This window comes from Pimephales promelas, chromosome 18 (assembly GCF_988280905.1).
Source record: "Pimephales promelas chromosome 18, fPimPro1.hap1.1, whole genome shotgun sequence".
Taxonomy (NCBI): domain Eukaryota; kingdom Metazoa; phylum Chordata; class Actinopteri; order Cypriniformes; family Leuciscidae; genus Pimephales; species Pimephales promelas.
The window spans coordinates 8,155,317-8,257,877 of record NC_142786.1 but is presented as its reverse complement, the minus strand read 5'-3'; the positions used below and the strand labels follow the sequence as shown (position 1 = coordinate 8,257,877).

The 102,561-nt window shown below is 37.6% G+C and overlaps 8 protein-coding genes across 19 annotated transcripts; 5 read left to right on the top strand and 3 right to left on the bottom strand.

Annotated features, from left to right (window-relative positions):
- The first annotated feature begins 1,608 nt into the window (after window positions 1–1,608).
- tpm3 (tropomyosin 3) lies at window positions 1,609–15,901 on the top strand. 6 transcript variants are annotated; one of them, XM_039678945.2, is made up of 9 exons: window positions 1,609–2,272; window positions 4,216–4,349; window positions 4,455–4,572; window positions 4,880–4,950; window positions 6,995–7,070; window positions 9,381–9,443; window positions 10,130–10,199; window positions 10,439–10,517; window positions 11,349–11,926. In XM_039678945.2, exons 1-9 carry the CDS (start codon window positions 2,141–2,143, stop codon window positions 11,350–11,352), a joined length of 747 nt encoding a protein of 248 aa, XP_039534879.1. In that variant the 5' UTR covers window positions 1,609–2,140; the 3' UTR covers window positions 11,353–11,926. The 6 variants fall into 6 exon arrangements, with proteins under 6 accessions (XP_039534879.1, XP_088978981.1, XP_039534877.1 ...); XM_039678943.2 differs by lacking the exon at window positions 6,995–7,070 and adding an exon at window positions 5,343–5,418 and having other exon boundaries at window positions 1,634–2,272; window positions 11,349–11,367; XM_089122855.1 differs by lacking the exon at window positions 11,349–11,926 and having other exon boundaries at window positions 10,439–11,095.
- Window positions 15,902–16,010: 109 nt separating this feature from the next.
- Window positions 16,011–22,422, bottom strand: msmp2 (microseminoprotein, prostate associated 2). Of its 2 annotated transcripts, XM_089122861.1 has the most exons (5): window positions 22,333–22,422; window positions 18,097–18,157; window positions 17,113–17,223; window positions 16,869–16,977; window positions 16,011–16,777 (listed from the first exon to the last, which is right to left on the bottom strand). In XM_089122861.1, the coding sequence occupies exons 1-5, from the start codon at window positions 22,360–22,362 to the stop codon at window positions 16,600–16,602; spliced, it is 489 nt and encodes a 162-aa protein (XP_088978987.1). In that variant the 5' UTR covers window positions 22,363–22,422; the 3' UTR covers window positions 16,011–16,599. The 2 variants fall into 2 exon arrangements, with proteins under 2 accessions (XP_088978987.1, XP_039534888.1); XM_039678954.2 differs by lacking the exon at window positions 22,333–22,422 and having other exon boundaries at window positions 18,097–18,556.
- Window positions 20,451–27,797, top strand: pla2g4c (phospholipase A2, group IVC (cytosolic, calcium-independent)). Of its 5 annotated transcripts, none has more exons than XM_089122857.1 (6): window positions 20,451–20,828; window positions 21,871–21,896; window positions 22,042–22,156; window positions 22,372–22,514; window positions 22,592–22,793; window positions 24,101–24,826. In XM_089122857.1, the coding sequence occupies exons 1-6, from the start codon at window positions 20,808–20,810 to the stop codon at window positions 24,212–24,214; spliced, it is 621 nt and encodes a 206-aa protein (XP_088978983.1). In that variant the 5' UTR covers window positions 20,451–20,807; the 3' UTR covers window positions 24,215–24,826. The 5 variants fall into 5 exon arrangements, with proteins under 5 accessions (XP_088978983.1, XP_088978986.1, XP_088978982.1 ...); XM_089122858.1 differs by lacking the exon at window positions 20,451–20,828 and adding an exon at window positions 21,123–21,723; XM_089122860.1 differs by lacking the exons at window positions 21,871–21,896; window positions 24,101–24,826 and adding an exon at window positions 26,359–27,797.
- LOC120483746 (uncharacterized) lies at window positions 24,950–29,518 on the bottom strand. The gene is made up of 5 exons (XM_039678953.2): window positions 29,430–29,518; window positions 28,031–28,537; window positions 26,164–26,218; window positions 25,469–25,601; window positions 24,950–25,336 (listed from the first exon to the last, which is right to left on the bottom strand). Exons 2-5 carry the CDS (start codon window positions 28,334–28,336, stop codon window positions 25,270–25,272), a joined length of 561 nt encoding a protein of 186 aa, XP_039534887.2. The 5' UTR covers window positions 28,337–28,537; window positions 29,430–29,518; the 3' UTR covers window positions 24,950–25,269.
- Window positions 29,519–39,091: 9,573 nt separating this feature from the next.
- On the top strand, window positions 39,092–40,380 carry ecm1a (extracellular matrix protein 1a). The gene is made up of 3 exons (XM_039678540.2): window positions 39,092–39,290; window positions 39,575–39,834; window positions 39,927–40,380. The coding sequence occupies exons 1-3, from the start codon at window positions 39,230–39,232 to the stop codon at window positions 40,128–40,130; spliced, it is 525 nt and encodes a 174-aa protein (XP_039534474.2). The 5' UTR covers window positions 39,092–39,229; the 3' UTR covers window positions 40,131–40,380.
- Window positions 40,381–41,555: 1,175 nt separating this feature from the next.
- On the top strand, window positions 41,556–58,340 carry pip5k1aa (phosphatidylinositol-4-phosphate 5-kinase, type I, alpha, a). Its single transcript, XM_039678806.2, has 16 exons — window positions 41,556–41,861; window positions 42,123–42,243; window positions 44,021–44,055; window positions 44,808–44,897; window positions 46,431–46,561; window positions 46,672–46,789; window positions 47,301–47,453; window positions 48,471–48,770; window positions 50,883–51,079; window positions 51,682–51,765; window positions 51,842–51,890; window positions 51,994–52,078; window positions 52,166–52,330; window positions 52,623–52,749; window positions 52,887–52,980; window positions 56,743–58,340. The coding sequence occupies exons 2-16, from the start codon at window positions 42,201–42,203 to the stop codon at window positions 56,743–56,745; spliced, it is 1,674 nt and encodes a 557-aa protein (XP_039534740.1). The 5' UTR covers window positions 41,556–41,861; window positions 42,123–42,200; the 3' UTR covers window positions 56,746–58,340.
- An 839-nt stretch (window positions 58,341–59,179) lies between these two features.
- Window positions 59,180–66,447, top strand: psmd4a (proteasome 26S subunit ubiquitin receptor, non-ATPase 4a). The gene is made up of 10 exons (XM_039678327.2): window positions 59,180–59,302; window positions 60,583–60,723; window positions 60,803–60,917; window positions 62,222–62,308; window positions 62,431–62,499; window positions 62,600–62,815; window positions 63,702–63,810; window positions 65,568–65,699; window positions 65,794–65,846; window positions 65,976–66,447. The coding sequence occupies exons 1-10, from the start codon at window positions 59,277–59,279 to the stop codon at window positions 66,144–66,146; spliced, it is 1,119 nt and encodes a 372-aa protein (XP_039534261.2). The 5' UTR covers window positions 59,180–59,276; the 3' UTR covers window positions 66,147–66,447.
- Window positions 66,448–66,530: 83 nt separating this feature from the next.
- Window positions 66,531–79,227, bottom strand: LOC120483359 (uncharacterized). Of its 2 annotated transcripts, none has more exons than XM_039678325.2 (5): window positions 79,012–79,227; window positions 76,874–77,116; window positions 76,470–76,772; window positions 76,093–76,395; window positions 66,531–75,984 (listed from the first exon to the last, which is right to left on the bottom strand). In XM_039678325.2, the coding sequence occupies exons 2-5, from the start codon at window positions 77,069–77,071 to the stop codon at window positions 67,090–67,092; spliced, it is 9,699 nt and encodes a 3,232-aa protein (XP_039534259.2). In that variant the 5' UTR covers window positions 77,072–77,116; window positions 79,012–79,227; the 3' UTR covers window positions 66,531–67,089. The 2 variants fall into 2 exon arrangements, with proteins under 2 accessions (XP_039534259.2, XP_039534260.2); XM_039678326.2 differs by having other exon boundaries at window positions 76,988–77,116.
- Between the last annotated feature and the right edge of the window lie 23,334 nt (window positions 79,228–102,561).

The window sequence follows — 102,561 nt, the reverse complement described above, 5'->3', positions numbered from 1 at the left end:
TAAGGGGACAGAATATACAGTTTGTACAGTAAAAAAAACAAAAACATTTCGCCTATGGGTGTGTGTGTGTGTGTTTATAGCTGTGAAAAATGTTTGATTGTAAGTGGGCCTTCACCACATCTGATGTTATGACAATGAAGTCTATCTAGATCATCTGGCGCCATCGTCTGGTGAGATGGGGGTAACATATGATAACAGGGCCCGTCCCAAGTTATGTATGGAGTTTGGAACATGTTCCACACTGGTGAAGGGAGTCAGGAAGGGTGAGACAGGAAATGATGATGCAACACACAGTGCTTCATCATAACAGCAGAATTATTCAGGATCAGTCACATTTCTTTTCCTTAAACATAGTTTTAAGGTTGAACCGTATAAGGGCCAACAATATAAAAAGTCTAAGAATTACAAAAGAATTACAAGAATTACAAAATCAGTGTATAAAAACCATACCCGTAGGCATACTTTTAACAGTGTTAGGACATAGTTACGGATGTCAGAAAGATTGCACACTACACCGCAGAAAGGGAACAGACAGCATTACTTGTTCAGGTTTGCCCAGGCCTGTGAATTCAGTTTATTCACTGGATTCTTTTTTATGACCTCATGCAATACTGTGGGTAAATTCTATGGATTCTCTTGAAACTAAACTAAATCTAATTTCATTAGACAAAAAAAATATTCTTATTATCTTAACGACTTAACACAACTTTATAGTTTTGGCATTATTCAGAATCCACTTAGAAACTGAAATCAGAGTTTGCACTACATCAAAAAAGCCGTCAATGGAATTACATGACAAGTAAATTATTTACCACACTCTTTGTTCTTGATTGCAGCATATATATATATAGCCTGGTTCTGAAGTGATAAGACCTAAATTAATCATTTTAATTGTCAAAAACTTAAATTTAATCATGAATAAATAATTTAATAAAAATTACACTGTAAAAGAATATGATTAATACATTTTGACAACATGTTTTTACATTGCTTTAACTGCTTTAAGGCCTTTAAATTATACAAGATTCAACTCATTTTTAAAGTCAGTTTAATTTCCTAATTTAAATTGAAATTATTTAAACATCTGAGTTGATTGAACTTAAAAATTTAAGGCAGCAACTTTTTTAGCGTAATTAATGAACTGTTTATGTTGACATTATTTTTGAAATAATTTATACTAATTAATTTCACAACATTTACGTTTAATTTAATAACATTTACGTTTAGTTATTTTAATATAAGAGGATGATCGGGAATGTTGTCCAGGGCCCCATAAAAAAGGGGGCGGGGGGGGGGGGGGGGACCCACTATTTCATACAGCGTCCAAAGGTATAAGACTCAATTCCTCTCTTTTGCCTCTTAAAATGTCGAACATTCTATTGATCACATAGCCTAAAAGTTTCCCATTGATCTACAACAAGCACATTCCTGGATTAAGGAGTGGCCTGGCTGGAATGCCAATGATTTATTTGTCCAACGACGTCATATACCTGGCAGGACACGTGTAAAACAAGGGGTGGCTCTTCCGTAAGAATTACACAGGTCGTGCAAAAGCTGCTGACCGGAGATCAACCGTGAACCAGTTCCGCTGGGACTTGACTCTGCTCCGCAGCTGATTCAGGATCAGTTACGCCTCATTCTCAGCCCTTAAACCGTTGGAGACAGGGTGGGGTAATCCGGAAGTGGGCCGAAAAAAGGAAGAGTTTAGGCAACTGAACAAATTGGGTGAAGAGAAAGCAAGGGGAGGGAAAGAAAGACTTCATGACATTAAAACTCATTCATTAATTCGAATGAGAAACCGACCGACTGCTTGAACATCAAAACGGTTGCTCAAGCTAAATTCAACATTAAAGCTCTTCTGGCTTGAGATAATATCTCATTGCTGTTATTTGTACAAACACTATTGTTTGTATTTGACGAGATTAAAGAAAGCACCCCTGCGATTAAAAAGACAAGCGCGTGAACCTCGCGTTACTTCCACTCGTTCAGTCTGCGTTTGACTTGTTGGCGGGGCGTTGGTGCCTTGGACTTTTTTTTTTCTTCTTCCTCCTCTTCTTCGCGTCTCGGTCCACTACTACGCTGCTCGGTTGGAATCTGATTATCTTATTCTGCCACACTACACCTAAAGTAATACATTAAAATGGCCGGAACCAACAGCATCGATGCAGTTAAGAGAAAAATCAAAGTTTTACAACAGCAGGCAGATGAGGCAGAAGAAAGAGCCGAGATTTTGCAGAGACAGGTCGAAGAAGAGAAGCGTGCCAGAGAGCAGGTAAGTGTATCTTTTTATCACGTTAAAGTATCGCGTTTATCCGTACAATCGTTATGTTGTATCACATGCGTTTCTAACGAGCTCGTGCGCTTTTTCATTCACACGCAGATTCAACGCCCTATACGAAGAATTGTGTGTTTGTATCTCTTTAAAACTTATTTCGATATCTAATAAACATTTAGAGTGGCCTGTGACAACGATATGTTCGTTCTAAACCATAAAATCCAAGAAAATTTGGGCCGGTTAGATGGTTATTGCAAACCTTAAAAGCTAATGCGCGCCTTGACTCATCTTCATTGATGATTTTCATTTGTGCTAATCGGTTTATAGCTAAGATCAATACAAAACTAAGAGCCAGGTATATTGGCTTAAATAAAACCAAAAATCGTGCGATGACATCTCACTTTGTGTGTGCTTAGTTGTGCTAACCTCAGATGGGTTTATAGCTCATCCTCTTAGTCTCACAGTGTTGGTTTTTTATGCGGGTGAGGCCTAAAGGAAGTAACAATATAGTTTCGCCGAATCACTCATATTGGCTTATTAAAAAAAAACAGAAGCATCCATTCGTGTAATTCTGTGTTCAAGTAGTGCTTTTAACGTCATTGGTGCGTTATCATTCGAGTACATTAACATCTGGGTCATCAGGTGCTCATCTCGGCACTTTGAGTTGTTCACGTATGTCACTTGGGCATTTAGCAGTCTACTCAAACCTTTGGCAACTTTTGAGTTTTAATTAAATTAGACACTCGTCTTGGATATATATTTTGTTTTGCTTGAAGTCGCGTATCGCTCAACCATGCCGTCTCTTTGGCATTGCGTGAGATGAACTCACCCCGCAGACTTTAGATTCCTCAGTCCTTATTAGGAGCGAAACTCCAGTATTTGTTAGCGGTGTCGTCATGTCCGGAATCCGTGCACGAGCGCTGTTTCTCAGCTGACGAGGCGCGGCCGCGCGGAAGTTAACCTGCGTTTGCGTTTCAGGCCCAATGAGTAAAGCTTCTGTCATCTTTAATGTTACTGTATAAACAATGTTAATCTTCAATATTTTATAAATAAATGTTGTTGAAGTGCCCCTCCTTAAGTTAGACATCTTGAATGAAAGAAATGAATGATGGTTCCCTAACAAAAAATTACCTCAGGAATCCTGACACCATACTAGTAGTATTTCAGATATGGCTGCGAGAGTGGAACTGACAACCTTGTAATTCTTGCATTTATCTTAAAAGCATTTTGAAATCTTGACTGTTTGAACGTTTAGCTACATATTGTCTGGATATGGCCGGGGCCCCAAATGGCCTTAGTACAGTTAATAGCTCATTCCTATGACTATGATATGTGTGGTTGTTACACTGTTGCTAGGGTGTTGTGGCTGATTGCTAAGGTGTGGCTAGAAAGTTGGAATAGTCTTGTGAATAATTGCTGTCTCCACAGTATTTTGATATAGAAATGTCCATTTCCTTCTTGTCTGTGGGATTTTTTTGGCCAATTAGTCCAAAAAGTTATAGCATACCTCATCATCAGTAAGCTACATGATTTGAAGCACATAGCTCAAACAGTGTAACAAGTTTCACAATGAAATGTTGTCTGAAGAAGGATTTGAAAAATCCCTAACCTTAGTCAGAGCAATATTAATATTGCTGCCTTGCTAAAACAATTTTAGTCATTGTGAACGCTCACTCCACACATTATTATTGCCCTTTCCAAATATAGTGGTTCCACTCTGCTCAAAGCAGAAGCTCCCAAATGATTCTACCACATGAGGGTTTTCCACTGTCTCATTGGTTCCATTTCCCAATTCGGTCTCCATGTTTGTCTGCTTAATCCTTCTAGGTTATCCAAGTGTTTTCCCACCCTCCTGTTCCTTATCTCACTTCACTCCACGCTCCCTGAAGTTCAGTGGAATAGTCGAGCTGCTCTAATCTCAAGTTGTTTTTGCCTTTTAGGCTGAGGCAGAGGTGGCCTCCCTGAACAGGCGTATCCAACTGGTTGAGGAAGAGTTGGATCGTGCTCAGGAGAGACTGGCCACAGCCCTGCAGAAGCTGGAGGAAGCTGAGAAGGCCGCAGATGAGAGCGAGAGGTACGTGCTTTAACATACGTGCGCTTTCAGAGTTCTGTTATTTCTACATTCATCCCACCCTAACTTGCCCTACTTTCCTTTTAATTTGCTCTCTCTACGGAATAGGGGGATGAAGGTGATTGAGAACAGGGCTCTGAAGGATGAGGAGAAGATGGAGCTCCAGGAGATCCAGCTTAAGGAGGCCAAGCACATTGCTGAGGAGGCCGACCGCAAATACGAGGAGGTAATTTAATGGTGTAGTTTATTTTGTATGCTATTGTAGTATTTTGAATTGTAATTATAGTACTTTCACTTTTCTTAATTATATTGCCATGGCAACATTTTGTTTAGTACTTTTTCACCTTAATTTATTTAGTTTAGTCCATGAATAAAACCACTTCTACTTCTTCTAGGGTGGGAACTACTACTTTAAGTTGTAGCTATATTTATTGATGACAAGTTGGAGTTTATAGTGCATAAATGTTTTGGACGTACCAATTGTTCTTGTAAAATAAAATTCCATAACCAGGAAGTATTGATGTGTGTTACAGGTGGCACGTAAGCTGGTGATCGTTGAGGGAGAGTTGGAGCGTACGGAGGAGAGAGCAGAGCTTGCTGAGAGGTTAATCTCGGTTTTAAAATCAAAATATACTTGCACATAATCCTTGAACACATTTACAGTACCTGCCACACATACTGTCAGCTTTAGCTCATATTGTGTCCATTTAGTCCCATTAAACTCAAATTCATTGTTCACTCAGCGTGAGAAAATGCCTAATTTTGCATGACAATAGGAATGCTCTACCATAACCATAATCCTCCTTTGTGTGTGTGTGTGTGTGTGAGAGAGAGAGAGGGAGATTGAGAGATAGAAGGATAGAGAGAGTGTGTGTATGAGTGATTTCATTGGCTTGAATCCATCTTAAATTCATATGTCCCCTCCTTTCTCATTTGTGTTTGGGCATGTGTGACCTTTGACCTGACATACCTTCCCCTCCCCACTCAAACTAACAGCCGTGTCAAGCAGATGGAGGAGGAGCTGAGAGCTCTTGACCAGACACTGAAGTCTCTGCACGCCTCAGATGAGAAGGTATATATCCTGGTTACCAAAGTCTGTTTACGTGTCGGAGGCTATGTGTCCGTTTGTTGGAGACGTGGGTATACAGACAATTGGAGAATGTTGCCCTCTACCTGGATCCGGAATTTGTCTACTTGAGTGAAAGAGTGCAAGTGAACTAGCGAAAAGCAAAAAAAAAAAAACTCCTCCTTCCAGCACTGGTCGTTTTTAATCTGTTTTACCTAGTTCATCTTTCCACCCTATCCCTTCATCTTTCCACCTTCCTTCCGCTCATCTAACCATCCACTTCCAGGTATCATTCCTTTGTAAACCGCATGAGTCGTAATTACTCGAGTGGCATGATCTGCATGCTCATGTAACACGCTTCAGTGATTGTGCATTTGTCTCATCTACCTAAATCCGAAGCGTACATGTTCCTGCTTGGAACAGCTCATGGCAACTTTCAGTTTTAGAATCACGCTAGTTTTGCTTCCTTGACTCTTAAAATCTGCTCACACAGTGATAAGCTGAGGGTTTACTAGATATACTTTATTTGCGATTCGCAGTAAGTTATAAAAACCAAGCACTTTTGGCACAGGTGATGACACAAACTACACTACATTTAAATTTAAAATTGTTGTCATGTACTCATGTTGTTTGAAACTTTTGATTTTGTTTCTTCTGATCTGAAAAACATATTTTCCTGTTTTTCATTCAACGACAGTGAAAATGATTGACGGCCTTCAAGCTCCAAAAATGACCTCAAAAGGGGTTAATATAATGTGTGATGTATTTTTTGAAGCTTCTGAAGCCATATGAATGAGGAACAGCATTTGAATCGTTATTTGACGAGAGTTGTTAAAGGGATGGTTCCCCCAGAAATGAAAATTGTCAGACATTTACTCACCCTCAAGTTGGTCTAAACCTGTATGAATTTCTTTCTTCTGCTGAACACGGAAGATATTTTGAAGAATGTTGGTAACCAGACAGTTGATGTACCCCATTGTTTTTAATTTTTATGTAATGGAAGTCAATGGTGCCACACAACTGTTTGGTTACTGACATTCTTCAAAATATCATCTTTTGTGTTCAACAGAAGAAAGAAACTCATACAGGTTTGAAACAACTTGAGGGTGAGTAAATGATGACAGAAATTTAATTTGGGGGGGAACTATCCCTTTTAATTTATATTCAAAAATATATTTATAGCACTTGTACATTTCTGTTGAAATGTTTGGGGTCAGTCAGATCTTAAAAAAAAAGAAGAAAAATCTGCATTTATTTGATTGTTTATTTATTTATTATTGGTCATTTTTGGAGCTCCTCAATCGCCTTCATTGTATGGTCGACTCATGTGCAAGCAGGGCTGCAAAGTATAATATCTGTTTGTTACATAATTAAAAGGACATGAGGCAGTGTAAATGATGACAATTTTTATTTTTGATTGAACCGTCCATCGCAAACCAATTATTTAAGGCCTCTCTTACTGTTCATGTGTTTAACGTCATCACTCTGCCACTTTTGCTGGCTTGTCTTCATGTCTTCCCTTTGCCCTGTGCCCCTTTCTTTTCTGCTTCCTTCAAAATCAAAACGGCTGCTCTGTATATAGCAAATGCGCTGAGCTGGAGGAGGAGCTGAAAAATGTCACCAACAATCTTAAGAGTTTGGAGGCCCAGGCTGAGAAGGTAGGGTGTGTGTGTGTGTTTTATTCTGCACGATCTCTGACTGGTTGCAGTGTTCATCCCTTTTTTTTAACTCTCAAAGGATCTCTGATTCAATCCCCACAAATGTGCCTTGCAAATTGCCTTCCAGGCAATTAAATTCAGGCTTTCTAATTTCCAAACCAGTGATCTATCTGCTCAAGTGTGCATAATATGAGCTTCCTCATTTCCAAGTGGCCTTTTGCCTGATATATGGCTGTAGATACATCACCCATAGCAAAAGGCCACATATGTCGGTCCAGATTACAGTGGTAGACCATTACATCAAGAGAAAGCTGTAATTGACCACAAAGATGATGTAAAGACCCCTCTCTCATTTTCCACATCCATCTTAACCTGATGAGATGTTATTTAGCATGCCTGAAGGTCTGTTGCATAATGAAATTATGTGTCACCATTTTGGTGCTTTATAGATTCAAGCACAACTGGTCTCGGATGCCTTTAGACTAATTAGGCAGAAATGACACTGTTGCATGAGATCAACTTATGACCGAAGCACCCGTGTGTTTGCATGTGATTTGACTGCATGCTGTGTGTTATGGGATAATGTACATCCAGCCTGTTATCTCAGAAGAAACCCAGGCAGGGTGATCAGGTCTTGCATCACACTGAATGGGGTTTATTCTGAGATTACAATCGGCTAGATGTACATTTTCCTGCTTATTATATGGCTACTTAACACAAGTAAATCTGAGTTGAAATATTTTATTAGGCCTTTAAACGCAAAGCTTCTGCGGGGAGAGCAGTTGCTAATAAGCGGCAAGTTCAAACTAGACGAATATTAAAGGGATACGGTACAGTCATACCACTTATTACACAGCACTTCGCCACATAAATAATTATGGGGTAGAGCTCGACAGATATGGATTTTTGGGGGCCGTGACGATTAATAAAAGCCAGATACTGATCTATAGCGGCCGATATAATTTGTGTATATTATAATACAGTAGTGATATTGTATGTGTATTATAGGACAGTTTGAAACTTGTGTATAAAATGCACCGTATAATCAGAATAAATATATAAATGGGGATGAGAGATTGATTTGAGATTAAACCGCTTTAAAATTGGACCTGTTTGTTATCTTATAATCCAAAAGTGTACAAAACAATAGTCGCTAAATAGCAGCAGCTACATTTGTGTGAAACGATAAAGTGATTCCATGATACTAGATGACATTTAATTAAATAACTGTACACAAAATATTGATTCGACTGAGGTTTTTTTTTAATTGATATATTATTTTATTAGCTCACCAACTATACTTTATTAGCTTCCATGAAGAAAAAAACGCTCTTAGCAAGTGTATAGCGCTGCTGACTTCAGTAACCCAGATGAGACTGTGTTGTCTGTTTTCAGAGGTTGTGATTGGGAAATAACACACTGCTGGATGGTGCGATTGACCAATCAGAATCAAATATTCCTCAGAGCCGTGTAACAGTGTAATATATAATGTTAGGTGGAATGCTATTATTGGAACCATTTTATTTCCCTAATGAAATCTACTGTTTGCTGCACATTATGGTTTGCATAAGTAGTGATGGTGGTTTAACTTTCTCAAATACAGTGCAGGAAGTGTTTGGTTTTTGTTTTTTTTATAGAAATAATATAAATATATTTGTTATCGGTAGATCAGTTATGAGCTGGTCTTTTTTGTCTTGTCTTAATGGCAGATTTCAAAGTAAATATTTAGCACTTTTATATCGTATAATCCCTAGATTCAATTTTAGTGAATCTAGGGATTATACAATATGGGATATACAAATCTAGGGATATACAAAAATGGTGTGCATATATTATTATTATTATTATTACATATATATATTACACACACAGCATAAAAAATTATATACTGTATATATGCATCTTTGTGAATCTCCCCTTGAATTCTGAAGTGTTTTTTTAGTTTTTTTTTCATACCCAGTGTTTTGTTGATGTTGCAGCTGCATTCCTGCACACATGTCCTGATCTGTTTAAAACTTTGGCAAAACACAGCAGCAGAATCAGCCATCGTGTCACAAGCCTTGCACAACAGCAGCAGGCCCGGATAGAAATGTCGAGGAAAGGGGGGTCAAAGCATAGACATCTGCGCTACCTTGCGTCTTAAGAGTTGTTGTAGAAACATGTCAGTTTTAAAGTGTCATAAAATTGGTTGTCTCCGTTTGAAGTGTGCCAAACCCTAAATACTTAACTCGTAGGGTGTTTGTGCATGCTGAGTTGTAAGATTCTCACAAGACCCCACCCCAAATCATATTTCTTCTTTTTCCCCCACAGTATTCCCAGAAGGAAGATAAGTATGAGGAAGAAATCAAGATCCTCACTGATAAGCTGAAGGAGGTGAGAACTTCTCATGGAAGATTTGGTTTCTATTAGAGCCAGCAATTTATTGTTATCTTGAGGTTACATGTATATTTAAATGTTTACCAAATTTGGCCTCCATAAATGTTTTGTTCCATGTGTCTTCTAAAGACTATCCAGAAGTTGAAACCTTCTGGAGAAAGGGCTTGCTAGTTATTTCATAGGACACTTTGAATAAAAGCATCTATTAAATAAAATTCCAAGGTTCTTAGTTGCATATTTTGATTTCTAATTTGAATCTGTATGCATTTTTTTGTACTTGGTTGTGTAGTTCATTGTTTTAGAGGGACATTTACTTTATTTTGTCAACTTGACAGTAAACAAAAAAGCAAAAATTACTTTTCAAAACAAGTGTAGTCCTGCCACAAACTCATGCCATTGGTTATGTTGCATTAATAGCATCATGATTTTTTTTTTTTGTTACGTGAGTTATTTACCATTTATGTTTGTTATTAAAACTTTAAAATTAAAATATTAAGTAGTAGATTTGAAAAATCTGTATAGTGTTTTAGCTTGCGTTATTTTAGTCCTAAAACTAAATGGAAATTAGATAAATGAATATATATATATATATATAATATATATATATATATATATATATATATATATATATTTTTTTTTTTTAATGGTTTTAGTTGAATATAATTCCCCTGTTCTCTTGCTAGGCTGAGACCCGTGCTGAGTTTGCTGAAAGGTCTGTGGCCAAACTGGAGAAGACCATTGATGATTTGGAAGGTATGATTCCGTCGTTCTCTTTGCCACCCATTCCTTCCATTAGCTATGATATGATCCTGTTTTTTTCTATACTGTTCATACTCTTTTCTTAGCATAATCTCACTGTCCTTTTCCTTTCCTCCGTTACATTTGTAATCTTTATTTGCTGTTTTGTCCTATTTCCTTTTATCTGTCCTTCATACTCTCTCCCTCTTCCGACCTCCTTCCTCTCTGCTCTGTCTTTCTCTGTGTGTGAACAGATGAGCTGTACGCTCAGAAACTCAAGTATAAGGCCATTAGTGAGGAGCTGGATCATGCTCTCAACGACATGACCTCTATGTAAATATTGGCCTTTGCATGTGTGTGAGACTGCTACTCATGGTTTGCTTTTTGGACGATTGAGTTTTGCTGCAATGGCAGATTTGAGTCTCGTGACCGAGCCGGTTACCTAACCTTGAGCTTCATAACCTCTGATCATATACTTATATACTACCATATAGTATAAAGCTCAGCCGCAAGGAGTTAATCGTTGACTGGAGCTGTTATTTCAGATTCTTTTGAACCGCTGCTTTATACGAGTTTGTGTAAATGGCGATGTGATCTCTATAGTTTGATTCTAACTCATACGTCAAGTAACTAATATGCTAACTATATTTACCTACAGATAAGGGGGACATTCTGCGCTTTTTGTAGTTTATTTCTTGCTAAAGTTCACTTGAACTGCAAAAAGACATGGTTTAGTTTGACTTTTTTTAGCCTCCGTTAAACAGGCCAGATTTGCTGTGCCTTTTAAGAGTTTTTATGTAAATGGCCTCTGTTTTGAACTTTCTAATAGTTAAATAAGTCTGACTCTTCAATGTTTCTGGATACTGAATAGTGCTGCTATGCAAATGCGAGTGATCATCGTTTTATTACGTACTTTCTATAAGCTAAATGTTTTTTTTGGGATTGTGGAATGACGTCATGTTGTAGACTAACCTAAATAACCATATTTTCCAAAAGAACAAAAAATGGTATTTTTAGCTAGCTAGTTTGTTTTAGAGCTGTGGCTTGTATTGATGTAGTTTCTAACATTTTTCTAAGCTGCTTGCTTGTTAAATTTGCGACTTTCCTCATTCTGAAATGTAGAAATATTCTCACGAGGTATTTACCATTGGTGTCTGTTTACAGATAAAGAGTTTCTGGACTGTTCTGTGGCTGACTGTGACTTCAAGAAATTCTTCATCTTGTCTGACTGTCAATATTTCTTGGATATTTCTTTTCTGATCTTTTGTGGACACCCCCCTTTTCATGTGTTTTTCCTTGTGCTTATTTCTGTAGTCTCCGTTTCTCCATTTAAGTCCTGTTCTGTTTCTGCTTTCTCTGAATTTCTGTTCTTTAGATATTCATTATCTGCCCCAACATCTTCCTCTTATCTACATCTGACTATTCAGAGACGTGTGTTGTTGTTTTGTCCTTGGTTTTCCTCTCTCTTGTGTCTTGCTGTATTTTTCATGCCTTGTGTACATGTTTATTGAATGGAGGAAAAAAGCTCTGCTCTCTTTTGAATGGCTGCTTGTCTCTTATTGCAATGTTGTTGGTGTTAGACAACCAAGCATTTGCCTATTTCAGATTGTGTATGAAAAATATTTTATGATTGAAAGAGAAAAGCTTTATAAATTCTTTCACTAGTTGATTAGTCATGAGTTTTAGCTATGAGTTAAGATCATTTCTGGTGCAGAAGACCATTGACTTGAAATGGGCCATAGGTCTGAAATTTAGGGGGGGAAAAAGCTGAAATTCCCCCCATAATTTGACTAAAAAATAAATGAAAATACCATAAAAGGTAGTATAATTTGCCATCATATTTAAGCTAACTGGAAGAAAGCATTTACATCCACAATCTTAAACCATTTATGGTTTTCACGTTTTAAATACAGTTTCCTTGCATTAAGTTTAATGCATTAAGAAAGACCTAATAAGAATTTACAAACTGGCTCTTCTTTTGGCTGGAAACATTGATTCTTGCCATTCAAATTGGTTTCAGTTTTCCAAAAAGGAAACTTCCCATTTTGAAATGGAAGCTGGTTGCCAAGATAGTTATTTAAACCATTTAAGGAAAAGTTATGCAATCTTGTTCTAGAAGGATGAATAAATGTTTAAGTAAATTTTTAGCTATTTGTTGAAAACAGAGGCCTTGTTGAAAGTTACTTCTGAAAAACAAGTACTTATATTTCTGAAGTTCTAATCATTGGCCTCATGCAATTAAGCAAAATGAATACTTTCATTCAGCTCTATGTTCTCTGAAAATTGGTTTATCAGTGCTGTGGGAAAAGCAAAGCATTGGCATGCCAGTGTTGCACAATTTTAATCATGGGTGAGTGTTATCGACAGTGTCTGCCACCATAAATTTGAGCTGTTTCACAATTAGGATTTATTAAAGGTGCTATATGTAATTTTTAATTTTCAAATTAAAAATGACATGTTTTAATAACATTTTCATTATATAATTTTCAAAAAATTCCATATGTTTCCAGAGATTTAGGAAACATGCTAAGTTCAAGGACTCGTTTCTCCGTAAAAGAATGCAACAGCCACTTATTTTACTTTGAAGTGTTTCGTGTAAGATTGTTAGTTTTTGTTTTGACCATTTGGTCCCACCCCCTGCCAATTTACCCAATAGTATTTCGACACAGCAATCGAACTGGGTCAGTTCACAGATTCTAGAAGACCTAAAAAGCCTCTGCAATAAAAACATTGCAAATGTATACATTAGCTGATCAATTTGCAGTGTAAGTTAAATGCGCTCCTTTCTGTTGGATGTTCTCAATCTGGCAACCAGTGAGCATTGGGTCTCTCTCCAATATTTAGAATTTAGACTGCAGTACCATTTCCACTGCACCTTTAAACCTGAAATGGTATGCAAATATAGTTGATGATGAAGAGGATTATTAGTGGCATGAAATAAGTTCACATTATACACAAGTCATTAAATGAATGTTATTGATCTTATAGTGAACAATTAATCTGTGCATATTGTCAATGTCATAACTCCATCTTCTGGATGGTGGATTTCACCAATCATTTAGTCTTAAACTAAAACCCCTTACACATAAACCTTGCCCCTTACAAGCGACTGCAAGCTTTCATTCAGATTTGCCACCATCCAAACGATAAACACGCTTCACTGGAATGCACTTAATTTGGAACAAAAGATGACACTACTTAAATTCTGATACAAAGTCAGTTGCAATGAAAGTCAAGTACTACTAGGGCTGCCCCCAACTTTAGGTTCTTGTAGTCGACTAGTAGTCACTTATTTAAGACTAATCGCATGTTTATTTTAATTTAATTACTTAAATATATACTGAGGGGAATACTAAACCATAATGAGTGTTGTATAATATTCCAATATATAAATAATATTCCAATATACAAATAATTTTGTATAAAATGCCTATTCCAAGCTCAAGGGCTCGCATAAGGCTCGCATATGGATTATATATGCGTTCCAAAAAAGAGCATAGAGACTTTAATTATTTAATTTACTAGTGTTTTCCGTGACCGTGTCGGCTGGAAAGATGTTGACTATGCTGCCTCGACATCTCCACAGTATAGACGATATAAATAGTGAGCATTGGGATCTGTATGTAATTTCATACAGATAACATTAGCAGAGAATATTTATTTTTGTATATATTATACATCAAGCTTTCTATAGATTTATTTCCCATGTCTATAAAGCAAGTAGCCTATATGCTGAGTTTAGGTTCATTTTTGTGACACGCTCCATTTCACAGAGACCAAGACGCAGACAAATCTTTATTTTACAAAGGCACAGTGGGTTTTTTTGTGTGTGGTTTTTTTTTTTTTTTTTTTTGCTAGGGTTAGTATTAGACTGTTTGGAATGATGTATTACTCTAATCTGTATGACCAAGTTTCCACTGTTGTCAGGAAAAAATTCAAGGAATCACACCTGCGCCTCCATGTCATGAAGCGCGCTATAATTTAGCTTCCACTCTCCGCTCAAACACTTGGATATGTGCATATTTATCTAGGTTAACGTTAAAGTGAGCAACCATTGAATGTTGCTACTTGCATGTTCCAAACGATAAGCCAACGTTTAGTCGACTATCAGGAGCCAGCCCTAATTACTACACAATCTCAAAACGCTCTATAAGTAAAAATAAGGTTTTCAAAATGATGCCATTGGTGGACATTTTTATAGTCGTTTAGAAAACAATCTATACCGGTACTTCATAAAGGAGGTCTTCACTTTAAACCTGATCTGAATAACATATAATATAACATCAAGAACCATACATCCAAATCAAACCTCTATTTAACAAATCGTGTACAATGTTGTATAACAATTTGATTTTGCAGTTGGTTTCACTTTTTGCTTTCCTTCTGGGATTTTTTTTTTTAATTTCATTGCAGAGAAACTGAGAAATGCTAAGGAGGAGAACCTCAAGATCCATGCCACTTTGGACCAGACCCTGAGCGAGCTCAATAGTTTCTAAGGAAGACCTGGAGCCAAAAGAAAGCCGCCTCTTCCCTTCCTGATACCCTCATCTCATTTTTTTTTTCTTCATGTCTGCACATCTGATTCTGCTGTTTTTCTGATCCCCTGTTCTCTTGTTCTACTGGAAGACGGGCTCACCAAGCCAACCAGCAAAAATGCTGCGCCTCTCAATGGTTCAAAAGTACCTTAATCTTTCTGGAGTGCTTAATAGGCTTCACTGCTCATCTCCTCAGAAAATCCCAAGTGATTTCAGGAACAAACTACTATGGTATTCTTAAAGTGTCAAATGTTGTATGCCAGCCCTGGGGTAGCATTTTTTTTTTTTTTTTTGGTTTTGGGCCATGATCAGAGCTTTACGATTGTGGCAAGTTTCACATCACCCAAAACCCTCAATTTTCTTAATTTTACTGGAGGGTTATTTACTTAACATTTTGTGCCATAAAAGCCATCTTGGCAGTCTCATGCTTGGCTTTAGGTCACTCTACAGTCATTTTGTCCTGTTGATCCTGTGACGCAGGATGTTTTTGCTGGTCTTGTTGGTGCCTGATCCTTACCACTTCACTCTCCTCATCCTGCACAAGTTTCTGCTGCCTGTTTGTCGGCGTCACAGGTTTTGGGACCAAAACCACACCGTGTGGTCTGTAACAGTATGCACAACCATGTCTTAAGGGCCATTGTTTTTTTTGTTTTGTCGTTGTTTGTTTTAATAAAAGCCTTTGTTTCGATTTTGAGGTTTTTTTCCTTTTCTTTTTTTGAGTAATATATGTATTCATTGTTTGGGTTTAATCCCCCTGCATATTAACACAAAAGTATGGAAAACCACTATGTGAAATGCTGCACTGTAATGGGCTTATGGTGGGCATCTTTTGAGCAGAGGAGGTTTTGGTATTTTTACCTTTTTTTATTTTGCTTTAAAGAGCCATATTCTACCCAGGGAAGAAAGGTTTAGGAAAAGTTTTTTTTTTTAACCGTGGGTTCAAAGCAGTGGCACTGCCAGATTCTAAAGGTCCAAAAGCCGTGCAGATCTAAATATGTATTATGAACACAGTAAATGGGAGTGAAAAGTAACACTTAATAGTATAAAATTAAAAAAGGGTGAACAGATCGTTCTAACTGGAAAGAGCCCACAATGACGTGTAATCACTTTGTTAATGTCTGTATCTTGTGTAATGATACCTAAATTTTTTAAATAAAGACCATGATTTTTACTGTCACTGAACCACTGTGTGTCTCTGGATTTTAGAGTCTTTTCTGATTATTGCCATTTCATTGAGGAATTATCTGTAGTGTGGTTTTTAGAAAACAAAGACTAAATGCTCACAAACAGTCACTGATATTTATTTAGAGATGGACATCAGTTTGTCTGGAAAAATTCTAGTTTGACCTTTTAATTTTCAGTTATGACAAACATACAAGGATTTAAAACTTATTTCAGATGAACATTTTGATAAATATTTAACATAGCATACTTAAGACCCCACTGTATGTGAATTGAGTAGTTTAATAGTTTTAAATAATAGTCAAATTGTGTATATGTCATGAAAATACAGTACTGGTAAAATTTTTGGGCAGTAAAACAATACTTTTTTGTTTTTAAATCGATTTAAAATAAATTATTTTGACCATTGTAATAAAAAAAATCCTTACTTTTTTAGTTATTCTCAAATAACCTTTAAACATAAGAATTGTTTAATCAGCACATTGGAATGCTATCTGAAGGATCACGTGACACTAAAGTAATGCTTAAAATTCAGCTTTGCGTCACAGGAATAAATTACATTTTAATATATATAAAAATGGGCAAAAGGGTGTATGTGTACTTGTATGTGAATGACCTCCTCACAAAGACAGATGTAATATGTGTGCGTTAACTTGTATATAAATAATATTTTGCGTTTGTGAATTCAGTTATTCAGTCTAGTAGAGTGGGTCGTTCTCTGATTTCCACAGCAGCCCATCTGATGCTGGCAAGCGGTTCTTCCTCCCAAATAGACAGGGAAGTTTATGGTTGGCCTTCATCACCACAGCAACTGTGCAGGAATTTGGTTTTCTAACGGCCTCGCACCAGGGCGGGTAATCGACTGGCTGCTTTCCACTAGAGGACAGCAAACAACAATGAGCTTCCATGTCAGCTACATATATAGAGGGCTGTTGTAGTCATGCAAGATGCGCTTTTGAGAACTTACTGTTCACAGCAGCCCACTCCAAAAGGCTGGAAACACACACACTGGAAACATTCGTCATTTATCCAGGACTCCCCGATGTCAAAAACACGGTCATTGTGTTCACAGCTGGCTGCAGTGAAAGAGTGACTTTTACCACTTTAAGTGACAGATCATTTGATGTAGCCTACAACTATTTTTTACCGTATTTCTTTTCCAAGATATGCGTTTATCTGAACCCTTTCCTTTAATGTTTAGTCTAGTTTACCTTTTGCATTGAAGTAGCATTCACCTCCGCCGGATAGTCCACGACAGAGCTGGAGGACGTTAACCATGCAAAACACAGCTAGCAAAACGTTCATCTCGCTTGTCTGCATGTCTTGAAGGGAAAAATGGAGGGTCAATGAGCAATTGGACATTAATTCTCAAAACTGAATGATAAGATTCAGATTCTGTGAGCTACTAGTGATATTGTTGTATTTACAAGCATTTAGATTCAATTAAGCAAAAACTAGCCATTTTCTATTCCACTAATATTAAAAAAAGGATACTGTAAGAACCCCACAGGGAGTGTTTGTAACACTCTTGAAAAATGCTTTTATGAAAAAAATAGTGTTGCTTGTAGGGAAAAAAATACTTTTAGCTCTGATATTGTTTGTGATCTAATTGAGCATAAGCAGAATGTACCATTACAGGTTTTCCTTTGTCCATTATCAGAATGTCATATCAGATTATTATTATTGAATGCTGGATAAAAATAGAATATTACAAAATGTTTACAATTTATCTGAAAGCGAGAAAGGGGATTGTCTAAAATTCCTCAGAAATATTGCAATATTAAATCGTATCTTATTCTCTTTTCTTATCTATTTTCCCCAATTTTGCAGAATATTTTCATAAAATGTGTCATATAGCTGTGTATATTGCCAATTTATAATAAAGACTGCTTGCTGAAGCATTATTTATTGTGTTGTCTTTTATTATTAGTTTTTTTCCCCTGCATTTAATGCATAGTAATTGAATCTTCTTTATTTTCATCAAGTGGGTTTTATTTTTAATCTTTTGTTATATTGATTATTTTACTTTAGTTTTTATTTGAAGCACATGGTGCTTGTTGTAATGCTTTATTATTGTAAAAACTTTGAACTACATTCCTTGCTATTATTATTTCTTCACATATTATCTTAATAATGACTTCTTAAAAGTTGATTAGTCCTTTAGCATTACATTTTTAAAGCGACCAGTTTCTTACCTTTTAAGATGTGTAGGTGTTCCCGTCCTCTGTCCTGGTCTGGTGTGTTCTTGTGTTCTCCCTGATGCTCAGAGTCACACACACACAGCTTTATATACCTGCATCTCTCTCCTCGCATCTTCACCTCTCCCCCCACTCTGTCATTTATGTTTATCCTCACTCTATTCTATCTCTCTTTTCTTTCTTTCTGTGCACACAGAATGTTTTACTGCTGATAAGAGGGATGAGCCTAAATCGCCTAAAGGACTTTTATCATTTAAAGTTTACTTGAATTATATTTTTATATTATATGTGACCCTGGATCACAAAACCAGTCACAAGTAGCACGGGTATATTTGTGGCAATAGCCAACAATACACAGTATGGATCAAAATTATTGTAAGCTTTTCATAATTTTTCTTTTATGCCAAAAATCATTAGGATATTAAGTAAAGATCATGTTCCATGAAGATATTTTGTAAATTTACTAGTGTAAATATATATATATATATATATATTCAATGCAGCACACTGTAAAAAAAAATATTGTTTAACTTAAAATGAAATGGAAAAATTGAGTTAATACAATGAATGAGATTGATCTAATCATCAGAAAGATAGGAGGAGATTTAAAGGAGATTTTCTCAATGTTTCAATGATTTTTTTGCATCCTCAGAATCCAGATTTTCAAATAGTTGCATCTTAGCCAAATATTCTTCTATCCTAACAAACTATACATCGATGGAAAACTTTTTATTTATTTATTTCCATTTCTATTTTTTATTTTATTTTCGTAATTTCCCAAAATGTACCCATGTGACTGGTCCTGGGTCACATATTATATATATTATTATATTATTTTTACAACCACAATTGGCACAAAAAAAGAATAAATTATGAATTATCTTTTATTAAGTTATATTACAACCCCAATCAATTTAGCATTCAATCAATACATTGTATGTTTGTAATAATATAAGATTATACAAAATGTAATAAACTATGAATAATGTTTTTATTTTCCAGTTCTTTTATATTATGTTATATTATATTATATATTTTTTTTCAAACACAATTGGCAAAAAAATGGAGAATAAACTAGCTTCTACACTAATTTAAGTCTTGTTTCTATTATTGCACTAATTACAGTACATTTCTTTTTTAGTTATTTATTGCTTATTTTCAATGGTTACATAATTGTAACAATACAAGACAGGTGTCTGCTTCTGGTTTGTAGTTAGCTCATACTTTGCCCTTTCAAAGGTCAAAGGTCACATTATAACTTTTAGAAGCTGATGATATTCGACTTCACATCGGAGAGGTCACCCATGCAACATATTGTTTTATATTATCAGGGTTGACGTCACAGACACAAAGTATGTGTGTGTGTAAACAACATCTTTACACACAGTATTGTCTCTGCATGCACACACAGATAAAACTTCCCGTTGTGTGTTACACATGACATGCACACACAGGCAAATATGCCAGCGGAATTAATATATGACATCACTGATGCTCTTGCATCCTTTGTGTCTCTGAGTCGATGTATTTTGTTGTCCGTCATTAGTGATTATGGAAATTTATAACAGTCTTTCTGCATGTGTATTGTTGTAGCATTGAGATACCGATAAACTCATTCGTTCAGGGGGAAAACAAAGTGTAAAGAGATGTTTGGGAAGACAAGATTGTGTTTGTCTAATTGTCTTTTATTGTCTTTTTTTGTCTTGATCTTTGCAGCACTGCTAATGCAAACACACCTGCTGCACATTATTGTCATACACACACACACACACACACATTGGGTTTCCATGTTTAATGGGGACTTTCCATAAACAACAATACCGTACTGTATAATCTATCCCCTATGCCAACTTTCTGCATTTTCTTTTCACATTTTCAAGAAAAAAAAAAAAAAATTCTAATTATTTATAAGCTGTCTTGATCCCAAATGTCCCCACAAGGTAAAAAATGACTGGTATTGTGGGGACTCGCACCACAAACACTTTATGCAAATCATAAGTAGGCTATGACATAACAATCTTAGTGTACACTGATTTGTTTGTCAAACAGAACCTAAAAGGGGTGATTTATATTTTGTAACTATCGTTCAAAGTCTCTTGTTCTGGATTTATTTGATCAAAAATACAGAAGCAGTAGTAATATTGTGAAATATTTCTTCTTATAAATGTCTTTACACTCACTTTTGATCAATTGAACGCGTTCTTGCTAAATAAATGTATTAATTCCCTTTAAAAACTCCAGAATTTTGGACTAAATAAAATATGGAATATTATGAAATATCAAGTCAGATTCAAATTTTAATGTTCTATTCTGTTCTATTGTAGGCTACCATATCAACAAACATGGTGCCATATGTAATAATTGAGGTAAAAATATCCAAAAAATGAGCTACACGCATCAAAAGAATGAGAAGAAATAAGTGCAATGATGTAATTAAAAAACTGACAAGTTATAGTGCTGCCGAGATATAAACCTAAATTAGCATGCTAAATGACTAGCCCCGGCCCGGCAGGTGTCGTAATACCAGTTCCGGCCATGGGAGGCGGTATGCGGCCGGGCAACATTACCACCAGCCAAACTGCAGTACACGAGTGAGTCGCGCTCGCGCCGGCTTGTGTGTACTTGAACCTGATGTCAGTCGTGTGGAAATACAGCCCATTACTACATTTCAGTTCAGGGAAGAGTTCAAAAAATGATTGGTTGACATTATGCATGAGGAATACATTTTGGTAAGTTGTAGCATACTGTATCTTTCAACAGTGTTCGGGTTCTTTTTCCATTAGTTAGTAGAGATGATCGGTTCACGTGCGCTAGGGATCTGTGGTGTAACATGTACAAGCGCCAAAACGGTATTTATTGTTTGAATTGCATAATAAAATTGACAGAATCTGAGAGCTTAACTAACCTGCTTGCTAAGTGTTAATTGCATGTGTCTCACGGTGAATTCGTGAGAGCTGGAAGCTCTGAATTTCGCTAGGTTGATCAACATCAGCGAATGCTGTCTGTCAAATTAATTTAAACTAACAATAAAAGTGTAATATGAACAAAACGAATACCGTAAACTTAAAATAATAGCCTGCAGGCTTTTATTTTCCCATATCGTCGAAATGCAACAGCTTGTTTTTGAGACAGGCGTCTATGAGTCGGTCTTCATCATTTAGTGTTGAGATGTTGTTCATTTAGTCTCTGATCTCTAAAAATCTCCAAATGCTCCACGTGAAACTGCGGTCATCCGACCTTTTACTATCGTGTCAAATGATTTGAATAATATGCGGAGAAAGAGAGCAAAACAGCGCTCGTTTGTGTTGTTTGAAGGCGTGAGTGAGTGCGTGCGGCCGCGGCACAACACATTTTCTGGAGGTATACTGCCCCCATCTGTTATGGAATATGGAATATTTTTTGATTTTTAGTTCCAGATGGCACCAAATACTTGAGTACAAGTCTTGCCCAGACTTGACAGAAAATATTGTAATGGGGCAACTTGGCAAAGCTAAGTCAGCTCTGAAATTCTTGGTCTAAACCACATCTCATATTTCCTCTTCACATCACATGCTCTCGATAAAAAGTTTCCGTAGTGTTTAGCTTCAGCCCTTACGTAGCCTACTTCAGCCCCTGGCAGCAAAGGTAAGTCTCTTTAGAGCAGATTTTTTAAAAGAAACTGTTGCATTAAATGAATTTTATGAGACTGGAAATTGAATGCAATTTAGCAATACACGATAGTCACGATACAATCAAACCTAAATCAGTTAAAAATGAATTTCCTTTTTACAGATGTCTGAGGGAAATCAAAGCGAATGGTAATCCTCCTGCATACATTTCTGATCTAATTTGTGCTCCTTTTACAACATGCAGTGTCACAAGACAACGATAATTCAAATTTAAGTTAAGAGTTTCTCTATTACTTGTTGGAATTGTTTTGAAACCTTAATGGGTTTTCTACAGCGATTGCAAAGTGAGAATCGGTCATTCGCTGAACGAGGCTGAAATAAACCATGTGACTAGCAGGAGAGAATCAGCGGTGGAGTGTCTTAAAAGACACGGCATACAGTGTAGCCCGGTAATATTCTGGTTTTATTCTGAGCTTTTAAACGAACCTGAATGATTTTTATAAAACATCATGTTAAACAAATACAGAAATAGTTCTGTTTGGGGAAATTACTTACTTGGAAAGGTTTGTGGTCATCTACAACGACAAACTCACTGAATTCCTTAAAAAAAGGCATATTTACATACCGGTAGTTGCTTAATGAGTGTTAACTGCATTCTTTACAGGAGCATCTGCCCAAAATCGCTGTGTTGGGTTCAGGAGGAAGTGAAAGAGCGATGGTGGCTTTGCTGGGATCACTGGTCGCTCTGTTTCAAGATGATCTGTTGGACTGCGTGCTGTATCTTGCTGGGCTCTCTGGATCTACCTGGTAAATGAGCAAATACATGCACTCAAATTCAAATAATCAGAATATTAACAAATTACGAAACTTTTCTTCTTCATAAGGTGCATGGCATCTTTATACAAAGTACCAAATTGGTCCAGCGAGCTAAATATAGTGAAGGATGACATCAAACAGAGACTTCTAAAGGGTGAGGTCAGATTGAAGGACAAATTGTCGACACTCAAGAAATACTACAGACAAAAAGACAATTTCAGTCTGACAGATATCTGGGCAGTGCTGTTTATTAGCAAGATTGTGAAAGAGGTAAGAGAAAGGGATATCATGTTTAATGCAATCATTTAGCACATTTGCACAATTTGATAATATTCTGCATTTTAAAGAGTGGGTTTATTGTTTATTCTACTGATAATATTTACCAGATAATATTTTATAATATGGGTCTTTAGACATTAAAAATTTGTATTAATTTGTCATTGGCATAATGGAACACTGTATATACCTTGTATTGTCCAGTGGATTTTCATTTACAATTCTTCCAGATTATATTCTGTAGCTCATCACAAAGCTTCTAATTTATGAGAGACAGAAACTTAGAGTCTTTCTTATCCATAACATCCACTGATAAAAAGGGCAAAAGTAACAAAACACATTACTTTCAACTTTCAATAAAAAAGTTGTACGTAATATATCAGTGGCCAGCCATTTTGCCATGGTGTCCAGGGAGCGATTTGGGATTAGGAGCCTTGCTCGAGGGCACTTCAGTCATTTCCTGCCGATTTTGAGATTTGAGCCCGCAACCTTTGTGTAAAAGTCCAATATTTTTTTGGAAAGGCGCCATTCACATAAAGCGCCTAAAAACGCATAGAAAAAGTACTCGGTTACCTAATGGAACCTTGGTTCTCTCTAGAAGAGGGAACGAGTATTGCGTAAGTTTAGCTTACGCTAATTAAGGGAAAGATTCGTCTTCTCAAGATATTGAAGTCAAAAAATTATCCTTAATTTTGTATTCATGGTCAACGCAGTGCAGCACCTAGCAAACTTAGAGTGGGCATTCTAGCACGCTCATTGGCTGCTCTGCAGGAACTGCACAGCCTACCAGCGAGCCAGGTGTGACGTCACGCGTCCTAGCCCGCCAAAATGGGCGTGGCTTAGTGTATATAAGCAGGACTCGGAGGCTGTTTTTCTGGTTTTCATCAACTCAAGCGAAATAGCACTGTGGCGCGAGCATGGCAGGTTACACAATACTCGTTCCCTCTTCTAGAGAGAACCGAGGTTACATTAGGCATGCACAGAGAAGTCAAAATTAAACATGATTTAATGACTCGTAAATGTAAGTACACAGTTGATGGCCTAAGACACGAAACAAGCGGTTTGTGTTAGAAAAAGAACAGTATTTATATCGTTTTTAGCTGTTGTAACCACAGCCACGTGCAAGTGATCTAAGGGCGCAGGCGCTTTGTGGCTGTGGTTACAAGAGGTAAAAACTATATAATACTGTTCGATTTCTAACACAAACCGCTTGTTTTGTGTCTTAGGCCATCAATGTGTACTTACATTTACGAGTCATAGAATCATGTTTAATCTGGACTTCTCTGTGCATGCTCTTTGAGGTGGACCCCATAGACCTCCATTATATGACTGACAGACAAGAACGGTTTGACCTAAAAATACCAAAATTGAAAATACTGCGGAAACAAAGACACCTACATCTTGGATGCCCTTGAGGTAAGCTAAAACATATCAAAAATTAATTTCAAAGTGAACTATCCCTTTAAGAGAAGCTTCCGGTTTATTTTTCTGCTGATATGAAAAATTGGGTACATTTAGCAATTTATCGTGTGAATTATGTATTTGACGTATATTACCATATTAAGAAGAACTATATGCTTTTCTCCATGGACTTTCTATGATGTTCAGAGTGTTACTAAAGATGCTGATTATTATTACGGTCATTTAGTCTGACTCTGACATGGTGAAAGAGAACATGGTTTGTGTAACATTAACAACACATTATTAACTATTTGATAACTTAGTCAAGCCAAATGATCATTATAGTAATTGCCATTATGTGTTCGACATTGTAGAGACACATTACCATTCTTTCTGATCCATCGACTACAGTAGACAAGCCCGTATAAGTGACGGGGCTCATTTGCGCTTTTGCTATGAAACCTGAAGCGACAATGCGTCTTCAGCCTAATGAAAGAACATACTATTCTGTAACCACATTGTTACTCGTTATCATTTTTTTTTTTCACTTGTCCTTCAGTTCCTCATCTGCATTTGTGTGAAATTATCACAGATTAGTGCATCAGAATCAAACAAGAATATTAGGAATTGCTGTTGTTTTATATTAGTTGAGTTTTTTATTATTATAATCAATTAAGTACATCATTTGTGATGCTATACTTTGTATAAAATAGGGTTTTGGATATGGGAATAAGTGATGAGTGCAGAAGTAGAATTCTTAAGAAATAGATATTTTTTATTTTACTAATCTCATTTTCAAAGTAGAAACATGTAAAAATACAAACTGAGCAAAATTTGTAAGATACCCTAAATCCAATAAAACCCGCAATAAAACTGACCCAAAAAGTAGTCTTCAGTTGTTTTCTGTATAGAGAAGTGTCCATATTACAAATTTGATTTAGCAGATGCTTTTAATCAAAGCAGTTCGGCAATAATGTAACAACCATCCACAGAGATGCTATGTTTAGTTTCTAGGCGGAATGTATAAATCCATCATTTTAAAGCTGTTGAATGGTTGACTCTGCTCTGATTAGACTTTTCCAAGAGGCAAGACTGCATCATTGACTGCTGTCTTTTGAATTTGAGGGCAAAGATCCCTGTAAAAAAAAAAAAAAAAAGACAGATATAAAGATAAATTAACTCTGACCGCAAGATTAATTTACATATCCTGGTGACTATGAATTAATCCATCGCTGTAATCAGAAAGAATCATTTCTTCAAAAACTCACTTTAAGGTAGGATCCTTCTCAAGGTCCTGTGAAGAAATCTTTGCATGGGCACAGACTGGACTGTGCTCCTGGATCTGCTGTTTAAGGCGATTCATTTCTTCACTCCATTTTGTCTTTTCGCCAAGAAAATTACCTGAATAAGAGCAAGAGAGAGAATAATCGACACCTCTTTTGTTTGTTTTTATATGTTTGCTTTATGGGAGGTTAAGGATGGTGCACTAGGGTACAAGACTTCCATGAGACCACAAGGGGGTGCTAGTGGGTCAGTAAAAATAAAAGAATTTACACTGTTTAACATAATATAAGCTAATTATAAAAACATTTGCTGAAGTTGATATTGTTTCATATTGATATTGATATTTTTGATGTTTCGTTCTTTACTTTATATGTTTTTTTTAATTATTTAATTAATATAAATTATTAAATTACAATAATTATAATTTATTGTACATGATAATTATATAACATTTAAATGATGTTATATATACACACAAACTAACATTATTAATATATCATTAATTTAATAGAAATACTTTATAATTATTTAATTTTAGAAAGATGTTAACATCATTCAGAATAATTTTCTCACACATTATAAATATATATATAATATAACACAATATAATAATATAAATACAGCTGCCTTTAAAATTCAGTTTATATCATTGTTGTGGGTCCTTGCATATTACACTTACCATCAGTGTCACTCTTCTCTTTCTCCACGGCTGCAACATCATTATTCAACCCTGCCTATGAAACACACAACATAGAGGAAGATGTTTTTTTGCATTTGTTACATAAAACACCCCATCAGCCTGATAAGTTTCTTTAGCATTACCTAAAGTAGATACCAAAATAACTTTCTTTTTAAACTACTCTCTTTTTTAAAGGTGCAGTAAGCAATTTCTGAGGAAAGTGGATCCCACAACACACTTGTAGCCAATCAGCAGTAGGGGGCGTGTCCACTCATGATGGGGAGAGAGTGAGCAAGAGAGGTAAATTTGAATAAAACAGTAGAAAGAAAGATGGCTGAGAGACATTACAAAAGAGAAAAGATCAGAATACCACTGGAAAAAGAAGGGTTATGATAAGGCAAGAGCTTTAGGAACTGTGTTAATATTAGAAAAGCTTTCCAGCGCTGGAGAGACCTAAGGCCTGAAAACAGACGCAGAGGTTGCGGTTTTTTCTGCTCCACACGTGAGTAACTAGCCCGACGTCGTCATACTCAGATTCTAGTCAGAATGTGAGTCTGATACTGCTTCATTCATTGGGCTGTGATTATGGGGCTTTTCAACCAAACTAGGACAAAAAATGCCTCTGCACTCAATTGGATAGACTGAATCCTGTGGTAAGGATGGCAAAAACATCTTTCCAATCGACAAATGCCTTGATCACGGTTCTCTGTTCCTCTTATAAAATGAATGCGCGGTTTACAACTTCTATAACAGACGCGATGGCTAAATCTACACATCTAAATTCTCCAGCGGCAGCCATTATTCATTTCCATTCAACAGATTCAACCCAAGCGTTCTTTGGTGACGTGGATGATTACGTTACGGTTGATCATCTGTTGAATCATGGTGCAAAACACACCCTGACCATTTGATTGGTCCGAACAGCTTTGGTTCGGGCATACTTGCTTCACAATGGATCAAGTCCAGACTCCAGACTGAACTTACATTCTTCAAATGTTGTGGGCGGGGCTAAGTTCGGCTCGCATCCAGGCTAGTGAGTAGCGTTAGTTTTGCTATGTTTCACAGAACATGCTGTTGTAATGTTATAATAACAGGACAGTTTTGAGCGTCATTGTTTGTCTGGAGCTGCTGGCGACTGACAAACACATGCTTGTATATGCCCTACTGTATGCTCATTTTTGTTTTATTATTTAAACTTTATTTTGCTTTGCCTCAGCTATGATAAAGAGACATCCACTCTTTCATTGCGCATTGAAGCATTTTGAGGACATACCAATGAAGGGAGTGTATATTCTTTGTGTTGCATTTAAATAACAACCGTGTTTCTCTTACTACACCTTTTAACAACTGGTTCAAATTAAAGGTACGATGATGTTGATTAAACTTTTGTGGTTACTACCAGTTCAACAGTACAGGTGAGTTCTTGTTAGTTGTTAAACCTGCTCTATAGCTGGGTGTCAGTGCCTTGCCCAGCATATAATGTATAATTAATTAAGCAAATATTATACAATGTTATAACATTCAGATATATAACTTCAAATATTTGAACCAGGAAAACTAAAATTGACTGTACACTTTCCAGCCAGAAATGTAATCTTTTACCAAAATGTAATCAAAGTTACTAATAGGCTGTAACAGTGTATATGTGTATTGTAAATATTATTTTCACAAATTTTCCTTAGGAGATAATCTCTCTCTCTCTCTCTCTCTCTATTTTGTGAAATACTATTTAGTATTTAAATTTGTGAAAAACTCTCTCTCTGTCTATATATATATACTGTATATATATATATAGAGAGAGAGAGAGAGAGAGAGTATTTATGTATTCTCAATCTATATAAATAATATATTGATCGACATTACTCACCACTGAATCCTTGCACGCTGTAACCTCTTTGTTCATTACCTCGTTAGCAGAGGTTAATTTCCCGATTTCATCCGTAAGTTCCTTGATATTCTTCCCTGCGTTGTCAATATCCAACTCTGTCTTCTGAAGTTCTAAATAGTAATTTTCTAAACCCAGATTTGATTCTCTCAGCGCTGCCTCTACAGACTCTATTTCGTTTGCTAGCTCGTTTACCGACTGCCTTTTGATATGAATATATCCCAGCAAGGCCATGATCAAAACTATGGTTAAACACAGGATCAGGGGCAAGGATGACTTCTTCTCCATGGCTATATGTATGTCTAATAGATTTTTTTTAAACCAATAAATAGAGGTTGATAATGAGGTTTGATTATATATTTATATATATATATATATATATATATATATATATATATATATATATATATCAGTTATGTTAATATAATCCTTTAGATGTCTTCAGTCGAAGTAACATGCATGTATATGATGAATATGGCTGTTTGATCTCTAAAATAAAATACAGAGAAACAGAGAAAAAAAAATTACAAATACATTTTTAAAAACAATGATTTTACAGTTATAATGGCATTTAAAATAACAATTAATATTATACACTTTAAAAAATAATGAAGTTACACTCATAACAATGAGTCTTTTTTGACACCAACAATCAATTTACAGTCATAATTCACATTTACTAAAAATTATTTGAAAGATTTAAATATTCTCAGTCAAAGGTGAATTCAAGTGTGATGTGAGGTATGCCTATATAGACCATTTCACAAGATGTAAACAACACTGGTCCAGAAGCACTTCCTGTTTCAGTTTTTTAACACTATATAAAAGCTGGGATAAAATACAACCAACAGAACATTTGAAACTGAATCAAAAAGTTAAACAAACATCTTTAAGATGTTTTCTTTACATGTGAAATAAAGAAAACAGTTACAAACTGAAACAGGAGGACCAGTATTGTTTACATCTTGTGAAATGGTCTATACCTTACCATATTTTGTTTACAACTCTGCTGAAAAAAAAAAAAATGCTAAGACCAGCAATGAAGCTTATAGGCTGGCAGGCAGTAGATTTGCTAAACCTCTCCCAGACTTGCTAAACTTGCTAGTTTTTGCTGTCTAAGTTGGTCTTTAAGTAGCCAACCACAAATAAAACAGAAGACCAGCTACGCTATATGTTTCCTGCCATCTGGAGCACGCTCCATTCAAAACGTTTGAATGCAAAAACATTGAAATGCAGTCCTGGTGTGAGTTATTAACTTGTGGTAGTATAATATTTTGTGATTATTTGACATAGCCTACATTAGAAGCTTATTACATAGCTATTTCAGCTCTACAGGCTACAATAATCATAATGTCATTCAGATGAGTGGAATGAAACTCACCTTCGCCGAGAGCAGGACCACACACAGCAGGACGCACATAGAGTATCGTAAGGTTGGTTGGGAGTGGACAGATATTAAAATGGCGCTCACTGAATAAATACAATAAAGCGCTTTACAGTTAGGTAGCCTAAACCCACATAGTCAAGCGCTATGTAAATGCCGTATTCATTCATACATTCAAAAGAATCATAAACATAAAATACCAAGAGTCAAATAATATTATCTCGGACTGTACACTTATCTTACACTTATATCGCGATCTTTCCTTCCCTCTTAGTCATTCAGTTGTGAGTGACCAGTCGGACCAGTTAAGCAACAAATATGCTTTTATAGTTTTATATTTCTTGCAATGACAAAAGTGACCCATTTGTAAAATGAAATTGGTTTCTCACAACCAAAGCACTTTATTTGACAGTCCTGTTCATATGTACATACTATATTATAATTGCAATACGTTAACTTATATAGCCTATTACCCATAGACAAGTAGGCTATGCTGTAACATGTAATTGCATACTGTAAAATAAAGCGCATCTCTACTTTCCTAATAAAATATATAATTGCATAATGTGTTGTTTTTTTACATTCTGAAAATTAAAAAGCACATAGTAAAGCCTACACGTTTTTTATTGTAGTTTTCTGTTCATTCATATACGTTTCTAAATCCTTTAAAAAAGCTTTGAGTATCAAGGAAGTATCAAGTTTGTTTTGAGAGACCAGTCTAGCCTATCCTGCCTCCACCAATGGCGTGATTTGTGGGCGTGGCTATCTATGAATGTTTTTTTTTTTTTTTTTTTTTTTTGCAATTTCTTTTGGGTGGCGCCGCTGCAGAAATGAGGCTAGCTAACCAACCTGCTACAGTTTTTTTTTTTTACTTCAATTAAAATAAATGTTAATTCCGAAATAAACTGTAAAGTTGTGTAAAGTTAAAAATTAGGCCTATATATGATATTGTTGTGTCTTTTGCACCCTGATACGGTGTTATTAACCCTGATTCCTATATTTGTCAATGTTTCCATTCCTGAGGGACATAAACATTCTGGAACACAGTTCTGGTACCTGAATGCTCGGGCATTTTGTCTGTCGTAATATTCTAAGAAACACATCACATTCTTTGTTCTTCTCTTACCTGGTATGTAATGTACACTGTGCCACGCCCTTTTCTTTTCTTTTTACTGACATAATCACCTGCAGCCAAAATACATTTACTGAAAGGTTTGTGCGATAGTCTAGACTTCATTTAAAGAACAAGCTGCTTTCCAGCTGATAATCTAAGTGTGATCAACCTTTGAGAATGAACTTTCCTGTAAAGATGGAAAACTTCAATTGCTTTCTCTCTCATGTCATTCGTTAGTGTCTATTGCAATGTTATGGTAATTGTTTAATATCCATATAAAGTCAGTAAATAATAAGTATTTTGGGTAATCTGTTCCTAAAATGGCAGCAACAAGTACTTATTTCTAATTTCAGGCGACAGAGACTCTCCTGTAACAATGACGTTTACGTTCAACTGTCTGGAAATGTTCACCATAAAGCATAAAGGTTTACAATATTCCACTCTATCAGTTGCAGATGGCAGACATGATTATGGAGTACCAAACCTGCAGAAATTAAATAAATACATATTCATAAATAAATGTAATAATAACAAAATAAATAAAGGACTACATTTATTGATGAAACAAATATAGTTCATTGTTATTTTTGTATTACTTGTATTAAATTTATTTTTGTATTACTTTTCCCCTTCATTTATTGTTATTATTATATATTGTTTAATGTATTTCTATACTTTTAAAAAAAAATTCCTACATTCATTTATTTCCAAATGAATTGTTTTTTACAGATTCACATTATGGCGAATAATTTTGTAGCAAGTGTCCAGGTTTTTTAATATTAAAGAAATATTGAAGTCTTTATTTCTGAGGTGAAATCAAGTGTTCCTGATTTAATAGCACATTGGTGTTAAACACAGAAATGAAATAATGATTATCATGATCCATAGATTAAAATATCACTGTTAAAGATCTCATTCCAAAACAATTGAGAAAAACAAAATATGGTTTCTTCTGGAAACTACAGTGCAGAAAAAAGAGGCGTTAAACAAACCGATGTACAACCTAACCCAAAAGTCCAGCACCTCATTGCAGTACACAAGATCCAGGGGGCGGAGTTGGATCCAGATCAAAGGGGTGGAGATGGGTAGGGTTAGGGGTGTGGTTAGGGATCAGGGGGTGGAGATGGGAATGTTTATTTGTAGGTGGGAGGAGTTGGATCCCCCTGGATTTCGTGTTCTGCAGTGAAAGTCACAATATTGCACCACTAGATGGGCACATGAATCCCACCACCCATCTTGTGGGATCATATAATGCTCGTTCTGTGTGCAGAGTCATTAAAAGGTTAACCGCCTCTTTTTTCGGCACTGTAGTTTTCAGAAGAAACCATATTTTGTTTTCCTCAATTGTTCCACAATAAAATTGGAGGTAAAAAGTGAAATAAGAATAGCCTATATATAATATAAATATAATGTTTATATAGGCCTAATTTAAAATATAGTCAGTACTTGATATTTATATATTATTTTCTATATATCTATATTCAGTGTATTTTATCTGATTTATTTATTTTACAATCTATCAAACAGCCAATTAGGTACATTAAAAGGCATGTTCTAAACAGATATTCAACTTAATTAACAAGAAAGATATTTGAATATCTATAAAAGGCCTATAATATAATGAAACCTTTGAATGTTTTCAATACAATTTAGTACTGTAAAGAATTAGAATGAGGTTCATTTCTGTAACCTCCTCAGAACTCCATGTTAAAATATATGCATATTCCTTAGTCACTTAACTATTGTCATTTAAAGGGATACTCCACTTTTTTTGGAAATAGACTCATTCTACCTCTCCCCCAGAGTTAAACCAAGTCAATGAGACCAGAAACTGTCTGGTTACTGATATTCTTCTAAATATCATAAAATCGGTTGAATGGATTTGAAAACGGTAAAACCAAACTGTTTAACTCTGGGGGAGTGGTAGAGCCTATTTCCAAAAAAAGTGGAGTATATCTTTAACTTAGGCCTAAAATATTTAGCCAACAGAGCTAATTTAATTTGAATTTGTTTTCAGTCTAGGTTAATAGGAAGATATTTATTGTTTGGATGCATGAGACAGCCATGAATTACTAAACTTTTTGTATTTAGTGTTATCCCAATCAGTATCCAGCATTTTTATTCGGAGAAACATAAATAAGCATGCACTGTGTTTTGGAATATGTGTATCACTGAAGATAACTCTAATGTGATTTTGTTTGGTTATGCTTCTATTTAGGTTTCCTACTGCTGATATGATTCATTTTGTGACAAGTTAACAACTAACAACTTTCTAATGGAAGCCCTGGTAATACCTCAGCAAAATCGAAGAACGAACGAACGACATTTTAAAGTTTTGTGTTTGTTTCCGGAGTTCGAAACAGTTTGCCAAAGTGAACTTTCTGGAAATGTTGGCTCTGGCATGTAAACACCTACCATTGGTCTGTGGCGATTGCGTAATAGGTGCTCTGAGGCTCCGCCTTCTTTGATTTGGAAATCTTGTAATGCAGCTTTGACTGTCGGGAAGAAGCCTGCTGCAGTTTTTGCTCGTTGTAGGTTCTGCAAAAGTATGCAACAAATCGGCTGCAAAGGACAAATGAGACACCCTTGTGGACTCGCGCATGCGGCGGCCATTGTAAGTCCACAAGACTGCAAGCTCACACAAGGGGTGCTTCTTAATCAGAAGGCTACGTCATAGGAAGGCTTCATATCTCGACTGCCATGTCAACAAGCTCCGTCAAAGGATGTCTGAAAGATGTCTGGAGGAAAGTTTGAAGGATCCTTGGAAGGCAGCCTTCATTTCACGTCCTTCATTCAGCTCATTTTGAAGGATGCATCGAGTGTATCCGTCACCTCCTTCAATAACACACAATCAAGAGTTCATTATGGCATGGATTTTGGAGATGAAGGCCTGATGCTTTCTATTGTTTTGTTGTGAATTAATCACATGATGCTGAACTGCGCGCAGTGTCAACCACTGGGAGACCACAGACAGTTGTCATTCCCTGTACTGCATTAATAAAAAGGCATGATATGAAGGGATACTTTATCACCCCATTCCAACCCCCCCAATCATCATGGTTTATATTTCCCCAAGACTAAGATATAAAAACACCAGGACTTTGTCAACACCGCAAAATATCTAATCCGTGTTCTGGCATGGATGTCAGGAATATTCTTGTAACATCTGTGAACTTTGATGAACTTTTGCTGCTCAGATTTGTACGTACTGTTCGTAACGTCACAATATTATTTGACCTTCCAGTCGTCAATCTACCTCTTTAAATAAGCACTGACAGTCCAACTTGGTATGGCTTGCAAAATGCATAAATATTCATTAATTAATCATAAATTGCAGCAATTCAGGAATATTGACTTGCTAGCAAATAGATGCACACATTTGTGGCTAACCCTAACCCATTAACCAACCAATGTCACTGCGTAAGAGACATTCTGACACAAAGGGTCTATTAAAAGGACGTATTCTTGCAAGAATAGGTTCAGTCTGACACACAGAAGTTACGCTGTGCATGAGAGTGACACAGCCCCAGGAACGCATGTGACAGCTTTTATACTCTTTTCAAGGTTGAAGGTTCTTCCTTATAAGTAGGCTCCAGATAAGGTCCATTCGGCTGTTCAGCTTCAAGGACAGAGCTGACACTGAAACAAACTGGCCAACTCTGACCGTCCTTAAGGTCAGAGATCCTGTCCCATAAATCCCCAAAAATCACTCACAAGCACATACACATTTACTCATTGAATAGGTTCAATAGAAGATTACAATTTCCACAACACTCCCAAGCAAGAGGAAGGCACATTTACCCTCCGATGCAACTGCAGCCATACTTCCCTTCAGCCAAGCCATCACTGGAAAGCCTCAATGCCGTGTGTCTACATGGAAATTGCCGTCCTAAATTTCCTACCAGCCCCATCTCATCTTCACATTACGGATATTTTTATCAAGCAGGAAATGCAGTAAAAGCGTAGTTCAGTGAGTGCTGCCAGAAAGGTGTGTTTTATGGATGGGAGCACCAAACAGGCGGTGAGTACAGACTGAGAACAGGTACTGTAGGCTATTTTCCATATTTTCATTGTTTTTGCAGTGGGAAACTGCTATGTTCCTTTTCTGTTTTGAGGAGAACTCCAGCATGACCATGGTCCATTAGTGCTGTAAGAAGCAGGGAGAAGAATGATGGAACTGCTTTGAAAGTCCTTCCAACCCTCTTCTACAATATCACCTGATAGGATTTTCAACTGGGACCCCAACACTTGTTAAAGGTCAAGATGCAAAATAATTATTTCTTATAAATTCTTATCATAACTGCCTTCTTTTTTCTTGAAGGAACGCTCTGATTTTTTGGACTTTAGCTTATTCAGCATATCCCCCAGAGTTGGATAAGTCCATACATACCTTTTTCATCTCTGTGCGTGCCGTAACTCTATCTGACGCACTCACCGCTAGCCTAGCTTAGCATAAAGACTGTATGTAAATGGCTACAACTAGCATAATCCATAAGAGACAAAATAATGCAAAATTTTTCCTATTTACATGTTGTGATTTGCATAGTCACAGAGTGTACAAAAAACAAGGTAATATGAGACACACTGCTACGGTGCGTCTCAGGTGCTGCGGTAATCACTCAGCCCAAGTAGCAGTGCTGCCTTCTGAGAATATAGTTCCTAATATTTATATGGTTAAAAGATGGCTGTGTTGCATATGACCTTGTGATTGTACACTTTGTGATTATACAAATCACAACATGTAAATAGGAAAATGTTTATGTTATTTTGTCACTTATTAGGATTGGTATGCTAGCTGTAGCCATTTACATCCAGTCTTTGTGCTAAGCTAGGCTAGTGGTGGGTGCGTCAAACAGAGTTACAGCACGCACAGAAATGAAAAAGGTATTTAAGGATTTATCTAACTCTGGGGGGATACAGTGAATAAGCTAAAGTTCAAAAAAGTCGGAGTTTTTCTTTAAAATATCAAAATATCAATATATAGAAAATTTTATATATATACTCTCATGTTATAATGACAAAGACACTGACAGGTTATGATGTATTGGTTTATTTCAAGGTGTCATTACCAAGACATTTCAAACAATGTCATATTTGCATTAAAAATGTCATAATCAAGCAAATGACACTTATAGACAGTTGTCATAAACATGCACGAAATCTCCTTCATAATCATGACGTCATGTGTCATAACATGATAATGAAGGTGTCATGTCAGTCTTATGCACAGTGTTACCAGCATTTCTTTCATATTTGTTCACAACTGTGAAATAATCAAATGGGATTTCACAAACTTGCACTGTTTCGGTACCGTCATTTCTTAGAACTCCCTGCTAAAATTGGTATTTTTCTTGCTTTGTTCAGCAGCCAGAAGTGGGATACATCAAGATATTTTATGTTTTTCTCAATGCAACTCCTCAAGCATGACATTTCACATTATTACCCGCAGAACTGACTGGTTTGCAGGTCATGGGAGTATTTCTCTCATGTACTTGAGCAATCCATTTTAATTAGAAAAAAAAAAGATAAGAAGATATTTCCGTGAATCATGATCTATTTTTGCCAATGAATTTATGCTTAGAAAAAGATTTCTGGTAGCTGACATGTTAAATTTATGTGCTGTTAACAGCTTAAATGTGCAAATATGTTTCACAAAGTCAGCCTCATAAATCCTCCCTATCCCGTTTCTCACTTAAAATACGGGAAACATGCTGAATCAAAATGTCAGATGGGGGTGACCCATTCCAAATGTTGTCCGATATATGGTGACTCAAGCACTGATGGACCAAAGAGTGCACATTTCGACATTTGCAGTAAAAACTTGAAGTATAAAATTCTCATAAAAAGTCCATTGGAAAAATATCAGTCCACACGCCATTCATATTTAATATGAGGGAAATAGACATGCATGCGTGACACAAAAAAATCTTTAACTTTTAGGTAGCTAAATATTTTTTTAGTAATTCTCTCAATTACACTAAGGTTATTTCATTGAAGGTAAATTGTAGCGGCCACACTGAGCTGTGCGTAACGCCCACAGATGTGAAGTGAACGAGACAGAGGCTGTCTGGTACTGTCTGAAAAGGTTAACTCTGTGGCGATGCATGTGAAAACAGATTTAAGTAATCATAAAGTCAATCAGGATACAAAACAGAGCCTACTATTAGCCTACACTAAAAAGGCCCACAGCCTAAATATGAGGAAACACAAAGGCCAAATTCCCTTTAACATCCGTCACAATGATTAAAACAAAATTATGTGCATCAAAAGATTGTTGAGCTTCTCAAACTATAAGTGCTGTAAGTAAATGGCTAAATCACTGGAGATAATTAAGAAGTTCCAATCAACCAAAGATGTTATGAATCTGCCTGGAAGACGATGTGATATTTTCACGGTGCAGGAGGAAAGTTCGAGTGGCCAAAGACTCTTCAAGGATCACAGATGGAGAATTGCAATTGAGTCTTGGGGTCAGAAAGCCTAAAAAAAGAAAGAAAAAAAAAAGAATCAAACAGCACCTACATTACCATATGATATTTGGGATTGGGAGGGTGTCAATAAAAACCTGTAGACTATAACTGTAGAATATTCAGTTGTCAGAAACGACTGGAACTTCAAAAGAGACCAGATTCTATGGTCAGATGAAACTAAAAAAAAGAACTTAATGGCAGCAAACCTTCCAGATGGGTGAAAAAGGGGATAAAAGGTATGCCCACGGTTAAATTTACTGCTGCATCTTTAATGTTGCATGTTTGCTGGAGGTCCTGGACATCTTGTTCAGATACATGGCATTGTGGATTCTACCAAATATCAACAGATAAGATTTCGATATATCTAAATATGTTTAGTGAAAGGTAAAACTTCTGAAATCTCTGTGTAAACAATGAGTGACGTTCACGCGCAAGCGATCACTTCTGGCGCATGTGCAGACCGAAGCGCCCGTGCCGTCAGATCAGTTGTACATGGCTGTGGTTACATGAGGTAAAAACAAAATAAATACTGTTCGTTTTCTCACACAAACCGCTCGTTTTGTGACTTAGGCCATCAATGTTTACGTTTACAAGTCATTTAATCATGTTTAATTTTGACTTCTCTGTGGATGCTCTTTGAGGTGAACCGAGGTAGGACCCTCTATACCTGCATTATATGATTGATAGACAACAACGGTTTGACCGAAAAATATCAAAATTGAAAACAATGTGGAAACAAAGACACCTACATCTTGGATGCCCTTGAGGTAAGATAAAACACATCAAAAAACTTAATTTCAAAGTGAACAATCCCTTTAAAGCCGCACTCCGCAGTCTTTCCTCTTTGTCGCCATCTATGTTTGAAATCTGCAATTGCAGTCATTCGCAAAATTATTAACTCTACGTGAGTTGTTGGACTCGGCACAGCACGGATGAACACAATGTTTGAGGAGAGTGTGCAGCTGTCAGTCACCGTGCCGGTGTGGATACTGGCATTCGCAATCACAGATTATTATTTTTGGAGATTTGACCAACATAATAATTTTCACCAGAAAATGTCATCTGAACAAGTAAGAAACATCCACTTTTTCTTTTTTCATCCACTTTCTGACATTTCAGTAAATCACGCAGATTAAATAAACAAAATCACTTACAGTATCATACGCAATCCTTGCAAAATATACTTTGTACTCAAATTGTTAATGATAACAACATCAGCAGTTAATATCCTTCCGATATGTATCCTTGTTTGCGCATGGGTTCGGTTGCCGTCCCTTTTTTTCTGTTGCCACTCCGAAGTCCGAACGAAGTCTTTTGCATTTTACACCGGATAAATCTGTTTTCACTGGTGATTGTCGTTTGAACCTTTCTCGATCCGCCATCAAATTGATGAGTTTAATTATATCAGGTGCTGCGAAAAGGCTATAAATCTCCTCCAGCATCCTAGCCTATAGCTGAGACTTCTTCTTTAAGTGTACCGATGTGATGTAATGACGCAAAGACATGCTTGAATATTCCGCAGAAATCCACCAGTACCACTGGAATTAAAAACATTATTAGTTTACATTACATTTACATTACAAGTTTACCGTTTTGAAACGAGCTACGGCAAGCAGATAGTTTTGAACACTGGGTAAATATGTATTTTGGATAATTGTTAACGACTGCAGTTTTAATAAAAGGGTGCCAATAATTATGGCCAACGTTCTTTGGAGAAAAACATTTATAATGAGATTTACCCCCTCTATTACTTTCAATAAAAGTTTATATTTTTGCGATTTTTTTTTAATGAAAGATCAGACGGATAAACAATGCAGATTTATGTTTACAGCAGCCATCTTTGATTATATTTACCTGGGTTGCCAATAATTTTGACCAAAACTGTTGAATTCACAAAATCTGTTGAATTAAAAAAAAATATTGAATTCACTAAGGCTTTAGTGAACTTAGCAGAACTAGCCATTCTTATCTTGACTACCCACTGCTTTGACTTTGAATTCATATTATGGGGGAGTTTAATTAAAGACAGATAACTGTTGGCCCTTATCTTCATCAAACTCTGCTGACCCATGCACCAACTTTGGCCCGCCTTTCATTCTCCTTCCAATGCCTTTAAAAGCCTTGCAATCTTTTAAAACTTCCATCAGACCTGAAGAAAACAGTGCACTTTTGCGAACTGAAAAGAAGGATATTTTTACTGCAGAAATTAACTAGTCATGTTTTGGAAAAGCACACTTGTTGTGACTACTTTGATTCTTCATCTAATTTCATTAGGAGGTAAGTGCCTCATCTACAAAACTTTATTCTATTTATTGTCTTCTTATTTATTGTCTTTCTTATTTAAAAAAAAAAGAAGAAGCCTTAAAAGTATCTTCTAAATAAATAAATGTAAATGTATGTATTTGTCTAATAGATATGTTTCATTCTCTAATATTATACTTTCTTATTAATACATTTAAGATGGATCTTGATGAAAAAAAGGTTACTTTTATGAATAATATTAATATCTTGTCCTTCATCAACTTCGGCTACTTGATTTTTTTGGTCCTTCTGCTATTTAGTGGGACAAAAATTTTACCCTGAGGTGCTGCTGGAATCAAACTTTCCTCCAGCCAGACCTTCGTTTTACAATCTCAAGGCAATCTGTCATTATGGCAATGGCCGCCCCAGATTCCCGGACTCCATTTTCCCTTCATCTGGTTATGCTTACGCTCGTCGTGCTGGAAATGCAGTAAACAGACTAGAGACATGGTTCAGTTGGTGCTGCTATAGAGGTTCAGCCCATGTAAATGAACAGACCCTTTGCTGTGCGAAACAGGCAGTGAGTACACAGAATGAGAAACATAATGTAACTTTACTATTTATATTTTGCTGAACAGAAAAATAATTGCGTTTCCCCCCTTGTTTTCGCAGTGGGAAACTGCTTTGTCCCAATTCTGTATTGAAGAGTACTCCACCATGACCTTGGTCCATGCGTGCTGTGAAAAGAAGAAAGAAGAAAGGTGGAACTGCTTTCAAAAAAAGGCTGCCAACCCCTTCTACCGACCCCTTTCTCGTTACAGGGCCCCCATGATATCATCTCAAGGGAGTTTCAGATGGGACCCCAACACCTGTTAAAGGTCAAGATGCTAAATGACAACCTGAGCATTTTTATTTGATTTAGCAGCACAAAACCTGTGTCAATAGAATCAGAATACAACATGAATTTCAAGTAAATTAAACATGCAATTTATTTATCTTCACATGTATTATTGTATACAGAAAACATGCTAAATACAACGTGCAGCAGCTTGCTGTCACTCAATGTATTCCCAAAGTTGTAAAAAGATTCAAATAAATCTGAAGCCTTTTCATTGTTTAACCTTGATTTTTCGCATAACTGTTGCTATCTCCATATCTTTCACATCTACATTTTTTTGTCTGTATGATAAATGTATTTGGGATCACAAATCATGAATGTATATCAGCTGCCATTCGATCTAATTTCTAAAGGAAAATTGTAAATGTTTGCAGTTTAGTGAAATATTATAGCCCATTTTAAAACAATAAACTTGTTTTTTTTTTAAGAAATAGTAACCTTTAATGGTTAGAATGGTGTTTCAGCATCTTGATAATTGGTCTATCCCTTATTTAGTGACATTATACGATAATAAATGTAGGGGTAAAATACCCAAACATGGAAATAATAATGTTAATACATTTCCCTAACCCTAATCCAGAATGTTAAAAAAAATCCTTATTGTTAGGCCTATACTTTATTAATAGGCAACATTAAAAACTTGAACTAAATTGAGCTGAATAATAACCATTGTCTGTGAGCTGCAACATTCACACCGTTATTTATCTGAATTGAATTCACATTTAATAAAATTGAGTCTTCCATAGAGCTTCTTTACTGCTAAAATTGAAGTCCAAAATAGGCTTTATATAGGCTTTTAAATAACGTTTTACGTTTTATATAGGCTATAAATGTCACCTTCAACTACTTCCATAAAAAATAGTCTTTTATGGCAAAGGCAAACTTCAGTGCATTTTCAGCTCTGTCAAAGCTTTATGCTGTAAGGTTGTAGGCCTATGTGATTTGTATTAGCATGTAATTTTTTGTGAACAATTTTTTTGTGCCTTTTTAAGCACATATTATTAAAGCAAAAAAAAAAAAGCAAAAAAGAAAAAGACACTCGACGCTGTTACATGCCCCTCGTGACAGCTTTAATTTAATTACATTTTTGTTTCAAACCTGTATGGATTTCTTTCTTCTTATGAACACAAAGGAAGACATTTTGGTAGCCTACATTAGCTATATGGAAGTCAACGAGGTCCAACTGTTTGGTAAAACAACATTCTTTAATATGTTCGAAACAACTGGGGGGTGCGGAAATGATGACAGAATTTTATTTTTTCAGTGAACTATTTTTTTTTAGTTTAGAAATGACCAAATTTCCGACTCCACTCCTCGGGCTCGGGGAAAAAGGAAAATGTTTTGAATGTAGTGGCTCGACTGGCAATTATCAGTCGAGCGCCCCCTGCAGAAAACTGATTTGTCCAAGAACGTGCCCACAGACAGGATGAGCAGGACCGGGGCAGGACCACGAGCAGGACCACGCTGCGCAACAACGTCACTTCCGCAAATTGGGAGGAGGCTCGAGAGGAGCGAAGACGCTTCCGTGCTATTAAGCGGGTTATTTACTTCGGAATTCGGGTGGACCCAGTAAAGTAATAACAACAACAACAATTTCGTGTACTTCAGAGATTCGCACGAGACATCGAGCCGTTCTGCCAACATAAACAGAAGTTTAACTATTACGTTGTTTTTGATTCTTGAGTAAAAAACGAAGAGATTAAGTTGAGGTAAGCACTCTTACCTGTTGTTGTTGTTGGTCTCTAGCCATTAAGCCATTAGTATACAAGTAAGCAAACACAAACAAACACATTTATATAGCGAGTGTTTTAAGTGATAAAGTGAAAGTATGACAGGTTACCACCACACTCCTTCAGTAACGTTACCTATCACGGGGAAATACTGCCACAATAAGTTAAGAAACTTTTTGTAACCTTACATCAGTTAGTTTCCTTCAGGTTTGGGTTGACTAACAGACTTTATTTGGACAGTGTGATCTTTCAGGGCTGTGAGTGTTGCATAAACCACAAGTGAAAACAAGCAGGACCATATGAAACTTCCGCCAGAAAATGGCTACGCCGGCTGTAGTTTCCACGGATGGAGCGAGCTCCAGTAAGAAAGCATTTTATTTCCTCTGGCTGTTCATGAACATGTTTATGACACATTAGTGTAACGTAGATTAAGCTGTTTTACTGTGCTTTAGCTTCAAAGAATGATCTCACGTGTAGTAAATTAGTCGTGTGTTTTCCTATAATAAGTAATGTGTAGTTGGGTGCTTTTGAGCACACGTGGAACAATCACCACTGTATAATATTACACTGAACTCTACATAACACAGACACACACATATATTGGAAAAACATTAAAATATTTAATGCTTTTGAAAGCAGTCTCTTATTCTCATCAAGCCTAATTTATTTGATCAAAATACAGAAGAAAACCTGTAATATTGTGACATTTTATTTCAATGGTTTTCTAGTTTAATACACTTTAAAAGCTGGATTTACAAAAGCCATTACTGATGTAGTCTTCAGTGTCACATGATCCTTCAGGAATCATTTTAACATGCTGATTTGATACTCTGTTATTATCATGTTGGAAACATTTGTGCTGCTTAATATATTTTTGGAAACTGTGATACTTTTTCAGGATTCTTTGATGAACAAAAAGTTAAAAGAACATCATTTATTCAAAAAAGAAGACTGGATCTTAAATGGCTGATGAAAATTAAGCTTTGCATCACAGGAATAAATGATGTTTTAAACTTTTTTTATTGTAATAATATTTCACAATATTATTGTATTTTCCGTGTTTTTGATCAAATAAATGTGGGCTTGATTGATGAGCATAAGATACTTCTTTCAAAAACATTTAAAATAAATAGCAAGTAATAGTTTTTTATTTTTTATTATTTTCTAAAAATAATATGGAATAGTCAAATTTGCCATTTTTGGGTTATCAGCATTACATCAAATGAATGAGCTAATTCACCCTAGAAATTGTAGTTTATTTGCTGGCAGGATGTTGTTCATTATTCTATTTTTTTATTCCCCTTCAATTCCCCTTCACATAATTGTTTTTATAATTTGCAGCTATTCAATATCTCTTATAATAGCGTTTATTGGCACATATAAATGTGTACTATGGTGCTGAGCTCGGATAAGTGATGACTGCTTTCTAACAAAATTAGATATGAAAATGGACTGTTAAAGTGGTAACATTAGTGGTAGTAGAATTCAAAATGTTTGTTTTGTTTCTTTAATCACTGTTGTCACTCTTCAGATGTCTTTATTTTGGATGTTATTCCAGCCGAAAGGTACATGCATATGTGTGTAAAAGCAAAGCACATGTGTGGCTGTGTTTGCATATGATTTCTAATTTGAATATTAGTGTTGTAGACGGTCTGCAGTAGGCCCATGGCTGCTTGGGTTGTGCTTGTCTTTATTTTAATCGTAGTGCCACCTCAGACAGACTCAGCTGGTGTGATTGGGTTACAGTGTTTTCTTGGAGGAACAAAGGAATTGAAACCCAGGTGTCTGTGTGCATGCTGCATGTTTACACTCACAGTTGTGGTTAACGACACATCTCAAGTCTGAACCGCTATTTAGCATTCGTATTTGCATTTTGTTTTGCATTTTATTTGTAGTTTAGCTTTTCACACAAAAGCGAATTCTAATCACTTCAGTGTCTGGTTAGGATACCAGTGCACAGGGAAAATGTGAAGTCTAAGGAGAAAGTCTCATGCTTCACATATTTGAACTTGAAGTATGAGCTCTGCCTTTTCCTTGGCAAGAATCTTATAGTTTATTATAATTCAACTAGCTGTAATGCCTAATGGCTTTTTTTCACTAGTCATTTTCACAGAGAAGTTTTTATTTTCCTACTATAGGTGTTCCTGGAAATCGAAAGATGGCTTCTTCAGAGGTAATTATATGCTTTTTTTTTGTTGTTGTTGCTTTAATAATTTCATATTCGCATTCCACTATTTTGTGGTTGTTATTATAAACTTCAGGATTTATTTATAGCTCTATACTAGGGTTGTCCTGTCACTGTTCCAAAATTCCAGGAGTCGGTACCAATTCCAGAAAAATGTCATGGTTTTCTCTTATTTGTACCAATTTTGAGACCATTGTAAAACTAATTTACTGTTTTAGTGAACTATTTGAAAATATAAATGAATTATTGTCTTCTAATGTTTATAACTAATCATAGTTTATAAAAAGATCAAGTGAGAAATGTGTAATACAATGGACAAAGAAACACAGAACATGTAGTGCATATATTTTGACACACAGTATCAGATTTTTCTTTCCTGTCTGTTGCAATGGTTATAAAATTGTTAGTATTGCAGTTACAGATTCAATCTGGCGTTACAGTTGTAAATCCAGAAACTTAGTTTACATTGCAGTGTACTGAGCAGCATGAAAAACAAAGCTTTTCTTCAACTTGTTTATGGGTTTGATGCAAGCTAAGGGCGCTAACTTTGTAATCACTAAAGCTGCCAATCACTTTACAGAAAAATCTCCCTGTAAAATCACGAGAAGTGCAACATTCTAATTGATTCAAAGTGATGTAAATAAATTATTAATGCTTTAAATATAAATGGTGTTAAGTTTTTGGTTCAAAGTTTTTGTCTTGTTGTCTGATGTGTTTATTGAGCAGTCATTATCTTTCAGGGTCTGAGCATGTCCAGCTCATCCCAGACGAACAAAAAGACCTTGGGCCACCGAGGAATTGACCCTACTGGGGAGACGACGTATAAAAAGGTTTGAGCTGTGTGTTTTTGATATCGTGTAAATATTTCAAAATAGATGTTTGTTGGAGATGAGACCAGATCAAAAGTCAGATCAGCAGTCCAACTTCCAATCTCAGTTTAATGACACGCATTCCTACATCTGTCATATCTACATAGATCATAATTGTGTTATCTGTTGTTTGTGTGGCCCAATGACAGCCAAGTAAATGGTATGAACATGCACATACAGATAAAACTAGCGGGCCTTGTGTTATTGCTCCTCCCTTTCAGTTTTATTAAATCGCATGCAAAGACCCATGCATTAGTGCTGTGTTTCTGTGTCGTCACAGATTAACCGTCTTGTATTTTTATGTACTAAGGCCCATTTACACCAAAACTCACTGTGTAGGACTCATCACTTGCATTGGGAGCTTCTTCTACATTCCTGCTGGAACCTGCAGCATATCTGCCAACCTCGAGTCATGGGGGAACGGGGGATACACCCTAATTTGAAAGTGATTAGTACCAGCAGTACCAGTTTTGGCCACAATCTTGTTTACAGCTCCTTTAAACTGATGGCAACATAGTTCTAAAAATCATTCTTAATTAAAAGAATAGTAGAGTCCACACCACAACTATAACGGCACAGAGAAACAATATCACGGGAAACACTTTCAGAACCATTTTTTTTTTCCAGCTGATGAACGATGATAACCTTTTAGTTATCATTCTTTGTGTGATTGTGAACGGGCCTTAAAGGGTTAGTTCACCCAAAAATGAAAATTCTGTCAGTATTTACTCACCCTCATGTTGTTCCAAGTTCCAACCCTGTAAGACCTTCGTTCATCTTCAGAACACAAATTGATATTTTTGATGAAATCTGAGAGATGGATCACAGTCCTGCATACTAGTCCATAGGCTTCTTGAGGGATTGAAACTTGCTGGCCTCGAAAAGTTATTAAAGACATCGTTAAAATAGTCCAAGTGACTACAGTGGCTCAATCTTAACTTTATCAAATGACGAGAACACTTTTTGTGCACAAAAACTAACAAAAACAACGATTTTATTTCAACTATTCATTTACTTCTCTCTCTGCCTCAAGTCAGGTTACTAGTTTAATAATGTAAGCTTCTGTTATTGTATGTCACACGCATCACACACATAACCAGCGTCGGCCAGTGAATAGTTGAATATTCCAGAGAAGGAAGTGAATAGTTGAAATAAAGTCGTTATTTTTGTTTGATTTTGCACACAAAAAGTATTCTCGTCGCTTGATAAACTTAAGATTGAGCCACTGAAGTCACTTGGACTATTTTAACAATGTATTTATTAACTCTTCGGGGACGGCAAGTTTCAATTCCTCAAGAAGCCTATGGACTAGTGATCCAGCTCTCAGATTTCATCAAAAATATCTTATTTATGTTCAGAAGATGAACTTACAGGGTTGGAACAACATGAGGGTGAGTAAATACTGACAGAATTTTCATTTTTGGGTAAACTATCCCTTTAACACATTAACATGTTCTTATTCAGCTCTTCATGTGCCTTCTGTTAAATCTTTAGACCACTTCATCTGCCTTGAAAGGTGCCATTCAGCTGGGCATCACACACAGCGTAGGAAGCTTGAGCCAGAAGCCAGAAAGAGATGTGCTCATGCAGGACTTCGAAGTGGTAGAAAGCATCTTCTTTCCCAGGTGCGTTTGTATACGGGTCTGCATAAGAGTAGCCATGAGACGAAGGAACGTTTTGCTTTAGTAGTCGCGCATTGTGTACTTAAATGTGCTTTTATTTGTCTTCCTCTCAGTCAAGGCAGTAGCTCAACTCCAGGTCATCACCATGGTGACTTCAAGTTTAAAACTTACGCTCCCATTGCATTCCGCTACTTCAGAGAGATGTTTGGGATCCGACCTGACGACTACCTGGTAATCTTGTTTGTTCATTTCATTGTTCCCATAGTTTCCTGGAAATATATGGGAATTTTAAAATGGTCTGTTTTAGGCCTGTAATAGTCGTGGTTTTTTTGTGTGTGTGTTTTTTTACGGGAATCTTTTTGAATGACTACATAAACTCAACAGTAAAGAGTTAAACTTGCTTGCAAGACATTGTTGGTGGTTCTTTTTCAATTAATTTGTTAAAGAGGTTCATAAAATGGTCTGAATGGTTCATTATCACATCATTCTGAATCAAAACAATAAATAAATCGTTTTAACTGGAAAAGCCATAAAAAAATGAATGTAAGATGAACGTCATCAATTAATTTCCATCTAAAAAGGTTGATCTGGTTTTGTCTTGTTCACTCCAAGTTATTTTTTAATGGGATTACATTATTATTGTTGCTTTTGCTGTTCTTGCTTGATTACGATTTAATAAACAAAAGCTCATCTCACTGTCACTCCAGTCACATGTTCTCTGCTGTGTGTGTGTTTTCTGCAGTACTCTCTTTGTAATGAACCTCTTATCGAGTTGTCTAACCCTGGAGCAAGCGGGTCTCTCTTCTACGTTTCTAGCGATGATGAGTTCATCATTAAGACGGTCCAACACAAAGAGGCAGAATTCTTGCAAACACTCCTTCCAGGTTACTTCATGGTAAGTGTATTTATTTTAGTGCTGTCAATCGATTTAAAAAAAAAAACTAAAACTAATTCTAACACATTTTTCTGGAATTGATTGCGATTAATCACACATAACATTAAAGTTTTAAGTATATTTTTATAATTTCAGATTTCTTCTCCCAATTAATGTAGAAATTAGATTGTTGTCTATTTTTAAAATATTTGTTTAATTGCATCTTTTTATGAAAGAAGGCATCACCGTTACCAATACTGCTACTGATGTCTCTATGAAATAGATTTTTTTCCCCTCAGTTTTAGCCATTAATTATAGCCATTCAGCATTACAGTATAACTGAAAGCTATACGTTCTAACGTTTATTTGGCTTTAAAAAACGAAGGTCTAACAGTTTTCACTGCAGATATTATAAATAAAATCTAAATTAATACTTAAAGCGACAAAAGTTATTCAGTCAAGAGCAGTGAGTGATTTTCTTTTGTTTCCTTTGATCATCCTTAATTATGATTACTTTGATTATCCTTATTGCAGGGTTTCTTTTTATTTATTTATTAATATATAACCTTCCTTGTATGAAAGTACCATATGAACACTTAATGCAGGTTTTAAATTTGTTTGCAAGACATAAGGGCACAAATTTAGTAGAAAACGTGATGATTTCCTTGACCTTGTTGAAAAAAAGTTTCTTTTTTTAACATTGCGTCATTTTACGCCACGAGAGGGATTTGTTGGCCGGGCTCTGCGTTTGCTCAGTGCAGAGTAGGTTGGTATTCAGTAGGAGCCGTGATTCAGTGTATTTTTCAGCTTTCTGTGCGAATGATGGTGGTCATATAATGTTACACTAGCCAAAGGATGACTTAAAAAAATGCTAAATTAAGTGCGTTAAATATTGTTAACTGAAAAAAAAATTATGTGTGTTAACGTGTTAATTCTAACAGCACTCGTCTATTTACTAAAACATTTTAAAATCTAAATTCATTCTTTTGTTGTTTGAACATTATAAGCATAGTACTTTCCTTCATATTTGTTTTCTAGAACCTGAACCAGAACATGCGTACGCTGCTTCCCAAGTTCTACGGTCTCTACTGCGTTCAGGCAGAGGGGAAGAACATCCGAATCGTAGTGATGAACAACCTACTGCCATGCGCTGTACCCATGCACCTTAAATTTGACCTGAAGGGCTCCACGCACAAGCGACGTGCTTCGCCGAAAGAAAAATCCAAGGGTGTGCCCACGTTCAAAGACCTAGACTTTATGCAGGACATGCCTGAGGGCATAATGCTGGAGAGTGACCACTACAACGCCCTCTGTAGGACCATTCAGAGAGACTGTCGGGTAAGGAGACAGAAGTTATATTTACATTTATGCATTTGGCATACACTTTTATTCAGAGCCACTTACAGTGCATTCAGGATATTCATTCCTTTCAGTACATGCATTCTCTATTAATCAAACCATGGTCTACTGGTTGAGTTACAGGAGTGATCTTCGACATAAATGACAAGTAAAGAAGATAGAATGTAAACAAGATTTTTTTTATGTGCAGCTTGTCAGTGAAGCATGGCTCTGTGATCAGTAGTAAATGCTGCTCCATCTTAAAGCATTGCTAGTTTGTGTGTCGCTTATAATGTGCATTTGAAAAAGCAACATGTATCAAACATATTTCCAAAGATGGGAAGCATTTATGAACCTCTTGTCCAACTAAAGACAACATTTAGTAACATCAGATGAGTGCTTGAAAACATCCTTCTGTTAGATGATGTGGCTTCTTGCACAGAATAAGGCACACAACATATTATTTTATAGTATTCTCAGAATCGAACCAGAATTGTTTTTAAAGGTTTATACAGGGGCGAGACCAAAAAAAGTTTGAGAACCACTGATCTACAGTAATATTTTAATATATATTGCATCCACAGAAGTCTGGGCTAAGCCCCAAATATCCACCAACCCTCTAACAGCCCCTGGTTAAATCCATTCTTAAAAAAAAAAACATCCAAAAAAAGGACTAAAGCCATTTTTATAATCTCTTTGACCATCTCTTTTAAACACACTGTTTTACCACATTCAAGACTTTCATAACACCAACTGCTATAATTGGCTAACATATTTGCATATTAAAATAATAAGTTCAACATCCCCACCATTACACATGTGGAATTGTTTTGAAAACTTCCAATGCTGAAAAATATCTCGTTACATATAAACATTTACCAACATTGAGAAACATTTGTGTTTGTTAAATTATATGGTTTTAAGTCTTGGTTGTGGCAAATAAAAGTTTAAGTACTTGGAGTTACCGCAGTTATAATTGACAAAGGATGACTTTTACGGTGTTTTGTGTGAAAGGAATTATGCCTGAATGTGCAATGGTTTGTCACCCTGTCTAATAGGCTAGTCATAGTTCATCAGTGTTGTGTTTTAAATGAAATGCAGCATGTGTAATGTCTTACTGATGAAAAAAAACAGATCTCGTTAGCTAAAGCTTTTCATGAAATTCATGAAGAAGAGCAGCGTTCTCTACACTGTAAAAAAAAAATATTGTTGGTTTAACTTAAAATTAAGTAACCTGGTTGCCTTAAAATTTTAAGTTGATTGAGTTAATACAATGAAGGAGATTTATTTAATCACCAGAAACTCTAAATAATAAGTTATCTAAACTAAATAAAATATTTAATTTGATTTGACAAAAGAAAAAATGTTGTGATAACAAATCTTGAAAATATTTTTTTACAGTAATCTGTTAAACGCATTAACCCCATAAATGCTGAAGAAAAGTAAAGAGCAGCAAATCGAAAACTATTTGTTACATAAAACTACTTTGTTACATAAAAAGTTCATCCACGCTTGCTTAATGTTAAGCCCTACTCGGCCAGGATTAATTTTACATGTAATATTAATGGTGTAAAAAAAGTGAGAGGGGTTACTCAATTTACGCACCACCGTCACCTGCTTGTCCTCATGTGCGTATTACGTTGCTTCCTAATATCACGTCCGCAAATGCATAATCTATATACGGTATATACTGTATATATAACAGTTAGGTCTGGTCAAATGATTTATTAATTCAATTCTGATTGGATTCTTTTGGTAATAAGCACTTTCCTAAAGCTAAAAGAAGCTGTGGTATGTGGAAAACACTTGAGTGTTGCCTTCTCCCACCGCCTAGAACGCAACTGAATGATTTTTGAATGAAGTGCCTCCATTTTTTCAAAAACGTGGAAAACTACTTTTAAACGCAATTACCTGAAGTAATTTTTTTTCAGACCTTTTTACAGGAGGTAAAAATAGCTGTAATCTTCACATTTTCCGTAATGAATTACTGAAATGGCACATCTCTCTTTGCATCTGTCTGGTATTACCTACTACATGACGTGTGAATCAGATACATTTTCAATCTGCTAAATGTGCCTGTCACACTTCCTCTATATATCCTTTTATCTGTAGGTACTACAGAGCTTTAAGATCATGGACTACAGTCTGCTAGTGGGTATCCACAACTTGGACAGGGCAGGTGAAGAGGTGTCTACTGCAGTGCCTGATACCCAGAAAAAGGCACCAGGCCAGAAGCCCCTTTACTGCACAGCCATTGAGTCTATTCAAGGGGAGACCAAGGGGAAGTCATCACCACAGCCCTACGAAAGGTGAGTGATCAGCCTTTGACTGGCACCTTGAAATGGCAAAGCACCAAAAAATACCACAAGACTGTCTGTGTTTGGCTATAGAACCTTTTTTGTAATCATTTACACTGTTTAAAAGTTTAAGGTAGGTAAGATTTTTGAAATGGGTCTCTGATGCTAGGCTGCATTTATTTGACCATATATACAGTCAAAACTTTATTACAATTTGAAAATAGCTGTTTTCTATTTTAAAATATAATTTATTGATGTGATGGCAAAACTGAATTTTCACTATACATTACTCTAGTCTTCAGTGTCACATCTATTATGCTGATTTGGTGCTCAAGGAACATTTCTTATCAATGTTGAAAACTGTTGTGCTGCATAATATCTGTGGAAACTGTGATTTGATTAATCGAAAGTTCAAAAGAAGAGCATTTATTTTGAATAGATTTTTTCACCACGTATAAATATTAAAACCAAAGAAAAATGAGAAAAAATATAGGTAAAGTCACTAAATGTGACATCCCTATTTCAGAGATGCTATTGTATGATTATTTTTACTGAGAAATGATTACTTTGCCTGGACAACTGTTAACAGGCAATATTTGTTTTTTTCTTTGCAGCATGGGAGGAATTCCAGCATTCAATTCAAAAGGAGAAAGATTGCTGGTTTTCATCGGCATCATTGATATCCTCCAATCTTATAGGTAGACTGTATTTCCATCTTTATGCTTTCTTCATAATAAATCCATAAATCATTTGCTAATAACATTCTGTATTTAGGCTTGTAAAGAAGTTGGAACACTCTTGGAAAGCTCTGCTGCATGATGGGGTATGTCACACACCCCATATCAAACACTGAATAAAAAGTACACTTAACAAATAAAATAAAAAATATTTATGTTTTGTCTACTATTGGATGATGTCCTTTGCAGGACACGGTATCTGTGCACCGGCCGAGTTTCTACGCAGATCGTTTCCAGAAGTTTATGTGCAGCACAGTCTTCAAAAAACCTACATGTAAGTTTGATAGTTACATTGAAACATCTGCAACTGCTGCATTAAAGTGCTGACACCTTAACAATTATCTTTTCTTTCTCACGCTAGTAAAAACATCTCCCTCAAAGAAAAGTCGAGGAGCAACCATGTCTGTTGGAAAGAAGTCAAACATCGCAGTACAGTCACAACAATCCCTTCCTGTAGCAGCAGAACAAACACAGCCACAGCAAACTACAGTCCAGGTGTCCAGCCCAGACAATCAAGGAGACAGTGGTATGAGAACACAATAAGAGATAAATAGAAATGGGAAGGTTAAGCAGGGTGTCAGAGCAAGATAAGTGTCAAGGCTTTAAATTCTTGTGATAACCAAAATAATTCTGTCTTGATACTAAATGGCTTAAATGTAAATAATTTGCTATATTTCGAAACCTTTAAGAATATTAAGAAACCTTTTAACTGTTAAACCCAAAATGTTTACTTCCGGTTAACAGTTAAATGGTCAATATGAGCATCCCTATTATTAACTAAGGAGCGCTCACTCTTTTGGCACTTCTTCTCGTTTCAGGTGCACGTCCTGACCTGCTCCCACAACAGGTTACTGAAGATGAGATCACGAGTAGCTCAGCTGATACAACCCTGTCAGCAACCTCTCCTGTAAGCTCCCGGCCCTCCACAAACACTCCAGTTTTGAGGTATGTGAAGGTTAGACTTGATGATTTGGTTGAATTTGATGAAAGATGAGTTTTACAACTACTACTATTCATTCGATCACATCCACCCACTCTTTTCATTAATAATAAACATGTCTATTGATGCATTTCATTTCCAGTCGTAGCAGTATAGCTGCTCAGTCATCAGGGGAAAGTTTGGATATCGAAGTCATTTCACTCAGCGAGATCGTTCCACAGACAAGCACGTCAGAAGTAAGAGACATTTTGTTCTGGGCTGCAATCTGTTTCAGTGTAGTAGACTAAACAAAAGAGAAAATTCTATGAGTAAAGTGTTTTTATGTCTTATTACAACTGTGGTTCTCAGCTAGTGGGTCACAAATTTAATTCAATTCAAGTTTATTGTTCAGTTTTTTTCGAAGAAGTTTTAGAGAAAACTCTTGTTTCATTGGTTCAATATTTATAAATATTCTGTTATCATTCAAAGATGTATCAAAGTAATGACAGTATTATATATAATATTTTATGTGCTTAGATTAATTTAAGCAGAACCAGTGAAAATGTTAGGCAGCAATTATAACTTGTGCTTGTAATGATGATAATTTAAGAATACATTTTGATAATGATTACAATATAAGAATAATATTTGATGGTTTTGTATGTTGATGTTTGCAATTGTCTGTCAACTGAAATGGCAAACGCGGGATCCAAACTGGAGCTGCTGCTATCTATAACACTTGTGCTGTGGTTTATGCATTTACAATTTGTCAGTCATTTTTTCAGCCTGTCCCCTTAACGCCCACTGTCGCAAATATGCAACAAACCGTTTGACTCAGTCAACCAGCCGAGATAACGTCTGCATTCCCCCAATGCCGGTTTGTGCATATTCACTACGGACCTAGGACCTTCGACAAGCACTTGTTTCAAAGTGACGGACTTATTTCCTGTTTACGCACGAGGATTACTCCGGTCAGGAACATTTGCAACATACCAAATTGACCATTATGCCCGCTCTTGCAGATTTGCAACATACCAAATTGACCCCAAATTGACCATTAATGCCCGCTGTTACAGATTTGCAACATACCAAATTGTCCATTATGCCCGCTGTTGCAGATTTTCAACATACCAAATTGTCCATTATGCCCGCTGTTGCAGATTTGCAACATACCAAATTGACCCCAAATTGATCATTAACGCCCGCTGTTACAGATTTGCAACATACCAAATTGACCATTATGCCCGCTGTTGTAGATTTGCAACATACCAAAATTTCGATTTATTTGTTGTCCAAAAGTGAAATTGATAATCTCAACATTATTTACCATCTACTTAAAGGCAAAAACACACATAAAACATTTTTTTATATACAGCTATATAAATTCAGACGTTAAAGGAACACTCCGACTTTTTGGGACTTTAGCCTATTCACCTTACCCCCCAGAGTTAGGTAAGTCCATACATACCTTTTTCATCTCCGTGCATGCTATAAGTCTGTTTGACGCACCCACCGCTAGCCTAGCTTAGCACAAAGACTGGATATGAATGGTTGCAGCTTTCATACTAATCCAAATGAGTGGCAAAATAACGCAAACGTTTTCCTATTTACATGTTGTGATTTGTATAGTCACAGAACGTACAAATAACAAAGTCAAATGAGACACGGACATCTTTTAACCGTATAAAACCTGGGAACTATTCTCTGAAGGCGAAGCACTGCTACTTTGACGGAGTAATAACCGCATCACTGGAGACACGCCGTGGTGAGGAGCGGAGAGTTCGCTCAGTGTTTGGGTGACAGAGTCAGCAATTTATAAATAGTAAAAGCGTAGTTTACAGTCATGAGTTTTCGCTCTATTGTAAATAGCTGCGACTGTAAACAGGGGAGGTAATCATGTTTCACAGAATTCCAACTAAAAACGCTGACTGGATGAAGAAATGGCTAACTTACTCTGGATATTTATCCAAACACACCTAAGATTATCAAAGGACATTATGTTTGCTCGGTACATTTCAATGGACGACTATTTTGAAAAAATGGAATTTGCCACACGGACCATAATGTGCTGAAGGATACGGCCATCCCATCGATAGCACAGACAGGACAAGTGGATCACCTGCGGCTGAGGTAAGTGTTCCGTTATGTTTTTAGATGACCTACTGTAACAGTGCCTTTACCCAGAGCTAATGTAACGTTAGTGACACAATTATATGATTAGGGTATGAATATGTTTTTATCTTGATGCGGTGCGGACGCGCTTGGAAAAAAACGAGCGCGTTCACCGCGTTGAACTTGCACCCTGCGCGTGGCGCGCCTAGTAGCCTAAATTTGAAATAACCATGGAAATAACGAACTTGAGCGTGCAAAAGGGTACGATAGGCTGTGAGTTCATTGTGCAAAAACAATTTGTGCTATTACTTTCCCCGTATTCTATCCTATATTAATGGAATTATACTGTATATTATTTACTGTTGAATACATTTGGTTCAGCTAATAAATTGCATTTAAAATATATTGATTCCTGTAATAATAATTATTTATTCATGTGATATTTATAAATCTGGGTGCGTTTTTGGTTGGAAATCAATGAAACATGGTACCTGGTCTCCCCTGTTTATTGTCACAGCTCATACAATAAAGCAAACACCCATGATAAACTATGCTTTTCTATCTAACGTTAGTAATTGCTGACTCTGATACCCAAACACTGAGCGAACTCTGCTCCTCGTCACGGTGCGTCTCAGGTGATGGTTATCACTCTGCCCAAGTAGCAGTGCTTCGCCTTCAGAATTATTTATACGGTTAAAAGATGTCTGTGTCTCACATGGCCTTGATATTTGCACACTCTGTGACTATACAAATCACAACATGTAAATAGGAAAACGTTTGCGTTATTTTGCCACTCATTTGGATTAGTATGAAAGCTGCAACCATTCACATCCAGTCTTTGTGCTAAGCTAGGCTAGCGGTGGGTGCGTCAAACAGACTTATAGCACGCACGGAGATGAAAAAGGTATGCATGGACTTATCTAACTCTGGGGGGTAAGGTGAATAGGCTAAAGTCCCAAAAAGTCGGAGTGTTCCTTTAAGGGATTGTACATCCAAAAATGAAACTTCTGTCAAAATTGACTCACTCTCAAGTTGTTCCAAACCTGTATGATTTTTTTTTTTCTTCTGCTGAACACAAAAGATATTTTGAGGAATTTGGGTAACCAGACAAGCCCAAGCATCCATTGACTCACATAGTAGGGGGGAAAATGCTATGGAAGCCATCAAATGTTTGGTTACAGACATTCTTCAAAATATAATCGTTTGTGTTCAACAGAAAAAAGACATTCATATAGGTTTGAAACAACTTGAGGGTGAGTAAATTATGACCGAATCCTTAACTATCCCTTTCATAAGTTTGCATAATGTTCCAGCTATACATGGTTTGAATATTTGATTTCACAACTCTTTTTTTTTTGTCTTAGCAGTAGCACTATAACCAATTTGTTACAATGTTGTGTTACCATTTCACATCCCATTTTGCAAGATGTAAACAACACTGGTCCAGAAACTCTTCCTGTATCAGTTTGTAACTGTTTTCTTTATTTCACATGTAAAGAAAACATCTTAAAGATGTTTGTTTAACTTTTTGATTCAGTTTTATATGTTCTGTTGGTCGTATTGTATCCCAGCTTTTATGTAGTGTTAAAAAACTGAAACAGGAAGTGCTTCTGGACCACTGTTGTGTACATCTTGCAAAATGGTCTATAATGTCTGATGTGAAATCATTTGGGAACGTCTGCCATGGGAACCATGCCAACAAACAAAGATTTTGGGAACCATGCCAACAAACAAATAAGATTGTGAAAGTATCCTCAGTGCATGCACTTTTGCACATTACAATGTGGTCTTTGTGTCGTTTTAGCGGGATATGTGAACGGCCTCCTACAAAGCATGCTGCATTACTTGTCTAGTCATTTTACCCTGTTGTAAAAGAGTCTTATTTATTCTTTCTTTTGCCGTTGCAGTGAAAGACTATCGATGAACAGGACGAAATAAAGCCCTCAAAGACAAAGATTTACTCTCTTTTAAGGATATCGGAACAGGATGATGGAGTTGCTGTAAACATCCAAGCAAGTGAAAACTGGAGAATCTGGATTACAAAAGAGAGAAGTGCACATGTTCTTAAAACTGTAAAACATTAGGATAAAGATATCCCCCCCCCTTTTCTTTACATATATATATATATATATATATATATATATATATATATATATGCATTTGTATATATGTATACATATATATATATATATGCATATGTATATGTGTATATATATATATATTGGATGTCAGTACATCCAATTTTGCTGCTAAGAAATGGAACCAAAAGAAAGATGCCACTGTATACCTCAACAGTGTGTGATATCACTGTTCTCAAACAGTTTCATTTTTACAAGAACTCCTTGGACCTGATAATGTTCTAAGCAGAAGAACAGTGATGAGAACTTTGCATCATGGGACTGGCTCTTGGATAACAAACTGGTATTTTGAGAACCTCTGTGAGTGTTTTGTAGTGGACTTCATTTGACCATGCGTCTATTTTTTTCTCTTAGTTTGCCAAGGAGAGCTATCTGCTGGAGTAGTTATTCACTTTGCTAAGGGTAGAAAGGAAATATGGCTGGTTGTGAGTTTTAAAGACATTTTAGGAATATGTCATGATTATCTACTCCCCAAAAAACAAAAACATGTTTGATGAGTCAATCCAGATCAGGTTGCCTGAACAATCATGTAACAAGACCATTTTTTTTAAAAAAAACTTTGAATCTGTAAAATGGGTTCGATTTTTGATTTTAGAAATTGGTTCAAATGCAGTACTGTGGTGTTTTTGAATATTTAAATGTGCCTTAATCACAAGAGTTATTTTGCCTTGTAATTAACAGGAAGCCTTTCACTGTGCATGATGCCTGCAAGTGGATTGTGCCGGATTGCATGGGTCACCTCTACAAAAACACAGTATAACTCTCTCAAATATGTATCAGTCATGTATGACTGAACTATTAACATAATTCATTTAAAAAAAAAAAAATTCGAGTTAGTTTGGAGATTGATTTACTTAAACTTTACATTGTTTGCAAAAAAAGGAAAAGAAAAAAAAGAAAGCCAAAGCAAACAAGGCAACAGATCACTTTTGTAACATTGGTAGAAATATTAAAAAATGTATAAAAGACCTAATTCAGTATTTCGGCTCGCAGGACTAATATTTTTGTGTGCGTGTGTGTGTGTGTGTTTGCTTTTTTTTTTTTTTTAGCAGTGATTTTAAAATGTCAGTTTTTTAGGGCACAGTAAGACAGACCTGGCAGAACAGCTACTGTAAAACAATATATAGCATCTGTGCTGTTATGCTTTAATGAAATTTAAGTTAGATCGACTGTGTACAAACTTAGCTTAATGTTTTGTTGAGAGAAATGAATTCCAACTAAACTAAATCCTGAACAAACTTTTTTTTTTTTCATCATTTTTGAATGTGCATGCTAATCAGTCAGCCTAAAAGCAGAGACATTAATGATGAAGATGCAAATATTATGAAATGTGGATTTGTAGGCGAGTAAGGGAACATTGCTGGAACTTTTTCTGTGACAATTTTTATGAACAAAAAACATTCCTGTACAAAGTCATATTTATTTGTATGTTTGCTTGTAATTTATTTCTTTATCTCAAGTTCCAAAGTGTCTATTGCAGGTTTTTATGTGACATGGTATGCAAGCTCTGACACCTGGTGGCTGTGTAAATTTGTTTGGGCTGGTGAATGCGTTTTTTTTACTGTACACTCACGATCTGGGATTCTTGTGCAATTGCCGTTTGCTCTGAAAATGCTTATTGCCTTTAACTGAGAATTGTCTTAAGTAGTAGCTTTAAAAATAATTTTAAATATCTCTCTCTTAAAATGACATTCATGTTTTACAGCTCTCTGTCAGAGGATATTGAGACTTTTGGAGTGGAAAATATTGTAACATTTCATGCTGTATGCAAATTAATTAAATAAACAACACTGAAAAAAATGTCAATAGATCAACTTCCTGTGTTATGCTTTACTATCAGATGATCTCTTCAAGCCTGTTAACAGCATTGTATGTGTTTTAGGGTTTACATCTGAACTTAAATCTCACGTTGTTCCAAAAACAAGAGATGTTAGGCAAAACGACTGTCTCAGTCGACGTTAACATTCATTGTTTTTGAAAAATTACAATGAAAGTGAAGTGACTGAGGCTGTTATTGACTATTCCTTGAAATTCACTGTTGTGTTTCGCTGGGGGATAAAGTTTAGCACAACTAGGTGAGGACATTTTAATTTTTGGTGTGAACGATCCTGTTCTCAGACAGAAACGTGACCTCCGGCCACATGTGGGCGCTAAAACATTTCTACGCCGCGAGCGCGAGAGGAGAAGCAGCGATGGAGCTGTCGACCAATCAGCTTTGCGGTTACAAATATCGTCATTATCCTACATCTGTAAACCAATCAGCGAGGCCGTCACTTTGGGAAACAGACTAGAGGATTTCCAAGATGGGGCTCGAAAGTACTATGGTCTGGTAAGAAATGAACAAACGCATTGTTTTAGACATAAATGCGCCTTTTTATAGTAAATACGTAGGTTTTTCGTTCTGTCACACGTTTGAGCTCATAGTTGGGAACAAATAAGATAATTAAATAGTCGCTTTCTGGTTAGAATGGCATTCTCCTGAGTCATTATTCAGCAGGTAACGTTAGATCTATCATAAAGAAACGGATCACTAACACACAAAACACATTAATGACCCATAAACAATGACCACTTGTTTGTGAACTGGGTCTGATAGCAAATTATTCAGACTTCTAGATCTGTCATGAAGTGATACTGAATGTGTTGTTGGTCCAACGCCCTCTAATGCTATCTAGAGAGGCAGCTTGATTGTTTTTGATAGCTACACAGTCATTTAGCTAAAGCAGTTGTCTACTGCTAGGATCTAGTTCGCTCACTCTGGCTGTTAGGCAAATGAAAATAGGATCACTATGTGCTAGTGTTTGATTCTTCATTCCTTGCAAATGTCAGACAGTTAAGTCACCTTTATTTATATGAGTTAGCGCTTTATAAATTATAATATACTAAAGGCCGTTCAGCGTTGAGTCAGTTAAAGTCAATAACAGTGTAAAGTTAATCAATGATGAAATGAGTTCAGTTCAGCTATAACAGCTCTAAAACATCTATACATAAGATAGTAGTGTCATCATCCAGCTCAATTCAAGTCATGTTCTCATCTGATAGTGTCATATAGTCAAATCAATAATATTCACAAATATTTTAAACCACTTCTAAGCAAGCCAGAGGCGACAGAAGCAAGGAATCCAAACTCCATCGGGTGACAAATAGGAATAGGAATAACCTTTTGAAAAAAAAAAATGTCACCACGAAATCAAATTTGACAATTCTTATTTTTTATGAAATATTGCCATTTATAATTAATAATTGATTTGTAAACATGCTTATCTTTATTCAATTCACGTTCCCTTCTTGTAATCTTTAATCCCATCCCTCTTGAATTGATATCTCCTCTTTGACATTTACATGAGATCATAGCATTAGAAAACCACAACTATCCAATCAGTTCCTGATGGACAAAATCAAGTCCCGCCCTACATTTTTACTCATTCAAGAAGCTGTTTAATTCTTATATACGGCACAATAGGGAAGAAAACACTTTCATAACTTGCATTTAATACTGACTTTAAGGATACAGACCGCATGTCACCCAGTTTACACTATTACACTTCCATAAAATCAATGATTGTTTTAAATAGGAAACATGCTGATTGCCTTAATTTGTCTTTACAGTGTGGACAACAGTGAATACATGAGGAATGGAGACTTTCTGCCCACCAGGTTACAGGCACAGCAGGATGCGGTCAACATTGTCTGTCACTCAAAGACCCGTAGCAACCCAGAGAACAATGTGGGCCTAATCACAATGGCCAAGTAAGTTTGTCTGTGTTGTTTTTTATTTCATGCAGTGGTGATGTTTGCATGTAATAACACATGGTTTGGTTTTATGCAGTAATTGTGAGGTCCTCACCACTCTAACACCAGACTCTGGCCGCATACTCTCAAAACTCCATGCGGTTCAGCCAGTGGGAAAAATCTGCTTCTGCACCGGCATACGAGTGGCACATGTAAGTACATTCATTGATGCTTAAAGGGGTAGTTGACCCAAAAAAATAACATTTACTAGCCAATATTTTTTTTCCAAACCTGTATGACTGACTATCTATCTATCTATCTATCTATCTATCTATCTATCTATCTATCTATCTATCTATCTATCTATCTATCTATCTATCTATCTATCTATCTATCTATCTATCTATCTATCTATCTATCTATCTGTATATATATATGTATATTAGGGCTGTCAGTTAAATGCGCTATTAACGGTGCTAACGCAAACCCATTTTAACGGCGTCAATTTTTTTATCGCGCGTCTTTTTGGCCTAGCAAACTTTGTAGTTTTTTTTCACATGCTTTTGCAACTGGACGCGGCGTGATGAAACCCATTAATTTCAATGGCTTGCGCCGCACAAGAACATTTTGTTGCTGTGTCGACCAAAGCGCAAGCGGATCTAGCTAGACCGGAAACAGAACAACAGGCATGCTGCACACATGTTTGGGCTTGCGAGATGGCCAAATAGTTGGTTCACGTTACGGTTTGAGTGGATGACGAACACGAGATGCCAAAATGGATGCCAATAAGATTCTGAATGAAAATTTTACTTTTAAACGTTGCTAAATTCCATTGACTTGACCGAAGTGATCTGTGTGTTTTGTCGTTGTGAACTGAGCTATGATCATCGCAGCACGTCCTTCCTGAAACGCCACTCAATGATGGCCAAGCACACACACACACACACACACACACACACACACACACACACACACACACACACACACAGCTGATGCGACTTCTTCGCCCCTCATCAATATCAGGACCTCGTCAGTATTTCTTTCACCCTTTTATTGATGGACAGTGTTACATTGTGTGAGAGATTATTTGCTCCAAGTGAGAATGTTAGTGTGAAATTGAACACTGTATATGCCAATTTTGTTTTCAATCAAAAAACAATTGCACAAATCAAGCCGAAGCACTTTTCCATGTTGATAAGAGCATTAAATTGAGAAAAAAATAATGGGACAAAAATAAATCAAGAGACATTTAGAATAGATTAATATGTGCAATTAATCGCAAGTTAACTATGACATTAATCCGATTAATCGTGATTAAATATTTTAATCGTTTGACAGCACTAATATATATATTTCTTATATATGTTGAATGCTTGGGGAAAAAAAACTTCCTGTAAATTCCTCAGAAATGTACAAGACAGAAACTTGTACAGGTTTTGGTAATTTTTCTTTGAAAAATGAAAGTAGTATTTGAATCCTCTAGCTAACATTTACTTTTGTGTATGTCTACATGTAGTTGGCACTAAAGCATAGACAAGGCAAGAACCACAAGATGAGGATTGTCGCTTTTGTGGGCAGCCCAGTGGAGGATAACGAAAAAGATGTATGTTTTTAATAATTTATTATTCATAAATGACAAATGCTTTTCATCTTCCATGTTGATCAAACTGTCTTTATTTTAGGTAGTAAAAGTTATAAACATTACTTTATTCAAATCTTTTCCAGCTGGTGAAGTTGGCAAAACGGCTGAAAAAAGAAAAAGTCAATGTAGATGTGATAAATTTCGGAGAAGAGGTGACTGCTCAAAACTTTCTTACCTGTTAATCACTTAAAAATCTTTCAGATTTTTCTGACCTATTTTTTTCGCTTTGTCCCTTTTCATAAACCTGTTCAGGAGGTGAATACAGAGAAACTGACTGTGTTTGTGAACACTCTGAATGGAAAGGAGGGCACAGGTTCTCATCTGGTCACGGTTCCCCCTGGGCCCAGCCTGGCTGATGCCCTGCTCTCTTCTCCTATCCTTGCTGGTGAGGGTGGTACCATGATGGGCCTGGGTGCAAGTGATTTTGAGTTTGGAGTGGACCCCAGTGCAGACCCAGAGCTGGCCCTGGTAATATACAAATTCATCTCTCAGATAATTAGACTGAAGAATCCATAAACGTAAAAGTGAAATTTCAAATTTTTTTAAAGGTAACACTACTTTTACATCTGTTTAAAATGGAGAGACATTTATAAGTAAAGCGTTTATTCTGAAATTTTGGCTGACGTAATAGTTTTGAAGGGCCGAAATCAATGACGGAAACAGTCATTAGCGCCTTTCCAATGGCTAATTTCTTGCTAGTGTTGATATTTCTTATGAAACGGTTTCAATTTTCACATTTAGTTGATTTTATCACAACATTTTTTATTAAAGAAAGTTGTAGAATGACTTACTGGAAAGATTTCAATAAAACAGCTTGTAAACATGATATCCCAAAACATTACATTTACCTCAGGAAAGCCATTCAATCTCTATATCTCATGTATTACATATTCATTATATTTTTACTTAACCTGTCAGTGATGTTTTCATTATTTAATGTATGTTTGAATAAATCTTGAAAACAACTTGTTTATTACAGCCATTGTTTAAATGTTTATATTTCACCAACAAACTTGAGTAGAAACTAATTATGTGATTCTATTTCTGGATTATTACATAAACTTTAAGTTTGTTGTTCAGGTAAAGTCTAATTAAAAAGTCTAAGATTAATAAAGTTATACAAAAATATATTTTTTAGATAAGAACATTTTAGGTTTTCAGCCAAGTTCGTCCTGAATTTTCTGTCTCGGTCCAGCATTACTGAATGATCAATTCCCCAATTTTGATTCAAATTACTAAAGCAATTAGCAACAATTTTAGAATGTTGTTTAGGGCAATCTCACTTGAGATCTATTCTGATGACATTTAATTAATAAGGGAGATGTTTATTCATGTTGCTTTTATTGATATACAGGCACTGCGTGTATCTATGGAGGAACAAAGGCAGAGGCAGGAAGAGGAGGCTCGTAGGGCGGCCGTCCAATCAGCAGCTGAAGCTGGCGTTCCCACCGCATCCGCTGACGGTAAACACGTGTGGATGTTTGAAATACAGTAGGATGGTGGTGGGCACAGTGGTTCTGAGCAAATAATCGGAAGGGTAACGCTTTACATTAATTTTCATTAATAAATCATTAACAAACATTATTTAATGCTTAACAGATCATTGGTTAATATATATTCACATAGCTAGAAATTTGAGATAATGTAGTTATCTTAATGGCAAAGTGCTCCAAATGACCTGAATTCACTCAGTGTTGAAACTACTCATCATTTGTTAGTGTTTATATATATATATATATATATTTACTATGAATCATTTAGTACCTTTATGTACATTGGACTTTTAGCTGCTGTGACAATGTTTAGCTAAATCCTTGCTAAAGACATATAATAGCACCACATACTTGTAATTTGGGTGCAAAATATATTTTATTGCCTTATAACAGGATATTCCTCGAATCATACATCAACAGGAGAAAAGTCAAATTTTCAAGAAAATATTTGTTCATTTATCAAAACAATGTAATATAAACATTTTGAACTGTGTCCCCTTATTGTAATCAAATTGACCCCTGAACACTGTCGACACCTTAACCAACCCTTAAACCCACCCGTACCCCCAAACCTGTCCCTAACATTACCCAAATCACACCTCAGTAGCAGCCAGTTTTTTGCAATAGAAAGCAAAAAGTATTTTTTTTTCTCTACATAAGTACATAGGATTTTTAAGAAACCTAATATAAAGATATTTTTATATTAATTATGTTTAATTTTCTGTTAGCTACCTAATGACTTTTTGCATTTGTAAATTTAAAAATAAAGTCCATAAAATAATAAAGAATTGATGTTTAATGACATTTGTTGATTTTCAAGAATTGTATGATCATATGAATTGAAAGTTTAATGACATTTGTAAGCATTTTAATTTACATTAAATAATGATCTGTTAATCAATCAACATGTAATATTTAATTGGGTTTTTTAGTAAACATTAAGAAGCACATTCTCATATTTCTAGCTGTGTATATATGAAGAGTTCAGATGCAAAAGCCTCTAAGTGCCATTTGAAATTTTCTTCTAGAATGATCATTTTTATCAAGCTTGCATATTTAAGTTCAGTAATTTCACTTAAATGACAATTAATAGGTAATCTTCATTGCCATTTAAGTGAAATTACTGAACTTAAATATACAAGCTTGATAAAAATGATCATTCTAGAAGAAAAATTCAAATGGCACTTAGAGGCTTTTGCATCTGAACTCTTCATATACAGTAATAACTAATGATCGGTTAAGCATTATATAATGTTTGTTAATGATTTATTAAAGTTATATATAAAGTGTTACCACATATGGTACAAAAAAACAAACATTTTATATCTTATATTTTTTTTAATTTACATTTATGCATTTAGCAGACTCTGTTACCCAAAGCGATTTTCATTGCATTCAAAGTTACACATTTACTTTCTTATCAGTTCTTGCTTTCCCTGGGAATCGAACCCATGAACTTGGCATTGCAAGCGCCAACGCTTTTCTGCTCGAGCTACAGAAAAGCCTTTTAATTTTATAAGCCTTATGATTTAGATTTAATTGTATATATTGTACTAGACAAAATCAAATACGTTTTTTTCTTCTCTTCTGCCTTTCATATCATTAACAGTCCTGAATAATCTTGTTTTTGAAATTCTGAATCAGTTTTTGACTCATTTGTGGGGCCTATTCCTTTTACCTTAAAGTCAAATCCCGTAGCAGACAGTGCTGTTTGTTCTCTCCCTAAGAATCAGAGGAAGCACTTCTGAAGATGTCTGTCTCTCAGCCCGAGAGTGCTGTGGCAGCACTGCCAGACTTCAGCAGCATGACAGAGGAGCAGCAAATAGCCTATGCCATGCAGATGTCCCTGGCTGGTGGAGGTTTGTGTCGCCCTCTTGTACCTTGTTAATCTTAGAACATACTTTGTGTGCTTGACATAGGATGTAATATTGCTCATCATCCCTCTTATGTTAGAATTTGGAGAATCAATGGATACAGGAGCTCCAATGGACACTGTGGAATCTAAGGTAATTAAAAATATTGTCCTCTGGGCTCATCACAATTTTAATATGTTAAAAAATACTTCATTTTTAATTTTATCATTTCAAATTGAGCAGTAACCCCTGGTCACTTGCACTTTTTAACTGATTCTACAGGAAGAGGATGATTATGATGTAATGCAGGACCCAGAATTCCTCCAAAGTGTCCTGGAGAATCTACCTGGTGTTGACCCCAACAATGAGGCCATCCGCAATGCCATGGGCTCCCTGGCCTCTCAGAGTGGTAACAAACAAGAGGGGAAAAAAGATGATGAGAAGAAGAAATAAATTCAAGTGTTCTGTGATTGCTGTACAAGCCATTTGACAAGTGAAATGTGGAAATGAGTTAAATTCAAGCGGCCAGCAGAAGTCTTTATAAAAGCAGTTTTAGATGCATAATGAGTTGCAATCTGACATTCATAACCAAATTACTGCAATGTTGTGTGGTACCTCAAAAATTCACACATGGCTTGCTTTTTTCCCTTTTTGCTGTGCACAATTTGGTTAAAAATTTGATAATCCCATGCAAGATATTTAATCTGAGTGGATTTCTTTTTTCTATTGCCAATAAAATAACATCTGACCAGAAGCCTTACAGGTCCTTATTTCGCTAAGAAAAACGTTTTAGTGAGTTTTAGTTTTAGTCAGTGACAATATAATGAAAACATTACACGACGCGTAGTATGTTTTATTAAAAGAAATCTGACTACAATGACAAGCATATAGAAATTATCAAATGTTCTACACATTATTTACAATATACATTATATTTTTGTCACATCCAGACATAATATATGAACGCTCTAGGTTAACCTATATTCAACCAAATCTCAATATTACAAAATTTCAATTGGAAACGTGTAATGAGATTTTAACAGGGAGGACTAGCAGGATGTGTAGTTATGAAGTTTTATTTATAGCTATTTACAGATCCTTTACAGAACCAAACCTCTCACTGAAGGCACAAATTAAAAAATCAAGACATACGAACAGTACAGAGATGATTTGAAATAAGGCATGGTGACATGACCCATGTATTAAACTAAATTAACCTGAGGGCTCAAAGAGTATGTTAGAGGAAAGAGGTATGGTAATCAACTAAATTCAAGATCAACTAAAATACAAGATAAACGTTTAGCCGATATTTGCGTCAAACATGCAAAAACAAAGTGTAAAAAAGATAATAGTGTCAACACTTGGGAAACCATCTACCTTCCAACATTATCAAAGATCAATGTACTTGTACATACGCATCTCCCATTGCATGAAGTATGTAATGTTCATAAAGGTTGAGCACGCTGCTAAGTTTTTCAGTGCAGTCTGCACATTCAAATCCCTCCTCTGACGACTCTTCTTGAGCAGTCGCTTCTACCTCCATATCAACACTTGTCTCCACAAATCTAGTTCTCTGATGCGTGCAGCTATAATCACCATTTGCCTTCTCTTTTGGGCTTTCACTTGAATTTAGGTTGGTGGTTTCCTGACCTGATGTGGCCTGAGGTAGATGTGTGCTGTCAGACTGAGCAGTGATTTCACTGTTTGGAAGTTCAGGACTGGTTGTCTGAGAGTTTGAGACCTCATGTTCATCAGGGTCCAAATTAATGACTGGAATCTGTACTCTGCGACTAAAGGGGACATAGAGCCTGTCAGGGTGGGAATAAACATACAGGCTTTCATCATCGGGTATGCCATCAAGTTTGAGGTTTGATATATGATTCTTTTGAGTGGAGGTTAGGGTAGATGGTGTCTCACTACAAGAATCTGACAATTTTGAGGTAGGTACTGTCGCTGAATGAACATTACTCTTTGCATCTCTGGAATGCCGTATCTGATGAGCGTAGAGCAACTCCCCCGTTGAAAAGCTAGCTTTACATCTCTTGCATTTGTGAGGAAAATCGAGGGGCTTTGAAGGAATATCAGGGAGGACCGGACCATGGTCGGTGGTGTGCGTTTTCAAGTGTTCCTTTAAGACTCTTGTATTTGTGAATGAGAGATTGCAAGCGAGACAAATATGAGAGGTAGAACCATTGTGCAGAAGACTGTGCTTGATTAAGTTTGTTAAACTACTGAAAGTCTTAGAACAGACATCACATTTGAGACTTTTACAAAGTTGTTTATGAGACTCACATTGGTGAGCATGTAAGCTTGACTCCTGAATGAAGGTTCTGGGACAGAGCGAACAAGCATATGCTTTCTCTCCAGCATGGTCAATCATATGTTCTTTGAAGGAGCTCAAGAAGCGAAACTGCAGATTGCACTGATTACAAGAGTAGGAACGGCTTTTTAGACGATGACGTCGCTGATGCAGCCATAGTTTACTCCACCTTTCGAAGAACTGTCCACACTGTGCACAGGTATATCTGAAACCAGGAGCATGCATTTGCAGATGAGCACTCAAAGTCCTGTACTGCTCGAATCGCTGACCACAACGTGAACACTTGAATTTCAAAAGACTCTGAGAGATTTCAATGCAGTCTTGAGGGCTACTTGTGGAAATACATCTAACATCAGAATGAGTGGGAGTTTGGGCAATTGGGAGCTTGATGGGTGACAGGGTAGAATCCATTTTAGGAATTTCAGAGAGATCTGTCTCTTTTGTTTGTGGAAGTTCCACATCTATCGATTGAGGCAGTTGTTCTGAGCGGTTCGGCATTTGGGAATTCAGGTGAAATCCTGTACTTGATGGAGTCTGTTTTGAGGTACACTTTAAAGGGTAGGTTTGGATAACACCTTGCATGATTTCAGAGAGTGATGCACCACAAATCTGATCCTCCCCACTTGACTGGCAACAAACCTCGCAATGAACATTCATCTCTGAATCCTTCTCATAACACTGTCCACAAGAAAAACAAATGTATGGGGGAGAGCTGGTATGTGTTTGAAGGTGAAGAGTGTATTGGCACCATTTCCTGAAAAGCTGTTTGCATATTTGGCACTTGAAGAACACTGGTGTGTTCACTTGACCATCAACTCCTTGACTTACAATAAAGCCCTCAATGTTACCTCTTGCCCCATCATTCCTCCTTGCAATGCAAGTTTTGGATGCCTGGTGCATCCGAAGTGCAGACAGAGCACTGAATGCATGACCGCAGTGAAAGCAGGAGAAAGGGGTCTCGCCGGCATGGTCTTGAGAATGCTTTTTTAGGGCCTTTAGCAGGTTAAATCCTTTTCCACAAATTGAACATGCATATGGTTTAACAGGCCAGTGGCTTTTTTCATGAGCTGTGAGGCTTGATGGTTTCCAGAACTTCTTCCCACAGTCCTTACAAGTCAAGGGCTTCTCCACTTCATGTGATTGCATGTGATTCTGTAATTTGACGCGGCTTAAAAAGTTTTTCTTGCAAATAAGGCACCTGTAATTGTTTGGGGTCTCTGAACACACATCTGATAAAGTATTTTTCTTGCTCTTAATGCCCGTCTGTGGTTGAGTGTTTGTCTTTGATTCATGCAGGTGGACTTTAAAATGACATAGCAAATTTTCTTTCTGCAAGAATTTTTGGCTACAGCAAGGACAAGGAAAAGAGGCATCCTGTTTATGTACATTACGATGAGACTTGAGTTTGGACAGTTGAGCAAAGGTTTTTCCACAGATCTTGCATTTGTAGGGTTTGTCACCTGTATGAATGCGTTGATGAACGGCATATGCTGTAATGTGCCGAAAGGAAACACCACAGTATTTGCATGTGAGGGGTTTCTTCATTATTTCTTTAGGCTTGGATCTCATTGTTTTCTTTTTAGACACCTTTTTTGGCATTACAACACATTCCTCACTATCCTTTGTGAAGGCATCCATTTTATGTTTTGTAGATGTCTGAAATGTGTTTTCTATTTCAAACAAGTTGTCAAGCATTTTTTTTCCAGACATTTCCACACTTTGTCCAGCTGTTTGCGGAGTACATTTCAGCTCAACGTTGGGTTTAATTTTTGTATCCAGAAAAATGTGTTCTGACTCCTCTTTGACCACATTGTTAGAAATTAAGTTACAAATTCCACTAGAGACTCCCCCAGAGAGTCCTGAATTATCAGTAACCGCAAATAAATGGTTTCCATTTGGTTCAGCATCGTGTTCATTGTACTTCTTTACTTCTTTCATTAAATTGGAGGATAGGTGAGTGGAAGAAGTGGACATTTGAGTGGAAGTTTTCTCCTTATCATTGTTCTCTGATGTTACTGTATTATACTGGTCCTCTGTAGCACATTCATTAGTTATACTAAACGTTGTCAGTAAACTTTTGGCTGGTTCAGAACAATCTTGTCTTTCGTCATTTTTGTTTTTTGTTGTAAACCTTTGAAGCTCTTCATGATCAGTTGCAAGATCAGAGGTTGGTTTTTTACTTTTTCGTCTCTTCCGACCACGTTTTGCTCCTTTCAATATTTTAACTGTAGCCTTTCTCTCAATCTTTATATCTGCCAGGACATCTCCATCTTGTACAGCAGTTTTTTCACAAATTTCCAATTTCTTTGCTGTCCTAGGCATTTGCAAAGATGTTTCCCCTTCCTCATTGAAATCCTTTGTGGATTTTTGAGGGATGGAATCTATATCTGCTTTTTGAAAACCTTTGACTGAAGGTTCAGATGTTCTGCTGGATAATCTCAAGCTTGACAACTTAAGCCTTTTAAAGTTCTTCCCTTTTTTATGCTTGGGTGCAGGGATGTTGTGTGACAAGTCATCAGCAACACTCTGAAGGGATTCTGAGGGATCAGTCCCCAATTGTTTGGTAAAAGTTACATTATCCACTTGCTTCACTGGACTTGCAGCTGCTTTGGCAGTATTTTCTGTGCTGTCCTGACATGAAGAGAGGTCTGAGATCTGGACAGATGGAGAGGTGTTATCTTCTAAATGTGCTATAGGCAACTTCCGTCTGTTATTTTTAATTGAGGATGGTCTTCCTTGTCTTGGTGACCTTTGCTTAGTGTACGGGCCTTCACAATCATCAGGATGCATGGAGCTGGAAAGAGTCTCAGTGCTCTCCTGACATGAAGAGAGATCTAGGAACTGGACAGATGGAGAGGTTTTATCTTCTAAATGTGCTATAGATAACTTCTGTTTCTTGTTTTTAATTGAGGGTGGTCTTCCTCGTTTTCTTGACTTTTGCTTAACAGTGTACTGGCCTTCACAATCAGTAGGTTGCATGGAGCTGGAAAGAGTCTCTGTGGTGTCCCGACATGAATCAGGGTCTAAGAACTGGACAGACGGAGAGGTGTTATTCTTTACATATGATATAGGTAATTTCTGTCTCTTCTTTTTTATTGAGGGTGGTCTTCCTCGTTTTCTTGACTTTTGCTCAACAGTGTGCTGGCCTTCACAATCTGCAGGTTGCATGGAACTGGAAAGAGTCTCTGTGCTGTCCTGACATGAAGAGGGATCTATGATCTGGACAGATGGAGAGGTGTTGTCTTTTAAACATGCTATAGATAACTCCTGTTTCTTGCTATTTAATGAGGGTGGTCTTCCTCGTCTTGGTGACTTTTTATCAACAATGCACTGGTCTTCACAATCTGCAGGTTGCATGGAACTGGAAAAAGTCTCTGTGTTGTCCGGACATGAAGAGAGGTTTGAGGACTGGAGAGATGGAGCAGAGTTTTCTTCTAAATGTGCTAAAGATAACTTCTGTTTCTTGCTTTTTATTGAGGGTGGTCTTCCTCGTCTTCGTGACTTTTGCTTAACAGTGTGCTGGCCTTCACAATCAGCTGGTTGCATGGAACTGGAAAGAGTCTCTGTGCTGTCCTGGCATGAAGAGAAATCTGAGACATGGGCAGATGGAGTGGTGTTATCTTCTAAATGTGCTATAGATAACTTCTGTTTCTTGCTTTTAAGTGAAGGTGGTGTTCCACGTCTTGGTGACTTTTGCTCAACAGTGTGCTGGCCTTCACAATCATCAGGCTGCATAGAACCAGAAAGAGTCTCTCCAAGCCTTGTATGACATTCAATGATGTCTAAAGAGCCCTGGGTTGACACATTTTGAATAAATGTTCCCGAGTTTGTTTTTTGTGTGCGGGTTGATTTTCTTGATTTCATTACTGGTTCTTCTGGAATAACTGCTGTCCTCTGCGAGTTATTAGAAATTAGAATTTTTGTGTTGTTTTGAAAATCACAGACAATTCTGTTTTCATAAGATATATCTTTATGCTCCTCATCTTTAACTGTTCGAGTTAACAGGCCTGCTATCTTCTTTCGCCTAGCTTTTCTACTCTTTGTTTTAGGGGTTTTTGTGGCTTTGAGATCTTTAATTCTACTATCTTCCTCTTCTTTTTCAGGCTGTGGTTCTACAGTCTGACCATCATCTAGTTTACAGAAATCTTGGATCTGTGTAAAGGTGACCATGACACCTGCCTCATCTGATCCAGTATTTTTCTCTTGAGACAAAGAAATATTAGCAAATTCATGCGTTTCTGCAATTTGCTTGGATTTTTTGGCTTTCTCCTTCGTCTGATGGTCACAGCCATCTGCTTCTAACGTTTCAAAATTCTCAAAGGCTACCTCCCGCACAACAGATGGCATGTCAGACTTTTCGTCCTCTCCGAGAGCCAGCTCTTGAATGTTGCCTTGTTCTTTATCTTCTTTTTGCACTAGCAATTGTTTCACTGGTGTTTTCTTTACCTTCTTTGGTGAGCTCTGAGAGAATGCAACATCTTCAGAGAAAACCTGGTTTTCAACATGACTTTCAGCTGATTCATTACAAATGTCTGTTTTTATGCAAGGGTCTTGTGTTGCATCCTTACCCAGAGATATTGGCGGAGGCAAAAGTGCTGACAAAAACGAATGATGTTCAGCATGGTCTTCTGGTTGAACATTTCTGACTTTTAGTGATGTCTTCTTTTTCATACGTTTAATTTTCAATTCTTCTGACCTTGAATTTGTGTTTCTGTTAGAAACTGAATGTTCTTGCTGCATAGTTGCTGAAAGAGACGGTTCTCCAATTTTTTTGATTACTTGGGTAACATGTGTTTTGCGTTTAGTGACCTTTTTACGTCTTTTCGTCTTCACTTTTATCTTCTTTTGGCGTACACCATCTGAATGATCCATTTCTGTAGCTGACGCAGAATCAAATTGATGGAGTTCTTGTTGCTTTGATTGGTCAACTTCAGGTGTTGTTGCTTCGCCTTTAATGTCAGACATTTTCCTAGATTTTTTTGGCGTGCTGTGTGCAAATGAAGTTGAAACACATTCAGTGTGCTGCAAAGTGGCTGTAGAAGTCTGCATGATGAAAAGAGCAGTTGCATGGTTCCCCTTCACGTTCTCTGCAATTGCATTTTCCACAAGTCTTTTTTCTTTTAAAGTCATTGGTGAACTGGAGGCCACTATGTCTGCACTAGATTTTGAGGTTATTGCAACAAAATCGTCATGCTGGTTTACATCGAGTATTCCTTCCGCCTCATTTTTTATTTTGGTTACAGTCTTTTTTCTTGGCTTTTTCAGTGTTTTGGTTCGTCTTGAATCAATCTTTGAAGGTGAAAAAGAATTTTCTTGTGTCACAAATGCTAATATTGTGTCTTCAACCAAATTATCCTTTAAGGGGTCGTCATTTGTTTTGTTTCTAGAGGGACTTTTATCTTTCACGGTCTTTTCAGGATTCGAAACCAGAATAGATGCAAAATCTTCTGAAGGCAGTACAATAACATCTTCCTTTTGGCTAGTAGTGGATGTTTGTCCCTCCATAAATTTGATTTTTGTCTTTCTCCTTTTACTTGACGTCTTTTCTGTTTTCTTTTGGCTGACACCTGAAATGTCAATTTCTGTAGAAGACATAGAATCAACTGAAGAAATTGACTGATTCAAATGAACATTTTCACAGCTCTCACTGACTGCGTTATGGGAAAAAATTGTGTCAAATGTTTTTCTTGGACTGAACCTTCTTGTAGTTGGTTGCACAATGCTAGCATCAGATTCTGAGAGTGGATTCAAAACACTCTGTTGAGCTGTTGTTTGGTTAACTTTACATTTAATATCGGACCGTTTCTTTTTCAGTGACTTCCTTTGCGTGCTGAGAACAACTGGAGACTCAACTTCAGTTCCCGCCGTTGGAACAGAATCTATTCGCTTCAGAGTGGCTATAGAAGGTTGTATGTCCAAAAGAGTAGTGTCACAGTCATCTATTCTAGTATTGGAAATCACCATGTGTTCCTTGGATTTTGATAATGGTAACGGAATATCATCTTGTTGGGACTGTGTTGCCTTGTTGATATCTGCTCTCTTATTTTGCTTTGATTTCTTTGGGTTTTTCTGAGGGCTTATAATGTTTGAAGATTCAGTCACTGAGCTTGAAACAGAATCTGCTTGACTCACAGACTCCAGTAAAGACGGACTATTTAGCAGACTAGTTTCATGCTCATCATTTTTGCCTCTAGAAGTTTTTATACCAGGTCTTCTCACCTTTGGATGCTTCTTGAAGACCATTAAATCGGCCTCAACTTCTGTAAACGTTGTGGGTTCATCATGTGGGTCGCCTTTGCTTTGTAGTGTTTGCAGAGTATATTTTTCTGGACTGCACTCAGCAATACTGGACTCTAATCTAGAGGTGGCCTGTTGGATTATTTCTGGGTTGCTGACTTCTTTTACCAGGGTGGCGCCACTGGCCTGAAAATGTGATGTACAGTCCTCATCTGCAGACAAGACAGTGCCTTGAGACAAACACTGATTGCTAAATCCAGCAGATTTTTTTGCTTTTAAACGTAACCTTGTTTTGTTCTTCAGTTTCCTTCTAGAAACAGCCTTCCTGTCGATCATAGCAGTTGACGGTGCTTTTACCTGAGAGGTTTCAGAGCAGTTATGATCTGGATTTTGTGAGGTTTCCGCTGTATCTGCCACTAGCTCAAGTTGTGTCATCCGCAGTTGTGATTTTCTTCTAGATGAAGGTGGGTTTACATCACCATTTGCAATTAAGTCCTCCTCTTTCGGTGCAGTGCTGCCATGATTAACCAATGAAAAGTTCTGATTGGTGTCTTCGCATTCAATTGCGTCAGGTTTTTCAGCACTGTCCAAAATTACCGAGTTATACACAGAAAAATCATCTCTTTTATTAGATTTGTGTAGTGGTCCATTTAATTCCTCAAGTTCAGATTTTTTTATTTTTCTTGCTTTCTTATGCTTTTGCAATGCTTTCTGTAGGTTAGGCTGAGAGGAGCAATCGATCCTTGAGGTGGGAAAAGGTGGAGCTGCATGAACATTCTCACTGGGTGGTGGAAAACTGCTTTCTGAAGTAATGTTGAGAAACATCCTTTCATTTTTTTCAGAGTTTTGTACCTTTTCATCACAAGGCAGAAGAACTGTACTTGGATTTAATATGTCACTTTCCTGTGGTTTTATCTGAGAATCCTTGCATTTATAATCAAGTTGAATTTTGTTGGATACAACAGTTTGATGTGGTACTGTCTCTGATCCTGATGAAAAGTTTTGAATATCAGGGGAAGATTCTGTTTCCATCTTTAGATCACGTTCTGCATTTTTTGTGCTAACTCTTGTCTTTTGAAAAACAGTTTGAATTTGTCCTGGTACAGACAGGCTGGTCCTATCTTCTGTTGGAATCAGCAGTTTTGAGTTCTCACATTCGACCAAAGCTGTATTTTGACTGCCCACTGAGGCTGGAGAAAGTACACAATCTTGTTTTTTTAGTTTACTAGAGTCAGGAAGACATGCAGCACTTTGCTCTATTAATGTAGTCTCAGAGGCATGCAGATTTCTTGCGTTTACCCTCTTGTCCTGCACATCATATTGTAGGGAATGATCATGGGTGTTAACTGAAGCATTTCCATCTGTAACCTCTGCTTGGTGACAGTCCTTTTGATCAAGATGATGAAGACCATATACAGAAGAACCTTCAAGAACAGTTGTTGAATGTTTGAAGCAAATGCTTGTACCCGCAGTTTTTCTAGGACTGACATCTTTGCACGACTTGGGTCCTTGTGTTGTTCCCTGGAGGATGTGTTCAACAGACTGCTTGACCGTAGGAATACCCAGGAACTCTTCACTTTTCATAAAACCTTCTGATGAAGAAAAAGGAGTGTATGAACTCCTATTAAATCCTGGTAAAAACCCTGGTTCATTTTCTCCATTTCCAGTCATTCCAAGTTCCTCATTCATTTGAGATGTTCCAACAACTAACATGCTTGGTTCATCATTTTCCCCCTGCAAATAGATGAAATATGAGACAATAAATTGATTATATGTTCTTTGATTGGTTGAATGCTGATTTATAAAATCTACATTCAAAAGATTTTTGATATCAGCTCCTACCATTTCCAGGACGTCTTGCTTTTTACTGATGCCATCTGACAACATTGAAATAAAGGTATCCGGTTCTCCTTTCACTCCTTGACCATCCGGCTTCTCATTTAGTTTGGATCCTGCTATCTTATAGTCATCCATTAATGTAAATTTTGCCTCAGTCTCAGGTCCTTTACATACAGGATTTAAGTCCATCAAGGGGCCACATACATCCATGGATAAAGTCTGTTCCATTTCCATTCCATTACTCATCTCTAAAGCATCTTTGATCACTGATGTCCAATTACAGTTTCCTTGGGCCACCTCTCGGTCCTGTGAAAAAAATAATGGAGGTGACAATGGAGAAATTACATTTATTTTGGGTGTGCAGTGTAGAGGTCACATACCTTTTCTTGAGGCACATATTGGGAACATCTGGGAGGAAGCATGTGTGTCACACTAGTTGATGATTCACACAAAGGGTCTTTCAGATAATCACTTTTTTCCCTTTTCCCCACTACTATCTTTTCGTCAACTGAAGTACCAGGTTTAACGAGAGAATTGGGAGAATACGAATATTTAACAGTTGTCATTTCTGATGAAGTTCCATGGTAATCTGGTAGCAAAGCCTTAAATGCACCACTCATACAAGATGACAGCGATGAAACGGGTTCTCCAGCAGCAGAGCTGTCTTCTATCAAGTCATGATCCTAAAAAAAATGGGCAAAAAAGATATTTAAGTTTAGAAGTGAGGCGCTGGATGCAACCTAATAATGTTGCTATTCAGCCTCACAATTGATATATCACTTACCTGTGGCTGTGTTTGGAGCCAGGTACTGTGGGAAAACTCTTCTGTTCTTTCTCCATAATTCCCCTCAGTCATTACTTTATCATAATGTACAGATATATAGTTATTGTAACCTACCTCCTGATGTTCCCCTGCTATATTATGGGGACCCCTTGTGTTATGGCCTCCATGTTTATTCCATGGTGGTAAGTTGCCGTCCATAGTGCCCAAAGGGTGGATCTGATTGAATACACTCTCATAAAATGCCTGTAAGGGGGAAATAGTTTAGATTTAGAAATTAGATTCAGTTTAAAGCTAATTAAATGGCAGAATTTTAGCAAAAAAAAAAAAAAAAAACATTTTCAGAAATCAAACAAGGCAAAACATGATATATAGGGTAAACAACAAACATAGCAGAATTTGTATTTATATTATTCGTTCCATTTCATCCCACTATTTTATTTTCTGCTGCATTTATTTGTGACTTTCTTTTACAAGGAAAATGGTTATTCATAATAAACGTCAAGATCCGAGAATGTTTTTAGTTTTAAAAAAAAACTTTTATTACTAAAATTAGTATTAGTATTAAAATTAGTATTATTATTATTAAACATCATTAACGTGTTGATTAAAACTTTTTAAATCTGAAGTGGATATTGGTCAACAAAAAGACTTCAGGAAATAATTTACACATACCGGTACTTCACAAACTTATTCAGAGAAATTATGTTACTGTGTATGAATTTAAAGTGTGTGTCAGGTTAAATTTGTAATTATGATTAACACAAAATAGTTAGGGGGAAAACACGTTTGTCAAGTTGGTGTATTGTTTTGTATGTTTTTCAATACCTAAAGGCAGAATATAAGATGAAAAAGTTCGTTATTTTCAGTACTCGCTTCATAAATCAGAAGTTTCAAAAAAGCTACAGAAGTCCTTGGAATGAAATGGCAAAAAACAAAACAAAAAAACAAATGAAGAGCAAATAGCCACTTTTCCATGAATAAACATAACAAGTGCTAATGTTTTAGAGATTCATGATCTTTTATATGTGTCAAAAAAAATAGAACACACTGCTTGACCAAAACATTACATTTTGTCAAATGAAGATGGCCATCTTGACTGCTCCATAGTTATAATACTCTCCTTTAAAGGGATAGTTCACTTCAAAATGAAAATTCTGTCACCATATCCTCAAGTTGTTTCAAACCTGTATGAATTTCTTTCTTCTGCTGAACACAAAAGAAGATATTTTGAAGAATGTTGGTAACCAAACAGTTAACTGGACTGATTGACTTACATAGTAGGAAAAATAAATATGGAAGTCAAAGGGTCCAGTTAACGGTTTGGTTACTGACATACTTCAAAATATCTTCCTTTGTGTTCAGCAGAAGAAAAAAAATTCATACAGGTTTGAAACAACTTGAGGGTGAGTAATGATAACAGAATTCTGAAGTGAACTATAACTTCTCTGTCTTGTATGGCAACATTTTCAAGTCTGAAACTGGTCCAAAATACTTCTATGGCACAGAGTAAGGAGGTAATGTTAGACACATTTTTGTTTCCATCGATTTAACTAAAATTTGTAAATCTGGTACAGTGTGCAAACTGATAAATGAATACATCAAATTATGATACACTTAAAGTTGCTTGTTTTGGTTACAAGGTTTATTTTAATTACGTTAAATATTAACAAAGACCGAGACAGAAATTCAAACCAGGGCTCAATAAATATTTAAATAGTTTTTTTTTTCATGTTCATTTCGAAAACACAAGAGGAGAAAGAAAGATATATTGAACGGAACTAAATTGCTTGCAAAACACACGTGATCAGTTTCTTGTGCAGTCGACCGTAAAATATTCCCAAAAGGCGTATACTACAAATGCACAAACATTATTCAAATGGTAATTCGATTTCGAAAGTTTTGTTTGACTAAGTTTGTTTGACCGTAGGTCGGTTAGCTGTATGCTAATTTGCAAACTAAACCGTATTTATATAAACTTACAACACGACTTAGGCTATATGAATGCTCTAATAAACCCGTCTGCTGGATAAAGCAGTTCTGGCAACCATTTTTTGTATTTCTTAATAAGTCAATTAAAATAAAATAAAAATAATAATAAAAAGCCACTGGGCGAAAACACAGTGGGCTAATGCACTCACCGATGCGGTCGGCACGCTTAATCCATGTCTCGCTCGCGGTCATTTATCTTTTGCTGTTCCAAGTATGCCCGTTAGTCTCAGGGCGTTATTACTTGAATATTAGTGTCGTGTGAATGATCTTTCGTGTTGAATTAATCTGCTTATGTTCCTCGTGGTGGTCTGTTGTGGGGTCTTGGTGTATCCAAACAACACAACATCCGTAATAGACCGGAAGACCGAGAGGTCCGTGTGAGATGTGGAGATGTGCGAGACTTGTCGGGATTTCATTTGTGTTGTACTGGGGGAGTGCATATTCATAAAAGTTTAAAAGTGAAATACCCACATAATAAATCGTATTATATTATAAGGGGGAAGGACAAAAGATATTTGATAAAAATGAGAATTTAAAATCTAGTTCAAAAACGTTTTAAAATGGAATAGGCCTTATTTGTTCTTATGTTGGTTTGAAAAACGTTACGTTACGTAACGTTAATTTTTTTATTAACATTATAAAACACTGCAAAAGATTGTACAAATCTATGCCAATATTTCTTTAAAAAATGCATACATATTGCATTACATATTTTGAAGACCCACAAACATATAAAATGACTTTAATTCAGACACTAAAATTGCGTTACTTCGAAAAGTTACTTTTTCCCCCCACCTATGCTAGCCTTGGTTTTTTACAACAAAAAAGTTATATTTTTGGGCCAATGTAAATTGTAAATACCCTTTTTACACCATAAGTGAAATAAACCTCAGTGAAATAAGTACACTTACTTAACCAATAATAATAAAATAAAATAAAAATCTATAGTCATTTTTGCTTATGGTTAAACTGAATCATCGAAGGTCAGAAGCAAGTATGTTGGTCAATAAAGTGAGATTAAATGCATAAAAATGTATGTTTTATGTAACATTTAGTTATTGGAGGTTTGCATAGTGTTCTGATTCTGCATTTCACTGATTTTATTCATTTTAAAGAACATTGAATCTTTATTTGTGCAAGATGAGTAAATGCACGCTCAGATTTAGTCTAGAACTACAATCATGTTTACACACACACCTCTGCACTTATGATTTGTCTCAACATGCGGACAGGAGAGCTGTCGTTTACTTATTTGAAAAAGTAATTAATAGATATTTTGTTGTAAATGTTAAAATGAATGCGTTACTTTAGTTACTTGAAAAAGTAATCTGATTACGTAACTCAAGTTACTTGTAATGAGTTTTCCCCAACACTGAAAATAAGTAACGTCATTGACCCACACTGTTAGAAATTTCTTGTAATTTTACAGGAAATTCCTGGCTAATAGTTGCCGTAAATTTACTGTAAACAGTATACAGGACTGCTATTGTAAAATAACTACAACAAGATACTGTAATTTTACAGGATAGAATACTGTAAATTTTACAGCAAAATTTTATATTTACGGCAACTCAGTAGCCAGGAATTTCCTGTAATTTTAGGTATTTTCTGTAATTTCATAGGACAGCATATTTTAAATATTACAATTAAATATTGTAACTTGGATAAATGTCCTCTTTCAGACTTCTGCAAAGAAAAACAAAACACTTTTTTTTTTAAATATATATTTTTATTTTCTCTTAAAACGAATGAGAAAACGAGTCCACAATGCACATTTTGGACGTTTTTTTCTCTGCCTGCCCATCTGGGGATGCTGCAAAAGGCTCTGAAAACAGGGAGGGAAACACACTTATCAGATAACATTTAAGACTGATATGACATGGTCATTACCATGACATGAAACATTACAGGGATAGTTCACTTTGATATACATTTTTGGTATGTTTTAGCTTACCTCAAGGGTATCCAAGATGTAGGTGTCTTTGTTTCCACAGTATTTTCAATTTTGATATCTGTCTGTCAGTCATGTAATGGAGGTCTATTGTCACCACCTCAAAGAGCATGCACAGAGAAGTCCAAATTAAACATGATTTAATGACTCGTAAATGTAAGTACAGATTGATGGCCTAAGACACGGAACGAGCGGTTTGTGAGAGAAAACAAACGGTATTAATATCGTTTTTACCTTGTGTAATCGCAGTGACGTCCAAGTACTCTGAGGGCGAGGGCGAGGCCGCTTCTATCTGCGCAAGCGCGCCAGAAAGCCCCGGAAGTGATCTCTCGCGCATGTGCGTCACTCATTGTTTACACAGATTTCGGAAGTTTTACCTTTCACTGTGAAGATCTAAATATCGAAATCGTCTTCCATTGCGATTTCCTGTACATCTAAATATGTTTAGATCTTCACAGTGAAAAGTTAAACTTCTAAAATCTGTGTAAACAATGTGTGTACATGCACAAGAGATCACTTCCGGGGCTTGTGCAGACCAAAGCGCCCGTGCCGTCAGATCAGTTGGATACGGCTGTGGTTACAAGAGGTAAAAACGATATAAATACTGTTCGTTTTCTCACACAAACAACTCGTTTCGTGTCTTAGGCCATTAATGTGTACTTACATTTATGAGTCATTGAATCATGTTTAATTTGGACTTCTCTGTGCATGCTCTTTGAAGTGGTGACCATACACCTCCATTATATGACTGACAGACAGGAACGGTTTGACCTAAAAATATATCAAAATGGAAAATACTGTGGAAACAAAGACACCTACATCTTGGATGCCCTTGAGGTAAGTGTCACCGGGGAGGCCGGACGCCGGATGACCGGCCGTCCCCACCCCCCCGACACACGTACCACCGCGAGGAGCCAACACCACAGAGGACACAGAGGCCAAGTAAATTAGAGAAAATCACAGAGTCTTTATTGAATAAATTAAGTTTAAACGGCGTCCAGCCAGCTGAAGGAAGGTGAAGTTTCAGCCGTATAGCTGGCTCTTCTCAAAACTCAGGTAGGCAGAGCAGGTTCACCGCGGCAAGAATTTCACCACTAGATGACTTCCTCCATCCAACGAGATGCGGGCGATATATCCACAGCCAGAACCGTTTCCCCGATGTCACTGCATTACACTTCCACTTGTGTTTAACTGTAATTCACACAAATCGGCACACGTGATTTAATGAACAACACTGCAAGTCTTGTCACTCACAAACTAGGGCGTAGACAGGGGATCTAGTCCACTGCACAGCACTACAATCTCTTGGACTTCTTCCAATAAAGCGTGGGACATTCAAACTTCCTCCAAAAAGACAGTGGTACCCCTTTCGTTTTTTTTTTTTTTGGGCGAAAAATTAAGTATCCCCAATCTTCTCAAAACTCTGGATTCTGATAGAGGGCCATGAGACTTAGACCTGAGTGCAACAATGGAGGCTCTAGACCCTTCCAGAGCTGAGATATCGAAAATCAAAAGTTCGACCCTAAAAAAAAAAACGACAGTGTTACCCCTTACGTTTTTTTGGGGGGGCGAAAAATTAAGTATCCCCAATCTTCTCAAAACTCTGGATTCTGATAGAGGGCCATGAGACTTAGACCTGAGTGCAACAATGGAGGCTCTAGACCCTTCCAGTGCTGAGATATCGACACTCAAAATTTCGACCCGAAAAAAAAACGACAGTGTTACCCCTTACGTTTTTTTTTTTGGGCGAAAAATTAAGTATCCCCAATCTTCTCAAAACTCTGGATTCTGATAGAGGGCCATGAGACTTAGACCTGAGTGCAACAATGGAGGCTCTAGACCCTTCCAGAGCTGAGATATCGAAATTCAAAATTTCGACCCGAAAAAAACGACAGTGTTACCCCTTACGTTTTTTTTTTGGAGTGAAAAATTAAGTATCCCCAATCTTCTCAAAACTCTGGATTCTGATAGAGGGCCATGAGACATAGACCTGAGTGCAACAATGGAGGCTCTAGACCCTTCCAGAGCTGAGATATCGAAAATCAAAATTTCGACCCAAAAAAAAAACGACAGTGTTACCCCTTACGTTTTTTTTTTGGGGTGAAAAATTTAGTATCCCCAATCTTCTCAAAACTCTGGATTCTGATAGAGGGCCATGAGACATAGACCTGAGTGCAACAATGGAGGCTCTAGACCCTTCCAGAGCTGAGATATCGAAAATCAAAATTTCGACCCAAAAAAAAAAAACGACAGTGTTACCCCTTACGTTTTTTTTTTGGGGTGAAAAATTTAGTATCCCCAATCTTCTCAAAACTCTGGATTCTGATAGAGGGCCATGCGACTTAGACCTGAGTGCAACAATGGAGGCTCTAGACCCTTCCAGAGCTGGGATATCGAAAATCAAATGTTCGACCCGAAAAAAAAAACGACAGTGTTACCCCTTACGTTTTTTTTTTGGGCGAAAAATTAAGTATCCCCAATCTTCTCAAAACTCTGGATTCTGATAGAGGGCCATGAGACTTAGACCTGAGTGCAACAATGGAGGCTCTAGACCCTTCCAGAGCTGAGATATCGAAAATCAAAATTTCGACCCGAAAAAAAACGACAGTGTTACCCCTTACGTTTTTTATTTTGGGCGAAAAATTAAGTATCCCCAATCTTCTCAAAACTCTAGATTCTGATAGAGGGCCGTGAGCCTTAGACCTGAGTGCAAAAATGGAGGCTCTAGACCCTTCCAGAGCTGAGATATCGAAACTCAACATTTCGACCCGAAAAAAAAAACGACAGTGGTACCCCTTTCGTTTTTTTTTTTCGGGCGAAAACTGAAGTTTCTCCAATCTTCTCAAAACTCTGGATTCTGATAGAGGGCCATGAGACTTAGACCTGAGTGCAACAATGGAGGCTCTAGACCCAGAGCTGAGATATCGAAAATCAAAATTTCGACCCGTAAAAAAAAACAACAGTGTTACCCCTTACGTTTTTTTTTTTGGGGCGAAAAATTAAGTATCCCCGATCTTCTCAAAACTCTGGATTCTGATAGAGGGCCATGAGACATAGACCTGAGTGCAACAATGGAGGCTCTAGACCCTTCCAGAGCTGAGATTTCAAAATTCAAAATTTCGACCAGAAAAAAAAACGACAGTGTTACCCCTTACGTTTCTTTTTTGGGCAAAAAATTAAGTATCCCCAATCTTCTCAAAACTCTGGATTCTGATAAAGGGCCATGAGACTTAGACTTGAGTGCAACAATGGAGGCTCTAGACCCTTCCAGAGCTGAGATATCGAAAATCAAAATTTCGACCCGAAAAAAAAAACGACAGTGTTACCCCTTACGTTTTTTGTTTTTTGGGCGAAAAATTAAGTATCCCCAAACTTCTCAAAACTCTGGATTCTGATAGAGGGCCGTGAGCCTTAGACCTGAGTGCAAAAATGGAGGCTCTAGACCCTTCCAGAGCTGAGATATCGAAATTAAAAATTTCGACCAGAAAAAAAAAACCGACAGTGTTACCCCTTACGTTTTTTTTTTTTTGGGCGAAAAATTAAGTATCCCCAATCTTCTTAAAACTCTGGATTCTGATAGAGGGCCATGAGACATAGACCTGAGTGCAACAATGGAGGCTCTAGACCCTTCCAGAGCTGAGATATCGAAATTCAAAATTTCGACCCGAAAAAAACGACAGTGTTACCCCTTACGTTTTTTTTTTGGAGTGAAAAATTAAGTATCCCCAATCTTCTCAAAACTCTGGATTCTGATAGAGGGCCATGAGACATAGACCTGAGTGCAACAATGGAGGCTCTAGACCCTTCCAGAGCTGAGATATCGAAAATCAAAATTTCGACCCAAAAAAAAAAACGACAGTGTTACCCCTTACGTTTTTTTTTTTGGGGTGAAAAATTTAGTATCCCCAATCTTCTCAAAACTCTGGATTCTGATAGAGGGCCATGAGACTTAGACCTGAGTGCAACAATGGAGGCTCTAGACCCTTCCAGAGCTGGGATATCGAAAATCAAAAGTTCGACCCGAAAAAAAAAACGACAGTGTTACCCCTTACGTTTTTTTTTTTGGGCGAAAAATTAAGTATCCCCAATCTTCTCAAAACTCTGGATTCTGATAGAGGGCCATGAGACTTAGACCTGAGTGCAACAATGGAGGCTCTAGACCCTTCCAGAGCTGAGATATCGAAAATCAAAATTTCGACCCGAAAAAAAAACGACAGTGTTACCCCTTACGTTTTTTATTTTGGGCGAAAAATTAAGTATCCCCAATCTTCTCAAAACTCTAGATTCTGATAGAGGGCCGTGAGCCTTAGACCTGAGTGCAAAAATGGAGGCTCTAGACCCTTCCAGAGCTGAGATATCGAAACTCAACATTTCGACCCGAAAAAAAAAACGACAGTGGTACCCCTTTCGTTTTTTTTTCGGGCGAAAACTGAAGTTTCTCCAATCTTCTCAAAACTCTGGATTCTGATAGAGGGCCATGAGACTTAGACCTGAGTGCAACAATGGAGGCTCTAGACCCAGAGCTGAGATATCGAAAATCAAAATTTCGACCCGTAAAAAAAAACAACAGTGTTACCCCTTACGTTTTTTTTTTGGGCGAAAAATTAAGTATCCCCGATCTTCTCAAAACTCTGGATTCTGATAGAGGGCCATGAGACATAGACCTGAGTGCAACAATGGAGGCTCTAGACCCTTCCAGAGCTGAGATTTCAAAATTCAAAATTTCGACCAGAAAAAAAAACGACAGTGTTACCCCTTACGTTTCTTTTTTGGGCGAAAAATTAAGTATCCCCAATCTTCTCAAAACTCTGGATTCTGATAAAGGGCCATGAGACTTAGACTTAAGTGCAACAATGGAGGCTCTAGACCCTTCCAGAGCTGAGATATCGAAAATCAAAATTTCGACCCGAAAAAAAAACGACAGTGTTACCCCTTACGTTTTTTTTTTTTGGGCGAAAAATTAAGTATCCCCAAACTTCTCAAAACTCTGGATTCTGATAGAGGGCCGTGAGCCTTAGACCTGAGTGCAAAAATGGAGGCTCTAGACCCTTCCAGAGCTGAGATATCGAAATGAAAAATTTCGACCAGAAAAAAAAAACGACAGTGTTACCCCTTACGTTTTTTTTTTTTGGGCGAAAAATTAAGTATCCCCAATCTTCTTAAAACTCTGGATTCTGATAGAGGGCCATGAGACATAGACCTGAGTGCAACAATGGAGGCTCTAGACCCTTCCAGAGCTGAGATATAAAAATTCAACATTTCGACCAGAAAAAACAAACGACAGTGCTACCCCTTACGTTTTTTTCTTTGGGCGAAAAATTACGTATCCCCAATCTTCTCAAAACTCTGGATTCTGATAGAGGGCCATGAGACATAGACCTGAGTGCAACAATGGAGGCCCTAGACCCTTCCAGAGCTGAGATATCGAAATTCAAAATTTCGACCAGAAAAAAAAACGACAGTGTTACCCCTTACGTTTTTTTTGGGCGAAAAATTTAGTATCCCCAATCTTCTCAAAACTCTGGATTCTGATAGAGGGCCATGAGACTTAGACCTGAGTGCAACAATGGAGGCTCTAGACCCTTCCAGAGCTGAGATATCGAAAATCAAAATTTCGACCAGAAAAAAAAACGACAGTGTTACCCCTTACGTTTTTTTTTTGGGCGAAAAATTAAATATCCCCAATCTTCTCAAAACTCTGGATTCTGATAGAGGGCCATGAGACTTAGACCTGAGTGCAACAATGGAGGCTCTAGTCCCTTCCAGAGCTGAGATATCGAAAATTACAATTTCGACCCGAAAAAAAAATGACAGTGTTACCCCTTACGTTTTTTTTTTGGGCAAAAAATTAAGTATCCCCAATCTTCTCAAAACTCTGGATTCTGATAGAGGGCCATGAGACTTAGACCTGAGTGCAACAATGGAGGCTCTAAACCCTTCCAGAGCTGAGATATCGAAAATCAAAATTTCGACCTGAAAAAAAAACGACAGTGTTACCCCTTACGTTTTTTTTTTGGAAGAAAAATTAAGTATCCCCGAACTTCTCAAAACTCTGGATTCTGATAGAGGGCCATGAGACATAGTCCTGAGTGTAACAATGGAGGCTCTAGACCCTTCCAGAGCTGAGATATCGAAATTCAACATTTCGACCAGAAAAAAAAACGACAGTGTTACCACTTACGTTTTTTTTTTTGGGGCGAAAAATTAAGTATCGCAAATCTCCTCAAAACTCTGGATTCTGATAGAGGGCCATGAGACATAGACCTGAGTGCAACAATGGAGGCTCTAGTCTAGACCCTTCCAGAGCTGAGATATCGAAATTCAAAATTTCGACCAGAAAAAAAAATCACAGTGTTACCCCTTACGTTTTTTTTTTTGGGCGAAAAATTTAGTATCCCCAATCTTCTCAAAACTCTGGATTCTGATAGAGGGCCATGAGACATAGACCTGAGTGCAACAATGGAGGCTCTAGACCCTTCCAGTCCTGAGATATCGAAACTCAAAATTTCGACCCAAAAAAACAACAACAGTGTTACCCCTTACGTTTTTTTTTTTGGGGCGAAAAATTAAGTATCCCCAATCTTCTCAAAACTCAGGATTCTGATAGAGGGCCGTGAGCCTTAGACCTGAGTGCAAAAATGGAGGCTCTAGACCCTTCCTGAGCTGAGATATCGAAACTCAAAATTTCGACCCGAAAAAAAAAAACGACAGTGGTACCCCTTTCGTTTTTGTTTTTTTTTCGGGCGAAAAATGAAGTTTCTCCAATCTTCTCAAAACTCTGGATTCTGATAGAGGGCCATGATACTTAAACCTGAGTGCAAAATGGAGGCTCTAGTCTAGACCCTTCCAGAGCTGAGATATTGAAAATCAAAATTTCGACCAGAAAAAAAAAACGACAGTGTTACCCCTTACGTTTTTTATTTTGGGGCGAAAAATTAAGTATCCCCAATCTTCTCAAAACTCTGGATTCTGATAGAGGGCCATGAGACATAGACCTGAGTGCAACAATGGAGGCTCTAGACCCTTCCAGAGCTGAGATATCGAAACTCAAAATTTCGACCCGAAAAAAAAATGACAGTGTTACCCCTTACGTTTTTTTGGGGGGGCGAAAAATTTAGTATCCCCAATCTTCTCAAAACTCTGGATTCTGATAGAGGGCCATGAGACTTAGACCTGAGTGCAACAATGGAGGCTCTAGACCCTTCCAGAGCTGAGATATCGAAAATCAAAATTTCGACCCGAAAAAAAAACGACAGTGTTACCCCTTACGTTTTTTTTTTTCTGGGGCGAAAAATTAAGTATCCCCAATCTTCTCAAAACTCTGGATTCTGATAGAGGGCTGTGAGCCTTAGACCTGAGTGCAAAAATGGAGGCTCTAGACCCTTCCAGAGCTGAGATATCGAAACTCAAAATTTCGACTCGAAAAAAAAAAACGACAGTGGTACCCCTTTCATTTTTTTTTTTTCGGGCGAAAAATGAAGTTTCTCCAATCTTCCCAAAACTCTGGATTCTGATAGAGGGCCATGAGACTTAGAAATGAGTGCAAAAATGGAGGCTCTAGCCCCTTCCAGAGCCGAGATATCGAAACTCAAAAATTCGGCCCGAAAAAAAAACGACAGTGGTACCCCTTACGTTTTTTTTTGGGGGCGAAAAATTAAGTTTCTCCAATCTTCCAAAAACTCTGGATTCTGATAGAGGGCCATGAGACTTAGACCTGAGTGCAAAAATGGAGGCTCTAGCCCCTTCCAGAGCCGAGATATCGAAACTCAAAAATTCGGCCCAAAAAAAAACGACAGTGGTACCCCTTACGTTTTTTTTTGGGGGGCGAAAAATTAAGTTTCTCCAATCTTCCAAAAACTCTGGATTCTGATAGAGGGCCATGAGACTTAGACCTGAGTGCAAAAATGGAGGCTCTAGCCCCTTCCAGAGCCGAGATATCGAAACTCAAAAATTCGTCCCGAAAAAAAAACGACAGTGGTACCCCTTACGTTTTTTTTGGGGGGGCGAAAAATTAAGTTTCTCCAATCTTCCAAAAACTCTGGATTCTGATAGAGGGCCATGAGACTTAGACCTGAGTGCAAAAATGGAGGCTCTAGCCCCTTCCAGAGCTGAGATATCGACACTCAAAAATTCGGCCCGAAACAAAAAACGACAGTGGTACCCCTTACGTTTTTTTTTTTTGGGCAAAAAATTAAGTTTCTCCAATCTTCCCAAACCTCTGGATTCTGATAGAGGGCCATGAGACTTAGACCTGAGTGCAAAAATGGAGGCTCTACCCCCTTCCAGAGCTGAGATATCGAAACTCAAAAATTCGGCCCGATAAAAAAACGACAGTGGTACCCCATACGTTTTTTTTTTTTTTGGGCGAAAAATTAAGTTTTCCAATCTTCCCAAAACTCTGGATTCTGATAGAGGGCCATGAGACTTAGACCTGAGTGCAAAAATGAAGGCTCTAGCCCCTTCCAGAGCTATATCGAAACTCAAAAATTCGGCCCGAAAAAAAAACGACAGTGGTACCCCTTACGGTTTTTTTTTTTTGGGCGAAAAATTCAGTTTCTCCAATCTTCCCAAAACTCTGGATTCTGATAGAGGGCCATGAGACTTAGACCTGAGTGCAAAAATGGAGGCTCTAGCCCCTTCCAGAGCTGAGATATCGAAACTCAAAAATTCGGCCCGAAAAAAAAACGACAGTGGTACCCCTTACGTTTTTTTTTTTGGGGCGAAAAATTAAGTTTCTCCAATCTTCCAAAAACGCTGGATTCTGATAGAGGGCCATGAGACTTAGACCTGAGTGCAAAAATGGAGGCTCTAGCCCCTTCCAGAGCCGAGATATCGAAACTCAAAAATTCGGCCCGAAAAAAAAAACGACAGTGGTACCCCTTACGTTTTTTTTTTTGGGGCGAAAAATTAAGTTTCTCCAATCTTCCAAAAACTCTGGATTCTGATAGAGGGCCATGAGACTTAGACCTGAGTGCAAAAATGGAGGCTCTAGCCCCTTCCAGAGCTGAGATATCGAAACTCAAAAATTCGGCCCGAAAAAAAAACGACAGTGGTACCCCTTACGGGTTTTTTTTTTGGCCGAAAAATTAATTTTCTCCAATCTTCCCAAAACTCTGGATTCTGATAGAGGGCCATGAGACTTAGACCTGAGTGCAAAAATGGAGGCTCTAGCTCCTTCCAGAGCTGAGATATCGAAACTCAAAAATTCGGCCCGAAAAAAAAAACGACAGTGGTACCCCTTACGGTTTTTTTTTTTTTTGGGCAAAAAATTAAGTTTCTCCAATCTCCCCAAACCTCTGGATTCTGATAGAGGGCCATGAGACTTAGACCTGAGTGCAAAAATGGAGGCTCTACCCCCTTCCAGAGCTGAGATATTGAAACTCAAAAATTCGGCCCGATAAAAAAACGACAGTGGTACCCCTTACGTTTTTTTTTTTTGGGCGAAAAATTAAGTTTCTCCAATCTTCCCAAAACTCTGGATTCTGATAGAGGGCCATGAGACTTAGACCTGAGTGCAAAAATGGAGGCTCTAGCCCCTTCCAGAGCTATATCGAAACTCAAAAATTCGGCCCGAAAAAAAAACGACAGTGGTACCCCTTACGTTTTTTTTTTTTGGGTGAAAAATTCAGTTTCTCCAATCTTCCCAAAACTCTGGATTCTGATAGAGGGCCATGAGACTTAGACCTGAGTGCAAAAATGGAGGCTCTAGCCCCTTCCAGAGCTATATCGAAACTCAAAAATTCGGCCCGAAAAAAAAACGACAGTGGTACCCCTTACGTTTTTTTTTTTGGGCGAAAAATTCAGTTTCTCCAATCTTCCCAAAACTCTGGATTCTGATAGAGGGCCATGAGACTTAGACCTGAGTGCAACAATGGAGGCTCTAGACCCTTCCAGAGCTGAGATATCGAAAATCAAAAATTCGGCCCGAAAAAAAAACGACAGTGGTACCCCTTACGTTTTTTTTTTTGGGCGAAAAATTAAGTTTCTCCAATCTTCCCAAATTCTGATAGAGGGCCATGAGACTTAGACCTGAGTGCAAAAATGGAGGCTCTAGCCCCTTCCAGAGCTGAGATATCGAAACTCAAAAATTCGGCCCGAAAAAAAAACGACAGTGGTACCCCTTACGTTTTTTTTTTTGGGCGAAAAATTACGTTTCTCCAATCTTCCCAAATTCTGATAGAGGGCCATGAGACTTAGACCTGAGTGCAAAAATGGAGGCTCTAGCCCCTTCCAGAGCTGAGATATCGAAACTCAAAAATTCGGCCCGAAAAAAAAAAACGACAGTGGTACCCCTTACGTTTTTTTTTTGGGCAAAAAATTAAGTTTCTCCAATCTTCCCAAATTCTGATAGAGGGCCATGAGACTTAGACCTGAGTGCAAAAATGGAGGCTCTAGCCCCTTCCAGAGCTGAGATATCGAAACTCAAAAATTCGGCCCGAAAAAAAAACGACAGTGGTACCCCTTACGTTTTTTTTTTTGGGCGAAAAATTAAGTTTCTCCAATCTGCCCAAATTCTGATAGAGGGCCATGAGACTTAGACCTGAGTGCAAAAATGGAGGCTCTAGCCCCTTCCAGAGCTGAGATATCGAAACCCAAAAATTCGGCCCGAAAAAAAAACGACAGTGGTACCCCTTACGTTTTTTTTTTTGGGCGAAAAATTAAGTTTCTCCAATCTTCCCAAATTCTGATAGAGGGCCATGAGACTTAGACCTGAGTGCAAAAATGGAGGCTCTAGCCCCTTCCAGAGCTGAGATATCGAAACTCAAAAATTCGGCCCGAAAAAAAAACGACAGTGGTACCCCTTACGTTTTTTTTTGGGCGAAAAATTAATTTTCTCCAATCTTCCAAAAACTCTGGATTCTGATAGAGGGCCATGAGACTTAGACCTGAGTGCAAAAATGGAGGCTCTAGCCCCTTCCAGAGCTGAGATATCGAAACTCAAAAATTCGGCCCGAAAAAAAAACGACAGTGGTACCCCTTACGGGTTTTTTTTTTGGCCGAAAAATTAATTTTCTCCAATCTTCCCAAAACTCTGGATTCTGATAGAGGGCCATGAGACTTAGACCTGAGTGCAAAAATGGAGGCTCTAGCTCCTTCCAGAGCTGAGATATCGAAACTCAAAAATTCGGCCCGAAAAAAAAAACGACAGTGGTACCCCTTACGGTTTTTTTTTTTTTTGGGCAAAAAATTAAGTTTCTCCAATCTCCCCAAACCTCTGGATTCTGATAGAGGGCCATGAGACTTAGACCTGAGTGCAAAAATGGAGGCTCTACCCCCTTCCAGAGCTGAGATATTGAAACTCAAAAATTCGGCCCGATAAAAAAACGACAGTGGTACCCCTTACGTTTTTTTTTTTTGGGCGAAAAATTAAGTTTCTCCAATCTTCCCAAAACTCTGGATTCTGATAGAGGGCCATGAGACTTAGACCTGAGTGCAAAAATGGAGGCTCTAGCCCCTTCCAGAGCTATATCGAAACTCAAAAATTCGGCCCGAAAAAAAAACGACAGTGGTACCCCTTACGTTTTTTTTTTTTTGGGTGAAAAATTCAGTTTCTCCAATCTTCCCAAAACTCTGGATTCTGATAGAGGGCCATGAGACTTAGACCTGAGTGCAAAAATGGAGGCTCTAGCCCCTTCCAGAGCTATATCGAAACTCAAAAATTCGGCCCGAAAAAAAAACGACAGTGGTACCCCTTACGTTTTTTTTTTTGGGCGAAAAATTCAGTTTCTCCAATCTTCCCAAAACTCTGGATTCTGATAGAGGGCCATGAGACTTAGACCTGAGTGCAACAATGGAGGCTCTAGACCCTTCCAGAGCTGAGATATCGAAAATCAAAATTTCGACCCGAAAAAAAAACGACAGTGTTACCCCTTACGTTTTTTTTTTTCTGGGGCGAAAAATTAAGTATCCCCAATCTTCTCAAAACTCTGGATTCTGATAGAGGGCCATGAGACTTAGACCTGAGTGCAAAAATGGAGGCTCTAGCCCCTTCCAGAGCAGAGATATCGAAACTCAAAAATTCGGCCCGAAAAAAAAACGACAGTGGTACCCCTTACGTTTTTTTTTTTTGGGCGAAAAATTAAGTTTCTCCAATCTTCCCAAATTCTGATAGAGGGCCATGAGACTTAGACCTGAGTGCAAAAATGGAGGCTCTAGCCCCTTCCAGAGCTGAGATATCGAAACTCAAAAATTCGGCCCGAAAAAAAAACGACAGTGGTACCCCTTACGTTTTTTTTTTTGGGCGAAAAATTACGTTTCTCCAATCTTCCCAAAACTCTGGATTCTGATAGAGGGCCATGAGACTTAGACCTGAGTGCAAAAATGGAGGCTCTAGCCCCTTCCAGAGCTGAGATATCGAAACTCAAAAATTCGGCCCGAAAAAAAAAAACGACAGTGGTACCCCTTACGTTTTTTTTTTGGGCAAAAAATTAAGTTTCTCCAATCTTCCCAAATTCTGATAGAGGGCCATGAGACTTAGACCTGAGTGCAAAAATGGAGGCTCTAGCCCCTTCCAGAGCTGAGATATCGAAACTCAAAAATTCGGCCCGAAAAAAAAACGACAGTGGTACCCCTTACGTTTTTTTTTTTTGGGCGAAAAATTAAGTTTCTCCAATCTGCCCAAATTCTGATAGAGGGCCATGAGACTTAGACCTGAGTGCAAAAATGGAGGCTCTAGCCCCTTCCAGAGCTGAGATATCGAAACCCAAAAATTCGGCCCGAAAAAAAAACGACAGTGGTACCCCTTACGTTTTTTTTTTTGGGCGAAAAATTAAGTTTCTCCAATCTTCCCAAATTCTGATAGAGGGCCATGAGACTTAGACCTGAGTGCAAAAATGGAGGCTCTAGCCCCTTCCAGAGCTGAGATATCGAAACTCAAAAATTCGGCCCGAAAAAAAAACGACAGTGGTACCCCTTACGTTTTTTTTTGGGCGAAAAATTAATTTTCTCCAATCTTCCAAAAACTCTGGATTCTGATAGAGGGCCATGAGACTTAGACCTGAGTGCAAAAATGGAGGCTCTAGCCCCTTCCAGAGCTGAGATATCGAAACTCAAAAATTCGGCCCGAAAAAAAAACGACAGTGGTACCCCTTACGGGTTTTTTTTTTGGCCGAAAAATTAATTTTCTCCAATCTTCCCAAAACTCTGGATTCTGATAGAGGGCCATGAGACTTAGACCTGAGTGCAAAAATGGAGGCTCTAGCTCCTTCCAGAGCTGAGATATCGAAACTCAAAAATTCGGCCCGAAAAAAAAAACGACAGTGGTACCCCTTACGGTTTTTTTTTTTTTTGGGCAAAAAATTAAGTTTCTCCAATCTCCCCAAACCTCTGGATTCTGATAGAGGGCCATGAGACTTAGACCTGAGTGCAAAAATGGAGGCTCTACCCCCTTCCAGAGCTGAGATATTGAAACTCAAAAATTCGGCCCGATAAAAAAACGACAGTGGTACCCCTTACGTTTTTTTTTTTTGGGCGAAAAATTAAGTTTCTCCAATCTTCCCAAAACTCTGGATTCTGATAGAGGGCCATGAGACTTAGACCTGAGTGCAAAAATGGAGGCTCTAGCCCCTTCCAGAGCTATATCGAAACTCAAAAATTCGGCCCGAAAAAAAAACGACAGTGGTACCCCTTACGTTTTTTTTTTTTTTGGGTGAAAAATTCAGTTTCTCCAATCTTCCCAAAACTCTGGATTCTGATAGAGGGCCATGAGACTTAGACCTGAGTGCAAAAATGGAGGCTCTAGCCCCTTCCAGAGCTATATCGAAACTCAAAAATTCGGCCCGAAAAAAAAACGACAGTGGTACCCCTTACGTTTTTTTTTTTGGGCGAAAAATTCAGTTTCTCCAATCTTCCCAAAACTCTGGATTCTGATAGAGGGCCATGAGACTTAGACCTGAGTGCAACAATGGAGGCTCTAGACCCTTCCAGAGCTGAGATATCGAAAATCAAAATTTCGACCCGAAAAAAAAACGACAGTGTTACCCCTTACGTTTTTTTTTTTCTGGGGCGAAAAATTAAGTATCCCCAATCTTCTCAAAACTCTGGATTCTGATAGAGGGCCATGAGACTTAGACCTGAGTGCAAAAATGGAGGCTCTAGCCCCTTCCAGAGCAGAGATATCGAAACTCAAAAATTCGGCCCGAAAAAAAAACGACAGTGGTACCCCTTACGTTTTTTTTTTTTGGGCGAAAAATTAAGTTTCTCCAATCTTCCCAAATTCTGATAGAGGGCCATGAGACTTAGACCTGAGTGCAAAAATGGAGGCTCTAGCCCCTTCCAGAGCTGAGATATCGAAACTCAAAAATTCGGCCCGAAAAAAAAACGACAGTGGTACCCCTTACGTTTTTTTTTTTGGGCGAAAAATTACGTTTCTCCAATCTTCCCAAAACTCTGGATTCTGATAGAGGGCCATGAGACTTAGACCTGAGTGCAAAAATGGAGGCTCTAGCCCCTTCCAGAGCTGAGATATCGAAACTCAAAAATTCGGCCCGAAAAAAAAAAACGACAGTGGTACCCCTTACGTTTTTTTTTTGGGCAAAAAATTAAGTTTCTCCAATCTTCCCAAATTCTGATAGAGGGCCATGAGACTTAGACCTGAGTGCAAAAATGGAGGCTCTAGCCCCTTCCAGAGCTGAGATATCGAAACTCAAAAATTCGGCCCGAAAAAAAAACGACAGTGGTACCCCTTACGTTTTTTTTTTTGGGCGAAAAATTAAGTTTCTCCAATCTGCCCAAATTCTGATAGAGGGCCATGAGACTTAGACCTGAGTGCAAAAATGGAGGCTCTAGCCCCTTCCAGAGCTGAGATATCGAAACCCAAAAATTCGGCCCGAAAAAAAAACGACAGTGGTACCCCTTACGTTTTTTTTTTTGGGCGAAAAATTAAGTTTCTCCAATCTTCCCAAATTCTGATAGAGGGCCATGAGACTTAGACCTGAGTGCAAAAATGGAGGCTCTAGCCCCTTCCAGAGCTGAGATATCGAAACTCAAAAATTCGGCCCGAAAAAAAAACGACAATGGTACCCCTTACGTTTTTTTTTGGGCGAAAAATTAAGTTTCTCCAATCTGCCCAAATTCTGATAGAGGGCCATGAGACTTAGACCTGAGTGCAAAAATGGAGGCCCTAGCCCCTTCCAGAGCTGAGATATCGAAACTCAAAAATTCGGCCCGAAAAAAAAACGACAGTGGTACCCCTTACGTTTTTTTTTTGGGCGAAAAATTAAGTTTCTCCAATCTGCCCAAATTCTGATAGAGGGCCATGAGACTTAGACCTGAGTGCAAAAATGGAGGCTCTAGCCCCTTCCAGAGCTGAGATATCGAAACTCAAAAATTCAGCCCGAAAAAAAAACGACAGTGGTACCCCTTACGTTTTTTTTTGGGCGAAAAATTAAGTTTCTCCAATCTGCCCAAATTCTGATAGAGGGCCATGAGACTTAGACCTGAGTGCAAAAATGGAGGCTCTAGCCCCTTCCAGAGCTGAGATATCGAAACTCAAAAATTCGGCCCGAAAAAAAAACGACAGTGGTACCCCTTACGTTTTTTTTTTTTGGGCGAAAAATTACGTTTCTCCAATCTTCCCAAAACTCTGGATTCTGACAGAGGGCCATGAGACTTAGACCTGAGTGCAAAAATGGAGGCTCTAGCCCCTTCCAGAGCTGAGATATCGAAACTCAAAAATTCGGCCCGAAAAAAAAAACGACAGTGGTACCCCTTACGTTTTTTTTTTTGGGCGAAAAATTAAGTTTCTCCAATCTGCCCAAATTCTGATAGAGGGCCATGAGACTTAGACCTGAGTGCAAAAATGGAGGCTCTAGCCCCTTCCAGAGCTGAGATATCGAAACTCAAAAATTCGGCCCGAAAAAAAAACGACAGTGGTACCCCTTACGGTTTTTTTTTTTGGGCGAAAAATTAAGTTTCTCCAATCTTCCCAAATTCTGATAGAGGGCCATGAGACTTAGACCTGAGTGCAAAAATGGAGGCTCTAGCCCCTTCCAGAGCTGAGATATCGAAACTCAAAAATTCGGCCCGAAAAAAAAAACGACAGTGGTACCCCTTACGTTTTTTTTTTGGCAAAAAATTAAGTTTCTCCAATCTTCCCAAATTCTGATAGAGGGCCATGAGACTTAGACCTGAGTGCAAAAATGGAGGCTCTAGCCCCTTCCAGAGCTGAGATATCGAAACTCAAAAATTCGGCCCGAAAAAAAAACGACAGTGGTACCCCTTACGTTTTTTTTTTTTGGGCGAAAAATTAAGTTTCTCCAATCTTCCCAAATTCTGATAGAGGGCCATGAGACTTAGACCTGAGTGCAAAAATGGAGGCTCTAGCCCCTTCCAGAGCTGAGATATCGAAACTCAAAAATTCGGCCCGAAAAAAAAACGACAGTGGTACCCCTTACGTTTTTTTTTTTTGGGCGAAAAATTACGTTTCTCCAATCTTCCCAAAACTCTGGATTCTGATAGAGGGCCATGAGACTTAGACCTGAGTGCAAAAATGGAGACTCTAGCCCCTTCCAGAGCTGAAATATCGAAACCCAAAAATTCGGCCCGAAAAAAAAACGACAGTGGTACCCCTTACGTTTTTTTTTTTGGGCGAAAAATTAAGTTTCTCCAATCTTCCCAAATTCTGATAGAGGGCCATGAGACTTAGACCTGAGTGCAAAAATGGAGGCTCTAGCCCCTTCCAGAGCTGAGATATCGAAACTCAAAAATTCGGCCCGAAAAAAAAAACGACAGTGGTACCCCTTACGTTTTTTTTTGGGCAAAAAATTAAGTTTCTCCAATCTTCCCAAATTCTGATAGAGGGCCATGAGACTTAGACCTGAGTGCAAAAATGGAGGCTCTAGCCCCTTCCAGAGCTGAGATATCGAAACTCAAAAATTCGGCCCGAAAAAAAAACGACAGTGGTACCCCTTACGTTTTTTTTTTTGGGCGAAAAATTAAGTTTCTCCAATCTTCCCAAATTCTGATAGAGGGCCATGAGACTTAGACCTGAGTGCAAAAATGGAGGCTCTAGCCCCTTCCAGAGCTGAGATATCGAAACCCAAAAATTCGGCCCGAAAAAAAAAACGACAGTGGTACCCCTTACGGTTTTTTTTTTGGGCGAAAAATTAAGTTTCTCCAATCTTCCCAAATTCTGATAGAGGGCCATGAGACTTAGACCTGAGTGCAAAAATGGAGGCTCTAGCCCCTTCCAGAGCTGAGATATCGAAACTCAAAAATTCGGCCCGAAAAAAAAACGACAGTGGTACCCCTTACGTTTTTTTTTTTGGGCGAAAAATTAAGTTTCTCCAATCTGCCCAAATTCTGATAGAGGGCCATGAGACTTAGACCTGAGTGCAAAAATGGAGGCTCTAGCCCCTTCCAGAGCTGAGATATCGAAACCCAAAAATTCGGCCCGAAAAAAAAAACGACAGTGGTACCCCTTACGTTTTTTTTTTGGGCGAAAAATTTAGTTTCTCCAATCTTCACAAATTCTGATAGAGGGCCATGAGACTTAGACCTGAGTGCAAAAATGGAGGCTCTAGCCCCTTCCAGAGCTGAGATATCGAAACTCAAAAATTCGGCCCGAAAAAAAAACGACAGTGGTACCCCTTACGTTTTTTTTTTTGGGCGAAAAATTAAGTTTCTCCAATCTGCCCAAATTCTGATAGAGGGCCATGAGACTTAGACCTGAGTGCAAAAATGGAGGCTCTAGCCCCTTCCAGAGCTGAGATATCGAAACTCAAAAATTCGACCCGAAAAAAAAACGACAGTGGTACCCCTTACGTTTTTTTTTTTGGGCGAAAAATTAAGTTTCTCCAATCTTCCCAAATTCTGATAGAGGGCCATGAGACTTAGACCTGAGTGCAAAAATGGAGGCTCTAGCCCCTTCCAGAGCTGAGGTATCGAAACTCAAAAATTCGGCCCGAAAAAAAAAACGACAGTGGTACCCCTTACGTTTTTTTTTTGGGGGGCGAAAAATTAAGTTTCTCCAATCTTCCCAAAACTCTGGATTCTGATAGAGGGCCATGAGACTTAGACCTGAGTGCAAAAATGGAGGCTCTAGCCCCTTCCAGAGCAGAGATATCGAAACTCAAAAATTCGGCCCGAAAAAAAAAACGACAGTGGTACCCCTTACGTTTTTTTTTTTTGGGCGAAAAATTAAGTTTCTCCAATCTTCCCAAATTCTGATAGAGGGCCATGAGACTTAGACCTGAGTGCAAAAATGGAGGCTCTAGCCCCTTCCAGAGCTGAGATATCGAAACTCAAAAATTCGGCCCGAAAAAAAAACGACAGTGGTACCCCTTACGTTTTTTTTTTTTGGGCGAAAAATTACGTTTCTCCAATCTTCCCAAAACTCTGGATTCTGATAGAGGGCCATGAGACTTAGACCTGAGTGCAAAAATGGAGGCTCTAGCCCCTTCCAGAGCTGAGATATCGAAACCCAAAAATTCGGCCCGAAAAAAAAACGACAGTGGTACCCCTTACGTTTTTTTTTTTGGGCGAAAAATTAAGTTTCTCCAATCTTCCCAAATTCTGATAGAGGGCCATGAGACTTAGACCTGAGTGCAAAAATGGAGGCTCTAGCCCCTTCCAGAGCTGAGATATCGAAACTCAAAAATTCGGCCCGAAAAAAAAACGACAGTGGTACCCCTTACGTTTTTTTTTTTGGGCGAAAAATTAAGTTTCTCCAATCTGCCCAAATTCTGATAGAGGGCCATGAGACTTAGACCTGAGTGCAAAAATGGAGGCTCTAGCCTCTTCCAGAGCTGAGATATCGAAACCCAAAAATTCGGCCCGAAAAAAAAAACGACAGTGGTACCCCTTACGTTTTTTTTTTGGGCGAAAAATTAAGTTTCTCCAATCTTCCCAAATTCTGATAGAGGGCCATGAGACTTAGACCTGAGTGCAAAAATGGAGGCTCTAGCCCCTTCAAGAGCTGAGATATCGAAACTCAAAAATTCGGCCCGAAAAAAAAACGACAGTGGTACCCCTTACGTTTTTTTTTTGGGCGAAAAATTAAGTTTCTCCAATCTGCCCAAATTCTGATAGAGGGCCATGAGACTTAGACCTGAGTGCAAAAATGGAGGCTCTAGCCCCTTCCAGAGCTGAGATATCGAAACTCAAAAATTCGACCCGAAAAAAAAACGACAGTGGTACCCCTTACGTTTTTTTTTTTGGGCGAAAAATTAAGTTTCTCCAATCTTCCCAAATTCTGATAGAGGGCCATGAGACTTAGACCTGAGTGCAAAAATGGAGGCTCTAGCCCCTTCCAGAGCTGAGGTATCGAAACTCAAAAATTCGGCCCGAAAAAAAAAACGACAGTGGTACCCCTTACGTTTTTTTTTGGGCAAAAAATTAAGTTTCTCCAATCTTCCCAAATTCTGATAGAGGGCCATGAGACTTAGACCTGAGTGCAAAAATGGAGGCTCTAGCCCCTTCCAGAGCTGAGATGTCGAAACTCAAAAATTCGGCCCGAAAAAAAAACGACAGTGGTACCCCTTACGTTTTTTTTTTTGGGCAAAAAATTAAGTTTCTCCAATCTTCCCAAATTCTGATAGAGGGCCATGAGACTTAGACCTGAGTGCAAAAATGGAGGCTCTAGCCCCTTCAGAGCTGAGATATCGAAACTCAAAAATTCGGCCCGAAAAAAAAACGACAGTGGTACCCCTTACGTTTTTTTTTTTGGGCGAAAAATTACGTTTCTCCAATCTTCCCAAAACTCTGGATTCTGATAGAGGGCCATGAGACTTAGACCTGAGTGCAAAAATGGAGGCTCTAGCCCCTTCCAGAGCTGAGATATCGAAACCCAAAAATTCGGCCCGAAAAAAAAAACGACAGTGGTACCCCTTACGTTTTTTTTTTGGGCGAAAAATTAAGTTTCTCCAATCTTCCCAAATTCTGATAGAGGGCCATGAGACTTAGACCTGAGTGCAAAAATGGAGGCTCTAGCCCCTTCCAGAGCTGAGATATCGAAACTCAAAAATTCGGCCCGAAAAAAAAACGACAGTGGTACCCCTTACGTTTTTTTTTTTGGGCGAAAAATTAAGTTTCTCCAATCTTCCCAAATTCTGATAGAGGGCCATGAGACTTAGACCTGAGTGCAAAAATGGAGGCTCTAGCCCCTTCCAGAGCTGAGATATCGAAACCCAAAAATTCGGCCCGAAAAAAAAAACGACAGTGGTACCCCTTACGTTTTTTTTTTTGGGCGAAAAATTAAGTTTCTCCAATCTTCCCAAATTCTGATAGAGGGCCATGAGACTTAGACCTGAGTGCAAAAATGGAGGCTCTAGCCCCTTCCAGAGCTGAGATATCGAAACTCAAAAATTCGGCCCGAAAAAAAAACGACAGTGGTACCCCTTACGTTTTTTTTTTTTGGGCGAAAAATTACGTTTCTCCAATCTTCCCAAAACTCTGGATTCTGATAGAGGGCCATGAGACTTAGACCTGAGTGCAAAAATGGAGACTCTAGCCCCTTCCAGAGCTGAAATATCGAAACCCAAAAATTCGTCCCGAAAAAAAAACGACAGTGGTACCCCTTACGTTTTTTTTTTTGGGCGAAAAATTAAGTTTCTCCAATCTTCCCAAATTCTGATAGAGGGCCATGAGACTTAGACCTGAGTGCAAAAATGGAGGCTCTAGCCCCTTCCAGAGCTGAGATATCGAAACTCAAAAATTCGGCCCGAAAAAAAAAACGACAGTGGTACCCCTTACGTTTTTTTTTGGGCAAAAAATTAAGTTTCTCCAATCTTCCCAAATTCTGATAGAGGGCCATGAGACTTAGACCTGAGTGCAAAAATGGAGGCTCTAGCCCCTTCCAGAGCTGAGATATCGAAACTCAAAAATTCGGCCCGAAAAAAAAACGACAGTGGTACCCCTTACGTTTTTTTTTTTGGGCGAAAAATTACGTTTCTCCAATCTTCCCAAATTCTGATAGAGGGCCATGAGACTTAGACCTGAGTGCAAAAATGGAGGCTCTAGCCCCTTCCAGAGCTGAGATATCGAAACCCAAAAATTCGGCCCGAAAAAAAAAACGACAATGGTACCCCTTACGTTTTTTTTTTTGGGCGAAAAATTAAGTTTCTCCAATCTTCCCAAATTCTGATAGAGGGCCATGAGACTTAGACCTGAGTGCAAAAATGGAGGCTCTAGCCCCTTCCAGAGCTGAGATATCGAAACTCAAAAATTCGGCCCGAAAAAAAAACGACAGTGGTACCCCTTACGTTTTTTTTTTTTGGGCGAAAAATTACGTTTCTCCAATCTTCCCAAAACTCTGGATTCTGATAGAGGGCCATGAGACTTAGACCTGAGTGCAAAAATGGAGGCTCTAGCCCCTTCCAGAGCTGAGATATCGAAACTCAAAAATTCGGCCCGAAAAAAAAAAACGACAGTGGTACCCCTTACGTTTTTTTTTGGGCAAAAAATTAAGTTTCTCCAATCTTCCCAAATTCTGATAGAGGGCCATGAGACTTAGACCTGAGTGCAAAAATGGAGGCTCTAGCCCCTTCCAGAGCTGAGATATCGAAACTCAAAAATTCGGCCCGAAAAAAAAACGACAGTGGTACCCCTTACGTTTTTTTTTTTGGGTGAAAAATTAAGTTTCTCCAATCTTCCCAAATTCTGATAGAGGGCCATGAGACTTAGACCTGAGTGCAAAAATGGAGGCTCTAGCCCCTTCCAGAGCTGAGATATCGAAACCCAAAAATTCGGCCCGAAAAAAAAAACGACAGTGGTACCCCTTACGTTTTTTTTTTGGGCGAAAAATTTAGTT

Excerpts from the sequence above, each read along its gene's own strand:
- tpm3 (XM_039678946.2), top strand. The coding sequence starts at position 2,141 with ATGGCCGGAACCAACAGCATCGATGCAGTTAAGAGAAAAATCAAAGTT. Across the intron at positions 4,350-4,454 it reads GCCGCAGATGAGAGCGAGAG|GGGGATGAAGGTGATTGAGA; the intron begins GTACGTGCTTTA and ends TCTACGGAATAG. Across the intron at positions 10,200-14,597 it reads GACCATTGATGATTTGGAAG|AGAAACTGAGAAATGCTAAG; the intron begins GTATGATTCCGT and ends ATTTCATTGCAG.
- msmp2 (XM_039678954.2), bottom strand. The coding sequence starts at position 18,214 with ATGCGAGGAGAGAGATGCAGGTATATAAAGCTGTGTGTGTGTGACTCT. Across the intron at positions 16,978-17,112 it reads ATGCTACTTCAATGCAAAAG|CCAGCTGTGAACACAATGAC; the intron begins GTAAACTAGACT and ends CTTTCACTGCAG. Across the intron at positions 16,778-16,868 it reads GGAGTGGGCTGCTGTGAACA|TGGAAAGCAGCCAGTCGATT; the intron begins GTAAGTTCTCAA and ends GCTGTCCTCTAG.
- pla2g4c (XM_089122856.1), top strand. The coding sequence starts at position 20,731 with ATGTCAGTCGTGTGGAAATACAGCCCATTACTACATTTCAGTTCAGGG. Across the intron at positions 22,515-22,591 it reads GGGCTCTCTGGATCTACCTG|GTGCATGGCATCTTTATACA; the intron begins GTAAATGAGCAA and ends CTTCTTCATAAG. Across the intron at positions 22,794-24,100 it reads TTAGCAAGATTGTGAAAGAG|GTGGACCCCATAGACCTCCA; the intron begins GTAAGAGAAAGG and ends ATGCTCTTTGAG.
- LOC120483746 (XM_039678953.2), bottom strand. The coding sequence starts at position 28,336 with ATGGAGAAGAAGTCATCCTTGCCCCTGATCCTGTGTTTAACCATAGTT. Across the intron at positions 25,602-26,163 it reads AGAGAAGAGTGACACTGATG|GTAATTTTCTTGGCGAAAAG; the intron begins GTAAGTGTAATA and ends GCTCTTATTCAG. Across the intron at positions 25,337-25,468 it reads GAGAAGGATCCTACCTTAAA|GGATCTTTGCCCTCAAATTC; the intron begins GTGAGTTTTTGA and ends TTTTTTTTACAG.
- ecm1a (XM_039678540.2), top strand. The coding sequence starts at position 39,230 with ATGTTTTGGAAAAGCACACTTGTTGTGACTACTTTGATTCTTCATCTA. Across the intron at positions 39,291-39,574 it reads TCATCTAATTTCATTAGGAG|TGGGACAAAAATTTTACCCT; the intron begins GTAAGTGCCTCA and ends TCTGCTATTTAG. Across the intron at positions 39,835-39,926 it reads TTTGCTGTGCGAAACAGGCA|TGGGAAACTGCTTTGTCCCA; the intron begins GTGAGTACACAG and ends TTGTTTTCGCAG.
- pip5k1aa (XM_039678806.2), top strand. The coding sequence starts at position 42,201 with ATGGCTACGCCGGCTGTAGTTTCCACGGATGGAGCGAGCTCCA. Across the intron at positions 48,771-50,882 it reads CCATTCAGAGAGACTGTCGG|GTACTACAGAGCTTTAAGAT; the intron begins GTAAGGAGACAG and ends TTTTATCTGTAG. Across the intron at positions 51,766-51,841 it reads GATATCCTCCAATCTTATAG|GCTTGTAAAGAAGTTGGAAC; the intron begins GTAGACTGTATT and ends TTCTGTATTTAG.
- psmd4a (XM_039678327.2), top strand. The coding sequence starts at position 59,277 with ATGGGGCTCGAAAGTACTATGGTCTG. Across the intron at positions 63,811-65,567 it reads TCCCACCGCATCCGCTGACG|AATCAGAGGAAGCACTTCTG; the intron begins GTAAACACGTGT and ends TCTCTCCCTAAG. Across the intron at positions 65,700-65,793 it reads GATGTCCCTGGCTGGTGGAG|AATTTGGAGAATCAATGGAT; the intron begins GTTTGTGTCGCC and ends CTCTTATGTTAG.
- LOC120483359 (XM_039678325.2), bottom strand. The coding sequence starts at position 77,071 with ATGGACGGCAACTTACCACCATGGAATAAACATGGAGGCCATAACACA. Across the intron at positions 76,773-76,873 it reads GGCTCCAAACACAGCCACAG|GATCATGACTTGATAGAAGA; the intron begins GTAAGTGATATA and ends CATTTTTTTTAG. Across the intron at positions 76,396-76,469 it reads AATATGTGCCTCAAGAAAAG|GACCGAGAGGTGGCCCAAGG; the intron begins GTATGTGACCTC and ends TTTTTTTCACAG.